The following is a 144,179-nucleotide window of genomic DNA, read 5'->3' as shown; positions in this document are numbered from 1 at the left end:
GCATTTGGGGTTTTTTGTACATATGCATGCTTGTACATATGCGTGAATGAGTCCAGCAGAAGACGTTAGATAAAAGGCGAAAAATGATGTTTTTTGTGGCAGCGTAGAGTGAAGTAGTGTGAGACGCGGTCGCGCGCCTCTTCTGTCGCGGTCACGCGCCTCGCATTGAGCGCTCAAATTCCTGCCACAAATAAAGCGTAATCTTTAACGTAATTATAAGACGTTTTGGGCTACGAAGAAATTGCATAACATGACGGGGATATATGTATATGTTATTGATGTCATTGATAAACTGTATTGAGAAAAAGTGACTGCGGAATTCCCGTATTAAGAGCATCGAGTCTTCGGACATTAACTCGTGAGTAGCGATCCAGTGAAAAATAATGTTACTCTGCTTAGAGTTTCCTCGACGGAGTTTCTGGACGAGAGCACAGAAGTTGATTATATCGGTGTGTTGTTAATGACGGACGAGATTAATGAAAATGGCCAGAACGTGTACAGGTCCAGAGATGACCTAGGATAAAAAGCAGTTAAATTGTATTGTAGACGTGCTACCCTGATGGAGTAGTGGTTAAAATAACGGTCTTCGACGCGGTAGGCCCGGGATCGGATCCCGGCTGTAACATTGTTTTTGACAATAAGCAGCGGCCGTGTGATGTATTAAAGAGCAGCGCTCTTTGATATGTGTGTAGGATAGGGACAGAATTGATTATAATTTGACTGATTGTTTGCTGAAAAAGCATTTGTTTTTCATTTGTATCGTGGTCGAGAGGTCAGCGGTACACAGTCTGTTTGATGAGGTTGAGAAAAAGAAATTGCTGTTGGAATATAAAATAGTGTGTCTAAAAGAAAAAGAGCTGTTTTCTGCGCTTCTGACTGATTTATATTTAAAGAGACAGCCGTGTATGTTCTGTGTGTTCATTGTTTCACTGCATTTGTAAAGATATTAATTTCCTTCTAGACCGTACTGTGTTTGTTTGCTGAGAAGCAGTTTGTCATTTGTGCGGGCCAAGAGGTGTCTGTTTGTTTAGTTTGAGAAAAAAGAAACTTGCTGATGGAATGTGATGAGTGTGTAAAAAAGAGCTTGTGACTGATTTATGCTTAAAGAGACGGCAGCGTGTGACTTTGATTATTTAGTATGAATGCGTGTGACTATTTGCTGAGCTGTACGTTTTCACTTTTGTTCATCATTTAACAGCGTTTGTAAAACTCTTCACTTCATTCTGAGACCGTGTTGTGACGGATTGATTCACGTTTGTTTGAATGAGTGGAACTATTTGGCATACATGAGCGAGCTGACAGCTGAGCCGCTGAGCTGTACGTTTTAATTTTTGTTTATTTGTTTGACTGTATTTCTAAAGATATTCCTTTACCGTATTTGTGATCTGTGCGCATTTAAAAATGGCAGTGTGTTGCAATTTTGTTTGAATGAAAGTGAATGTTTGAAGCGTACATATGAGAGAGAGAGAGCTGAAAGCTACAGTCAAGTTGTTTCAGATGTCCGTGTGCTTATCACATCATATGCTGAGGTTTTGAGATGTGTGGCAACATGTTCGTGCGTTGTTTCAAAGTTTGGTGTCTAGAGCAGGAAAAACACACATTATACACAACTGTTACATTCACACACACACATAAATCACTAGAATATGCTGAGAGACAGCTGAGGGTTAATATAAGTGTCAGTTTTACTGGCGTAGTTAAATTTATTGGAAAATTGGGTTCCCCAGGGACTGTTAGCAAAGTCTAATGCGGAAACACAGCAGTCACTCATGCAACCAGAAAAAATAGTTTTAAAGCCGATACACAGCTTCTATTCTTCCAGCCAGACAGTCGCTAAAAATTAGGAATGTACAAGGTTAAAAGCTGCTACAAAACTTCTATTCATTTAGTCAGACAAACGCTGGTGGGAAAATAAGGGAGGAAAGAGCATTCCTGATAAGAAAAACACAGATGCGGCCTTGCTTTGTGTCCACTTACAAAGACAGTTAGCGGAAGATATTTAAAAAGGTGGGGGCAAGGTTGTCTCTCTCTGCCTTATAAACTATTTAGTTACAAGCCATTGCTTGAGTAATCAAAACATAGCATTTCACACCTAGCAGGGATATATAGGCAGATTTGTAAATAATATATATTCATACACTGTTAAATAATATGCGTTATACTTGTAATGCTTATATTGCGGAGTTGTGAGGTCACTGTATGAAGGTTTAAAACGCCGAGAGGAGCACTCCGTCATCCTTTCGTACGACAGGAACAGATAACAGTAACCCTGAAAGTCACGCTTGCTAAACCCATCAGATTAGGGCAGAAAACTGCCATCTTAACGCAGGAACAGAGTGTTCTGCTTATCTATCCACACAGAGACTTCGAAATATGTTTAGAACATTACTGTTTTCGTCTTCTTCACCCTAAGTGTTAATAATAAAATAGATCATCATTTCACACACACACATTCCAGAGAAAGCAAGGTTGTGAACGTGGGCCAGTGTGAATTCAGAGAGCAAACATGTCAATTGAAGGCATAAGAGGAGGTTTGGCTCCCTCTGCTGGCACTTCACAACCTGGGAAGAAAAAACTGTGGCCACTCCAAGAACTGCAACAGGAACAGTGGATAGGAGCTTTGGCTCCATCGTGTGGACATTTGGGAATACTGATTTCAGACTTTCTATTGATTGTTGCAGAGAGAGACGTCATGGCTGCGAAATACACCTCTTGTCTGTGCAACTTGGAGAATGATGTCCAGGATCAGAGCAGGATGAATGGAAGAATCAAACATTGGCCGGTGGAACAACAAGCGTACAAAAGAATGATAAAGAGATGGAAAGATAAAGACATTTGGGATGGAGAACTGCTGAACTGTCCTCTCACTGAAGAGAAGCTGCAACAAATAAGCGAAGAACACACTTATGATGAATACAGAGCTGCTGTGGAAAGAACAGATATGGAGCTCGAAGCACTAAAAGTGTCACTAATGAGACAGCTGGCTCAAATGCCTGCTAAAGACAAAAAGAAGCAGCACGGACGAACTTTCTACTGCTACAACTGTGGAAAACCTGGTCACTATTCACGAGACTGCCGCACGCGTGGTCAACAACAACAAGGCTCACCACATGGAAGAAGAGGAAACTATCAGAGAGAGACAGGCAATCAGCATCCAAGAAGCCAGAATCACGCTGAACAGCAATATCTTTCACATACCTGGCAACAACAGAGACACTGCTGCAACTATTAGCCACAATACCTGCGTCATATCCAGTTACAACCCACAGCCCACAGCCCACAGACAAAGCATCCTCCATCATGAAACACCTCAGCCCCTTTAGTTTGAACACAAGAAACAGAAGATGTGTTCACCATTCTCACGTAGACTCTGTCACATGCATCGGCACTTCAAGAATTGACTATTAACTCCCTTTGCACCTAGAGGTTTCTGAACAAAAAGAGGGATGTTAATGCAGTTTTGTATCAGAAAAAAGGGGCTGCATCAAAGAATCCTCCTAAGCAAAGAAATTCACATTCGGAGCTGCAAGAAAATCGAAAATTCAAAAAGAATGCACAAGAGCACATATTGTCTATGAAACAGGAGGAATCAATATGGCGTCATCACTACAACAAGGACCAGAATAGCTGCAGGAAACGACATGGCAGATGAAGCTGCTAAAGAAGAAGAGGATACAGACCAAAACAGATGGTTCTGAAAACAGCCATACAAGAACCAGAAATCACTGAAGAAACACTGATTGAGATACAGAAGAAGGCTGGACCATACGAATGGTCCGAATGGTAAAGAAGAGGAGCAACAACAGGAGAAAGTGGACTTTGTAGATCCCATGATGGCAAAGTGGTAGCACCAGCAGAATTGTGTGTCTCACTGATATCAGAGGCACGCACGAAGGAAAGAAAGGAACATTGCAAAGAATGCAAGCACTGTGCCTCTTCTGCGACGAATGCACCACCTGTGGAGATCATAATGTGAAGAAACCGTACAAAACACCTATGGGCTCTTATCCTGTACCATCAGCCTGCTTCCAAGACATCAGCATGGACTTTACTCATCTTGGTAATGGTGGACAGATTCTCAAAGTGGGTGGAGGCAATCCCAACTAAAAGAGAAGACGCACAGACAGTAGTGAAGTGGCTGCAGACAGAGCTGATACTCCGATAATGGTTCACATTTCAGTAATAAGCATTTGCAGGAAGTAGATCTGGATCAGTGTATCATCCACAGTCACAAGGACTGGTAGAGAGGGCAAATCAGACGCTAAAATCGAAAATAGCGAAAACATGTGTAGCATCAAAGCTGACATGGGTTGAAATTTTACCATTAGCTCTAATGGCAGTGAGGAGCGCAAAAGGAAATAAGACGCATCTTTCACCACATGAGTTAATGACAGGGAGGCAAATGCCTGGTCCTCCAAGAGACGGTAGTCATATACATAGATATACATAGATACATAGATGTACATATACTTAGATGTGCAGCAAGTTGAAATGAAGGCATATGTGACTGCATTAATCATTCTCACGGAGGCTCTCTCCAAACAGGTCCAGCGAACCAGTGCAGCTGACCAGGAAAAGGTAAAAATCTCATCCGAGAGGGTGACTGGGTCAGGGTCAAAGTTCATAAGAGAAAGTGGACTGACCCCAGGTGGACAGGGCCGTACGAAGTGAAGGAGGTTACTTCACACTCGGTCCAAGTCATAGGTAAAGCAGGAGCACCTTGGCACCACCTGTCACACTGTGCCCCAGCATCTGAGTCGTCCAGACCTCTAGCAGAGGTCCGAGGTAATCTGACGCAAAATGCATAATTTGTTTTGTAATTTGTAATTTGACTTTTCAGCAACCACCAACAGGTGATCCAATTAGCTACAGGACATGGAAACGACAATGTTTGGTTAAATTGAATTGTTGATAATGCTATAAAAACAAAATGGGTGGCTGTATAGCTTGTGCTGCAGCTAGACCAGCTAGGTTCACCGAACCAGCACCACTATATCCTGAATCTGACCCAACAGGATACGCATGCATGACAAATATGACTAAAATGGCTACTCCACCAAATTGCACTACTCTGGCATCCATATTTAAAGTACAAAACCTGACCCAACGCAGACGCAGACATATCTTAGCTAAAAGAGCAGCTGGAGCTGAGTTCAGCCTGGACAGAGGTCCAACCTACATAGATGCTATCGGAGTGAACCAGAGGAGTGCCTAATCAATACAAATTGGTATATTAAATTGCAGTAGGTTTTGAGAGTATCGCAAGTATTATTCCATGGATAACTGTGAATAAAAATGTTGATCGTATCAATTATGTGCATTACAATGTTCTTCGTTTGGCTAATCATACTAGGGATGCAATAGAGGGTCTGGCTGAGCAGCTGGCCCCACTTCTTTGATTTCTATGCAAAACAAAATGGCTTTGGAGCTTTTGCTCAATGTTTGGAGATCTGTGTTGCACTAACATCCCCAACAATACTGCGCCGGACGGTTCAGTCACAAAAGCACTGAATAGTCTGAGGGCACTGTCAAAAGAAATGCAGGAAGCATCGGGTGTGAACAATCCATTTGGAAATTGGATGGAAAACATGTTTGGAAAATGGAAGCACCTGATCTTGTCAATAGCAGTGTCAGCGGGAGTGTTCATTGCAATACTGGTCTCATGTGGATGTTGTATAATACCCTGTATTCGTTCTTTGGTTGGCCGTCCTATCACCACTGCCCTCTCCAAGGAACCATTACCACCCCCTCCTTATGGAGCTTACCCAGTATGGGAAGAGCAGAACAGCCTGGTAGGGTCAGGAGAGGCAGAGGCAGACACCAGCGTGTGAACAGGGCAGAAAGGTAAAGAAAGTGACGTCCTTCAGACGTCAAGAGAGGGATTTGTTGAGAAAATTAGCTTATATTAGCTTATATACAGTTTAATTAACAGCTAGCTTATATGCAGCTTTAAGTAGCAATTGACTTATATACAGTTTAATTAATCACTAGCATATTTGTAGTTTTAAATAACCATTAGCTTATGCAGCTCTATTAACCACTTATACAGTGCTCACAGCACACACTAAGGCCAGAGAGAAGCAGGAGAAAGGTCACTGATTTAACTGCGACACAAGGAACAGGACGCCATCCTTAGAGAAGATAAGAAAGAGACAATGAGACAGTGAGACAACACCGCCCAAGCTGAGCCCGGCTCTTCATACACACTCTTTCTTAGGACCTCTCGCCTCAAAATCTCACTCACACTGATGGAAACCAACGCCTACTGGGAGGGGCCAAGGTGGATGGACATCCACGGCCTCCATCCAGGCGCCATAACGTACAAACGTGCCACGCCTGCATCTTTGACTTTGGCCAATGTGTATCAAGGGGTGGAACCCCTATATTAAGTTTCACGCTGATGTGTTTAAGCGTGTCTCATGGTGAATCTCTGCGAAGTTCATCCATTAGCACCCAAGCTTGTTTGATGGCTGGGCTGAATAACTCATAACTCTGTTGATAAATAAATCTATTGCTTTGATTTAACTATACGCCTCTGAGAGCTTCTGTTTCATTCTTAAACCTGCTCTAAGTGTGAAAGACAACTACATCACATTTTTTCACAACAATAACAGAGGTTAAGTGATGTTGTGTGCCTGTTGTGCGTGTGCTCTCTTCATGCAGCCCTTACTCCTCTAGCATCACCAGCAAGTTGACATTTGTGGTTTTAGTGAATTTTTATCTGGCCTTTGAGCGAATGTTATTCACACATGACTGTAGAATATATTGGCGGAGATGGATGACCTCTCTAAGAACAAAGGAAATGAGAATGAGGGTTCAGATTTAATGGATTTGTTTTCCTCTCACCCGGTTTGCCGTCACAGCAAAGTACTGCAGGTTCTGGAGGAAGCCCACGTCGGCGTGGATGCTGGTCAGGTTGTTGTGACTCAGGTCCAAGAAGCGCAGCTTGCGGCAGAAGAACAGCTGACTGGGCATTCTCTCTATCTTGTTGCAGTTCAGATACAGCCTCTCCATGTTGGTGAGCATTCCGATCTGCATGGGGATGTAGGCGATCTGGTTGTACCACAGCTTCAGGCACACGAGCCGGTGCAGGTGATGGAAGCTGATGATCTCCTTGATCGTCTTCAGGTTGTTGTCCTTCAGGTCGATCTCCTCCAGGTTGTACAAACTGTAGATGGAGTGCGGAATGCGTTCGAGGTCGCAGCGAACGAGCTCGAGCTCCGTCAGGTTGACCATCTTCTTCAGGCTGTTGAGCACCATCAGCTTGGTGCCCTCGTTGTTGATGGAGAGCTTCTGGAGGTGCACACCCACATCCGTCACCACCTGTGGCAACTTGGTCAGGTTGCTTTTCAGACGGAGCACCTTGAGCCTCTTGAGCTCCCGGAGCCCGTCGATGACGATGTAGCGGTTATTCTCGGCGCTCAGGTTCCCGGTCAGGTGCAGCTCGCTGAGGTTCTTCAGGCTGTAGATCCACAGCGGGATCTTCTTGATGTCCGTGAACTTGACGTGGAGAGACTTCAGGTTCTCTCTCAGGAAAGCGAGAGCTGGCGCCTCAATTTTAGCCGGCGTGTGGTAGAGCCACATCTCCCTCAGGATGGTCACGTCGGGGATGAGCTCCAGCTTGAGCACTTCCAGCTCGACCAGGTCAAACACCGTGTCCGGGATCCCGCTGAGCAAGAACAGATGCAGCTCCAGCTTTTCCTGCGAGTTCTTGGTGATGCGCTGCCTCAGCTTCCCCAGCGTCCACTCGTTGTTCAGGTTCAGCTGCCGCAGCTTGTTCTCGCTCACCTCGGACAGGAACACAGCGAAGCGCTTGGAGTACAGAGGGTCGTACTGATCGATCATGTGGAGCATGAAGGCAAAGTCGTTCTTCAGGTCGGGGATGTCGCTGTAGCTGCTTTCCTCATGGATCGATTCGAAGGAGTATCGTTTGAGGGAATGGCTGACCATCCAACAAAGAGTGTACATGCAGATGAGACCGTAAACCACCACCAGGCTGATGTAGAAACACGCCAAAATCTTGAAAAGAGTTGCTAACGGGTGAGCACAATAGAACGTGCTGTACCCTGTAAGTTTCTGAATGTTCACCGTGCACACCACACTGAACCTGATGTAGCGTACATAGTAGGCTGTGTAGCTGATTATCAGTATGAAATTGATTACTTTGATGATGGTCTGACATATGTAAAGACGGTACACGATGTCACCCTCCTCTACGTGGATCCTGAACTTCTTCACCTTCTCAAAAAGAGCCTTGGCCTGCTCCCCTTCCTTTTTATCCAAAACCCCAGTTTCTGAGCGATCGATTATTCCTTGTTCAATCCTGGACTTTGTTCGCTGGAGCATGGGCACGCTAGCCTCAACGTCCTCGCTCACACACGAGGCCTTCTTGTCTGTCGAGCCGTTCATCTTCCCCAAAGGCTTGGGGTCGCTCTCCTCCACCACCGTCTCAGACAAAGCCCTGGTTGTCCACGGGGAGTCAAAGCACTTGAGGAGGATGGAGACAAAGTGCTCCAGTTTAGAGCTTGTGCGGGGGAACTTGAACCAGAAGTTACTGCAGGCCAAGAAGATAAGGGTGTGGAGTAGCACCAGATAGGGGAAATATTTGGCAAACCAGTGCAGTTTGTTCTCGTAGCAGACGGCGTCGACATAGTTGTACCGGTGATGGTCGAGGTCGTACTGAATCCCCTTGGGTTCCGGCGCGTCGGCGCCGCTCACATTCGGGACCGGCATGGTCTCGCAGGACCTGTTGACCACCCACTTGCAAGGCAGGCAGATCATCTTGTCCTGCGTGACCTGCAGCGTGCCGCCGAACACCGCGATCATCAGCCTGACGATGGAGATGTAGTCGGTGAAAACGTCCCACCATGGCTTCAGGATGCGGTACGCTGGCTGCTTGTCAGCAAAGTACCGGAGCTCTGTGATGGGAATCATGATGGTTTATCTGACAAGACAGAAAACAGGGAATTAGTGGGGGACATATCAAGTTTAAATCATAATACAATGTTTCGGAAACCTGAATGTATTGGGGGGGGGGGGGGGGGTAAATGTTAGCATATCAAAATGTCACTCAACAATGATACAACCTGCTATGTGGCTCTACAAATGTGAATATTTTATTTGCTAATAAACTGAATATCTTTAGGTTTTTCGACTGTTGGTCACATGAAACCAGCAATTTAAAGATGTACGTTTAGTCCCGCAACTTGAGATGCTACTAATGATTATTTATACGAAATGAGATAAACAGCAAATCGTCACATTTGAGAAGCTGAAACTGGCAAAAGATTGAAGTTTTTGCTTGAAAAATGATGATGCTGAAACTATTAATGGATTATCAAAATAGTAGCGGATTACTTTTGTGATGTTGGACTTATTGAAAGCAAACACCCTTGTGTATCCCCAAGCTTCTTTATGTATAAAGCAACGGACTACATTTCCTAAAAGATCTAAACAAATTAAAGTGTGTAGTACAGCGTAGCTACCGCTAAACAAATGAACAACATGTTAAGAAGAGGAAAGACATCCCCCTTCTGCTCGCTGCAGTGAAATAAAGAATCAGGCAAATTAATAAATCCGACACACAAGTAGGGACTCAACTCCAAAACAGTTATCATCATCACACATGGAGTCCATTCAGCGAGTTTAAGGCCAAGTGTGGAGGACACCAGACATGTAGCACACAAAGAGCGGCAGTCATCGTATCTGCTGAGGAGTCTAATGTGCACCGGGGTTATCCTGGGTGGGCGCGCTGCATGTAGCGAGATCACACTGCGGTTCACAGACTGCAGAGCCAGCTGGATGTAAAAAGCACTGCAGAGCCTGAGACAGCATGCATGTTCACACATATTTCATAATATACATCTCCTGATGTGCAGCAATGTGTCTGCACAAACATGTTCACGGCACGATGGATATGGAGCAGTGTCTTCTTTAAAGGACGACGGTTTGGAATTTAATCTTTAAGAAGTCGGCATGAAATCACACTTAAACATCTGGTCGGGATACTGAACAACAACTCTCTCAGCAAATAGGAAGTAAAACCAAGCGGGCTGTTGACCACGTAGCAAAGAAACCCCAAAACCAGAAGACTCTCCCGGGCGTCCATTTACACTTAAGCACTGTCAAACCACAGCTACTTACATTACTCACATTAACTCACAGATTAGACAAAGTCACTCCATCCATAATTCATCCAGATCAAACCAGCTTTATCAAAGGTAGACATTCATCCACTAACACACGCAGACTGTTTAATTTAATCAATTACTCATCATTACAATAAACTGGTACCATCATAGCCTCCTTGGATGCAGAAAAAGCCTTCGACAGAGTAAACTGGACATTTCTCACAAGCACATTACAAAGATTTGGCTTTGGGGAATCATTGATTAACTGGGTTAAATTCTATGTACTTCACCGTCAGCCACTGTCATCACTAATGGACAAACCTCACAAAGCTTCACACTGCACAGGGGGACTAGGCAAGGATGCCCACTCTCTCCCTCACTTTTCAACATTTTCATTGAACCGTTAGCTGCAGCTATTCGTCAGAACATCTACATAAAAAGGAATTCAAACACTCAACACCCATCACAAGATCAGTCTCTATGCAGATGATATATTGCTCTTCCTACAAAACCCCTACTCATCACTACAGGAAACTATTAAAGTCATGGAAGCATTCTCTAATATCTCAGACTACTCCATTAACTGGAGTAAATCATCCATCCTTCCATTAGATAGTAACAGTTGGGATGGGGCAGCCCATACACCACCTATCCCTTTCTGCACAGGTGCCATCACGTATTTGGGAATACGCAGAACAGCTACAGTTAAAATGACAATACTTCCTAAAATAAATTACCTATTCACAATACCATCTCAACCCACCCACTCCTGGTTCAAGTCGCTTGACTCAATCATTACTCAATTCTACTGGAAAAATAAAAACACCAAGAATTAAACTGGCCACTCTACAAAAACTCTCACTCTGGTTTGGTTTTTTTAATTACTATTATTATATATATATATATATATATATATATATATATATATTTTTTTTTCCTCCATCTCAAAAGGCTCAAGGACATTCTCTCACACACACACACACACACACACACACGCACACATACACACATACACACACACTGACTATATGATATTTGCTGGCTTTTATCCCACTGTTCTTGTCATCCTCTTGTTGTTATGTCTATGTATTGTCTTAATATTGTCTCGTGTCTTTCAATAAAAAAGATTTTAAAAAACCCAAAAAAAAAACCAATAGTCTCATCACTTCTGTGTCCTATTGTATCTCCCTGTCCGCTCAACTCAGCCCTTACTTTAAATTACACAAATATAACATGTAAATACATGATGTATACAACTAATGCAAATTAACCATGAACATCAAATATCAGATGAAATAATCAGCATTAAATACATCTGTATCAATAACCTAGAGGCACCGGTAAATATGACTAAATCTATGGTTTAAATACACTTATACTGTCATCTACTGGTAAAACTGGTAAACACTTTGACTTTGCATCTACTTCACGTTCACTAAATCAACAGCAAAATACGGTGGAAAAATAAATATCAGTGCCTACAACTCTGAACACGAAAATTACTTTGATTAAACTATATCACGAACTGTATTGCATCAAATGCACCGATTAATCGAAAACTTAATTATTGCTGTGTACATAGATAAATGAATATTAAACAGCATATAGTCAACTACTGATGCTAACGCACTCCCATCGGCCCAGATTAATTAATTAATGTATAAAGTTCTTGAAATATTCTTCTTTCCCGGTTACCTGCTGTGCTCTGTGTCTCGTTTTAAATGAAAAAACAAAAAAGGGATTTGCAAAAATGAAAAACGAGAATACCATGGCATTTCCGTATTTCCGTATTTTTTGACTGAACGGTAAAACAGATGACTAAAACGTACACGGACCTTATTTGACTTTGGTTCTTGGTTTTTCCATTTTTGAATTCAGAACGAAAAACGGAAATACGACCGCCCATTTCCGTTTTCCCGTTCTTGGTTTGAAACGAAAAACCAGAATACCATGGTATTTCCGTATTTTGGTTTTTCCGAATTAACGGTAAAACAGATCAGAGTGTACATGCAGATGAGACCATAAACCACCACCAGGCTGATGTAGAAACACGCCAAAATCTTGAAAAGAGTTGCTAACGGGTGAGCACAATAGAACGTGCTGTACCCTGTAAGTTTCTGAATGTTCACCGTGCACACCACACTGAACCTGATGTAGCGTACATAGTAGGCTGTGTAGCTGATTATCAGTATGAAATTGATTACTTTGATGATGGTCTGACATATGTAAAGACGGTACACGATGTCACCCTCCTCTACGTGGATCCTGAACTTCTTCACCTTCTCAAAAAGAGCCTTGGCCTGCTCCCCTTCCTTTTTATCCAAAACCCCAGTTTCTGAGCGATCGATTATTCCTTGTTCAATCCTGGACTTTGTTCGCTGGAGCATGGGCACGCTAGCCTCAACGTCCTCGCTCACACACGAGGCCTTCTTGTCTGTCGAGCCGTTCATCTTCCCCAAAGGCTTGGGGTCGCTCTCCTCCACCACCGTCTCAGACAAAGCCCTGGTTGTCCACGGGGAGTCAAAGCACTTGAGGAGGATGGAGACAAAGTGCTCCAGTTTAGAGCTTGTGCGGGGGAACTTGAACCAGAAGTTACTGCAGGCCAAGAAGATAAGGGTGTGGAGTAGCACCAGATAGGGGAAATATTTGGCAAACCAGTGCAGTTTGTTCTCGTAGCAGACGGCGTCGACATAGTTGTACCGGTGATGGTCGAGGTCGTACTGAATCCCCTTGGGTTCCGGCGCGTCGGCTGAAAAATAAATATCAGTGCCTACAACTCTGAACACGAAAATTACTTTGATTAAACTATATCACAAACTGTATTGCATCAAATGCACCGATTAATCGAAAACTTAATTATTGCTGTGTACATAGATAAATGAATATTAAACAGCATATAGTCAACTACTGATGCTAAGGCACTCCCATCGGCCCAGATTAATTAATTAATGTATAAAGTTCTTGAAATATTCTTCTTTCCCGGTTACCTGCTGTGCTCTGTCTCGTTTTAAATGAAAAAACAAAAAAGGGATTTGCAAAAACGAAAAACGAGAATACCATGGCATTTCCGTATTTCCGTATTTTTTGACTGAACGGTAAAACAGATGACTAAAACGTACACGGACCTTATTTGACTTTGGTTCTTGGTTTTTCCATTTTTGAATTCAGAACGAAAAACGGAAATACGACCGCCCATTTCCGTTTTCCCGTTCTTGGTTTGAAACGAAAAACCAGAATACCATGGTATTTCCGTATTTTGGTTTTTCCGAATTAACGGTAAAACAGATCACTAAAACGTACACGGTCCGGTCTAATCTATATCATGAATTAGGTTAACGTGACTTCAGACGGGGCCGCTCTGTAGGTCTGCCAACGCCGCTGGACATGCTGCTCGCTAATCTGTGGGTTCTGGGACCCATATTTGAGAGATTATGGCAATTCTTGCATATGTCAAAAAATCCACTCATATAAGGGACTAAGGCATCAATTAAGCCCTTTGGGGCTGTTTTTGGGGACCTTAACTTGCAGCTACGAAGTCCAGATTATAGGTAGGTAATGGTGATGAGGGTTTCCCAAGGAGAAAATGAGTCAAATCTCTACCCTGATTTAAAGTATAAAAAGTTAGAGAAAAGACTGGTGAAAACTGGCTTTCGGCCATTTGGGAAAATAAGTGCCATCTGGTTCGAATCATCTCTGTTGGGTGCATTTGAAAAAACTTGGAAATGGCTTGTTGTCCTAATATTCACATATGATGGACAAAAGAGGACCCTCTTTAAGGCTCAATTGGATTCAAGTCATTAGCATGCTGCTAACAGAAGTTAGCTTTCCCAAGGGTCTGCAGAGATCTTGCTTTAGATCCTGCATCATGTTATCACAGGGGAATGATTTATGCAAAATTCAGGCAGTTTCAACCTTTCTCTCAGATTTAATGGGCCGTTTCTCACTTTCCAAAAACAGGCCGAAAGATAAGGCAATATGCCTCAATTTTGACCTTTGGGGCTGTGTTTGGGGACCTTAGTGTCAGGATCCAGGATCCCTGTCTGACCTGACGCCTCCCATGGCCACACCCTTGAGTGTGCACAGCTGAGGACACTCCAGCTGATCACCTCCTGCTGCCTGACACACCAGACTCAGGGCCCACTAATGAGGCTGCTGGCACTACATAAGCTCTGGCCCTGCAGTCTGGGGTTGTCAGGTCGTACCGTCTTTCACCCGCGTCAACCCCGTGGCGTCCTCTGCCCGCCTTGTGTGTACGGATTACACTCCGCCGCGCTGCCCTCCTTGTGTGACACGGACTACTCTCGCCGTCAAGCTGCCAGCCCTCCGGTGTCGAGCCACGGGCCTCACACCGTCGCTCTGCCACTCTGGTGTCGGACCACGGGCTCCTGTTGATAAAATTAGCATATATACAGTTTTAATCAGCAATTAGCTCATATACAGCTTAATCAGCAGCTAGTTTATATGCAGCTTTAAGTAGCAACTAGCTTATATACAGTTTATTCAACAGCTAGCTTATATACAGCTTAATCAGCAACTAGCTTATATATACAGTTTAATTAATCACTAGTATATTTGTAGTTTTAATAACCATTATCTTATGCAGCACTATTAACCACTTATACAGTGCTCACAACACAGCAAGGCCAGAGAGAAGCAGGTGAGAGGTTACTTATTTAACTGCGTCACAAAAGAACAGGCAGCCATCTTTAGAGAAGATAAGGAAGACACAATAGACAGTGAGATTCAAGCGAGGGCCAACGCCCAGCTGAGCCCGGCTTTCTCCACACACTCTTTCCCAGGTCCTCTCGCCTCAAACTCTCACTCACACTGACGGAAACCAACGCCTATTGGGAGGGGCCAAAGGTGAATGGACATTCACGGCCTCCACCCAGGTGTCATAACGTACAAACGTGCCACGCCTGCATCTTTGACTTTGGCCAATGTGTAGCAAGGGGCGGACCCCATATATTAAGGATGATGCTGATGTGTTTAAGCGTGTCTTATGGTGGACCTCTGAGAGGGAAATCATTAGAGCCCATGCATGTTTAATTGTGTTGGCTGAATAACTTTGTTCGATAAATAAACCTATTGCTTTTGATTTAAACTATACGCCTCTGAGAGCTTCTGTTTCATTCTTAAACCTGCTCTAAGTGTGAAAAAACAGCTACAGCACATTTTTTCACAACAAAGTGGTGACCCCGACGTGATCTGATACGATACAGAGCTTCAGGTTAGAATGTTAACAGGCCTCTCCTTTTGATTCCAGATAACGGCGCATCACTCCCTTCGAGGCTGGGAACCCGATAATTGCCATCGGAGCGAAATTGCAGTCGGGGAGTCTGAGACAGCACCGGTGCACATCTCAAGGTGAGGCAGAGACCTATTTAACTGAATTCTGCAACATTGTATTCATAGAAATATTCTAAATTGTGCTCAGACTGTCCGAACTGTAAGTATTTGCTTAGAAATAGAGTAATTGTAAAGATTAAACACACAGCAACAGAGTTGTTATACAGCCATTTGGGGGGTTCTGTGAATATGTATGAATGAGCCCATCAGAAAACGTCAAATAAAGGCGAGAAATTACGCACTTGTGATAGCGTCGATGTGAGGTGTTGTGAGCCGTGTAACGCATTTGCTCGCAGACACGCGCTCCACGCTGAACACTCAAATTCATGTTGCAAAAGGCGTGATTTCTAACGTACTTATGGGATGTTTTGGGCTACGAAGAAATTGCATAACATGACGGGGATATATGTATATGTCATTGATGTCATTGATAAACTGTATTGAGAAAACTGACTGCGGGATTCCCGTATTAAGAGCATCGAGTCTTCGGACATCAACTCGTGTGTAGCGATTCAGTGAAAAATAGTGTTACTCTGATTAGAGTTTCCTCGACGGAGTTTCTGGACGAGAGCACAGAAGTTGATTATATCGGTGTGTTGTTAATAACGGACGAGATTAATGAAAATGGCCAGAACGTGTACAGGTCCAGAGATGACCTAGGATAAAAAGCAGTTAAATTGTATTATTTACGTTCTACCCTGATGGAGTAGTGGTTAAAATAACAGTCTTTGACGCGGTAGGTCCGGGATCGGCTCCCGGCTGTAACATTGTTTTTGACAAAAAGCAGCGGCCGTTGTGATGTATTAAAGAAGCAGAGCTCTTTGATATGTGTGTAAGATAGGGACAGAAATTATTATAATCTGACTGATTGTTTGCTGAAAAAGCATTTGTTTTTCATTTGTATCGTGGTCGAGAGATCAGCGGTACACAGTCTGTTTGATGAGATCGAGATAAAAGACAAATTGCTGTTACAATGCGTTCCTGATAAATGTGTGTCTAAAAAAAAAGAAAAAAAAAGAGTCAGCTCATCCGAGTGCCGTGCTTCTGACTGATTTACATTTAAAGAGACAGCCGTGTATGTTCTAATGTGTGTTCATTGTTTCACTGCATTTGTAAAGGTATTAATTACATACTAGACCGTATTTGTGAATTGTGCGCATTTCAAATTTGGTTTTAATTGGTGTTTACTGTGTTTGTTTGCTGAGAAGCAGTTGTCATTTGCGCAGGCGTCCAAGAGGTGTCTGTTTGTTTAGTTTGATAAAGTGGATTAGCTGTCCAGGAATAGGGAAAGAATCCTTTATAATCTGACTGTTTTTTGGTTGCTAAAAAGCTGTTTGTCATTTGCGTTGTGATCGAACGGTCAGTAGCGCTCCAGTCTGTTTGATGAGGTTGAGAGAAAAAGAAGCTTGCTGATGGAATGTGATGAGTGTGTAAAAAAGAGCTGTACATCTCCGTGTTCGTGACTGATTTATGCTTAAAGAGACGGCAGCGTGTGTTTTGATTATCTAGTAGGAATGCGGGTGACTCCGTGCTTGTGACTGATTTATGCTTAAAGACACGGCAGCGTGTGTTTTGATTATCTAGTAGGAATGCGGGTGACTCCGTGCTTGTGACTGATTTATGCTTAAAGACACGGCAGCGTGTGTTTTGATTATCTAGTATGAATGCGGGTGACTATTTGCTGAGCTGTACGTTTTAACTTTTGTTTATTTGTTTGACTGTGTTTCTAAAGATTCCTTTACCGCATTGGTGATCTCTGCGCATTTAAAAATGGCAGTGTGTTGCAATTTTGTTTGAATGAAAGTGCATGTTTGAAGCGTACATAACCACGGCTGTGTATGGATTCGATTTCGTTTAAATGAATGCGATTATTTGGAGCATATATGTAAGCGCTGAGACCTGGTTCAGAGTTTATGCTGTTTCTGAGTTTCTTTGTGTGTTAGAGACAGCCAGCTGAGGCCGTGCTTGGTGTTTGAAAATGTTGGTGTGTTGTTTCAAAGGTTGGTGTCCAGAGTAGGAAAAACACACATTATACACGACTGTTACATTCACACACACACATAAATCACTAGAATATGCTGAGAGACAGCTGAGGGTTAATATAAGTGTCAGTTTTACTGGCGTAGTTAAATTTATTGGAAAAATTGTGTTCCTTAGGGATCGTTAGCAAAGTGTAATGCGGAAACACAGCAGTCACTCATGCAGCCAGAGAGAGAGAAAAAAAAAAAAAAAAAAAAAAAGTTTTAAAGCCGATACACAGCTTCTATTGTTCCAGCCAGACAGTCGCTAAAATTATGAATATACAAGGTTAACAGCTGCTACAAATCTTCTATTCATTTAGTCAAGACTGGCGGTGGGAATATTAGGGAGGATTTGACTACTCCTGATAAAAAACACAGATGCGGCCTTGCTTTGTGTCCACTTACAAAGACAGTTAGCGGAAGATATTTAAAAAGGTGGGGGCAAGGTTGTCTCTCTCTGCCTTATAAACTATTTAGTTACAAGCCATTGCTTGAGTAATCAAAACATAGCATTTCACACCTAGCAGGGATATATAGGCAGATTTGTAAATAACATATATTCATACACTGTTAAATAATATGCGTTATACTTGTAATGCTTATATGCGGAGTTGTGAGGTCACTGTATGAAGGTTTAAAACGCCGAGAGAAGCACTCCGTCATTCTCTCGTACAACAGAATAAAGATCAGTGACCTCTGCACGGTAATGCTTGCTAAAACCATAAGATTATGGCTGAAAATTGCCACATTAGTATAATGGACGAGCTTTTGTGTCCGTTCACACAGAGACTTCGAAATAACTCTATAACTGTACTGTTTTCGTCCTCTTCACCATAAAGTGTTAATAATAAAATAGATCATCATTTCACACACACACATATTACAGAGAAAAGCAGGTTTTAAGACATGCAGCAGTGTGAATGACATTGATTTGAGTTCAACCAGACACCAGGAAACTTGGGAGGAGCGTTGGCTCCCTCTGCTGGTGCTTTTGAAAAAAAAAAAAAAAAAACATTTGTCCTGCATGTTGGCTTTTCTGTGGCCTATTCAAGAACTGCAACAGGAACAATGGACAGGAGTTTTGGCTCCATCGTGTGGACATTTGGGAATACTGATTTCAGACTCTCATTGCATGTTACAGAAACACCCATCATGGCGGAGAAATTCTCCTCTTATCTGAGCATCTTGGAGAATGCTGTCCAGGAACAGAGCAGGATTAATGGACGAAGCAAACTTTGGCCAGTGGAACAACACGCCTACCAACGATTGATAAAAAGATGGAAAGATAAAGCCATTTGGGATGGAGAACGGCTGAATTGTTCCCCTTCAGAAGAGATGGTACAACAGATGAACAGGGAAGTGATGAGACACTGTGAAGAGAAGAAGAACGAATGGCAGGACAGAAATCCAAGATATCTAAACATGGGAAAAAGAACAGCAAGAAACAACGCAGCTGCAGAAAAAGGCGTCTGGCCTTATCTTAAAAGGTGCTTCGATTTTGATAACAACAGGATGGGCAGCAAGCTGATTCTCACTGGAATCGAGAAGAGATGGATGGAGCGGGCTGGCAAAGAGCCATGGAACGCAATGGAGCTGGATGCTGAAGCAGCACGTTCACCACTAGAGGCCGCCAAACACAGCGGAGGCATGTTCCCGGCCCTAACACCCTCATCCACTGCCCCTCCCTCATATGCCGACAACCCATTCACCCCTATCGACAATGACAAGCCCAAGCATGAACACAGCAACCTGTATCCTGACCTGCCACCGCAACACAAAGACATGCATGAACATGAACAAAGCCAACTGCACCCGGATCTCCCACCTCCCCCTCCTGATTATGTGCCCACAAATAACCCTTTCATTCAGGCTCCAGTAAGACCAGTATCAAAGGGGTTCCTGAAAGGCATCTTCGCAGTAGATGAAGGAGAGCTGCAGATACCTGTCTCAGTAGAGGAAAAGGAGAGAAGAAAAAGAGCGAAGCAAGTTGAGAAGACTGTGGGATACCTGATGACTCAACTGAGCGCCCTAGGGCTGCGAAACACACCCGGACCTGAAACTACACCTACACTAATTGTCGACGCACACAATGAGCCACGCTTCGATGCTTTCGCATTGACAGCCCCACTCGAAACTCGGCACAGAGTGAGCAACTCAATCAGAGACCGTTACCAACACAGACAAAAAGACGACACACAAGAGGATATTCAAACCCTGGAACAACAACTGGAGGAGCTCGAACAGCTGGAAAAAGAACATGCAGCAGCAACAAGCTATACGCCTTACATGGAGGCTAGTGGATATGCTATACCACAAGCGGACCTGTGGGTTCCTGGTACAGAGGAAGAGAAGGAGCTGATCGAGCTAGCTGCACAGCCAGCCAACGAACACAAATGGCCACAAACACATGAAGTACAGAGGCTAACGCTAAATGGAAATTTCACCGGATATGCCACAGCCCCATCAACAACGCGCAGTGGACAACAATATGGGCCTAACTCATGTCAGATGCCACTCAGACCAGCTCCAACAGCTGCAGCCCCTCACCAGATGGCATTTATTCCCTTCTCCTTCATGGACATGTCAACACTGCTGACTGCCCTTCCTTCACTGTCTTCAGGAGCAGAGCCATGGCTAGAAGAGCTAGATAAATATACAAAGTCCCACAAACTGGCACTTGGTGACTACAGAGGCCTGCTGGCCAGAGCATCTGACCCACACACACTGAAAAAGCTTGAAGCCGTAGCAGGAACCACAAACGCGCCTGACCCCACGCCCATAGGCGGTGTCAGGCTGTTACTACATCAGGCCTTAAGAAGAGAGTACCCCACCCCAACAGACCACAGCCAAATGTCAACCTTCATGGCCAAGCCTGGGGAGCCTGCTGCAGATCTCTTAGCTCGCGCTGAGCAAGTATGGAGAACAACATTTAGAGAATCCCCAGATGCATCTCAGACATCAATGGCACTCTGGAGAAGCATGGTGACCAAAGGATTGCCTGCAAAGGTAAGAGAGGCGATTGAAAACACTGTGGCCATCGCCTCCTTCACTCAATCTGCATGGAGAGAACATGTACTGCATCACTATGATAAACACAGAACAGCTGCAGAAGCATCAGATGTGGAGCTCAAGGCACTGCAAGTGGCACTGATGAAGAGACAGCTGTCTGACCTGGACACGGCCCAAAAGATTGCAAAGGACAAAAAGAAGCAGATGGCTCAACTGGAACCACTAGCAGCACAAGTGGTCCCTGTAATGGTGCAGCAGCCATGGCAACAAAACCAAAGAGGAGGACAAAGAGGAGGTGATCAAGGGGGTGGCCAAGGAGGCACTTTCTACTGCTACACCTGTGGAAAACCAGGCCACTACTCACGTAACTGTCACACACGTGACCTGTCACATCAACAAGGCCCAACACGTGGAAGAGGAAGAGGACCCAGAGGAAGAGGAAATTATCAGAGAGGAAGAGGAGGCTTTCAGGATCCACGAAACCAGAATCAAGCTGGACAGCCATACCAGGCGCCACTAGGAGGCACTGAGCAATGGACGCAAAATGATCCTAGCTCCGGAGAAAATGTCAACCAGGCACTACAAGCTCAGTGGGCGAATAACTATTATCCCTACTAGGACACCCCACAACCACCTGGCACCGGCATCATGAAATTTGGACTAGCAAGTGAGCCAACTCTCACTTGCACAATAAACGGACAGGCACACACATTTTTGGTGGACACAGGGGCAACATATTCCAGCCTCACGTCTCCACAGGTCCTGTCATCTAAATATGTGTCAGTGGTTGGGGTCTCAGGCGCGCCAGAACGCCAGTGGTGCACTAAACCTTTAAATGTCCAAATTGGAAGTCAACAATGGTCACACAGCTTCCTATCAGCGCCAAACTGCCCAGTAAACCTACTGGGCCGCGATCTGATGACTAAATTCGGTCTAACAATATGGCTAAACAACGAAGGGGTCCAGGTCTCACTGGACCCTCCCCCTGCAAGCACACTATCAATGCCTGTGCGAATACTATCTATGCCACAAACATCCATTAATGTGGAATCATTGGATGAAGAAGTGTACTGGCTGAGATGTCTAGCCACAGGACCAAGCACACCAACAATTCAATTCTGGTTCAACATACACAGAGAACAGATCCAAAGACTGCATCCATATAAAACTCCTCTACCATATGTGCACTGCACTATGAATGTCACGGACGATCCGGACTGCCCATATGCTGAAGATTGGGACATCAATATGGCACACCTAACTCCACAAATAATATGTCATGATGTGTATTGTGGAAAAGAAGGCGTGGCAGCAGCAGTGATATTGGATGATTATCAGACCAAGTGGTATGGTCTCAGCAAAGAATCTGCTCCACACGTCACCCTAGCGGTTGGATTTGGACAAGAGGCCAGAGGACTCGGCCCCATGATTAAAAGAGCACATACTCTGTCATGGACACACACAGATACAGCAGGACTGCTGAAGGCAACAGAAGAAGATATGTGGCGATGGATCATCTCTACCAAAGAACACACACTACCTGAACATTTACCACTGCCACGCCATCATGGTAAACCATGCACTGACCATCCTGCAACTCAAGCTCTATTGGACGGCGTGCCTGCGACACTATGGACGACTGGCCCTTATGATGTGGGAAAATTGGCAACGGTCAAACCTGTGAAGGTGACGCTGTTGGATCCATTTGCACCTCCTATCTGGCATCCACAGTACAAACTAAAGCCAGAACAAATCGCAGGCATCGCTCCGACCATTGCAGGTCTGTTACAAGCTGGAGTGTTGGTGAAAACTCGATCACCATACAATACAGCGATATTGCCAGTGCAGAAGGCCGGAAACAACACAGGCTGGCGGATGGTACAAGATTTTCGACCAATCAATGATGCCACACAGCCGGCGTCATATCCAGTTCCAGATCCACATATTGCCTTAACAAATCTCAGCCCACAACACTCATATTTCACAGTAATTGACCTCGCTAACGCCTTCTTCAGCATCCCTCTGGACAAAGACTCACAGACACTGTTTGCTTTCACATTCAACGACCAGCAATACACCTACTCTCGCCTGCCACAAGGCTTTCGTTGTTCTCCAGGTTTGTTCAACCATCATCTCAGACTACACTTGTCTGATATAGAGGTGCCGGATGGTGTCGTCCTCATACAATATGTGGATGACCTCCTGATTGCTGCCCCATCTTCTGCCACCTGCCTGGAGGCCACTGAGACTCTGCTGCTGCTGTTAGCCTCAAAAGGCTACAAAGTTAAGAAGACCAAGGTCCAAACATGTAGGAGACAAGTCACATTCCTGGGTCGCACTCTCTCATCTAGCGGCCTGGCTGTAAGCACAGCCCACAGAGACAGCATTCTCCATCATGACAGACCTATCACCGTGGGACATATGCTGTCATTCCTGGGTCTAACAGGCTACTCTCGTAGTCACATTCCAGACTACACTGACCTCACCACCTGTCTCAGAAGCCTGCTCAAGGAACCAGGAACTAGAAACACCTCTGCCCCACTGGTGTGGACACAAGACGCTGAAGACGCGTTCACCAAACTCAAACAGACTTTGTCACATGCCTCGGCTCTTCAAGCTCCAGACTATTTACTCCCTTTTCACCTAGATGTTTCTGAACAAAAAGGAGGGATGGTAAATGCAGTTTTGTATCAGAAAAAAGGGGGAGAAAGAGTGGTACTCATGTATCACTCATCAAAACTGGACCCAGTTGAAGTTGGCCAATCCACCTGTACAAGACACATGGCGGCAATTGCAAAGGCGATCGAGAAAACATCCCACATTGTCATGTGCCACCCTCTGAAAATCCACACACATCATGGTGTGGCTGCATTCCTCCTCAGCAAAGAATTCACATTCGGAGCTGCAAGAAAATCGAAAATTCAAAGAGAATGCACAAGACCACATATTGTCTATGAAACAGGAGGAATCAATATGGCGTCATCACTACAACAAGGACAAGAAGATCAACCACACAGCTGTGAAGCAAGAGCAATCATTGAAAACAAACTAAGGCCAGACCTGGGAAATACACCAATCCCAGGAGCAGAAATGTGGTTATACACGGATGGATGTTGCTACAAAGGAGAGGACGGAAACACAGCATCCTATGCTGTGGTGAGACAATTCGAAGACATGGAACACACAATAGTAGCATCAGGTATCCTACCTCAACCAGCATCAGCACAACTGGCAGAAGTCGAAGCGCTCATACAAGCCTTGAAAATAGCAGAAGGAAAATCTGTAAACATCTTCACAGATTCTGCTTACGCACATGGAGCAGCTCACGTTGATGGGCCCATGTGGCGAAGAAGAGGATACACAACATCAATGGACGCACCCATCAAACACAAGAAGGAAATCATGGCACTGGTGGAAGCTATGAAGCTACCAAAAAGAGTGGCAATCATGAAATGCAAAGGACATGATGGCAAGGCAAAGACCAGAATAAGTGTGGGAAACGACAAGGCAGATGAAGCTGCTAAAGAAGTAGGAGGATACAGACCAAAACAGATGGTTCTGAAAATAGCCATACAAGAACCCGAAATCACTGAAGAAACACTGATTGAGATACAGAAGAAGGCTGGACCATACGAATGGTCTGAATGGCAAAGGAAAGGAGCAACAAAAGGAGAAAGTGGACTTTGGAGATCCCATGATGGCAGAGTGGTATCACCAGCAGAATTATGTGTCTCACTGATACCAGAGGCACATGGACCGACGCACGAAGGAAAGAAAGGAACATTACAAAGGGTGGAAGCACTGTGGTGGCACCCACGCATGGAAAGCATGGTGTCCCTCTTCTGCGACGAATGCACCACCTGTGGGGATCACAATGTGAAGAAACCGTACAAGACACCTATGGGCTCTTATCCTGTACCATCAGCCTGCTTCCAAGACATCAGCATAGACTTTACTGACATGGGACATGATAACAGAGTACAAGGAAAAAGATACATTTTGGTAATGGTTGACAGATTCTCAAAGTGGGTAGAGGCAATCCCAACTAAAAAAGAAGACGCACAGACAGTAATAAAGTGGCTGCAAACAGAACTAATACCTCGCTATGGTGTTCCTAGATGCATAAGGTCCGATAATGGTTCACATTTCAGTAATAAGCATTTGCAGGAAGTGGAAGCCAGACTAGGAATCAGACATAGATATGGATCAGTGTATCATCCACAGTCACAAGGACTGGTAGAGAGGGCAAATCAGACGCTAAAATCAAAAATAGCAAAGACATGTGCGGCATCAAAGCTGACATGGGTTGAAGCCTTACCATTAGCTCTAATGGCAATGAGGAGCGCACAAGGAAATGAGACGCATCTTTCACCACATGAGTTAATGACAGGGAGGCAAATGCCTGGTCCTCCAAGAGACAGTAGTCATATTCCTGCTTTAGATGTGCAGCAAGTTGAAATGAAGGCATATATGACTGCGTTAATCACTCTCACGGAGGCTCTCTCCAAACAGGTCCTGCGGACCAGTGCAGCTGACCAGGAGGAAGTAAAAAATCTCATCCGAGTGGGTGACTGGGTCAGGGTCAAAGTTCACAAGAGAAAGTGGACTGACCCCAGGTGGACAGGGCCGTACGAAGTGAAGGAGGTTACTTCACACTCGGTCCAGGTCATAGGTAAATCAGGAGCACCTTGGCACCACCTGTCACATTGTGCCCCAGCATCTGAGCGTTCCAGACCCTTAGCAGAGGTCCGAGGTGATCTGGCGCAAAATGGAGTGTGAGTGTAATCTGTTGGGGGAAACAGACATCCAGCCACAGGGGATTCATCCCACTCCAGGTACCTGGAAAGACATGGGGATAGGTAAAAGAACTGGGTGGGTCCTATTGGGTTTGGGTGTGGCATTTGTGATATTCTTGACTTTGGGATTGAAAATGGGGGACAAAACAGTGAACAAACCAACTAGCGGAAACTATGACTGTCTGCCAGAGGCAATGCCAAATCTGACAGGGTTTGAGAGTCATCCAAGCTGCAATCTGACAACAAGTGGCAAGGATGTGAAAATGCCAAATCTGACAAGGTTTGAGAGTCATCCAAGCTTCAATCTGACAACAAGCGGCGAGGATGTGAACAAAACTCAAAACGACCTCGAGAGAGGGAAGGTTAGGCAAAAAAGAGATGCCTCAGAACCGGCATACAAGCCACCACCAAAAGCGTGTCGTGCATATCTGACCTTAAACTACACCCAGGGGAGCAAAACCGTTTTTACTTTTGATTTGTGTGATGTGATTAACTGTGGAAGAAGACCAAGAGCATGGAGAGGTCGTGCTGTGTATTTGTGTGCTGACAATGCCATAGTCAACAGATGTGAGAATTACGTGAACGTCCCGTCCATAGCGTTTTGTCATTCCTGGGGGGCGGTAACTAAGTACACAGGGCGGTGGAAGCCAACAATGCGAGGGGAAAGTCCGAGAAGGACCTTATGGGACAAAATAGACTTCCAACGAGACTTTTCAGCAACAGCCAATCCCTTATCTCTGTCCCTAAACAACGTCACCAAAAGCAGCACAGGAAAAAACATAATATGGTTCGCCCTATTAGTGGACGTCCCAGGCAAAGACCCGAGAGTAGGAATTCAAATAAACATAATTCCGCACAGACAACCGCTACCACCAGACCCACCTACTGTCTTATCAGAAGACTTTTCTAAATGGACTCCCCAACAGGTGATTCAATTAGCTACAGGACAAGGAAGCGACAATGTATGGTTAAATTGGATTGTTGATAATGCTATAAAAAACAAAATGAGTGGCTGTGTAGCTTGTGCTGCAGCTAGACCAGCTATGTTCACCGAACCAGCACCACTATATCCTGAATCTGACCCAACAGGATACGCGTGCATGACAAAAATGACTAAAATGGCTACTCCACCACATTGCACTACTCTGGCATCCATATTCCCACCGATTGACAACCAAACTGCAGTAGGTTATTTCAAAGCTTACAAAGGACTAGGATCCAGATATGTCTGTTACCATTTCACCAACGATAGAGCTCAAATCCACCTAGGTAGTGTGCCAGAAGACTGGTGCAACATGACACGACCAGGCTCAGAGATAGGTTCTTGGGCTAGGGGAGGGCTATTCTACTACTGTGGGGGTCTGCGCTTATTCACTAACATACCACCATCTACAATAGGAGTCTGTGCTATGGTGAGGCTGGCAATGCCACTTACCTTAGTGGGAGACAAAATAGTACAGGACCAAAACAAAGTACAAAGCCTGACCCAACGCAGACGCAGACATATCTTAGCTAAAAGAGCAGCTGAAGCTGAGTTCAGCCTGGACAGAGGTCCAACTTACATAGATGCTATCGGAGTGCCCAGAGGAGTGCCTAATGAATACAAATTGGTAGACCAAATTGCAGCAGGTTTTGAGAGTGTCGCAAGTATTATTCCATGGATAACTGTGAATAAAAATGTTGATCGTATCAATTATGTGCATTACAATGTTCTTCGTTTGGCTAATCATACTAGGGATGCAATAGAGGGTCTGGCTGAGCAGCTGGCCCCTACTTCTTTGATTACTGTACAAAACAGAATGGCTTTGGACATGTTGCTTGCTGAAAAAGGAGGTGTTTGCTCAATGTTTGGAGACCTGTGTTGCACTGTCATCCCCAACAATACTGCGCCGGACGGTTCAGTCACAAAAGCACTGAATAGTCTGAGGGCACTGTCAAACGAAATGCAGGAAGCATCAGGTGTGAACAATCCATTTGGAGATTGGATGGAAAACATGTTTGGAAAATGGAAGCACCTGATCTTGTCAATAGCAGTGTCAGTGGGTGTGTTCATTGCAATATTGGTCTCATGTGGATGTTGTATAATACCCTGTATTCGTTCTTTGGTTGGCCGTCTCATCACCACTGCCCTCTCCAAGGAACCATTACCACCCCCTCCTTATGGAGCTTACCCAGTATGGGAAGAGCAGAACAGCCTGGTAGGGTCAGGAGAGGCAGAGGAAGACACCAGCGTGTGAACAGGGTAGGAAAGTAAAGAAAGTGACGTCCTTCAGACGTCAAGAGAGGGATTTGTTGATAAAATTAGCATATATACAGTTTTAATCAGCAATTAGCTCATATACAGCTTAATCAGCAGCTAGTTTATATGCAGCTTTAAGTAGCAACTAGCTTATATACAGTTTATTCAACAGCTAGCTTATATACAGCTTAATCAGCAACTAGCTTATATATACAGTTTAATTAATCACTAGTATATTTGTAGTTTTAATAACCATTATCTTATGCAGCACTATTAACCACTTATACAGTGCTCACAACACAGCAAGGCCAGAGAGAAGCAGGTGAGAGGTTACTTATTTAACTGCGTCACAAAAGAACAGGCAGCCATCTTTAGAGAAGATAAGGAAGACACAATAGACAGTGAGATTCAAGCGAGGGCCAACGCCCAGCTGAGCCCGGCTTTCTCCACACACTCTTTCCCAGGTCCTCTCGCCTCAAACTCTCACTCACACTGACGGAAACCAACGCCTATTGGGAGGGGCCAAAGGTGAATGGACATTCACGGCCTCCACCCAGGTGTCATAACGTACAAACGTGCCACGCCTGCATCTTTGACTTTGGCCAATGTGTAGCAAGGGGCGGACCCCATATATTAAGGATGATGCTGATGTGTTTAAGCGTGTCTTATGGTGGACCTCTGAGAGGGAAATCATTAGAGCCCATGCATGTTTAATTGTGTTGGCTGAATAACTTTGTTCGATAAATAAACCTATTGCTTTTGATTTAAACTATACGCCTCTGAGAGCTTCTGTTTCATTCTTAAACCTGCTCTAAGTGTGAAAAAACAGCTACAGCACATTTTTTCACAACACTCCACACCTTCACCCAATCGAAATAAAACCTGTTCATAGTAAACTTCTGTCTCCTGTGGTCTTGCGTTTGGGTCCTACCTGCGAACTCCCACATAACACTTAGCTTGCATCTACGGCCGCAGAATTTGGGGGAATTTATATTCACTAGCCCCTCTTTAAGGAGGAAAAGGATTCAAATCTCTACTTTGATTTAAAGAGTAAAAATTGAGAGAAAAGGCCATTTCGGATCATAAGTACCATTGGGTTAGAATCCTTGATGTTAGGTGAAATAAACAATCAATTTCCAACTGATATTCGCATCATTTAATCTGTGGGCAAAGGTGGAATGACTGTGAAAATGTCAGGGTCCTAGCCATTGTTTTCTATGGGTATTTAGGCTGAATTGGGTCAAATATCCTTAGTTCACTATGGGAAAAGTGTTTGGAATTTCCCATTGATTTTCATACCACTTGATCTTTGGCCAAAGGTCGATTGACTGTAAAAATTCCAGGGTCCTAGCCCATTGTTTTCTATGGGTATTTAGGCTGAATTAGGTAAAAAATCCATAGTTCACTATGGGAAAAGTGTTTGGAATTTCCCATTCAAATGCAAGAATCACGGTATGGATTTTTGTTCATATTACAGTGTATTTCTGTTACCAGTACAATGTTTAGTACATTTAACAAACTGAATATTTTACGAACAATAAATGAAAAAAATACGGGGCTGGCTGTATTTCTTAAAAGTAATGAATGCAAAAATCACGGTATGGATTTGTGTTCATATTACAGTGTAATTCCGTTACAAGTACAATGTTTAGTACATTTAACTGTGACAAACTGCATATTTTACGAATGATAGATGGAAAAACTACGGGGCTGGCAGTTGAATGTATTGTGAATTTTACCTCAATTGGCAGTGCAATGGTCCGTACATTTAACAGTAACACAATGTATTCTTTAAAAGTAATGAATGCAAAAATCACGGTCAGGATTTTTGTTCATATTACGGTGTATTTCCGTTACCAGTACAATGTTTAGTACATTTAACAATGACAAACTGCATATTCTACGAATAATAGATGCAAAAACTACGGGGCTGGCAGTTGAATGTATGATGCATTTTACCTCCATTATCAGGGCAATGGTCCGTACATTTAACAGTAACCAAATGTATTTTTTAAAAGTAATGAATGCAAAAATCACGGTATGGATTTGTGTTCATATTACAGTGTAATTCCGTTACAAGTACAATGCTTAGTACATTTAACTGTGACAAACTGCATATATTACGAACGATAAATGCAAAAACTACGGGGCTGGCAGTTGAATGTATTGTGAATTTTACCTCCATTGGCAGTGCAATGGTCCGTACATTTAACAGTAACACAATGTAATATTTAAAAGTAATGAATGCAAAAATCACGGTATGGATTTTTGTTCATATTACGGTGTATTTCCGTTACAGTACAATGTTTAGTACATTTAACAGTGAGATACCGACTATTTTACGAATAATAAATGCAAAAAATACGGGGCCGGCTGTTTAATGTATGATGCGTTTTACCTCCATTGGCAGTGCAATGGTCCGTACATTTAACAGTAACACAGTGTATTTCTTAAAAGTAATGAATGCAAAAATCACGGTATGGATCTTTTTTCATATTACGGTGCATTTTCGTTATCAGTACAATGTTTAGTACATTTAACAGTGACAAAATGTATTTTATACGAATAATAAATGCAAAACATACGAGGCTGCCTGTTAAATGTATAATGTGTTATTTCTCCGTTGGCAGCACAGTGGTCCGTACATTTAACAGTAACCAAATGTATGTTTTAAAAGAAATGAGTGCAAAATGTACGGTATGGATTATTTTTCATATTACGGTGTATTTCCGTTATCAGTACAATGCGTAGTACATTTAACAGTGACAAAATGTATTCTATACAAGAAATACATGCACAAATTATTGTTTTAGCTGATATTTGTATTTACGGTGTTTCACTGTCCGATAAACTGAATATAACCGATTTACAATTTACGGTCTCTTACTGTTGTGATTTAACAGTTTATCACCGTAAAATTCACTGACTTTTCTTACAGTGTAACAGCCATCCGCCGAGTAGGTGAGAGGCTCGCTCACGCCTCCCTCTAATTGGAGTCTACTGAGCTGTTAGCCTTGTCTGCATCACTCTCAGGAGAGGAGAGAGAGCTCACATTTTGCTTCAAATTCTATAAGAAATCCTTTCTCAATAATATCAGCTTGACGGTCACAACCTCAGTAAACCCAAAAGGTCAGCATATCAGAGGTTCACATTTCACCACATTTGACAGTATTACCTGTGTGATGAACTGGTATTTCAGCAGCTTGAAAGGTGCATGGATAACAGAGGTTAAGTGATGTTGTGTGCCTGTTGTGCGTGTGCTCTCTTCATGCAGCCCTTACTCCTCTAGCATCACCAGCAAGTTGACATTTGTGGTTTTAGTGAATTTTTATCTGGCCTTTGAGCGAATGTTATTCACACATGACTGTAGAATATATTGGCGGAGATGGATGACCTCTCTAAGAACAAAGGAAATGAGAATGAGGGTTCAGATTTAATGGATTTGTTTTCCTCTCACCCGGTTTGCCGTCACAGCAAAGTACTGCAGGTTCTGGAGGAAGCCCACGTCGGCGTGGATGCTGGTCAGGTTGTTGTGACTCAGGTCCAAGAAGCGCAGCTTGCGGCAGAAGAACAGCTGACTGGGCATTCTCTCTATCTTGTTGCAGTTCAGATACAGCCTCTCCATGTTGGTGAGCATTCCGATCTGCATGGGGATGTAGGCGATCTGGTTGTACCACAGCTTCAGGCACACGAGCCGGTGCAGGTGATGGAAGCTGATGATCTCCTTGATCGTCTTCAGGTTGTTGTCCTTCAGGTCGATCTCCTCCAGGTTGTACAAACTGTAGATGGAGTGCGGAATGCGTTCGAGGTCGCAGCGAACGAGCTCGAGCTCCGTCAGGTTGACCATCTTCTTCAGGCTGTTGAGCACCATCAGCTTGGTGCCCTCGTTGTTGATGGAGAGCTTCTGGAGGTGCACACCCACATCCGTCACCACCTGTGGCAACTTGGTCAGGTTGCTTTTCAGACGGAGCACCTTGAGCCTCTTGAGCTCCCGGAGCCCGTCGATGACGATGTAGCGGTTATTCTCGGCGCTCAGGTTCCCGGTCAGGTGCAGCTCGCTGAGGTTCTTCAGGCTGTAGATCCACAGCGGGATCTTCTTGATGTCCGTGAACTTGACGTGGAGAGACTTCAGGTTCTCTCTCAGGAAAGCGAGAGCTGGCGCCTCAATTTTAGCCGGCGTGTGGTAGAGCCACATCTCCCTCAGGATGGTCACGTCGGGGATGAGCTCCAGCTTGAGCACTTCCAGCTCGACCAGGTCAAACACCGTGTCCGGGATCCCGCTGAGCAAGAACAGATGCAGCTCCAGCTTTTCCTGCGAGTTCTTGGTGATGCGCTGCCTCAGCTTCCCCAGCGTCCACTCGTTGTTCAGGTTCAGCTGCCGCAGCTTGTTCTCGCTCACCTCGGACAGGAACACAGCGAAGCGCTTGGAGTACAGAGGGTCGTACTGATCGATCATGTGGAGCATGAAGGCAAAGTCGTTCTTCAGGTCGGGGATGTCGCTGTAGCTGCTTTCCTCATGGATCGATTCGAAGGAGTATCGTTTGAGGGAATGGCTGACCATCCAACAAAGAGTGTACATGCAGATGAGACCGTAAACCACCACCAGGCTGATGTAGAAACACGCCAAAATCTTGAAAATAGTTGCTAACGGGTGAGCACAATAGAACGTGCTGTACCCTGTAAGTTTCTGAATGTTCACCGTGCACACCACACTGAACCTGATGTAGCGTACATAGTAGGCTGTGTAGCTGATTATCAGTATGAAATTGATTACTTTGATGATGGTCTGACATATGTAAAGACGGTACACGATGTCACCCTCCTCTACGTGGATCCTGAACTTCTTCACCTTCTCAAAAAGAGCCTTGGCCTGCTCCCCTTCCTTTTTATCCAAAACCCCAGTTTCTGAGCGATCGATTATTCCTTGTTCAATCCTGGACTTTGTTCGCTGGAGCATGGGCACGCTAGCCTCAACGTCCTCGCTCACACACGAGGCCTTCTTGTCTGTCGAGCCGTTCATCTTCCCCAAAGGCTTGGGGTCGCTCTCCTCCACCACCGTCTCAGACAAAGCCCTGGTTGTCCACGGGGAGTCAAAGCACTTGAGGAGGATGGAGACAAAGTGCTCCAGTTTAGAGCTTGTGCGGGGGAACTTGAACCAGAAGTTACTGCAGGCCAAGAAGATAAGGGTGTGGAGTAGCACCAGATAGGGGAAATATTTGGCAAACCAGTGCAGTTTGTTCTCGTAGCAGACGGCGTCGACATAGTTGTACCGGTGATGGTCGAGGTCGTACTGAATCCCCTTGGGTTCCGGCGCGTCGGCTGAAAAATAAATATCAGTGCCTACAACTCTGAACACGAAAATTACTTTGATTAAACTATATCACAAACTGTATTGCATCAAATGCACCGATTAATCGAAAACTTAATTATTGCTGTGTACATAGATAAATGAATATTAAACAGCATATAGTCAACTACTGATGCTAAGGCACTCCCATCGGCCCAGATTAATTAATTAATGTATAAAGTTCTTGAAATATTCTTCTTTCCCGGTTACCTGCTGTGCTCTGTCTCGTTTTAAATGAAAAAACAAAAAAGGGATTTGCAAAAACGAAAAACGAGAATACCATGGCATTTCCGTATTTCCGTATTTTTTGACTGAACGGTAAAACAGATGACTAAAACGTACACGGACCTTATTTGACTTTGGTTCTTGGTTTTTCCATTTTTGAATTCAGAACGAAAAACGGAAATACGACCGCCCATTTCCGTTTTCCCGTTCTTGGTTTGAAACGAAAAACCAGAATACCATGGTATTTCCGTATTTTGGTTTTTCCGAATTAACGGTAAAACAGATCACTAAAACGTACACGGTCCGGTCTAATCTATATCATGAATTAGGTTAACGTGACTTCAGACGGGGCCGCTCTGTAGGTCTGCCAACGCCGCTGGACATGCTGCTCGCTAATCTGTGGGTTCTGGGACCCATATTTGAGAGATTATGGCAATTCTTGCATATGTCAAAAAATCCACTCATATAAGGGACTAAGGCATCAATTAAGCCCTTTGGGGCTGTTTTTGGGGACCTTAACTTGCAGCTACGAAGTCCAGATTATAGGTAGGTAATGGTGATGAGGGTTTCCCAAGGAGAAAATGAGTCAAATCTCTACCCTGATTTAAAGTATAAAAAGTTAGAGAAAAGACTGGTGAAAACTGGCTTTCGGCCATTTGGGAAAATAAGTGCCATCTGGTTCGAATCATCTCTGTTGGGTGCATTTGAAAAAACTTGGAAATGGCTTGTTGTCCTAATATTCACATATGATGGACAAAAGAGGACCCTCTTTAAGGCTCAATTGGATTCAAGTCATTAGCATGCTGCTAACAGAAGTTAGCTTTCCCAAGGGTCTGCAGAGATCTTGCTTTAGATCCTGCATCATGTTATCACAGGGGAATGATTTATGCAAAATTCAGGCAGTTTCAACCTTTCTCTCAGATTTAATGGGCCGTTTCTCACTTTCCAAAAACAGGCCGAAAGATAAGGCAATATGCCTCAATTTTGACCTTTGGGGCTGTGTTTGGGGACCTTAGTGTCAGGATCCAGGATCCCTGTCTGACCTGACGCCTCCCATGGCCACACCCTTGAGTGTGCACAGCTGAGGACACTCCAGCTGATCACCTCCTGCTGCCTGACACACCAGACTCAGGGCCCACTAATGAGGCTGCTGGCACTACATAAGCTCTGGCCCTGCAGTCTGGGGTTGTCAGGTCGTACCGTCTTTCACCCGCGTCAACCCCGTGGCGTCCTCTGCCCGCCTTGTGTGTACGGATTACACTCCGCCGCGCTGCCCTCCTTGTGTGACACGGACTACTCTCGCCGTCAAGCTGCCAGCCCTCCGGTGTCGAGCCACGGGCCTCACACCGTCGCTCTGCCACTCTGGTGTCGGACCACGGGCTCCACACCTTCACCCAATCGAAATAAAACCTGTTCATAGTAAACTTCTGTCTCCTGTGGTCTTGCGTTTGGGTCCTACCTGCGAACTCCCACATAACACTTAGCTTGCATCTACGGCCGCAGAATTTGGGGGAATTTATATTCACTAGCCCCTCTTTAAGGAGGAAAAGGATTCAAATCTTTACTTTGATTTAAAGAGTAAAAATTGAGAGAAAAGGCCATTTCGGATCATAAGTACCATTGGGTTAGAATCCTTGATGTTAGGTGAAATAAACAATCAATTTCCAACTGATATTCGCATCATTTAATCTGTGGGCAAAGGTGGAATGACTGTGAAAATGTCAGGGTCCTAGCCATTGTTTTCTATGGGTATTTAGGCTGAATTGGGTCAAATATCCTTAGTTCACTATGGGAAAAGTGTTTGGAATTTCCCATTGATTTTCATACCACTTGATCTTTGGCCAAAGGTCGATTGACTGTAAAAATTCCAGGGTCCTAGCCCATTGTTTTCTATGGGTATTTAGGCTGAATTAGGTAAAAAATCCATAGTTCACTATGGGAAAAGTGTTTGGAATTTCCCATTCAAATGCAAGAATCACGGTATGGATTTTTGTTCATATTACAGTGTATTTCTGTTACCAGTACAATGTTTAGTACATTTAACAAACTGAATATTTTACGAACAATAAATGAAAAAAATACGGGGCTGGCTGTATTTCTTAAAAGTAATGAATGCAAAAATCACGGTATGGATTTGTGTTCATATTACAGTGTAATTCCGTTACAAGTACAATGTTTAGTACATTTAACTGTGACAAACTGCATATTTTACGAATGATAGATGGAAAAACTACGGGGCTGGCAGTTGAATGTATTGTGAATTTTACCTCAATTGGCAGTGCAATGGTCCGTACATTTAACAGTAACACAATGTATTCTTTAAAAGTAATGAATGCAAAAATCACGGTCAGGATTTTTGTTCATATTACGGTGTATTTCCGTTACCAGTACAATGTTTAGTACATTTAACAATGACAAACTGCATATTCTACGAATAATAGATGCAAAAACTACGGGGCTGGCAGTTGAATGTATGATGCATTTTACCTCCATTATCAGGGCAATGGTCCGTACATTTAACAGTAACCAAATGTATTTTTTAAAAGTAATGAATGCAAAAATCACGGTATGGATTTGTGTTCATATTACAGTGTAATTCCGTTACAAGTACAATGCTTAGTACATTTAACTGTGACAAACTGCATATATTACGAACGATAAATGCAAAAACTACGGGGCTGGCAGTTGAATGTATTGTGAATTTTACCTCCATTGGCAGTGCAATGGTCCGTACATTTAACAGTAACACAATGTAATATTTAAAAGTAATGAATGCAAAAATCACGGTATGGATTTTTGTTCATATTACGGTGTATTTCCGTTACAGTACAATGTTTAGTACATTTAACAGTGAGATACCGACTATTTTACGAATAATAAATGCAAAAAATACGGGGCCGGCTGTTTAATGTATGATGCGTTTTACCTCCATTGGCAGTGCAATGGTCCGTACATTTAACAGTAACACAGTGTATTTCTTAAAAGTAATGAATGCAAAAATCACGGTATGGATCTTTTTTCATATTACGGTGCATTTTCGTTATCAGTACAATGTTTAGTACATTTAACAGTGACAAAATGTATTTTATACGAATAATAAATGCAAAACATACGAGGCTGCCTGTTAAATGTATAATGTGTTATTTCTCCGTTGGCAGCACAGTGGTCCGTACATTTAACAGTAACCAAATGTATGTTTTAAAAGAAATGAGTGCAAAATGTACGGTATGGATTATTTTTCATATTACGGTGTATTTCCGTTATCAGTACAATGCGTAGTACATTTAACAGTGACAAAATGTATTCTATACAAGAAATACATGCACAAATTATTGTTTTAGCTGATATTTGTATTTACGGTGTTTCACTGTCCGATAAACTGAATATAACCGATTTACAATTTACGGTCTCTTACTGTTGTGATTTAACAGTTTATCACCGTAAAATTCACTGACTTTTCTTACAGTGTAACAGCCATCCGCCGAGTAGGTGAGAGGCTCGCTCACGCCTCCCTCTAATTGGAGTCTACTGAGCTGTTAGCCTTGTCTGCATCACTCTCACTCTCAGGAGAGGAGAGAGAGCTCACATTTTGCTTCAAATTCTATAAGAAATCCTTTCTCAATAATATCAGCTTGACGGTCACAACCTCAGTAAACCCAAAAGGTCAGCATATCAGAGGTTCACATTTCACCACATTTGACAGTATTACCTGTGTGATGAACTGGTATTTCAGCAGCTTGAAAGGTGCATGGATAACAGAGGTTAAGTGATGTTGTGTGCCTGTTGTGCGTGTGCTCTCTTCATGCAGCCCTTACTCCTCTAGCATCACCAGCAAGTTGACATTTGTGGTTTTAGTGAATTTTTTAGATTAACATGAAACACAGCTCTTTTTTCAAAGATCTAAAAAAAGAAAACAATCACTAAAGTAATTCCCATAAAACCTCTTTAAATTATAACAAAACCCAACCCATATTTATCTCATGTCTTTGTCTTTCATTCAAAACATAATTACCACAATACAATTTAAATCCGGAGGGCCTTCATTAGAATGAACAACAGTGTATTACTGATGCATAATAAATGAATAGTGAAAGGTCTGTGGCGATTGGACTCCTTTGTGAAGTAAAACAACAGAGGGGTAATGATGCTGAAGTCAGGCTTAATCCCCCTGGTGTCCAGACACCAACACGGTGGGGATGAAGGGTCTTGCTGCAATACGATGATGAATGAGGAGCGTGACTGTGAGGCTGAATGGAGCTGACTGGATTGTGCTAAAATGACAACTGACAGCAACAGAGAGGAGAACATTTTTAAAGTTTGACAGCAACGATGTGATTGGTTTAAGGAAGCCGTGGAGAATCTGGTTGGTTAGCTTAAGGTGAACACCCACAATCAGCTGATAAAGTATAGACAGGGAGAGAGAGACTGAGAGATTATGAGTGTAAAGAGAGCCTTCCTGACTGAACTTCACTGAGCTTCATATTCCACAAGTTTATCGCGTCGTTTATCAGATCAAAGCACCATGAACACCAAATAATATGCACAATCCAATGCACCACTACCACAAACTATATACTTTTTCAAAAATTACCATTGAAAAGATGGCACTGCTGATACACTGCCAACAAAGAATGGAACCTAATAAGCTCCATGGTGTTTTTTTTTTTTGAAAAAGTAACTTTTTAAAATTCACAACACAACATATTGCTTCAACAAATCTCATCAGATTTTACAAAGCACATTTGGCATCATCAGCAGCGTTGGGAGAACTATTCTCCACCAGAACAGTGCTGGAGAAGATGAGCAACAAGAATTTGGCAAAGGTGCCAAACTGCCCTCCTTTCTCTGCCAGCAAGGAGATACACGGGGGCTACACACATGCACAGACACAAACACACACATTAGTTGCTAACTGTGTGGAAATATAAATGTATATTCCGAACACACGCTTACACAGAGAGACTCAAAGGAGTGATGAAATAGATGAGAAGAGGATCCACAGGGAGCCTGGAGGACTGGATAAATATTGACCTTAATGAATGAGGTCTGTCACAGTACATGGAAAGGGATATACGCTCGGCCTGTAGACTATACCTGCACATCTTCGCTGTTCAACCGCATATTTTGACAAAACCTGGAATCAATATTAATATTTATGGAGAAACAGAGATTGCTTCACTGGAAGTACTGTGAATAATGAAAGTGGTGAGTGAGCGATATGTGTCCTCGCCCATGTGCCAACCTCAATCCATCTTTTTTTTTGTGCAAAGAAATTTTATTTTTTAAAATAAAGCTGTAATACTGAATTATTTATTTTTTTGCTTGGCTGAAGGGGAATAGCTTGTGTATCAATAAAACAATGCGATAAAGGCAAATGGAATTCCATTTCTTCAAATAAACAATAATATTGGCAGAACTGCCTCCTACAGTAAGTCTGTAATCCACTGGAAAGCCAAGTAGTGAAAGGACGGCTGACAAAAACACATGGTGTGTCTCGTGAAAATAATTGACATTTAAAAATAAAGATGGTAATGGTGCTCTTGTCATTATGTAATTATGTTATACCCTTTTCAGAATATTTGAGTAAGAGTAGATGTCCAAACTACGTAACATTTGCTCACATTTGATTGACGGCAATAAATACGAATGTAATTACTGGCAAATATAGCACGCAGGCTACAACTGTGAATCAAAGTTTGCGTTAGGTCAAGCACTGCACTCAAAATGTTTAGTCCTATGTGTTTGTTGGATGGGGGCCTTCAACGAGGATTTAAAGTCAGCCGACAAGTCAGACCTGACCTTTATTAAATATGTGCTGACTAATGATGTAGTTACTCTAAATGGCATTGCATTGGCATCCAGCACCAGCCTAATGAATCTCGGAGTTATCAGGATATGTCCTTTAACTCCCACATAAAACAAGCTTGCAGAAATCAGGCACATCCTGTCTGAAAACGATGCAGAAAAATGTGTTCATGCATTTGTTACTTCCAGACTAGATTACTGCAATTCCTGATTTTTCAGGCTACTCTAATACGTCTCCAAAGACTCTCCAGTTGATCCAGAATGCTGCAGCACATGTACAGACAAAAACTAAGTTAAAAAATGACATTACTCCCATATTAGCTTCTCTGCACTGGCTCCCTGTAAAATCCTCACCTACAAAACCCTAATTAGCCAGGTACCATCATATCTTAAGGAGCTTAGAGTACCCTATAACCCTGCTAGAGAGTTGTGCTCCCAGAATGCACAGCTCTCTAGTTACAGGATTACTTGTGGTTTCTAGAGTCTCAAAAATCCGAATGGAAGCCAGAGCCTTCAGCAATCAAGCTCTTCTCCTGCGGAACCTGCAGCTTCCAGTTTCCACACACACTCGCCACATTTAAGAGTAGGCTTGAGACTTTCCTTTTTGATAACGCTTATAGTTAGGGCTGACTCGGGTTTGCCGCAGTCCAGCCCCTAGATATGCTGCTATAGGCCTAGACTGCCGGGGGACTTCCTCGGATACAATGAGTTCCTCTCTCTCCGTCTGTATTAATGTCCCATTAATGCACATTACAAACTTAGCTTCTGTCCCGGAGTCTTTGTGCTTTCTCGCCTCGCAGGTTTCTATGGATGGGGGTTATACCTGGACCGTGGTCGTGCCTCCTGCCGTAGCCCTGCCTGACAACCACTGCTACTAATATGCTACCCATGTGCCTGGAAAAAAAGTTAAATATATACAATATTATTATTATTTGTCACATTTTTATTACTATTACTGCTACCAATAATGCTTTAATTATCACCATTATTATATTATATTATATATTATTATAGTAGTCGTAATTTTTCCATCATTATTCTGCTTACTGCTCAATATGAACCATTTATAGCATATGCATTGATGTGTTTTAAATCTATTATGTTGTTCATTCTGTACATGTGATATATATTGCCCTTCTGTGCATCCTGGGAGAGGGAGTCTTCCTCGGTTTCTTCCTTTTTTCTTCCCTGTTAAAGTTTTTTGGGGGGAGTTTTTCTTCTACAAACCATACATTTAATTGAAATGGAGGCAGGGAGGGCAGGATAGGGCTGCCATAGTCTTTTTTGCTTAGGATGGATTTTAACTGATGACCCAGAAGTATCTTAATGGTCGCCATGAAAAAATCTTAAAAATGCTAAGGAAAGGTGATTCCTTTCTCATCTCCTTTACACTAGACCAGGGATTCCCAAAGTGGGGTGCGCGCACCCCTGGGGGTGCGCGAGCTGCCTCTAGGGGGTGCGCGAGAGGAAAACTGTAATGGCGGTGCAGTCCTGTCTCCTAAAAATTACGTTCCCCCAAAACTAAAATGCATTCTCAATTACGTTTTACCACGAACGTATTTTCTCCCTGATTACGTTTGTGTTTGACGTACAAATACGCTTCTCATCAACATATCTTTGCCATACTCTAGTCTTTATTATTTTTCTGTGATCTGCCTCGCCTCTACCCCACCACCCACAAGTTATTGACCCGCGGCCTGTTCCGAGGGCTGAAGACCTGACGATCGGGTGCCTCACGGCGGGGGCGGCTGGAGACCTCGCGTCCCGGTGCCAACGAGTGAGCGCCCGCCACTCGGAACCATGAAACCAAGTCCCGGATTTCACCCGGGGGACATTCTGGAGGTATTGTGACCGGGTGATGTGCCTCGTTGCTGGGAGGTATGAGCCGAGAGTGGCGGGGTGTTATGGAGGTATATATTACAACTCGGTGTTGTTCCCGTGCGTGGATGCGCGCATTTCTGCCGAAGACAGGCGGCGTGTTGTGGTAGTATTCTGACTGCGTAATAGGGAGGAGAGGCGGTGGTGGAGAGGGAAAAATGTTAAAGAGATGGTGGAATGTATGATTGGAGAGAGAGAAGCGAAAAAGTTGGACGTGATCCCGGTGTCCAACAACACTGTCGCGCGCATCGATGCTTTGTCCGAAGACATCCTGGCTACATTAGTCGGTCGCGTGAAGAAGAGTGAGTTTTACTCTCTGCAAGTAGACGAGCCTACAGATGTGGCCAATCTGGCCAATCGTCCGTTACCTTCGTAACGTTACGTCCGTTACCTTTTCGAAGGCACGGTGCAGGAAGAGTTTTTGTGTTTTTTATCTTGTAAACAAACGCCACGCGCGAGCAAACTGTTCTCTCATTAGTCCGATTTTTATGCGGCTCTGTTGCTTTTTTTTAAGGTGCGTGTGGGGGGGTTGGGGGTGCGTGAACCCGGTCGGGATGTAGAAGGGGGTGCGTGGCCTAAAAAGTTTGGGAACCGCTGCACTAGACCATCCTTTATACCTGGAAATTAGATATTGCCGTGACGTTCCACAATTCATGCGGCAGCAACATTTAAAGAGATGCACCTTTCAACCATAAATATCATGAACAACATGATGTTTTCTAGCGAGGTCAGGGACAAGTGGTGATAAAAAGACTAACTCACTCTAATTGGTTCCCGTACGCTGGTGGAAGCAAGGCAAGGCAAGTTTATTTGTATAGCACATTTCAACAACAAGGTAATTCAAAGTGTCACGGGAGTTCACGGGTAGGACCCAAATGCAGACCACAGGAGACAAAGTCCAATGAAACAGGTTTATTTGGTAGACAAGTGGGTGGCTGGTGTGAGTCCCGTGGCTCGACACCGGGGGCTGGTAGCTCGACGGTGTGATGTCCCGTGGCTCGACACTGAAGAGTTGACAGATCGACGGTGTGATGTCCCGTGGCTCGACACCGGAGAGTTGACAGATCGACGGTGTGATGTCCCGTGGCTCGACACCGGAGAGTTCGTAGATCGCCCAGTACTTTCCACCCGTAGCAGAGAGGAGAGAGATTAGCACAGGAAGATACCATGGGGTTTACTCACGACACGGCGGACGCTACCGAGGCAGAAGACAATACAGACTGACGCCCCAAGCCTGCAGGCCCAGGGCTTATATGCTGCCGGGTAACGAGCCAGATTGTCCGCAGCTGGCATCCATCAGAGCGGTAGCAGTGGGAGGAGTCTGGAGGCAGGTCCGAGAAAACACCAAGCACATGGCATAACAAAACACACACAGGGGAATGACAGACACATGAGGAGAGGAGATTGGAGGGGAAACAGAGGTAACCACACAGTGGGTCAGACAGGGATCCTGACACAAAGTGCTTCACATAAAACCATTAAAAGCATCAAAACATGAGGCAAAAGAAAAGGAGATTTAAAAACAATTAAGAACATTCATTAAAACATTAAAAAACAGTGCAAGAAATAAAATGCAGTAGTAAAATGCAGAAATGCAGGAAATTGATTAATATATTAATTGAATGTGGTTCAATTAAAGGCAGCAGCAAACAGAAAAGTCTTCAATCTTGATTTAAAGGAGCTGAGGGTCTCAGCAGACCTGCAGCTTTCTGGGACTTTGTTCCAGATATGTGGAGCAGAAAAACTGAACGCTGCTTCTCCATGTTTAGTTCTGACTCTGGGAACAGAAAGTAGACCGGTCCCAGACGACCTAAGGGGTCGGGATGGTTCATAAGGTAGCAGCAGATCGGAGATGTATTTTGGCCCTAAACCATTCAGTGCTTTGTAAACCAACAGCAGGATTTTAAAGTAAATTCTTTGTTGGACAGGAAGCCAGTGCAAAGACCTCAGAACTGGAGTGATGTGGTCCACCCTCCTGGTCTTAGTGAGGACTCGAGCTGCAGCGTTCTGACTTTTTACAGAGACCTGTAAACACACCGTTACAGTAGTCCAGTCTGCTGAAGATCAATGCGTGGACAAGTTTTTCCAAATCCTGTTGAGACATAAGTCCTCTAATCCTTGATATATTCTTCAGGTGATAGTAGGCTGATTTTGTAATTGTCTTGATATGGCTGTTCAGGTTGAGATCTGAATCCATAACTACACCTAGATTTCTGGCTTGGTTTGTGGGTTTTAACATCAGTGACTGAAGCTGAGCGGTGATTTTCAATTGTTCGTCATTGGTACCAAAAACAATTACTTCTGTTTTATCTTTGTTTAATTGAAGAAAATTCTGGCACATCCAGTTGTTGATTTGTTCAATGCAGTTACCCAGCCCTTGTATGGGATTATAGTCCCCTGGTGACATAGTTATGTAGATTTGTGTGTCGTCTGCATAATTATGATAACACACTTTGTTGTTTTCCATAATCTGAGCTAGTGGAAGCATGTAGAAGTGGACGTAGTCATCCTGACGTCACCCATTGGTTTTTGGACTGCGGTTTTGAAACCTCGAGTTCCATATTTTGGCCATTGCCTTCTTGGATATCGGCTTTCCCTATCTCGGTTTTTTGGAACCAGTAAATGTAAGTGACCAAATTTGGATTGCAGAGGAGTGACGCCGTGGTAGAGAAGCCAAATACAGCTCTGGTAAATCACAAGGTAGTCACAATCACACCCAAAAGCATCCTGTTTTTTGGTCTATACTACTCTATGTGAACATCATTTACTGAATGAACATCATGCTGTTTTGAAGAAGACTTGAAACTAGCGATTGAGACCATAAACTTGTGTTTACAATGTTTACTGAGATAACAAATCAAGTGAGAAGAAGGGCCTTTCTCTCATATACATCCACACAATCAGGCTTCTTTTTGCAACCAGAGGAGTTGCCCCTTGCTGCACAGTAGAGAGATTTCAAGTTTAGGATACTTAAGCACTAATAATAATCATAAAGAATACTTAAATTCTCAGAACTAGAGGTTGCCGCCTGGTTGCATCTCGTATTTAAAGTGGCAAATATGAATATGTATAAGTGAGCACTACATTACAGCCAGATCAGGCTCATAGACGTCAGCATTTAGGTAACATGAAACATGTATTGCTAGAAATGCATTATTTTATAAAACAAAGTTAATTTGTAGGTCTTTATTGCCTTAAACATGATTACTTGTCAGAGCAGCCACAAAACGGCAACCCCTAGTCTTAAAGGTGCAGGTCTCTTTTTCTCTTAATTTGCTGTTTTCGGGACGTTTCTGGGTGTCAGCAAATAGCATTTGGCCCCCCCACACATTAACACCGTGCTAGGTGTGCAGGCTGTCCAATGTGTCTTTCTGTGCTCCAGTGTTTCCACTGCTCCTCTCTCTCTCCTGCCATCGGTGTGTCTGTACGACCAAGCGCAGCGCTGAGCTGCGCACAGAGCCGACATCGCTGCTCTCTCTCGTTGAGCCGAGGAGAGGCCAATTTTGAATGCCGAAACGGCAACAGGCAAATATAACATATTACATATTTAACCTCTACAAGGGAAAGGAAGAACTTCCTAAAAGCTAAAAACTAGGGAGAAAGTGGTAGAAATCTTAGAAAAGCCTCCACAAAATAGAGGATCCAGCCTTCGTGTATGGGTGGTGAGCAATAGGCGCTGAGTGGGCACTAGCAATAACTTCAGCACACAGAGATGGAGGTAGCAGCTATAGGGGTGGAGAGCTTCATGTATATACACCCTTACCATCCTCCTCCTCCTCTGTTGTCAGAAAGCTTCAGATTCTGTTACAGTGTGCATGCTGGACAATGGAAGTCTTGCTCCAACGGGGGTCTCCCAAATCCAAATCCAGTGGAACCATAGACTGCATGTTGTATACCTGATCTAATAGAACCATGGCAGTAGATTAGTAATACATTACATGTGTACGCGTATAACTGTCGGTTTATTCTCACCCATTCATTATGACAGTATCTATTTCTTCCTGGTTTTCTAATTTCTCAATGACGCCTTAATGCATATGATGCTACATCGACAGGGAGAAAGCTGAATCAGTTACCAGTGTGAAAGCGATTTCCCGCCGCAACCGACCAGTCAGGAGAAGCTCAATAGCTGTACTCGACAAAGGGGCAGATTCACTGATACCTTGCAGAAAAATGTCCAACTGGACATTGAGTCTTGCTGACACACACGTCAGCTTGTTGTAAGTCCACTGTCAGATGTGGATGTTTTTGTGTCTCATGAAAGCTCTGTGTAATAGCCAAATATTGTTTCTAGTTGTAACCAAGAACATTTATGATTGATGTATTGCATTGTCATGTCCTTACATTTGTATATTTGGTCAGAGGTTTCATCCAAGGGGTCAATGGAAAGCACCTGCTTCTGCATTGGATGAAGGACCTACACAATACAATTTATAGAGGATAAATTATGACATTAAATCATAATTTGAAAGGAATCAATAAGCTAAAACATCTCAGTATCTTCTGGTGACTTCACAATGATCGCATGAATGAATACATTCAAAACCTTAAGTGACAGTTTCAGCTTTAAGTCAAAAGTTTACGTGACTTTCCGAGGGTCCATCGCTGCTTCCTTTACTATTTAATTGACTATTTGATTGTTTGCTACTTAGTATTTGCTGCTGAGCAAAAGTCCCATCACCTGCCACATTCGCCTTTAATACTCAATGTCCTGCGACAGATGTTGGTGATTACTCAATTGCTTGATGTTGAATATTGTCAATATAGCAAACTGTCAATGAACAAATTATCGTTCTCAATAACAAGCATACATAAAAAAACAAGCTTCTTTCTATGATAGATTACTAAACTGTTGAAAAGCAAAATATAACCAAACTGCTGAATCCACATTATCGCACAAAGGAAATATTGATGTTGAACGAGTGAATTGTTTCTACCGAAGCATTATTGACTGTTGTAGCAGGAAGGAAGGAGCTCCGGTTCCTCTCCTTTCCACCACGAGTGAAGCAGCCTCTCACAGAAGAAGCTCTTTATAAAGCCTGCATGCATTCAGCAATAGACTACATGGGGTCATTTCTCAGTTGCGCTTCTTGTTGTCCTCCTTCGTAGTAGTTTCTCTATGGCAGACCTGCGTCAGTGACATCTGCCTTCGCATCATAATTACGTAGTTAGTGAAATATAATCACATTCTGTAAACTCCACTTTTGTCTTTTCCTAACTCCTCATGAATTATCCTAAACATCTTTCCTTGACCCCATGACGTTTTACATAGAGGTGAAGGAAAAGTGGTTAGGAATAGACGTTAGGTCATTTTTTGACTTTTCGACCGCAGCCCGGCTCATCGGCCTCACTTTTTAAGCGCCACCGCCATCTGCTGTTTTCATGGAGATAGCACCCCTCGTTTAACACGTCAAGAATTAACATTTTTATTTGCATGGTTTACAAGTACCTGCCAGACACAAGTCAACTTGTTTTTACCCATCTACTTTTAGAGCTTAATGCAAAATGATGCAAGTATCTTAATCCACACGAATCCGGTAGTTCACTGGGTCTTTGTCTGCTCTCCCTCTCCAGGGCTTTCAGTAATCCATTTTAGGTCTGTTATTCGTTAAGGAGTATTTGATTTCCCTGCATACATCTTTCTAGAAAGAGCTGATATTCAGAATCTAATTTTAGAAAGAGTTAATTATAATAAAGTAATTAGAATGAACAGTCCATGTACGACATGTGAAGTCTCTTTTGCTTTTGTTTTATGCTCCACAGCATGGTCTTCTGTGTCACACTGAAGTAATTGACGGGGTGTTAGACAGATCCATTCTGAGACAGTATGTCTAGACCAGATTCTCTCATTACTCTTGCAGCTGCTTTACAACCTTGTGCTGTTGCCTATCCACACTTTCTTTTGTTTGAACAATACTCGTCGCTAGTGTGATATGCAGTCGTCAAACTTGAAGGATAAGCTCACATTTTTTTAAAGGCCGTCTTTAAACAAGATTACACACATTTTTTTTAACCCTGACGCTTGAAATAAATGTGAAGTGATCCTTTGTCAAAGTCTCCATACAGTCACCGTCTCTGTCCATGGTTCTGAAACACAGTAACAAAGGCAGCGTCTCTCCATGGTGCTGAAATAAAACTCATAATCTGCCTCAAATCACTCCCTACTTAATTAGCTATGTCTTACCAGTCTGTTGCCCCCCTTATCTGGAATAGTTATGATTCAGGGTTGTTTTGTGTCACCCATTGGCAGGTGTAGTGTCAAATAAGTGTATTCATCACATTTGTCATAGTAGTATAGGGTGCATACCAACAAAGTATACCGTACATTATGCATTTAATTCTACATATGTTCCATCTGTAACATCAATATGTTTTAAGAATTTCAAACTCTAATTATGGTGTTTTCATATTCAATACCACGGTTGGAGCTGTTTAATAACAATCAAGTCAGGATAATTCTGTTACCGCAAACAAAAGACATTGTATCAGTTAAATCATTTTTCTATATAAAATAAAGCATTCCACTGTCAAACCTTTGAGGCTGAAAGCTGTCAACAGTTAACTACTTTCAGAATTATTTATTTTCCATGTGAAAATAAATAATTTTTTCCAATATTTTCTCATTGTGTCGTTGGAAAGGACAAGCTGTGTGGTTTGAAAGGCTTCGATTGTAATACAACAACAAGCAGAGTTTGTTTAATTTCGACAGAAGGGACAGCAGGGGGGAAAATAATGTTCTCCCATTATCTCCCTAAAACATGGATAAGGAGTTCGATACCTAATGTTGTTGGAGGTCCATTTCATAACTATAGTAAGGAGCCCAGAACCAGCTTTGAGTACACATACATGTAATATAAATATATACATTCCCCCATCTTATTTCTCTTCTCCTCCTTTTTCCAGGTTCTCTCTGGTTTTGTGATGTTCTTCTGGAAGGTTCCTTAGCTTCTCAGCAGCCTACAGATACAAGAACACAGCAGTGCCACGTTTTTATTCAGTTTTAAAGATAAATATCGGGACAGAGAGCGAATCTAGTGCAATCCTGGTTTTGCAATATAATTGGTATGCTGTGAGGGGTCAGCCTTTGATGGCCTGGGGTGAAAACAAAGCCCCTAGCATCACATCTCAAATCATACTACTTTAATCTTTACTACTTTTAAATCAGTAGAATCAATGAGTAACTCTGTGCCGCACAAAGCTGGGTTTGCACATTGCACATTGAATAATATTCACCTGTTCAGGCGTGAGGTCCCTTTGCTCCTGGGCGAGCATCTCATACCCCACCATGAACTTCTTAACTGTAGCTGAACGCAGCAGAGGCGGGTAGTAGTGAGCATGAAGCTGCCAATGAGAGTTGTCTTCCGTTAAATGGGGGCCAGTCGGGGCTCCTGAATGAAGAGAGGGAGACATTAGACTTGAGACACAGAGACTGCTTTACTCACTCAATCAGAGGCTGTTTCTAGTTTAGTGTCTTAAGACAAAGTCCAGGACTTATTTCCATCGTGGACTGCGTTCTATCGGTTTATCCAAGATGGAGACACACAACCACATCCCTTTGGTTTCAATTCATAAACATGCCCGTGTACTTATTTGGAGATGTTATCTAGCAGCCTTCGAATTTACCTTTTTCTTAAAAGGGGTGTGGGTTCTGCACCTCCTTAATTGTAAGAGGCAGTTTCCACTCCACAGCACGAGCAGAGATAAAAGAAGTGTTTCCCAGCATGATTTAAACTCTATAATGATTCAGGTTTAGCTTTCCTAGCTCTTGTATCGTGTGTACACACTGAGGGCTGGTCTGCAAACATTATCCAGCAGATGGGTTGAGGGTTTAACGGTCTTAAATATTCCATATTTGTGATTGTCTCGTGAAATTGGGGAGACAGGAAAGGACACCGTGCATATTTCCCCGTCAACTGTTGAAACTTTTCGTTAAAGTGTGGGGTAACCATAACGACTAAGTATTCAAATGTTCTCAATGTTTCTGCAAAAAACTGGAGGACAGGTAAACACACAGACACAAACAGAATGACGGCACAATTAAACACTAAAGGCTAATTAAGGATATCCATAGCCAGGACACGACAAGCTCATTTATCTCGCTCACACACACACACACACCACATGAACAAGCCCCTCTGCTCATTAACACCTTTAAGCTGCAGACCAGACAGCCCCCCCCCCCCCTATCAGGTAGCCAACAGGATAAATGAAAGAAGCAGCCAGTGTTGACTCTGTGGGCAATAGAGCAATAATCTTACAAGTGCAATAAAAAAAAAAAAATTAAGATTTTAAAGTACTTTCTGTGAGAAGGAACCGGTGATCCATTCTATCAGAGATTGTTTTATATAACGACCGCTGAGAATTATCCGCTCTGATTAGCTGGCATGGGTCTACTCAATTCTGGTAATTTGACAGTATTACCAGGCACCACTGACACAGGTGTTTGTATTCTAAATCAATGCAGCCGTATTAAACTGTAGATAATGGCAGCAACAGTTTAGGCTTCATTGGTTTGGCTAAAGGGCTTTGAGTTCGTGGTGTTCAGTTTGTGTGACCAAAACGAAATTAGATAAATAGCCAAGTGAGAAATGTTCCCTCTTTTTCCCACGTAAAAGGCCTTTTAAGAGTTTTTATTTGTCTAAATCAAGGAGTCTTAGAATAGAGCACCAGCATTTTGAAATGTGAGGTGTTAAAACTGGGTTGAGATCTGATGAAGGCCATCGCATATGTTCACATCATTTTCATACTCGACATCCAGAAATCGTTTCCGCTGTGGAAGCATTTTTCCTCGAATTTTGTCACCGTTTCTCTGTCCAACTTGACAAAACTTGCAGATTAGTGGACGACAAATTGCAATAATCACACAACTCGATAAACACTCTTTAAGAGGGGCATTACCAAAGACACATTTACAGCGATTTGCGACTGAATTTAACATTTAAATACCTTCTTTGTTCCCTGTGATGCTTTCTGATCTTAGTGGGAGGGGATTAGAAGTGGAAGTAGAATTATCTCTCTTTTAAAAAAAACACAAAAGCCATTCAAAAATAGAATCACAGAGGCATTGTATTCCCAAAAAGAGAGACCGTTTCCTTACAATGGGGGCTAATCAGACACTGATAGAGACGAGGCGAGATAAGGAATGAAGAGAGACAGATGCTTCTGTTACTAGACAATTACCCACTTTTAAATATTGTTGGGTGTGTTTGTTCTGCACATAAGAGAGTGCTTATTTTAGAATGAATTCAAACAATCAAATATTGCTGGATAAAGAACCACAACCTTTAACAGTTGCTAGTGTCACAATGAGCGACAAATCACAACACTGTACATTTTCTTCTACTTATATCCAGATTGTTGCAATGTATGCACATCTGTGTCCCTATATGTCTGTCTCTGTGTCCCAGTCCTTTCATCTAGCCAGTACTGCGGTGTGGTTTTCCTCCTGATGGAGTATGCAGGTAGCTTTGTCGAATCCATGATTTCCCAGGTGACTCAAACGCCATCCAACCACTTCTATCCCCAACCTGCCGCACAATAAACCCAGCCCAAAATAAAAGCTGGCTGCTCCGAAATGAGCTCGAATAAAGCACACACACAGATGGGGAGATCAGGCAACTCATTATGTAAGCCAGGTATGCGTTTCCAAATTAGATGGTCAGTGTTTGCGGCATTTCTATGTGTGCATGTGTGACAGACTCAGAGAGTGTAAGTGCGCCAAAGCACATCAATTATCATCCCAGCAGTCTCTTTTCCCTTAATAAGGTAAAATTACACTATTGTCTGGGGAGTTTAAGGTTCTTTTGCCAATTAAAAAAAAAAAAAAACTGACCATATTCCATCAACTGCAAGAATGTAATAGAATAGAAAACACCAGGAAGTAGTAGCAGTTCATTAGGAAAGATAATATGTTACATTTTACACTGTCAGAGGATTATGAAACTGCTTTCGGCAGTGAATATTTAGGGATATTTATTGCAATAGTTGTAGGTAATAAATAAATGAACTACATTTTTACATTACAGTTGGCATATTAAACTAAAAGTTCCATACACAACAGGATACTATATGTGAAATGTGTGCAACTAGAGTTAACGTGCCTCTACATGCCGCTGATGAGAGAGATTTTGGACGGACGGATTAGTAGCTGTGGGTATTTGAAATTGTTTAAAATAGGCCAGACAGAGCTAAATGTATCTTCTGACAAGGTAACGCTATTGGAGCTAAGTTAAACTCATATGTGTTGAAGTGATGCGATATCAACAATGTTCCTGGCTTTGCCCCCAGGCTGCTGGGTGCCATCCTAAATTTCAGCAAAGACACATCTGCAGTATGTTAGTTCGTTAACTTTTTTGGCCGCGCTGTGGGAAGCTGTCTTTGGCTACAGCACAGACAGGATAACAATGAGGACAAACAGCAGGGACACGGCATCAACAAGCAACACAATTTACATTTTACCAAGGACTGTGGAACATCTTTGCCACACTCTGCTTTAATAATAATTGTATGCATTTACATTTTACCACTTGTAAGTACCTCTTTGGCAGATGTTTTCCCCCATTTCTCCCACAGCCTTGTAAAAATAAAAAAAAATAAAAAAATCTTTGCCACAGAAGATAAGGTGAACCTACCGACTACCTGCGTGTATAACCTTCAACACATTGCTGTAACACGGCCTTTTGACTTTGTATCTATGAAATAAAGCACACACGAGATTAAAGCCAAAACTTAAGACAAGATCCGTAGGAGCCTTCACCACAGGCAACTTCAGACCGAGGTTTTACTTCAGAGATTTGATGTCTGATAAAATGAAAAGAAGAAAGTCAGTGACAGACTGTGTCCTCTCATGCCCTCTGTATTTTCTCCACACTACACTTTGAGTGTATCATCTTTCTTTTTCAAATCTTTAATGTGGGCTGCCTGGTCAGTGACCCAGGTGATCAGAAGTGTTCACAAAGCTACAGCGCTTCATTCTGGATCTGAGACAAGACAATCAATACAAATTGTCACTCTTGAACCAACTTAACTTTGGATTAGTCTCTCACCGACTACGGAGCTGTAGTCTAAATTAAACAAGATTCATTTCAACATTGTTGTTCGTCCTAATTAGTCATTATGTGCACACCTCACTGGCTTGAGGCTGTTCATTAAAGATGAAAAGCCCATCATTTGGGATTGGAACAGTACAATGGAGACGAAACAACAGAAGAAAAGAAAACATTTTCACCCCAAAGATCTTAAATTGATCAGCGCTAGGTGAGAAACATGGACACACCCTCCCTCTACAGCAGGGGTGTGAAACTCATTTCCACTCTGGGCCACATCAGCATCACGGTCGCCCTCAAAGGGCCGGTTGTAACTGTAAGACTGTATAACTTCTCCCTAACATATTGTCAAATAACTCTCTCTGCATTTGATGATTGTTTATTCAAGTGTAAACATATTGTACATGCAGTTATATAAATGAAAAACTATATTTAAACACATTTCTGTTATTATAACATAAATCATTTTAATTGAGGGTTAAGAAACCCACATTACTCTATCAAAGATCAAACTATTAAAGAAAATAACAAAGACAAATATCAAACACAAGTTATTACAATAACTTTGTTCAAAGCTGTTTGTGTCACCTCTCTGCATCACTAATGTTCCTCCCTGTCGTCGTCCTGTGCATGGCAGCTACATCCAAGAGCTGCTCACTGAGAGTCAGGTCTGATGAACACGGATAGATGATGTATCCGTGTTGTCTGTGCTTTCATCAGCAGTTAATGAAGAAGACGAGTACCTGCTCGTCTCTTAGCGAGCTGTGCTGTTAGATTGCTGCTAGTTCATGAACTCGGTCTGCGATGGTGTTTCTTCACAAACTGACATTTGTAAAAGTCTGTATCTGGTCGGAGCTCTGCTCACATACCTTCAGCATGTACTGGGCTGTAGCTGTGTAAATATATTCTGCTGTGATTGCAGTCTGCCTTTTAATTCTTGGACAATTTGATGTTTTTCTTGGAGGCTAAATTTAGCTCCGTGTTTGGTGTCAAAATGCCGACGTGAATTGTATCCTTCATCACCGACACGCCTCATAACACAGAAGACAGACCCGTTTTTCTCCTTCAAGCACAAACATGTATTCACTTTCCCATCTTTCATTACATTTTCTTGCCTCTGCATCAATTTTTCTCTTCGTGGACATTTTGGGATTATTTGTCGATCTTTTTCAATCGTTGGAAAACCGCTTTTCGGGCTGTTGCCTTTCAGGTCCACCTGTTGTGATAGTTTTAATGTCGGTACACAGATACATGCTATCTCATAATTTCAACTTTCTATCTCATAATTTCGACCATGGGGATACTTTTATTTTCAAGTCTAACTTTTAATTATTGTTGCAAAAAAAAAATATATATATATATATATATATCTTTTTTGACAAGTAACATTAATATCTCTTGCTGGATTCCTGCAAGTCCGAGTTGTTTAGATTAATTCACCTGTGTTTACCAGAACACAAGTGCCAACAACATCTGTTTCCTATTGGTTTCTGATGTGAATTCATTTCACTACCAATGCACCAATTTATATACATCATGTATGTTCTCGGGAAACGCCAGTTAATACCACAATATGTTCCAATTTATATATGATTCTTTTGTTAACCGTTTTTTTGTGGCCTATAGTCTGGCCAATGTCATGACAAACAGCAATATAAAACATCTTGCAACAAGGTGCTTAAGAAAAGTAGAAGTAAGGCAAGGCAAGGCAAGTTTATTTGTATAGCACATTTCAACAACACGGTAATTCAAAGTGCTTCACATGAAACCATTAAAAGCATAACGGCAAAAGTAAAGGAGATTTAAAACATACATTGAAACAATAATCGATGTCTCCCTAAGACATTACGCTGCACGCAATCAACCATACACTGCCGCAATTCTGCAATTACTCACACACAAACCACGTCTGGAAAAGATCTCTGCCGATCTGCGTTTTATAGTGTACGCCTTGCGCGAACTCGGCCCCGGAGGAAATGGCGATATTTTGTGCACTTTCTAAATTTTAATCGATGTCGCCCTGAGACATTACGCTGCACGCAATCAACCATACACTGGCTATATGCCTGGCTACACCTGGCTATGATGGCTACATCTGACATGGAAGTGGTTTCTGACACATATACACATCATTCCTCTGCTGGCAACAGTCCATAAAAAAGCAAATAACAACCACTAAGATTTGACTCCTATGAGCATGGAACTTTCTTGTAATTTACACAACACATTCCTGTGAAGTATGGAAGACTTAAAATATCTAACTTAAAACAAATCAAACAAAGAAATAAAGCACAACAAATACACATTGTTGTATGCATTTCCATTTAACCAAGAAATGTTTAAATGTTGAAAACTGAAATAATAAATTGATAATGTGAAATTGCAATTTGAGAATGAAAAGTGACATTTTAAATCCTGGAATGGAACATAGAAAAGCTTAATAAAAGTAACTAATTTAATTGAAAATGTAGCTACATGCTCAAACTAAAATGTCTTCTTGAAACTGAATCCAATCTATGAGAAAATCTGGAAAAAAATTCAATATTTACATATTCTTGGCATGTATCCTTTTGTATAGAGCCATTTAACATTTTCCATTTTCAAGCTGTATGTAGAGGGCGGGGCCAGCAGTGTGGAGGGCAGTCGGACTGCTAAACAACACCGCGTAATGTGCATTAAGGGAGCTACAGGTTAGCCAGAAAGGTTCAGACCCGGTGGTTTAATCTTTAGCAATGCATTGTTTTATAAGCTTTTCATATGTTGTAAAATCTTAATCTGTAGAGTAATGAGTAACTAAAGATATATCAAATAAATTAAGTGGAGTAGAAGTACAAAGTTGCATACAATGATATATGTGTGTGTGTGTGTGTGTGTGTGTGTGTGTATATGTATGTATGTATGTATGTATGTATGTATATATATAGCGACCTCCAGTCCCGGCCGCCGCCATCTCCGCGCTGCAACGACCTCCAGCCCCTTACCCCGCTGGGTCTTCAGTCTATCCCCCTGAGCCCCAGTCTATGGACTCCGGTTGCCCGGAGCCCCATCTCCGAGAGTCGGAGCCCTGTTCCCCGTCTGATCTCCAGCCCCTGGAGCCCTGTTCCCCGTCTGATCTCCAGCCCCTGGAGCCCTGTTCCCCGTCTGATCTCCAGGCTCTCGGGTGCAGTTCCCCTCCTGGTCTCCAGGCTCTCGGGTGCAGTTCCCCTCCTGGTCTCCAGTGTGTGTGCTTTTCTATAGCTCTTCACTCTTCAACTCAGTCACTCCCTCAGCACCAGTCCAACTCCCTTCACCTGCCCCTTATCTGTCATCAAGCACTCCGTCGTCAGCAGAACTCTCCACCCCTGTCTCTCACTCACTCACTGCCAGGTCATTGTTTTTTCCCTACCTGTGAGATAAAGTGACGGATCGCACTGTGATGAAAAGAATCTCCAAATGAATCTCTGCTGAGGTAAGACACACGAAGCGCTTAAACAAAGTATATATGAAGTTTAATTTATCATGAATCAGTATCAGCAACCATTCTAATATACTGTACATGTGTGACATTTAATTTACTTTTGCTTCTGATTTATGCTACTTAATACTTCTGCTCCACTACATTTCAGAGGGAAATTTGTACTTTGTACATTACATTTATTCGACTGTAGTTATTGGATACTTTGTTGATTTAAGATTTACGTAAAGTTAAAGACATATCACCAGTTTATAGAATCATGCATTCAAAACTTTAAAAAATGCAAAAGTATTATCAACAAAATATACCTAAGCAAAGAATACTCATGCAGAAGGCCCATTTTAGAATAATAAATTGTTATATTATATCTTCCCCAAAATCCAAGATCACATCAAATAGCATGAAATAATTGCACAATAGAGCGACAACAGTTTAGGATAATATCTTCTAATACTGTGCATATATCACCAAGTTTGCAAGATCCTTATCGGGAACATATACAACAAATACCGCAGTCATTAGTCATAGTAAAAATTTAAAAAAATAACTGAAAATAAAACGTGTCCACATTTAACCCTTTGGACCAGAGAGGGGCTCGGGCCCTAGAGGTTAAAACTCTACTCTGGCGGTGTCACAATATTTGTATTGAGATGACTTCACAATGGAGTTCAAGTTTTAACAAATCAGTTGATCTAGTTATCTATGTAGACACACAGATACGGTACATATCTTGTATCCTTGGAGCATAGAACATGTGACTTTATACTTGTTATCCAACACAGAGAAGAAGAGGATATGTGTGCAGGCAGTCAGCTGCTGCATGGATCACAAGTTACATGATGCAAGCTTATGATAGCTTCCTGGAAAACGAGTTATAAAACAGTTTACTTATAAAAATATAAAATACTTATAAGAATATTTCCATTACCCAACAGCAAGATACATTTGAGCATGTATGTTAACACAAAGGGTGAAGGTGGACTGAGTTCAGAGCAAAAGTACAAGTGCTTATAGGCATTTACACAAGTAGAAATATATACTCAGTAGAAATTTACCATTACAGTACCAGAGAAAGTGATCGGCCCACAGATGTGGACTGATCACCAATCATGAAGGCCACAGCTTGTTTAAGAAGGGAGTACGGCGCCCTCCTCTGTCTGACTGCCTTTGTCGTCATCTTTGTGCTACGATACATGGACAATCTGGAGGTGAGAACTTTTAAGTTGTAGGGATCTGATTGAAGGGTGGACCCTGTTTGAAATGTTTGATATTCGGCTGTTTCTGGATATTTTCAAATCCAATGGAGCAAGTTAATGCAGTTAAATGGTGTTGTCACTCTCAATCCTGCATCTCTTCCAGTTAAAGGATAAAGCTGGCAGTATTCTATACTTTACACAACCTGCTTCCCATTCGTTCTTACTGAAGACCTAAAGACCTTAAGAAATGGGTCGCAAATATATAGTTTATAAAAAGCCATGAGATGCCCCAAAACAGCTGCCCACTCAAGGGAGGAATTTGAGGTTTAATGGCTTGAATTCTCTCATCAGTGGTGTTTGTGAAACGACTAATTGTCTCTTTTGTACCGTTAGTGGTTCAATCCATTTTATATGCATTAATAATTCAATACATCTTTCAGCTATGAAAGTATTCCACTGTATTGTTAAACCATTGGGCATGAAACATCCTCTAGTGCTTCTTGGCCAAAGACGCAACATATCCCAAAATATGAATTTCATTTAAAAAGACCTTTAAAACCTTGAAGATTTGAATTCCATGGGTCACTGTTTACAACAGAGTAAGGGCCATGGCGGGAGAAGGGTGAAAAACATAAATCTGAATCATTCTTACCAACTCTCCAAAGTCATTTTGAGTTTTGGGGAGGGATAAATCTTCCATCTTTGCACTTTTGCTGCATTTAGTTAATTATTTGTTGCATCTTTGACACCATCTGTCGCTCTCAATCCCCTGCCAGTTTCAGCCTAAATCCACCATCATCATGGTGGATCATCAGTCAGTCTCCACTCATCCTCACATGAATCGCAGCTTCTGCGCCTTCCAGCCACTGTCCCCTGAGGACGCTGCTTGGCCTGAAACTCCACTTTTGCCAGCTCCTATTTCCCTGGAGCAGACCAGTGATCCAGCTCACAGCAACTTCACCATTCTACCAGGGAGGAAAGGGGGACAGTGGCATGTAGGGGATCAGCTGCAGGTCATGATACAAACCTCTGACTTCCAGGGTCGTCCCAAGAAGTCTGGGGGGGACTTCCTACTCGCCAGTCTGCACAACCGGAAGCTTGAAGCAGGTGTGGCTGGGCAAGTGGTGGATCATCTGAATGGGAGCTACTCTGCTGTATTCTCTTTACTCTGGGAAGGAGACGCACAGGTTGAGGTGATGCTAAAAACTCCCATCACAATCACATTAAAGGTTCTGTGTGTAGGATTTAGTGGCATCTAGTGGTGAGGTTGCGCATTGCAACCAGCTGAATATCCAATCATAGCGTAGCGTCTGCCAGCACCGATCACGGTCTGACAACTATTTGGCTGTCGTGCAATATTTTCTCCATTTCAGGCTGGTTTCGTGGATTTGGAGCTAGTCATGATTAAACATTTTGTAGTAGTGATACTGGTAAGCCAAATATATACATTTCTAAAATGTTAAGTTTCTTCATAAAAACCTGTGGAGCCTTTACAGGAGTGTTCTTGCTTAATTTGTCTTTCCCAAGGCCAGGTGATCTGGTGGTCATATTTTACACTGTGATCTGTGGGCTTTAGCCTATCTCCTTTTCTGTTTAACTTGTAATTGCTTTCAAAAAAAATTGTATTTCGATAATAATTCTTCAGGGACAGTGTGGACTCTGGTTGATTTTAGCAATGGGTCAATTGTACACAAAAGGCACCAACAAAAAATAATAATTCAACAGCCTTCTAAAGTGCAGTTTTCTGCTGATACTCAGTCAATATCGCATTATTTTGTGATGTGATTATCACTAAATCCTACACACTACAATTTATCTTTTAAATGATTGACCACTAAGCCAGCCCTCCCTTGGTTACTGTTATGCCGGTTAACGTTCACTTTTCGTACGGCACATATGCAGCTTGTAATGGTAACAGTGGCAGATTTAATACTCAAATGTAAGTCTATTTATAGACAACGGGACTTTTTCATTTCTGACAAAAGCAATGTGTCATTTTTAGGCATGCGTTGTAGCTTTCTATTGAAAACTCTGGTTCTCTTTCCAATCAGGTGATGCTGGTTCACCCTAGTGAGGGCATCTCAGTGCTGAACAGGCTGACCAGAGAACAGCCTGACAGGATTTACTTCAAAAGCCTCTTCCGCTCAGGCTCACTCTCTGAATCTACCATCTGTAACGTCTGCTTACGGCCAACAAAGCAGCCACTGTGTAACTATACTGACCTCCGTACAGGTGAGCCTTGGTTCTGCTACAAGCCAAAGAACATGAGCTGTGATGCCAGGATCAGCCACCATATGGGAGGATACAGAAACAATCTCAAGGCCAAGGAGAAGGACCTCTTTAAAAGGTGAAGGCGCAGAGAGACAGACAAGCATAGAAGTTTGTTACCACAGGCAGTATGATTGACCCTAAATATCTTGAGATGTAAAGAAAATACAAATACTACTTGACTTTCATTTTCAACATTGGGTAGTATTTTCTGTTATTAATTTACTTTTCATCGCCTCCGCCAGAATAATCATGTGATTGGTCTTGTTTGTGCATGCGTCCGTTTGTCCTTGAGTGAGTGTGCACCTCTGCATCTGTACATGGCTAATCTCGCATTCTGATGCAGCGAACTGCATAAACTCCTGTGTGCCCAGTTATGACTGCATGCTCCTGGACCTCTCATGGTTGCATTGACTCATGCTTTCTCAAAGCACTTTTTACAGCCCGTTTAATACTGCCAGTGACTTACTGGTCAGTAGGGACCGCTTGTAATAAGAGTGCCTATCTGGTCCCTTGTATCTGCTACTCTGCACCCACAGTGTTGGGATTTGAGTTGTGTTTGGCTTACAGCTAACATTACTACCAGTACACAAACTGCTGCGTACCTCTTGGTCACTGCTTTGCAGCTCACTTTCATTGTTTTGGATGGTGTGCTTCGCTAACGGCTAGTGGAACTACCAGTACACAAGCTAAACAGGCAACTGATGATGTGCGGTTAGCCAATTGTGGGTTGTATTCCTTCAATGACACAATCCAACACTGGTCATTCCAGACACACCTGGCGGAGAACTTCCCTCTGAGTGCACCTTTCTAGTTGTAAATGTATACATTTTATTTTGGATGTGCTCTTTTGAGAAACGCACATTATTATTTTCTGCCAATTGGGGGCAGCAAAACAAGCTATTGACATATGAACGCCTTATAAAGTTGATATGACTAAAGTGTGAGCAAACACTGGACTATTTAAATATCTAGAAGACATGGAGAAACATTAACATTTATTTGGAGTTGTGTTAATTGATACCTCCAAGACCGTCAAACCAAAACAATGAGCTGAAAGGTGCTACAATGTTCCGTAGAGCTGAGGGAACTGCAAAGTCAGGGAAGAATTATCTGTCTTAATCAGTGTGAGCGACATACAGTGCAGCAGATTGCTCGTAGTCTTTGACCCATTTGCGTGTATGAAAAAATGTATAAGTGCAGATTTAACTCACAAAATAGATTTTTAGGGATTGAGTTTTGTGGGATGTTGAATGAACTTTCAAGCCGTTTCCCATTTTACTACTGGATCTTTCTAGTTTTAATTTATCTGTGCTTTTTTTCTTCAGTGGTGTTAACATGAAAGTCTCCATTCAGGCTTCAGGACCTTCCAATGTCACTGTGTTGCCAAAACAGGAAGGTACAACAAGATTTTACTGCTGACGATGACAATAATTCAAAACTGAATGTCCTACTACAGACAATAAAAGAATGCTGGGAGCATGGAGCACTAGGCTAAAAGTTTATGAATGTTGCTCTTCCTGTTAGCAGTGTATGTAGTCTCTCAGGAGTAAGGATAGTCCATCAAAGCTTCATACAATCACTCTATACCTTGGTTTTGTTTTTTTTATGGGATAAATCCACCGTATTATTTGACTTCCTCAGGTCAGCTAAAGAAAAAGAGCAGCACTGTGACATCTGGACCCTCTGGTTACTACTACCAGGGTGTGTGGCGAGCACTAGATGGCACCACAGTCCCCGAATTCAGCGCGTCTGCCATCAGTCAGTGTCTGAAAGGCAAGGTGGTCCACATGTATGGTGACTCCACCATCAGGCAGTGGTTTGAATTCTTCGACGCAGCTCTACCAGGTAACTGATCCACAGGGATTTCTGGCAACAAATGATTTTGTTCCCACTGCAGCTTAATGTTCCCCCTGTCATACTTGGGGGCGACTGTGGCTTACTGGGTAGAGAGGGTTGTCCGCCAACCGAAAGGTCACCGGGTTCGATCCTCGGCTGCACCGTGTCCCTGAGCAAGACACTGTACCCCCAACTGCTCCCCGGGCGCCTGTAATTGGCAGCTCACTGCTCCCTATATACACAGGGATGGGTCAAATGCAGAGAATAATTTCCCCACTGTGGGACTAATAAAGGAATGTTTCTTTCTTTCAGGTCTTAAGAAGTTTGACCTGCACAACCCGAGGCAATTTGGACCTCACATGTCCTTGGACTATGAAAACAACATCTTGGTGACGTACCGCTGCCACGGTCCTCCTATCCGTTTTGCCGTCCCAACTAGAGAACTCCGTTACGTTGCCAATGAACTAGATGACTTAGCAGGAGACAACAACATTGTTGTAGTCCTTGGCATCTGGTCTCACCTCGGCTCTTTCCCCATGGAGATCTACATCAGGAGGCTACAGAGCATCCGCAGGGCGGTGGTGCGGCTGCTGGACAGGGCTCCAGGCACGCTGGTCGTCATCCGGACCGCAAACTCCAAAGCCTTGACGTTATATGAGACGATTACCAACAGCGACTGGTACTCGCTGCAGCGTGATAAGGTGCTCAGAGCCATATTCAAAGGACTGAATGTCCAACTGATTGATGCCTGGGAAATGAACCTGGCCCACCACCTGCCGCATAACCTCCACCCACCACCTCCCATTATTAGGAATATGATAAACTATCTATTGTCCTACATATGTCCTAAAAATGGTAGCTAGATGTTTGTGTCTTGGGGGAGAGGAATATGGATTTTAGCACACTGAGTTTACATGTTCTCTCTGTGTTGCCACCAAGTTCTGCATTTTTCCAATTCTCGTGTGATCTCGTGACATCACAATAATCCAGCTGCTGTGCAAGGTAACAGCTAGCCTAGCTACATTGAAAGGTAACGAAATCCAGCTTCCAGCACTTCTTAAGCCCACTAATTAACACTGTATATCTCTTTTTGCTTTGCTCTCAGAGTACAAGCCAGAAATCTAGGTGTAGTTATGGATTCAGACCTCAACCTGAACAGCCATATCAAGACAATTACAAAATCAGCCTACTATCACCTGAAGAATATATCAAGGATTAGAGGACTTATGTCTCAACAGGATTTGGAAAAACTTGTCCACGCATTTATCTTCAGCAGACTGGACTACTGTAACGGTGTGTTTACAGGTCTCTGTAAAAAATCCGTCAGAACGCTGCAGCTCGAGTCCTCACTAAGACCAGGAGGGTGGACCACATCACTCCAGTTCTGATGTCTTTGCACTGGCTTCCTGTCCAACAAAGAATTGACTTTAAAATCCTGCTGTTGGTTTACAAAGCACTGAATGGTTTAGGGCCAAAATACATCTCTGATCTGCTGCTACCTTATGAACCATCCCGACCCCTCAGGTCGTCTGGGACCGGTCTACTTTCTGTTCCCAGAGTCAGAACTAAACATGGAGAAGCAGCGTTCAGTTTTTCTGCTCCACATAGAGATCTTTTCCAGACGTGGTTTGTGTGCGAGTAATTGCAGAATTGCGGCAGTGTATGGTTGATTGCGTGCAGCGTAATGTCTCAGGGAGACATCAATTATTGTTTCAATGTATGTTTTAAATCTCCTTTACTTTTTACGACTGAATTTTATTTCTTACACTGTTTCTTTAATTGTTTTTAAATCTCCTTTTCTTTTGCCTTATGTTTTGATGTTTTTAATGGTTTTATGTGAAGCACTTTGAATTACCTTGTTGTTGAAATGTGCTGTACAAATAAACTTGCCTTGCCTTGCCTTACAGCCAACTTTAAATTCTTTCTGACCGTGACTTTAACAAATCAGAAAAGTCTTCATGTAGTAATCAAGTGTACTCATTGTTCATCAATTGGTGTAGTTTTCTATCAGGATTTTTTTTTTAAATAGACAAATCAAGGGTTCTGCAAACAAATATCTTGAATGAATATGCATGTGTTCATGAATGTGTTTCATAATGGAATAAATGCACGTAGCCTTTGCAAACTGTGCTCTGTATGTGGACTTTCATAAATAGTCAAGCATTTCAAAGTTATGATTTAGCTCTTGCATCCAGTATTAAAAGGTATGTGAAGGATGTCAGTATTATTAGTAGGATTAATAGCAACCCTAGTGGTGAATAAGTGTCACAATAATAAAATGTCCAAATATGTAAAAAATCACTGTTTACTTATGGAATGTATTACATCTTTACAATATGCTTAATTATAGAGGATATTATGTTACAGTAAATTAACTCATTGAATGTATTAAACCATAAAAGCATTAGGAGTGGATTAGAGACTCAGGCGCAGACTAAAACACAGGACACAAGGTGAGATATAAAACAAGGCTCTTTACTGGGCACTTAGACAAAAACAGAAACCAAAATCTACTCCAACCGGGAGCGAGGAAAATCCAGACTGAAAATTAAAAGCAAAGTCACAAAAATGCAGTCACAAACCGTGGAACGCAGAGGGTCAACACGAGAGACGACCACAGGAGAGCAAAGAGTCCACGGAGAGGAAAAAGTCGAATGATAATCCGACAACTGGAACAGGGCAAGCAGGGGAGTATAAGTATGTGAGGGGTGATGAGTGGATTGCCGGCAGGTGAGTGGAAATGAGTGGACTGTCCCAAATCGTTGGAAACGAATGTCCTTGTCAATCAGTGATTGGCTGTATGTCACGGTTGGGTTTAGCTGTGTGTGTGTGTGTGTGTGTGTGTGTGTGTCTCTCTCCTGATCATGCTCATTCTCTTCACCTGTGCCAAATCACGTGCCCCTGGTTTTTTCCTCTGCAAACCCCAGTTTCGGACACTTTCCGACTTTCAGGGGATATAAAGGGCAATGTTTGAGAGAGTACAGCTCAGATGTGTACAAGTCGTCTTGGTAGTGCACCGTGCTGCAGTGTTTGTCTTCCCAGATTGGACATCATTCTGAATAAGAATGCCTTCGTCAGGGAGCAGTGAGGTTTCCTGCTGCGGAGGTTGAACCTGCAACCTTTTGCTTCTACGAGGATCGCTCTGACCGCTCGGCCGTGATGACACGGCTCTCCTTTCTGTCACACATCACTCATGGCATCGCTGCACTCCGCTAACCTTTGTTCCAGTTTGAACCCGCTGCAAGGAGTTTGTCTCGACAATGCTCACAATGGGTCTCTCTCATTTCCCTCACTGTCTCAGTCCGGGTAGATATCAGCCGATGCCTACGCTGAGCTTGAGATTCACGAGAGGAACAGCTGTGTCGATGGCAAACACCTTTCTTCGGTATAAAGCGTACAGACTTTGTGTGTTTGTGCAAGCTGCTCCTTCACAGCAGGCCAATTAAACACTTGCCCGGCCATAGTTAAACGAAGATTAATACTCTCATCTTTACTGTTGTGGTGTGAGGTATTTACAAATAGATTTATTTTGGATTTCATCATCCGAGATCTTTGCAAATGTGTTGTTGCCACTCTGCATGCTCTGTCAAAATGAAAAGGTAATTTGCTTGCTTATTCACTTGCTCTCTCTTGTTACTGGTTCTTTCATTTCCTCTGACTGTGTGCACTATAAACTAAAGTTGTTAAAAATAAACATTGTAAGGAATCCCAATTGAAATTTGAGATTAATACAAAGCCAGAGATATAGAAAATGCACATATCTGACGCATCAGTTATTACGTTATTATTAGTTATAACAGGGTAACAACTACTTTCTGCACCACAGGCTGAGCAAAGTTCAGCAGACAAAAGCAAAACATTCTCGCATTTGGTTTAAAATTATTATTCAATTTTCCTCTTGGGAAAAAATGATGATATCTCCTGAAGGGAAAATACAAACATCCCCTGGAAGGCCAGCAGGGAACAACAAATGAATCTAACTCACATTACCTCACATACAAGTGGGAAACTTTTCCTTTGAGTCTAAAATATCCAGCAAATATAGAGATTAAAGAACACTGGCTTGGGTAATAAACATTAGCGATGCTCTAATCAATATCTGTATATCATCAACGGAACAAATGACTGTCAAATGTGAAGGGTGTCACTCATGGTGATGAATTATCCCCATATTCTGTCGTTCATCTAAGCCCAATGTAGCGTTTTTAGCCTCTTTCAGCTCATGGTTTTTGGTTTTATGGCCCAGCACTTCACTTTTTGGGATCTCAACACTCTCCGCATGTATTCCAGCAGCAACCGGGAGCAAAAAGGCAAAGCTCTAAACACCCAGTGTACAATTCTTTCCCAGCATCAGATGGTACATCGAAAAAAAGTTAGCAACTAGCTATCGAACAGCATTCAGCTGCTAGAGAGCCCGATATTTCCCTCATGAGGAGACCAAAAAAGGAGCTAAAAGGAGTGACTGATTTAATATTCATCAGCTGGAAAGACACACAACTCCAAATGAATGCTAATGTTAAATAAGGTGATGTGTCTGAGTGTGCATTGAAGCGTTAAAGACATCAAAGCTGAGGATTTCTCCTTTGTCAGCAGAGAAGATTGACGAGCTAATCAATATTCATGTGATATTAATGCCACGTTGGTGCATGATGTGAACTAATGTAAAGTTGTATACGTGAGAGGAAAAAAAAAACTGACTGTGACTCTACCTCACATATTTCAGGACTTGTGCAGATAATGTGAATGGAGCTCGTTCATTTATCAAACTGACGAAGTGAACTTGTTAACGGCTGGCCTGATATGTGAACAGCCTCCAGTTTGTAGCAGTATTTGTGCGCCAATCCATCCAGATTTTCATGTATTTAAATTTAAATTCTCTTTAATCTTCCCCCGCCATCTGTCCCTCTCTCCTTCTGTCACTCTACAAAAGAAACTTTAAAAAATGATTCTTGTTATTGAAACTTTCTCTTTTTAAACTCTGTCGTCTTACCGTGCCAGCCCATGGAGTAGGGGAACGAGATTTCAAACAGATTGTCATACTTTGTCAGCAGTCGCTTCATAATGTCAGCCAGACCTGATAGACAGACAGAAAACAGGAGGACAGTGGGAAGGGAAAGAGGATATGTGTTAGTGAGTAAGGGAGTGATCAAATTAGGGATTCAAATTTGAAGGAAGTTCCTCAATTGATCACCTGCATCAACTCATAATTGATTAATTGATTAATCTAAGTTTATATGTCTTAATAACCAATTTTGACTCCAGGAAATCTTCATTTACAACGGACACGTGCCGTTTACGGCTCAACCCAAATCAATTTGGTATTTCTGAATCAGGCACATTCACAATACCGAATACATTGAGTATTTGAATTATCAGTTAAATAAACACACTGTTCAAAACAATCTATCAACATTCTCATTTTTCAACAAATGGCCAAACTACATTCTGAATACACCAGATTAAACATAATGATTCTGCACAATTTCCAGGGTTTATTGCAGCACTTAACAAGCAGAACACTTGTACTTATACATACTTATACATAGACTATATTTAAGACAATAAGAACATTTATGGACAAATTGTCGAAAGCAGTAATGGGGTTTGATGTAAAGCTGTATTTAAATGTCCAACAAGACACCTTGCACAGTGCTATACAGTGTCACATAAAAAACAGCTGAAAATACTCTGCTAACTTATGTCCCACACTGTTCAGACCACTTTGAACATACACTCTTCATTGAATTGTTGTTGGTGATTGATTGATTCAATAATCATTAACATCCCTGCATCAGTCGCTCGTCTCAACAAATCCACCTGTTGTTTAAAATGGCTGCAGGCACTACTGACGGTTAGTCTGTGCTGATTCCTCCCCGTGTTCAGTGTGAACCATTGGTAAGACACCTATCCCACCGATCCATCTCATCTAGCTTCGGCTTCACACCTCCACTACATAGAAGCTCAATCAGCTAAACAGACCCTCAGCTGTCACCAGAAGTCTTCCAAGTGAGCCAGCTGCTGATTCACAGATGCAGTGGTGTTTGTCCTTGAGAGGGACCGGTACATAATCTCACAAGATCTCAACAACCTTAAGAGAATTAGTTATCATGCAACAACAACAACAGCATCTGCTTGAGTCATCTAAATACCATCAAGACAGGGAGAGAGGGAAGTGAACCACGATAAACAACAAATTTACTTGATGATTAGCAAAGCATTGCTATAAACTATATAGAGGGAGGGTTGACAGGCAACAAATACATGCAACCACCGTAATCTACTACTATAGTGTTAGCTATGGAGGCATGCTTGAAATTGAGACATCATCCATTCATAACTAGCATCCAATAATTCAAACATTGGCCCATACTGTAAGAAGGTTTGGGTGTAGTTGATTTTAAGTTTCATATTTTATTGAGTTGATTTGAACTCCATGATCTGAAAATTGTTTGAATGTGCTGTGAATGCACATGGAAGATCATGACACACACACACACACACACACACACACATATAGGAGGCCCTTTGGTCAGGAACCAAACCTGCAGGTTCCCCGTTGAACTAATCTTGATTACCTCAGCGCTCCCTCAGTCACTCACTGTCGGCGTCCTCACACTCACCCTCCCTCTCCTCTGCGGTGAGATCGTTGATCCTGAGGACATGCCGTCGTGGTAACAACAGCGTTTGGTAGGGCCACGTTGCCCAATATGGAACCACCGCCAGCCAATCAGAAGTCTCCACCACCACACGCTCCTGAGAGACACAATCAAAAGTGCTTTTGAGTATATTTCAAACAGTAAGTAAGTATTGTTGAGTTAAATGCTGTTTCTAAACTTATTCGGAATTTTGAAAACCTACTGGAGCCGGCGATGAACCTGACCTGGAAGATCAGTGTGTACAATCTGAGCATCTTTAATGAACATCATTGAACCCTCCTCTTCAGTGAATCAAAGTTCTTAAGAAACAGTTAGAGCCATCTTAGCAGTCAATTTATCAAACCTAGTACTCCACATTAGAGAGGACTGCCGGTCTCAGAACCATCTGCTACTACTTGACTTGCTGTCTCAGCTTTTCTCCTTTCATGATGTTGCTTAAATTTTCTTGAATCCCTCTCTCGTCTGCTCTTTTTCTGACAGTCTTTCAGGTAATTACTGTAAACGATTTCAAAGCTGAATATTGATGAAACCAACATTTACTCCCATTAGCTATAATGAACACACACATACATGTACAGAGGCAGTAAACACACAAACTTGTTCAGACCGCTTTGGCTTATTAAGTCCCCTCACAACATGTATTCAGACCAGAAGTACTAAAAACAACTGTGTAAAGGTTGACTGAGCACGCTCTTACTTTACGACAAACTGAGTTCAAAATGGTTATAAAACAGGTCAGTGGCTGTTCGCAGCATGACGCCTTATTACCATAAACTGTTTAAATGCAGAATGTGTCAGAAGCTGAGATTTAACAAGCTGATGAGTGGGCACAGACACGACCCGGCCTTGGTCTTACAATTCATCAGAAATAGATTAGCTCAGAGTCTGTGTGTGTGTGTGTGTGTGTGTGTGTGTGTGTGTGTGTGTGTGTGTGTGTGTGAGGGCTAAACAGCAGCAGTAAGAATCTTGTGAAAGTCAGCTTCATACTAATCCCAAAATCACCATGCAAATCTTTCTCTCTCTCTCTTTCTGTTGCTTTTCTTTGCATTGGATTTCCCAACACAACTCCCTGTATGCCTCAGTCTGAGTACGAACTGAGATGGAAAGGCTGCTGTGTAAAGCTCTGCTGTGTAGAGGCCTCGGAGCATAACAATCTGCAGCAGGGTGGATCGACTGTCGAGAGTTCCTCAAGCTGTATTGATTTGAGTTACTTTTTGGCCACTTGGGGGCAGAAGAACCCCGCAACAAACTGAAAAACACACGTCAGTCTGTCAGGAATCACCGTATACAATTGTTTATGCAAACAACAGCCTGTCTACACAGACAGCAGACGGAAAGCCAACTCCTGAGAGAATAAAGTGGTTCTTTAGCTGCTACATGCTCACACCGGCTAGTTGGCAACTTTGTGTGTTTGCTTTATTCATTTGCTGAAAAGAGCTGCCTGCTGCTACTGATAGCAGAGTGGTGAGACTGACCTGTACAGTAAATGTGCCATGAACCCAAAGCAACGAGCTCAATGAGTCTTATTAATTGCCATGGTGTACCATTGCCAATTCATAAGAGACAAGCCCGAGATAGGATGTTTAGCTTATCACTTCACATTAATGTAGCGAATTCATTTCAATATGTTCCGTAACACGTAGAGGAGTAGAGTACTCATCAATCAATCAAGTTAGCTAGCTAGCTAGCTAGCTAGCCGTAGTGCTAAATAGCTGGTGGGTCTTTTGTAGTGTGCTGGGTCTGAGCAAACTGTATGACCGACATGTCCATAGATTTAAAAATGTTCCACACTCTCACAGTAGTTGAGTCCTGGGATCACAACTCAACCTTGTGGCACACAGAGGGCTCTGTGTGAATGTTGCATGTGTACTTTGGGTTTCCTCTCGGGCATTCCAGTCTTCCAGGAATAAGGTTAAGGTAAAAAAAAAAAAAGCATCAGCACCCTCAACTCTGTGCAAAAATAATAAAAGTATCTATTAGGACTCCTGCCATCGCCCTTCACCATGTCTCTAGTCTCAGAAATGGAGTTGTTCTAAAAATCCACATATTTCCACATGCTTTGTGTTGTAGTTTTGATGTCAAGTGACCAATACAACATTCGATGTTATTTGGGTTCACGTACCATGTCTACCATGTGTTTTAGAATATTGTGTACTTTCTCAATACGTCACGATAACAAAAGACTCCTTTTTTCTGGCTTCACTGCAGCTAAGAAGAGGGTATCGTTAGATGGAAACCTGCACAGAGTTTATATGTATATTATTATATTAAATAGTTTGTGTTCTCTTTTCACAATCTCATTATTTCAGAAATATTTTATATTTACTTTTGTTGATTTTCTCACTTTCTCACAGCGTTTCCTCACACTGCCTTTCTACAGTATTTCAGTCAAAACTATTTATGCTGTTCTGTGTGAATAGTATGAAAACTAATTACAATGCAAAAAAAATATTGTTATCAGGAACCAGACACCAAAGCAAAGAGAGAGTGTTTGGGCATCCTAGGCCATAAATCTCCCGGAGGTTTGAACAAACTTGTCCAGGTATTAGTGCATAATTAAGGCATCTACTGGGAACGCTGTGGTGTTTAAGACTAAGAGTAATCTAACTGAATCCTAATGAACTTTACTTGCCGTATAGGATGCTACTTAGTGCCTGCTGCAATAACACTTTGACTGTAGCTTCCTTTTCAACAAATATTTTGAAAGTAAGAAAATGAGGAGGGGATAAAAATCGGGAAATTGTATTAGCGGTGTGTGTATCTCTAAAGTGCTTAGCGACACCATTATGAACATCATTTTATGTTGTTATTCAACATATTGACTTTACATATACTTCCATCGAACAATTGTATACAGTTTTCTCCACTTCAATCTCAAACATGTCCGTCCTCTGCTGCCTTTGACAGGATTATAAAGGAGCAGAGTGGAGACAGAAAAATAAGAGAGAACCAGGATGGAGAGGGAAGATTAAGGAGTAGGAGGAGGGGTGGAATGAAGAGAGAGAGAGAGAGAGGGAGGGAGTGGAGGATGTCCTAAAACAGGCACCTCACAGACCGCAAATCCCAAAGAGTTTCATTCAATTAGTTTACAAAGTTTTGGTTTCAAAGTCAAGAGTGTCACCAGGGAGCCGAACCCCAATTCAAACTCCTCCAAACACTGCAGTGTGCCAATTTATGGTCCTAACCTCGGGTCAGAGAGACAGGAGCTAAAGGAGAGAGGGAGAGAGACACACACCCACCCACCCACCCACACACACACACACACACACACACACACACACACACACACACACACACACACACACACACACACACACACACACACACACACACACACACACACACACACGCACACACACACGCTTCCACTCTGATTTTATAAAGGTCAATCCCCTAGGAGATTCAAGTGTCTACTCTGCTCTTCTCGAAACCTTAATGCTATCCCCTCTCTCTTTCTCTCACACACACACACACACACACACACACACACACACACACACACACACACACACACACACACACACACACACACACACACACACACACACACACACACACACACACACACACACACACACACACACACACACACGATCCCAGTAGAACATGCAGGTATCAGCTCATTCCCTGAATGAATCAGTGGCTGTCTGATTTCTCTTCTACTTCTTCCCGCCACATCTCTCTGTGCGACTTTGTGTCTCGGTTTCTGTCCTCACTCGTCTCCTTCCACTCTCTTGTCTCCTCATCATCAAGCCCATTCTCCCTCTCCAGCTATACTCTTGAAGAGGAATGTAACACTTTTTAGTCACTCAAAGGACACAGCTTTAATTTCCAGTGAAGGACGGGAACAGAAAGATCCTCCTCTTGAGATAGACAGTGGCTAATCAGTAAAAAATGGCTTTGTTACAGTAAAGTGAACAATTCAGGAAAAGAAAAACAGGAAAGAAGTTGCAGATTTTACTTTGTCCAAGCTTTTCTTTGGCGTCAAGATAATCATTCTGTCTTGGTTGTATTGCCGAGCATGAACACTAAACTCCATCGTTGCATGTGCAGTGTGAAGCCAAGTTGAAATGATGTTTCATATATTGATTAGCTTAGCCAATATCTGACCAGTAACTGCCTGGAGTCTGGCCAATAAATAGTCCAGCACACAAGCCAAGTTGCAGTAGCGGCTGCTGGCTCCAGGTATTCATGGTACAGACACGAGAGTGGTATTGATTCTCTCGCCTAACTCTCAGTAAGAAGGCTAATAACCACATTTCCCCCAAAACATCGAACTATTCCTCTAACTGTCGTCCTACCAATTGTTTTTATATTCTGTTTGCATCGAATAGGTGCTTTATTCTATCGTTCCAATTTTTCATGACTTTGTTAATCAATGTGTTCCTAATGACTTCATATCATCGTTTTTCGGTTCAAAAGCACCCGATTGCAGCCTCTGCAGTTTTAAAGCCACAGTGTGAAGGATTTAGGGGAATTTATCTGCAGAAATTGAATATCATATTAATAACTATGTTTTCATTAGTATATACTGTAATCACCTGAAACTATTGTGTTTTCGTGAGCTTCGAATGAGCCGTTTGTATCTGAAAAGGGAGCGGGTCCTCTTCACGGAGTCCGCCATGTTTCTACAGTAGCCCAGAACAGACAAACTAAACACCGGCTCGAGCGTTTTATGTTACCAGACGGGCATCGTAGTTCTCCAACAGGCTTGGAGAGGAAAGGGTATTAAGGCTTCCCATTCAGTCTGAAAACAGATATACGACACACACACACACACACACACACACACACACACACACACACACACACACACCCTTGGATTACACACTGAACACAGCACAATCACCATGGGAAGAGAGGGGACACATTTACATCAAATAATCCTCCTAAACCTAAATAACAAATGTGCAATCTGTTCATTACTACTTAAAATAAAAGGGTAAAGTGATAAAGTGTTGCAGGTTAATTGCATTAGGACAAAATAAACCCACAGCACATTTGATTGGCTTATCACTGGATAAACAGTTTTAAGAAGGCTTTTAGCTTTGAATATAACCTGAGATTTAGTAGTAAATAACAAAGTAGCATCAGCGAGATATCTCTTTCTACAGCTCCAGGGAGCGAAGAGAAGAAGTCCCGGCTCTGTCAAGTTTAGTTCAACTGGAGAGAGTTCCTTCACGGATTCCACCAAATCTCTGCTTACTAATCAGACATTTTCCAACACGCTCAATGAGCTCAGGGCTGCATTAGACCGTTTCATCGACGGTTACTGCTGCTGATGCTCAAAACACATGACTGGAAAATACACAACCAGTCGTTTTTTTAGTCGTTTTTTTCCCCTTAATCTTCGCACAGGTTAAAGATGGATGACGCTGCATTATGCTAATGAGCATCTCTGCTGTCCAATGACACGCTTCACTGACTGAAAGACAGGGTATGCCGAATGGGGGAACGAGAGAGAAGCATGACAGGAAAAGGTGGAAGTAGATGGATTAAGGGAGAGGCAGTGAGGGTAGTCATGGTGAGCAAATGATGATGTCACCTATTTGCATAAATCTGGTATTTAGAGACTTTTTCTTTTTTTTAAGCATTGCTCTGATGTTTATTATTTACCATCATCACACAGTCAGCTAAAATGACTTCCCCATCACCATTCACGATATTTTAGTGAGGTAATCATTTGGGCTATTCAACATAAGCACTTAATTTAATCAAACATGCCTTTTAAGGCATTATTGTTTGATTCAATGTGACTGACCTCTATAGGCTGGAACGCCAGATTTGATGCACGTCTTCCCATTATACAGATGTTAGAATTCATATTGAATAGTCCAGGAAAGACTAAATGTTTAACGCTGCTTTTGTATACATTTTTATAATGTAAGCAACACAACCATGTAGCCACACTCAACAAAGTTTCATTTAATTCACCTAAAATCCCTGAAACTGAAAATAAACTGCAGACCTCACGCCTCTCATTGTGTGTTTTCTAAAAACGACCTTCTCTGTATGGCTGTTGAAAGGCATTCTGGAAAATGTACAATAACCCAAATTAAAGTAAAACTAGGTGAAACCAAGAGACAGTACATTACAAGCCTCTGAGGGCAAAATGCAGCTTTCAATGCTCTTTTTTTAGACATTATTTGCATTTGTGTTCATACAGTACGTGTATGGGTGTACCTTTTTCTCAGCCTCTTGCTTGGCGTATTGCAGCAGCAGCGGTTCTCCATGTTTCTGGTGGTAGGCTCTCTGACAGCGGTCTGACAGAGCCGGCTCATTAGGAAGGAAGTTGCTGGCCCACACCTGTGATACAACAGGAGTCAGAAAGAAGATGGCGGAAGATAATGATGAGACATAACAGAAATCAAGAGTTTTCTATGCATGTGCATCTCTGATGAGAAAATAAAAGGGGTAATAAACAATCTGCCCACTCCCCCCCACCCCTGCTCCAATTCCAAATGACCTCATTCATTTCAAATAGGGTAATTCATCAATACTATTCAACAAATTATTGTTTCACAGGTGCAGAGATTTCAAAAAATGACTTTCATTTTGTCCATTCAGGCTTTTTAGATTGATAAATCTCTTCTACCCTGCAGTCACTGGCTTTGATTTATTTCAATACAGTGTGAAAATCAACTTGCAGACACTAAAACGTAATTGAGATAGGTCCTTCATCAGTGAGCAGCGAGGTTCCACGCACAGGCTCTGAAAACATATTTTCCCAATCAGCTTCTTACCGAGTGCGTTAGGGTCGTAAAGCGCACAAACACACAATCACACAATGTTCTGACAAAAATTGGAGCAGCTGTGGTTATTTTAGGACACATTATCTGTATCTTATTGTTTGGGCCGTGTTTGTGTCACTGGTCTGAGGGCTCGGTTGGAAAAAGGTGATGTCGGGCATTTCTTTGCGTTAATCATGTAATGGCAAAATTTGAATCAAAATGTGTCACAATTTCAAGAATACGTCATTTTTTGTGAATGGGCTAAAATATGCAAAAACTCTGGCATGATCTTTTATTGCCCTAGATACATGTATAGGTAGATTATGGGGGATTTACTGTGCATTGAAAGTATTTTCTTTACTTACAATAGAAAAACAAATACATTACACTACAAATATACAGTAAATACAATGTTACGGTCACACTAAATTGCAGCTGTGTCAAACATTATAGCTAACCACAACTAAACATGTTGGAGCCCTCTTCCCTGTGCCCATAGAGACAGAAACACACGCACTGATGAAATCAGCCTCCTGATTTTGATAAAAAGGGTTACAAGTCCAAAGCAGCGGTTTTAACGTTGAGACTTCCCTCTCATCAGCCACCAACTGGCATTCTGTGTCAGACGGTATCCACTCTCAATGAGATGCTGGTATCCACTGTGATTGAAGCAGTAAACATCCCTGGAGGAAACAGACAGTTTGACGCTGTAAAACAGATGAGATGCTGCAGCTCGTCTCATTCGAGGACAACATTCATTTGCGTTACAGCACTGTGGTTCCCTTTTCAATCACGCTTCGGAGAAAACGCTTCTAGGCTGCGGAAATTAGCTCCATAATGTACTTCAACTGCATTTCAGAAAGCTCTTCATGGATAACCGTGAATATCACGTCAGACATTCGGATTATGTTTGCACTTGATGTTATTTTAATGGCTGTAAAAGCAGGTAAGGAGTGCCAAACGACTCTTAACGTGTAACTAACTGACTCACTGCTGTATGATGAATCAGCACCTGAGATGGGGTTTTAAAAAGGAGGCATCTTACGTATGGGTTTGTTGTAATTAGCATCCAAACTAACGGACACAAGTATATGCAGAAATGCAAATCTAAATATACATATTCCTGCTCTGATGAGTGAGACCTTCACCAGAATATTGATTCGTTATTGCTGTACTGCAAAGCAGTTTGTGTGTGTTTCTAAAGGGACAGTGGTGTTTCTTTTGGCTGTATTGTCCTGGGTTTAGATTCATGACTAATACCTGGCAAAGCAAATGCAATACAAAATAATCTGCAAAAAAAACCCTGAGAATTCTTCATGTTCGTTGGCATTTCTTACCCTTGGTAAGACCACAATTACTGCAATGGGAGGAAAACCAGCCTAGCATGATGTTTATATGAATGACTTTTGAATATTGGCTCAAAGCTGCTCATGGTCCTAGAATGCCAGAGAGAGACGACACGGTCAGTGTGTGAACTATACGTGTAAATACTGTACATCGGCATGCCTTGAGGCAGGTGTAATAGTGTGTGTGGGGATATATTTGCATGCCTGCCAACATCTGTGCACATGTGGCTCTGTTGGTACAAACAAATCTCTCATATATCCAGCAGCAGACTGTTGATTCTCAGAGAAAAGCTAGAAAAAAAGTAAAGATAACAACACAAGAGAAAAGCAAAGCATATACTCTATTCCCACAGGAAGGAACTGATGATACCTCGGGAGTAAATACTTACTCAATAACTGTCTGCTTCTGAGAGGCGATCGTTTTCAATCACACTGTGATCACCTGACAGAATGAACACAGTTTGGATTGCTCACGTGAAAAAGACAATTAATATTCCAGGGGCAGCTCTGTGTCTCTGAGACCAAAGTTATCAGAAGCAACGACGCCTGCGGAGCATGATTAACATTTTCTGTTCGTTACTCTTCAAAGTTTTAGATCTAGTCTATGCGTTGTGGCCTGGAGGGGTTGCCTGGCTGTACACGCACACATTTACTCTCTTTTCCGAGACGTTGATGTCTTCGGAAAGGGGGATCTGGACTGCAGGGAAAAAAGTAACAAAACTGATAAAACTTTTAAAAAGCTTCATCAAAAAACAGGATCCAGGTTTGACTTTGTCTCTGAAACTATTTCCCAGTGGACCACAATAAAATCTGATTGGAATAAAAGTACAAACAAGACTTTGACGCCACCTGAATACATATATTCTAAGGCTTTCAAAACCATCTTAATCACAAACGTTCTCCCTTTGGTACGGTATCGTCCTCTACTTTTTTTAACAGCAACTTTCTGAAGTACCGAAAGATACAGTGTGTTACAACCATGTTATTCTGAGGTCCCATACTGCCCTCTGCTGTTAACTTGTATATCACAGCACAGATTCAAGTACAGCAGGCCTATGTTTCTGTATGGAGTCAAACATTCAGTTTACTCCAAAAGCCTGATGATTTGAAATGTCATTGATCAACCACAACATCTGCAGGACTGTTAAGTTACAATGACGCTTTTAAGAGCTCCTCACCTCAGAGAACTGTTTTTTTTCCCGTTTTGTGTCTTAAAATAGCTCAGTCTCTTTTACGCAACAGCTTTTTGTTTTGTTTTCCTTTTCCAACTTGCTTGATCTGTTGTGTTTTATCTACATTTAAATGTGTTTTCTGATTGCTTGACATAGTGGTTCACTCAGACAGCAGCTTCCCTGACCGAATGAGAAGGCAATCTCATATATATACATATATATATATATGTATATGTATATATATGTATATATATATATATATATATATATATATATATATATATATATATATATATATATGGGGAAGGGCATGGTGAAGACAAAGTTCCTCACTGGGAGTGAATGAAGCAGACTTTCTCAGTGTTATAGCAAAATACATGGACATCCAGCAACTTGTGTATTATTCTCAGGCTGATAACCGGGATTTCTGTCTCTGACGGGCCCATCGTACCGTTTGGAAAGCTGACAGATTATATTGATCATTTTGACAAAAGCGCTGCTGTTTAGAATTCAACATATCACTCTGTCTACAACAACCATTGTTCTGTTATTGTCTTTCTCCCTCCCGATTGTGCTCGTTCTCAACATCTGACTGTGAAGTGCAGTTTGACAGGCAACGCCACCGTCTCTCTGAATTGTTGGTTTTGTCTGAATCACCTTAATGAAAAGGCAAACATGAAAAGACAAGAAAACACCCAAACGGTAATAAAGATGTGATTGTGCATTTATAAAAAAAAAGACAAAAGACATAAATAACAAACACAAAATGATAGCGGCACACATTCATTGGTGAAGAGTGAATTAGCAGCTTCTATGTTGAGACTTGTCTGGCTCAACACCAGTGAGTCCCTTTTAGCACATGCAAACTTCATTTGTCCTCGTGAATCTGATACGACGGCATCATCGATGTGCAAATTGGACCGGTGACACACTCGTATTGTGATCATGTGATAAAAGTGTTTTATTTCATGTTAACGCTGCACGTTGAAAGTACTTGAAAGAAGAGTCTGGTGTATGTGTGAATGCATGCATGTATTCCTCAACTTTGTATTCTCACAAGTAAGTAATTCATGTAGTTGAAATCGCTCATGTGCGCATACAATGATTACCTTGTGTGTTTTTGCATCTGTGCATTTCCTACCTGACAGTGAGGATGTGGATTTGAACAGCCCATCATAGCGCCTTTGTTCTCAAAGATCTAAAAACAGAAAATAAGAGGAAAACATAATCCAGAGTTTAGTTTACCGTTCTTCCCTGAGTCAAAAGTCAGACTGTACAAGTCTCTCGGGGACTCTTGATCAGAGCAAATCCTTGCTGATGAAGATGAATTAAAACTGGAGGGATTGGGGAAAAGGTGCTGTCCTTGGTGCTGATATTTGGTAGTTAATACTGTTTCAAATCACCTGCGGCTATGTATGCATTTGTCTGTTTAGTGAGAATATTTAGGGATCTCAAAATCCGGTGCCTTGCTCTTGGATACTTCAAAAGATGTCTGCACTCACATGTATTTTTCGATATCCGGAAGGAATTTTGACGATTTGACGATATCATAAGCTACCAACATCTACAATATCGCCATCCAAGTAAACAGAATGGGACTGGTTCAGAAACGCAGAATATGAGCTATATTCTGGGTGTTATTGGTAATATTGGGTCTGTCAATGTGGATGTAAATATCTATATATAAGAATGGTAACACTTTAAAATGCCCACACGAGTCATATCTCTGTGCAGACTAGACAGATGGAATAGATTGGGAGGTCAGTGTTCCTCAGGAAGCTAATGATACATGACTGGCCCTTTGAGCGTGTTGAAATAATAGCTATGTCACAAAAAATGTACATTTAATCAAAAATGAAGACTTTGGAAAAAAGAAGTCCAAAAGAGGTTGGGAATCACCAATCTCTTTCTGCGCTACAGACGTTAAAAGCTGACCTATGGAGCTTAACCTGAAGTATTTGTGGCCATTTAACACAATGAACACTCAAACCCTAAAAAAGCTGTGATATTTCCGAATTCATTTCCTGAATATCAATCTTTATATAATGTGTCATAACCAGTAAAGTTGTGCATCAGCTTCTGACCTCCACAGCATCTTTATTCGCTGTAAAAATGTTCAGCATTTTATATCGGCAAAAAATGAATTGCTAGTTGTATAAACTTTGTCATTTTCCGTTATCGACATCCTTCTCTCTCTGTTGCTGCTGTTTGAATTTGCAAGTTGCCCGGAGGCATCATTAAAGTTTTATCCAATGATCCAGAAGGATCAGTGACGAAAGGTTTACCTGCTTTTACATTTTAAAGGTGTCCAGCCCTGGGAGAAACTACATCAATAATTTGTGAATGTTAATAGGGGTGTGTGTGTGTGTGTGTGTGTGTGTGCGCCCATCTCATACCTGAACCCAGGGGTACGTGTTTCCTAGTTCTTCAACAAGCTCCGCCCACTTGTCAATCACTTTGACAACCTCTTGTTTCTTCATGAGAGGGAGGGTGACGTCTGACCAGGGATGGAAACACATGACCTTACTGAAAGAACAGACAGAGAGGATGGCGAGAGAGATGTTAGAGAGTGGGAAGGTGATAACCCCCCACTTTAAAAAAAAAGGAAGTTGGGGGTTCAGCGCTTTGCTGATGGGCACCTTGACAGTAGCATCTTAATTACCTCTTACTGCACCGATCTCATGTGTTTAAACCTGTCTGGCTCTCTATTTATTCTGTGTGTTTATGATCTAGCATGATGTTCTTGTTCTGGTTGTTGTTCATAAGTGATACATGTGCTGCTGCTGTCTTGCCTGGATTTTCATTGAAATATATATTTTTCTTAAAGAGTCTTGATCTACTGTGTTTAAGACTGGCCTTGTTAACAGTACAAGTCATTGTTTCTGGTGTCCAGTGCTAAGTACTGTGAAATTACTGCTCTGTACTTCCCAGAGACCACTTGTCAAAAACAGCTTCAAATCTTCTTTGACATTTTTTACTTTGGATATTTATTTGAAGCTCTTGTTGATGGTGCTCTTCGGCCCAAATGACACATGGCTGCACTTGGAAAATGGCAAGTCTGACCGATTTAATTTCTTTTGCACTCTGAAATATAATCACAGCCAATAATGACCAAACTTCAGTGTCAACAGAGTTTTTGAGATAGATTGTAAATATGATAAGAGACAGGCATGCTCAGAGCTTCACTCACAATATCCACTGTGATCTATGAACAGCGCTGAATTCTGTAAAAAACTAAAAGTGAGCGTGACTAACTGAACAAAAAAACACAACTTCAGAGTGTGATTCTATGTTTTAACCAGTTTATAAGTGTGTGCATTTTAATCCACATATTCATATTTGCTTTCAGCCTTAACTATGTTGCCCAGTGGAAACCAGCTCCACTGTCAGAGTCAGAAAAATGTAATTTCTATCAACAGACAGGCTCCTCTAAGGGCCCGAGCAGCTAGAACATGATCAATAATTGAACATGACTTTGGTGTTTATGCTCTGAGCAAAACTGAATGATCGTATTTATGAATTGTATCACAGAAACTGAAGGCACTCCATATACTGCACTTCTGTGTGTATATATATATATATATATATTAATATATATATATATTGTTTCATGGTTACCACTGAAGTTAGAATGCCCTTTTTCTTTGTGAGCCGTTGTTTTATCAGTGTGGGTTGAATAATGTCTCAAAGGCTAATACAATTATATGCTATAAACAATTGTAATTAAAGGGAACTTCCGAAGAAATTAAGTTACATTACAGTTCCTTACTAGGAAATGAAAAGGACACTATTAGGCCTGTCAAATTAAATATCAATGAAGTAGTATTACCAAATCATTTGCCACAGGATTTAGGATCACTCTGCTGAGAGAGAATGTACGGCTGAGAAGGGGTGATGCAGCAAGTCATTAGAAGGTTCTCTTCCCTCGCCCCATCTCGCTTTTGTCTCCCATGACCCAAATCCCATTTCCCATTTTGTTTTCCCTCTAATTGGCTCAAATGTTGCTGCAGGGCAGAACGCACTCGTCCAGCTTCCAAGCTCCCTCTTACTTTGACATCGTCACAAGTCTGTGTGGACTGAGCGTGCCACAAACAAGAAAAACTGTACCAAACAAACACGTATACAACCCCCGCATCAGGAACAGACAAAAAAATAAAAACACACACACAAACCCACACAGACTGAATCTGCGAGGTTGAAAAAATCCCCTGAAATGTAACAATCAATCAATAACAAGACAAGAGCAACACGACAACCAGTGCTGTTTCTCTGCTTGTTACTCTGTGAGTGCATGTGGCAAGAAATAACAGACAGCCTCTACACCTGCCAACACATGGGAAGTTTGGTTTTCAACCAGCCCAGGCAGTACGGTGTTTTGATTGAATCCATTATTCAGCTGTTGTCTAACTCTGCCGTCAGGCAGAATCAACAAAAGTATTCCCGAAATGCGAATTAAAGATACGATAACTACAGTCTACAGACTGACGACCACATGTCTTTGCTATGATATCAAAATGTGAAAGGGTTGTGTTTGAAGCTTCACTTTCTGATCTATGGCACAGTACGAGCTATGTGAGGTTAAGTTTCAAGAGATAAATCTATATTAGCAAAGGTTTTGTGTCATTTATCTGTCGGTGGATCTATTTATACACTACTGTGTGTATTGTGTATGCAAGGGATCACTAACAAAGCCCCCTGTTAGGGTTCCCAGACCACAAATCAACTTTGACAGGGAATAAATCCAACAGTCGATTATCAGCTGATAGATCAGAAAGCTGGTTCAAACTATTTCATGAAGGAATACAACATATTCCCAGGAACAAGATGGTTTCAGACTCCAATACGACTTATTTTTTCCCTGCGTTCCAAAAGGGTCTGAGGTAAATATCACTGGACGGAAATCCATGTCATCAGAACATTCAAGCATCCAGGTCGTCAAAAATGGAGTGAGAAAACATCCCCATCAGGTGGTGCCACAGAGGACTGCACACATCTTAATGAATGTGTTGAGAGTGAGGATTTGTAATTTATTTTGCATAGTTCAAGATGTCCCGAAAACAAGTGACATGCCGTGCGTTGATGAACAAAATTGCCTTCTGCTAATAGCGTTATTATGCTGATGATAATCACAACAACGTATGAACGTTGCCTCAGCATGACTGCTCTGATTGCACTCATCAGTTCAGATTTAAGTGGTCATAAATTTGAATGCATCACGATTATTTACAAAAGGAACATTGATTAAGATGCATCCTTGACTAAATTCGAAATCGCACGCTAATTTAGATTATGTATGCGTTTGATATTCCTCTCATGGTAATACTGTAGTTTATTGGTGAAAGACCAGGCACGACGTGAAACATAAATATTGCCGTTTTCAGAAACAGTTTTAGTTTAACATTACATTGCATAATCTACACGTCCTTTGCACACAAAAACCTTCACATGGTAAGACAGCATTGACACGGTGATTATTCCTGCAACGTGCGACAGGACGCTTTGTTCTTACCAGACGCCCCTGGCAGCTTTAGACTGGAACAATGGATGTTGATCTGAACCTGAAGAACACAGCAAATGTAACTTGTTTCAACATGTAATGTTGTATTAACATTTTAACAATTCATTTGCCTTACAATTTGAAGTACATTGATTCACATGCACCCGTTAGGCCTGATTGACTGGTTTATTGGGCCATGAAATCATCTCGAAAATCAATTGTTTTGTGCCTAAGATGTAGATAAAATAACAGCAGTCTATTTGAGTGTACTTTCAATTAAAAGCAAAATAACTATATGAACCACTGATATTTTAACCAGTGGTTTAAATAGTTTATATTATGTAATGCAATTACTTGTAGTGTTTTTACAGCATCAGAAATACTCCTCACCAGGATCTGGTGCGTCAGGCTGAAGAGCGGGGAAGTCATTTTCAAAAAGAAAAGTGCTGTCATAGTCTGGATTTACCTGTAGAGAAATAGACAGGAAAAAACCACCTATGTTGTTGTCCAAAGCAAATGCCATTTATACTTGGTAGCTGAAGGAGTCCAGATATGTCTCAATAATTTAATATTATTGATAATGACGCCTTTCGTGAAACGTATTAACCTGTTCTTACCTCTCCATTTGCACGTGTGTTCCCGGGACAGAGTGGGTTGCGGGGGTCATGTCTGGGTATGTGTTCCTCGGGAGGTTTCTCTACCTGACCTGCCCAGGGTCTCTTCATGCGGTGGGCCGACACAAGGACCCAGGTGTCACGCAGAGGGTTGTAACGCAGGTGTTGGTGCTCTGAGGGAGACATGAGACGAGGAAAGGCAAATAAATAACACAGAGAGCAGGTTCTTTTGAGAGCTGAAACAATGACCAACAGTGGAATATAATCATGTGCATGTGAAATCAACCTGATCAATTAGTCACTCCAAGCTCATTACATCCTCTTTAACCTGTGTGCAGTAAAGGGAATTGTTTATGCTGAAAAGAATATTTATTTTCATTATCAATGAATTGCTCGTTCATTGAAATGATAAATGATGTATTCTGTCGAAAAAAAGTGTGTTCCTATAGCTGTGCGGATTATATGGATGACTGTTTGCTGTTTGCAGCAGTAAAAGCAGCAGGAACTCAAGTCACGAGACTACACAGCTGGCTATCGTACTGTGAAGCAATAAGCAAGACAGGACTAACTAATTGGGTGGTTTTGCATCAACATATTGATTTCTGAGAACCTATATATTATATTTCACACGGAAATTCAATATGATCGAACAACAATGAAAAGTGTGTGTTATTGTGATGCTTCCTTTAGTATCGGAAAAAACAGCTTCCTGGTAGAATATAGACATTTTTAGTGTATTAAATCCATGCAAAGTTCGACAGTATATCCTACATATTTGTAAAGCGTCTGTTTGAGTGGATTTGACGTCTAGTAAGGAAAAGTAACGTGAAACAACCGTTTTTTTAATAGAGCTTTAAATAAATTCTCTGCACATACGTAAACAATCTGCAGGTACCGAGGTCCTGAATGAATTGAATCATTTTTACTCTCCTAATTTAACAAAGCTCCGTACCTTTTGGATCAAAACTGACTTCTGTTGTGCCGCTCATGTTGGTCGGTGCTGTTTGATAAACTGTCACCTCTCCGGCGTTAAATCACTGAACTTTAATTAGCAGTCAGGTTATAGCCACCAAACTGTCTCCTGTCCACGAAACTCCTCTGCCTACTTCCTGTTTTTTGACAGGCGAAACAAACATGCTGTTTGGGACAAATCAATATGATAAGAAAAATCTCTAAAAGTCCAAAAATGAAAGGCGAAAATCATCAACCAATAACAAAATGGCAATTAAACGTTTGCATTCAATACAAATTCATCAAATATACATTTGTTGATGCCTTTTTTGTTACTAAGAATGCAAAATAAATAAAAATTTCCATAAGAGGGTTTTACAACAATGCTGGCAACCCAGAATCTGCCGTCGCCCATACGACTAACTCGTCCTCTGATTGGCCGAGCAGCACCTCCCGCTCCCACATGACCAGGAAGAAGGAGTTTGGACTTCACTTCGCTCCTTTCCCCACCTCCCCCGATGGCGTGTCTGGAGCAACCTGTCCGTCTCTGTGTACACGTGTAGGCAAACCTGCTGCTGTCTCTCTGTCCGGTCCGTTTCAACCATGTCTGTAGTCAGAACGCTTTTAAAACTGTTCCTGTTCACCGCAGTCACCGTCCCGGCCGTGCTGCTGCTGCGACACTGGATGGCCACCAAGCAGTACGTTTTCAATAAAGAAGACGTCGCCAAATTGGCCAAACAGTACGCAGGTGAGCCATTTAAGTAATGAGGAGCTGTATACCTAAATCAAATCAATACCGACCTTCACTTCACTGAAATGCAGTTTAAAGTACAACTACAGGACTGTAAGTACCCTAAGTAGTCCTCACTGCCTTCCATACTGTACATGTCGTTATGCAGGACAGGACCATGAACAGGCCTTCTCCAAAGTGGTGGTGGAGCTCAGGAAGAGGTAAACTTTCTGGCATGTAAGCACTAATAGCTGCTGTCTAATGCAAATTTCAAGTGTTGAAGCAGTTGTCAAAACCGCGATTGACCCATATTCAGTCAATGAATACTATACTGTGTTACATGATGTGTTGCAGAGCTGAGTCTGCCCTCCATGGAGGACTGCATCTAATGAATATTAGAATGATGTGTTTAATAATCAGCCGTCACTCTTCCTTAGGCTGTTTTTCCAGTAACCTTCCTGGTGTGCATACATGTTATTGAATTCACTAGATGAAAAAACAAACCGATTATAATAAAGTCTAATCAAACTAGGTATCCTGGCCACATCCTTCCAGATGAGGACCTGCAGTGGGTGTTTGTGAACGCCGGTGGTTGGATGGGCTCGATGTGTCTAGTCCACGCCTCGCTCACAGAGTACCTGCTGCTGTTTGGCACTGCAGTGGACACAGGAGGACACTCAGGTGAGGAAGGAAGGGGACTGAAAGTCTGTCTGTTTGCCATGCCATGGGGAAACATCTGTTTCAACAGGGATACTAATAGAGTTGTTGAACTTTGTCACGGTCGTACTGAATTAAAGGGTTTCAGAAATACAAAACAAAATGATTTTAGAAGTTTGACTCTGTCTGCTCTCATCGGTCAGGTCGTTACTGGGCCGAGATTTCTGACACCATCATATCCGGCACCTTCAGACAGTGGAAGGAGGGGACAACAAAGAGTGAAATATACTACCCTGGTAATACCAGAATACATTCTAATCTACAACTTCATGTTTTTGTAGGCTTGATTTTCTGTCTATCCTAATGGTGTAAACATACTGTGTCTGAATGGCAAATAGTGTTGTTTTCTTTGTTTGTTTCTCTTCCCATACCTCCAAATCTCTTTCTCCACAGGTGACACCATCGTACAAGGTGTCGGCGAGGCCACGTCGGTCCAGTGGAGCACCGGGACGTGGATGGTGGAGTACGGCAGAGGTTTCATCCCCTCCACGCTGGGATTTGCTCTGGCTGACACCTTGTTCAGCACCCAGGACTTCCTCACAATGTTCTACACCGTGCGCGTCTATGTCAAGTGTCTGCTGCTCGAGGCTGGTACACTACTTACAGAGGCCGGAGTTTTCTGAGGCACGATCGAGGCTCGGACGCCTGCACAAGGACAATTGCATCAAAGGTTCGCCTTGTCGTCACACAGCTTTACCCCTGAACACTTAACATCTAGCATGGGGGGGGGGGGGAATCTGGGCTGGATCATTCAAGATCAAATATTGTTACCTGGAATTGTAGACGATCCAAATTAGCATCAGTAAAGTAATACATTTATGTTTTTGCCCCTCGTTAAGGCTGTCCAAAATAAAGTGCTTGAGTACCTTTCCCTTCACCCAATGACATCAAACTGCATCAACAGTGCAATATTTACCACTGACGTCCATAAAGGCTGGACCGCTCAACGAGTCCCTCAGTGATACTCAGCATCTTAGTCTACACAGAAAGAGCTTAAGCTGCCTACGTAGTCTGTAATGTCTTAAATAGTTTTTTAAACATCTGGTTTAAAGAATGGAGCCCCAAAAACCTTTTTCACCAAATCTGAGATTCTTATTTTGGGAATAATAAGACAATATTTGTACCCAACCAATCACTTTTTAAAATAATTATGAATCATACAATTATGAGAGGAAAAAAAGAACAATTTTGAGGACCACGGAATCACTTTTAAAGCATATGCAATCGTCAATTTAGCTGTAATAAGTAATGCAAAGCCAAAGCACACTATTTTCTTAGTAAATACCCATTTCACATATATATGCATTGGATTCTTAGTAAATCATGCCAATAAAACCAAGAGGCTTGTTTGCTCCCAAGTCCAGACCGCTCTTGAACTTTGTCTCCCATTTCCTCATTCAATAGATCTTTGGAAAATGTTGAAATCCAGATGGAATATGGTGGAGAAAACTGCCCGAATAATGTGTGTGTGTGTGTGTGCAATGTCCCATTTTATGGCTCAATCAGTATGAGTCATAGCCAGCTTCATGCAAGCTCGGAGTGTTTTAATGATTATAGACACTCTGGCATTGTGTGCTTGGCTACATCAGAGCTACTGTGCACTAACAGATTGCTATTAAACAACAGCAGATACTTCTTTGGCGAAATTTGGGAGTCCTTTGTGCAATTCCTATTTGGCTTCGAAAATGGGAAAAAAGAAACACTGCTGCTGTGTACTTAAGACCTCTCCTGTGTTATGCTGCAGCTATCCACATTTCATTCATTCACATGACACAATCCTTTTAAAAATCTAACTGTAGAGATAAACTTGAATGCTATTGTGCTCTGACCAAGTAAGGCTACTTGGCTGTAGTGCCCTCAGCCTCCGTTCAGTGTCTGAACCTTTGCACCAATCCAATAGGGGGGAAAAAACGGTATCCACAGTCCTCTACAATGCGACATTGTTATATAATGCTGAGGGAAAAAATGTCAGCAAATCAAAATCTTTTGTAAATAATATTTATTTACTTTACTTGGAAATTTTACTGTTCGAGCAAACCGCTGCTGCTTAGTCCACCATGTCCCCGTTCACGTCCTTTTCAGATGAAACAGTCTTAATTTCAGACTGATGCCTGAAGCCATCAAGGGCCATATCGGGTTTCTAGTCTAACTACCCAAACTAGTTATTTGATTTATATACAGCAGCATCAGTAGCAGTGTAGTCTCATGGATGGATAGCGAAATAAAGAAACATTATCGCTGTACCTTAAATGTTGATGAGCGGATGTGCAATTTACTCCAAGGTAATGATAAAAACTGACCGTGCCAGAAGAAATAAATGTTTTTGAAGGAAAATTATACAAGCCTGGTTTATTGCTTTTTAAAATACTTACACTTCCAATCAATTTTAAGAACTCAGCTCTCCTGACTTATCCATCACAGGTGCCTTTGTCCTTCAACACAAACACACATCGGGGGTAATTCTGGGTGGTAAACACAAGCTGAGTGAAACCACAAAACTGACCTTGTATACTCCAGAGAGTTGATAAGAAATGGAGATGAGGTTGGGGAGTGTGGGTAGCTGGAGTTATGCTGCCTGAATAGACGGTGTTATTCAATAAAGCAGGCCAGCAGAATAAAGGACAGACACATCAGTCCTCATCTCCGTCGGTAAATGTCAAGAGGATGCAGACAACCTGATTTGTTGTCGTCATATCCATGAGCGAGGTCTAGGTGATGATGATAGAAGCGTGTGCATTTCATGTGGGTGTATGTTTGCCCGTGTGTGAGAGTATGAATGTGCATGCTCGTGTACATGTTCCACATGTCATAGCACACATTCTTATTGCTTGTAGCCTTTGAGTTTATGCTATATGTCCACCCTTCCTCTGCCTATCTATCCATCTGTGTATGCGTGTGTTACCATATCAGCCCAGATATAGATTTAATGTCGGCCTAACAGACTGGCCTGACCCCGCCGCCCTCCTTCTCTTAAAGCCCTTTAAAGGAGATGTATTCAGAATCGAAGCTGGGCGACCGGTGCTGAAATACCAGCATGCCCGGCCAGCGGCTGCACCTTAACGGGATGGATGACGGCCTCTTTGACGAATCGCTTGGCGTCTTCCAGGCCGATGATGTCCTCCCACCGCACATTCGGACTGTGCAAATAGATGTCCTATAGGGGTGAACAGACACACACACACACAAAGAGTGAGTGATGCAAGTAGAAAATATTACAAAGAATGGATAGAAATAATACAAGATTCAGTCACGAGCAGAAAGCCGGTCTGTGCTTGTACATAAACCAGCACACATTCTCGTGCAATTAGGCTTTCATAAATACAGTAAGTGTCCTTTAGAATTAAATATCAGATGAAGGAAATGTATTGAACCACTGAGCCTTCATTAATATGTAGCTTCAATTTACTCACAGCAAAGGTCTTCCCTGCTCTCTAGTGGACATATTCAGGATCAAATCACTTGATATTTTTGGATAGAAATCTTCCACCATCTCAGAGGGAACAACATTTCACCCTTTAATGAGGCTGAAATGTAATTTCTCAACTGATATTTGTGAGTAAAATTATTCAAAATTTAATTGTTTATCCATTCATTTTAGAGTTCTGTATGTAATATATTGCATGGAAAAGATATGTGATTTGCTGGAAAAGTACAATACATTTAGCTAAGTTATTGTAATACACTTGGTTTATGAAGTTATAATAGTCCGTGTTGATCACTGGTTGCATAAGTTCCTCATCTTGATAGTTCTAGGCATTGTCATTGTTTCTGCAGTACTTTGTTCTCCATTGTTTGTATTTATTTACCGACTTACAGGAGAAAGGAACACGTTACACTTCTCTACGGTAGCCCCGAGGGACAAAACATACGACTCCACACAAACACGTTGACACAGACTTCCAAAACTACTGAGGGACATCAGGAAACTGGAGCATAGAGCCACCCTCTCACTAAGCTTTCAGAGGCATGATGGAGCTTTCCTATCAATCAATAAAAGTCGCCCACCAAGCCCGGGAAGCGGTGAGAGAATACGGGTTTTGTTTTTGTGTTTTCTAGCAGGTTTTACGGACAACTGTTGGTAAGCTATTAACCTTTTAGCTTCTGGTCAAATCAACTGGCCTAAGTTAGATAACAAGCAAAGTTAGCATATATCCAGGTCGATGTGTTTTACACGCGTTATGCAGCAAACAACAGCTAAACTGTCACAATTAACGTTAGCTAACCTTAACCGAACGTTACACAACAAGCAGCTAAGCTAGCTCGTTAGCTAATTAGGTCGGCGTCTACAGGTTGCCAAGATACTGAGTCAGGTGGGTGTCATTTTTGGCAATTTGTCGCCCTCTACTGATATTTACGTTAGTTTTCTCTGACTTGTCCTGGGTGGTGTTGGTATCGTGCAGCAGTCGTGTGTGTGTGTGTGTGTACAGTTTGAAGTGCTGAGTGTGTTCTGTGTCGCTGTCCAACAGGATGAGCTGAGGACTGAGATGAGGAGGAAGAGTCTCCTCATCCTCATTTACCAACACCTGCTGGGGCAAGGGTCAGTATGCAGTTGTGTGCTGGAACCTCCAGATGTGCAGTGGCATGTCAAAACACACATGTTTTTACATTTTTAGTATTTAGGTGGGGATCTTGCACGCAGATTGGATTTGATTTCTGCATTGATTGTTTGATTGATTTATTGGTTGAGTAGGACAGGACGGCTGTTGATGACACGTGAGATGTCTCAGATTTCAAAGCCTGGACTTGGTATAAAGACTGTGCCAGTTTATACTTGGTCCATTGTAAAAAGCAGAAAGGACATGCTGTGTGTGTCTATATAGAAAGTGTCTGACTTTATTGGCCACATCGTATGCAATTCGTCAACAAAACACATTCAAGCTAAATCATATTGGAATCCTCAGGCTCACAGTACAAGACAGCAGACATAGCTGACCTTGTGTCTTGTTACTTTTCTATCTGTCCAAGGTCCATGCGTGCATGTGTGTGATATCTTGTGCGTCCATTCGCCAGCTACGTGTCTGCAGCCGTGGCCTTGGACCAGGAGACTAATGGAGGTGTGAGGAGGTTCGAGGTCTGTGATAACATCGATCTGGAGATGGTGCTGATGGACTACGAGAGTTATCACTACGTCAAGTTCCAGAAATATCCCAAACTTATCAGAAGAACAGCAGAACCAAGTATGTGACCTCCACTAAAACACTGAGCCGCACAGAGCTCATACCTCATGCTCCATGTGCTAAATGTGCGGCTAAATTCTGAATAATTTGGATTTATTCATTACATCTCAATTATAGTCAATGAATATTTTGTCTTTACGTCAAGGTGAAAACAGAAACGCAAGAAGTGGTGGAGTAAAAAAGTGAGTCTCTCCATCTCTGACTTACTAGTCATTCACTGTCCATACATGCTGATGATATAAACTAAACGAGTAAAATACACTACAGAAACATCATTGTAAGTATTGATTTGAAGAAGCCTTGGACTGATTTTTCAGTCGTCTTAAATAAGGTGTGGTGTGCTTGGTAGAGCCATGATGGTCGATTCCATCTTCTTCCATGGATAGATGTCTTCTGTGTGTCTCTTTGTCCCGCAGGAGTCCCTGTTCAGCTGTCAAGCCTCTTCCCAAAATCAACAAGTGTCCGAGCCCACAGTCTGGAATTGGAGCCAAGAGGACAGCTGCCTGTTCACATACAAATGTACATTTTACACAGGACAACCAAAATCAGAATATTGAAATAACACGGTGGTTATTCTGACATCCTGATGACTGGGTTTCCAGGAGAACGTCTCTTCTGCTCATCCAGAGTCGTCCGACTTTGGTCTCAACGTTTCCTCCATCAGAAATGGACCAGCTGGTGAGGCAGCCGTGAACAGAAAGGTACCGGGGAGTGTTTGTTGTTATTTACAGATGAAGGCGATCATTATCTTTTACAAAGATGTATTTTATTTGTAATTTTACAGAAATGAGCTCCCAGATTTTCTAATAGGTTTTAATTGTTTGTTTTATATTAAAATGTGCCATTGTGTATTTATATTGGAAATTCTGACAGAATCAGTGTTTGTGTGCAGTATGTTGTTATTTTTTTATTTGAGTTCAGTCTTTGATAAAAACATTACTAACTAAACCAACTTAGAGTAAAAGACAACAGCAGATGATGCCGAACCCCTAATGAATACAGCCATTTAACACAATTTAGTTGCATTTTTTTTCTCTTTATACAAAGTAGAAACATAAACTGATAAATACAAACTCATGCTTTCATAAAGAAATGAAAACTGAACCCCCACTTTCAGTTTGTTTTTATTACACCGTAGTTCGCCTCAGTGAGTACACATCTTGTGTTGCCTGTGTTAGGGCCAAATGATTGACGGCAAAGGTTCCATCCATGACGCAGTCAAGGGAGCTGGCAGTGACTCCGACCACATGGTAATTATAGTCTGTTAAACATGCAAAAATATCATCTTTTTCTTGCCATTTTAAATACATTTACACTACCTTAATTACATTACAAAAAATCCACGATAACAATCAAATCAAACAATAGCAAAGCTACTAATAGAACTACACTATAACCAATAACAATGATTTTATGATTTGTTGCAGGAACGGCTGCTAAAGCCTCTCAGTGGCTTTCCTGGAATGAGCGGTGAGATGAGAGAACTTGCTGCAATCATCAGCAGGGTACTACTACACACACACTATATTGCAAACACTGACAAACCAGAAACATATATGTGGAGAGGCTGATTTGATCTCAACCTTGTGGCGCAAACTTGTAAAGATATGCTTTAAGTGATACCAAATATGCCCACTGGAGGGCACTGGAGAGCTTTGTTGTGAATGGATAGATGTGCTGTATTAATGAAGGTTCTATCTAGTTCCCTTACCGGCCGTTTCACTCTAAAGGATACCCATTTATACAAGCCTAATCTCGTGTGTGTGTGTGTGTGTGTGTGTGTGTGTGTGTGTGTGTGTGTGTGTGTGTGTGTGTGTGTGTGTGTGTGTGTGTGTGTGTGTGTGTGTGTGTGTGTGTGTGTGTGTGTGTGTGTGTGTGTGTGTGTGTGTGTGTGTGTGTGTGTGTGTGTGAGAGAGTGTGTGTGTGTGGTTCAAGCTGATATCTTCCACATGCATCCCCCACCCTGTGTGTTTGTGTGTGTATTCACCCCTATAGGACATCTATTTGCACAGCCCCAACGTGTGGTGGGAGGACATCATCGGCCTGGAAGACGCCAAGCGATTCGTCAAAGAGGCCGTCATCTATCCCATTAAGGTGCAGCCGCTGGCCGGGCATGCTGGTATTTCAGCTGCGGTCGCCCAGCTTCGATTCTGAATACATCTCCTTTAAAGGGCTTTAAGAGAAGGAGGGCGGCGGGGTCAGGCCAGTCTGTTAGGCCGACATTAAATCTATATCTGGGCTGATATGGTAACACACACATACACAGATGGATAGATAGGCAGGGAAATCAGGAACGCACACACACGCATATAATGGCATGTAGAATGTATAGACACAAACACTTTCATACAATTGTGCCGCTTCATATAGATATCGCAAATACAAATAAAACATATCTCACACACACACACACAGAACATACACGCTTCTATCATCATCACCTGGACCTCTCTCATGGATATGATGACAACAAATCAGGTTGTCTGCATCCTCTTGACATTTACAGACGGAGATGAGGACTGATGTGTCTGTCCTCTGTTCTGCCGGACTGTTTTATTGAGTAACACCGCACCTGCACCTTCCCACAATCCCCAACTTCCATCTCTATTATTATTCATTCCCGAGAGTATAAAGGTCAGTTTGGTAATTTGACTCGGACTCTGTTTGCCACCTAGAATTCAGACTCATTTGTAGTATGTGGTATTTGCAGCACTGACTCAGCCATACATCAAGATAATCTGTTTTCTTTGCACACAGCTCAGCGTCTTATTGGCCGGCAGAAAATGGAAATTTATGTTTTCTTGCTGGAAGATTATGTTTGCAGCTGTAACATATTTTTATATAGAGTTATGTGATTTTTTTTTTGATATTTTTTAAAGGTTTATCTGTGCTGTAGTTTTCATATTAGACTCCTCTCTCATTTCAGTACCCCCAGCTGTTTACAGGCATCCTGTCTCCGTGGAAAGGCTTGCTGCTTTATGGCCCCCCAGGTAAGACCTCCAGTGCCGTAAAACCTTCATCAGGTTTGTTGATGGAAAGACAAAACTGTTTGTTTGCTGTTAATCAGTGGGCCACATTAAATCATTTCCGGTCCCAAAAGTCCAGCAATTTGGAATTCTTCCGCACATTCTTGTGACCGTCTGACGCGCATACACACAGGTACGGGTAAGACGCTGTTGGCCAAGGCCGTGGCTACAGAGTGTAAGACGACCTTCTTCAACATCTCCGCCTCCAGCATCGTCAGCAAGTGGAGAGGAGATTCTGAGAAACTGGTCCGGGTAGGTTCTTCCTTCTTCAACACACACAATAGGTCAAATGCAACAAATAAGAAAATACAAGTTTTCAGGTTACATTCATTTTCTCCTGTACTATGCTTGGATTTGGGTTATTGTGTGTATCCATATGTCTGCAGGTTCTGTTTGAGCTGGCCAGGTACCACGCCCCATCCACAATCTTCCTGGATGAGCTGGAGTCAGTGATGAGCCAGAGAGGAACCAACATGGGGTGAGCTAAACCACGAAGTGCGGTAAATGTTTTTTCTCCCGTCCTGAATGTTAGGACTTAGGAGTTCACTTTTTGCGAAACACAATCATGTATGTCCGTTCAGCTGAAGCCATGTCTCCTGTCACATTGTCCATGAGTAAGACATTTAACTTACTGTGAGACGTCTGTCATTTCTGAACCCAGAAATGCTTTTTTTTATTTTTTACGAAGATTTTACATCAGGCATTTGCTTTAAATTTTAATTAAATTATTATAGTTTTTAGCCATAATAGAGGTCTGAATGCAGATCAGTATTTTTAGTCAAAACTACACGAAAATAGTTCAAAATCATCATGTATAATAAACAGAATTTATCATTATTATCCAAGCAAAAACAATTGAAATGATCACTTTTGCCATAATTATGAAGCCCTTTAATAATTTAAGGATTACAATGGGCAGAACACTGTGCAAAGACTGACATGGTTGGTTCTGTAATTACAATTCACTCCTGTCACAATAAAGAGCCTTTAAAGACGTTGATGTGGTGGTGAATATGAACCTGATATGACAGCAGACTGATGTGGTGGTGAATATGAACCTGATATGACAGCAGACTGATGTGGTGGTGAATATGAACCTGATATAACAGCACACTGATGTGTGTTTTCAGAGGAGAGCATGAGGGAAGTCGCAGGATGAAGACTGAGCTGCTGGTTCAGATGGACGGACTGGCGAAATCCGAGGACCTTGTGTTTGTACTGGCTGCCTCCAACATGCCTTGGTAATACTCCAACATAAACACACACATGTACAAACCTCAATGGCTATCAGTATTGTATCTCTCACAATGATACCGATAACAAATCAGTGTGTTTGTGAAGAACGGCGGACGGTGTACAATCATTATTTTGCGTTATCACTCTATTTCTCTTGCTCAACTCAGTTCTCGTTGGGTTAAGATTATTTCCTAAAATAATATCATATTTCGCCGTCTTTGTTAACTTAATTTAAAAAAAGAATACATAAGGAAACAAGTTGAACAAAAAGGATATTTGGACTAAAAGTAAACGAGAAATAAACTGCCGTCTACAGTTCTCTAACTGTTCCTGCTCTTCTCTCAGGGAACTGGACCATGCCATGCTGAGGAGGTTAGAGAAGAGGATTTTAGTAAATCTTCCCTCCCTGCCAGCTCGCCAAGCCATGATCTCTCATTGGCTGCCTCCTCTCAGCTCCACAGGAGGGGTGGAGCTACAGACTGAGCTGGACTATGAAACTCTGGCGAAGGTGTGTTACAGGAAAACTCGTTAAGACAATTTAAAGTGTTGAAATCATTTATTCGTCTGTTTTGTTGCCTGGAAAAAATGATTTATTGTGTTGTTACTGTGTTGCGTGTCATTAATGTCTGCTGCCACTGAGAGGAGAGAATACAGAACACAATCACAACACAGCGCTTATCAGCTAGGCCTCATCTGCCTGTGTGTGTTGCAGGAGATGGAGGGTTACTCTGGTTCTGATCTCAGACTGGTGTGCAAGGAGGCCGCCATGAGACCAGTACGCAAGATCTTTGATGCTCTGGAGTCGCATAAGGACGGTAGGACAACACACACACACACTGTGTGACACTATGAGGTGTCAAATGATGCAGCCAACTAACTCACAGGTCCAGAATTCTGAGATACTTAAACACAGTCACAGAAGCAGCTCTTTGGCTGGTTACTGTACATTTGAAATGGAAATGTATTGTGAGTACATTGAAGACTACTTTAAACGTGGCTTTAAAACACATGAAATACTTCATGTGGGATTGTGCAAACGCAGCCTTGAAAGGATTTTCAGCTTTGAACAAAGTTATTGTAATAACTTGTCTTTGATATTTTCTTTAACAGTTTGATCTTTGATAGAGTAATGTGGGTTTCTTAACCCTAAATTAAAAGGATTTAAGTTATAATAACAGAAATGTGCTTAAATATATTTTTGTACAATGTACAATATTTTTATACTTGAATAAACAATAATCAAATGCAGAGACAGTTATTTACCAATATGTTAGGAGAAGTTACATTTACAACCGGCCCTTTGAGGGCGACCGTGATGCTGATGTGGCCCAGAGTGAAGATGAGTTTGAGACCCCTGCTCTACAGCAAACACCAATAGTGGGGCGGCATAGCATCCTATTCATTTAGTCATAAAAGCGCCAAATTTTGTACTTTTATGGCTTAATATGCTTATAATAAATCTGGGTATTGGGCCACTACCGACTGGCATACTGATAACCACGGCAGCATTTTCCAAAATGTCTGACAGCAGTTACTTGCATAGAACTGTTTTTATCTCAAAATGAGCAAATGTTATATGTTGAGCGACTCACCAACAGGCATAACCTAGAACTTAAGTCAAGAAAGCTCATTTTGTTTTCACCCCCATTCCACCAGGAGGCATTTTACTTTATTGTGAACTTTATTTTAGCTGCCATGCTTTCAGGTATTTTTGGTTGCTTGAGATGAAATTGACTGGAAAGTCTTTCTTTGTCTGAGAAAAATGAGGTAACGCCCTCCATGGTTTTATTGAAATGTGATTGGGTAAACGCCATGAGTTTTCTTACTATAAGTTCTAGGTTAGGTGTCTTGGTGTGTAGGCGTGAAGGCATTTGCTGCAGCACACCAAAAGTAAAGTAGTCATGGCTCTACGACGCAATATGGACCCCTACAACAGCCATGATCTCTGTCAAGTGTCCCTGATATACATTATCCTTCACAGGAGACAGTGACATGCCCGCCATTCAGCTGGAAACTGTGACAACAGCTGACTTCCTAGACGTCATCACACACACCAAACCCTCGGCTAGGAACCTGATGGACAGATACACGGCCTGGGAGAGAGAGTACGAGTCTGTCTGACACACCGGCCATTTTTGGAAAAAAGACTTTATACCAACACTACAACATATCTGTAAGAGCACCAACTGTTGTTCGTGAGAGTCGGGGTAAGAGTGTGCTCTTCATTAGGGCTTTTCTAAAGAACTTATTTTAAGCTCACACACATTACATAAAACAAACATAATTTAATGAACTCAGTATGTCCCCATGATATAACTTCTGGTGGAATCAGTCAATTAAGAATCTTCCCACCCCTTAAATTGTGTAGACAATGTTTTTTCTTCTTGAATTAAGAGAATTTATTGCATTTTTGTCCGTCTTTTGACATGAGTAAAAGTAAAGTACCCAAAAAAAACAAGAAACGTTTATTCTGAGCCAGTGAGTGTATTTTTTATGCAGTCTTATGTACAATGATCATATATGTAATAAACAGTAACAGCTGAATATCTTTTTATTCAAACACATTTATAATGATGATATGACTGTGTGTTATTGTGGCAACAGATGGTGGGTACTTCTAAAATGCATGCTTTACATTTACTTTCTAGCATTCTGGACGATTTATTGTCTTTAAGTTTCTGTACAAAAATCATAAACATGGTGCTGGATATCTTTCTATTCAAACTTGTATTCATACATTATGACATGACAAAACATTTATTGTTGCAATTGATGGTTGGTAAATCTTAAATGCATGCTTTACTTTAACACTCTGGACTTGAAAAAGTAGTTCTCCAACCTGAAAGACATTTTTGTGTAAATGTTTATTTTTGATCTGGAAGAAGAAACTGGAGAGCTCCGTTACATCTAGCTTATAGAAGGTTCTTCAGGATGTGTTCAACAGCTTCTGGGAAACTGTCACATGTCAGGTGGGGAGAAGGGTTGATTTTTTTCTCATCTCCTTCTCTGTATTTACCTGACAGGGGAAGCGGTGAAATTCCATCAATAAAACTAACCAACAGCATGCACAATACAGGTTTTTTTTAAAAAGTGTAACAGGATGCAGGATGCCGGTGGGACAAGAGGAGGCAGACTCTGTTCACAGCAATGATGCTTGGTGCTCAAAGTTGATGGATAATGTTTCCCTGATGTATAATTTTTGATGTTAAGATATCAGCCATATTGGCCGGAAAATTGTTTTGCTCCTGCTGTTCGCATTCCTTGTGATGCCAATTCAATGAATGAACAGGAATGTACAACAGTTTGTCTCGTAGCGAATGGACTAGAACTGCATTTTGTTGTAAAGACAATAAATATCCTTGCCTCGTTGAATGTTTAAAAAAGGTATAGCATGTCGAAGAAAAGTCATAAAAAAGTCACAGTATAGCATGTCGGGAAAAAAGTCATAGTATAGCATGTCGGGAAAAAAGTCATAGTATAGCATGTCGGGAAAAAAGTCATAGTATAGCATGTCGAAGAAAAGTCATAGTATAGCATGTCGAAGAAAAGTCATAGTATAGCATGTCGAAGAAAAGTCATAGTATAGCATGTCGAAGAAAAGTCATAAAAAAGTCATAGTATAGCATGTCGGGGAAAAAGTCAGTAGCATTTCGGAAAAAAGTCATAGTATAGCATGTCGAAGAAAAGTCATAGTATAGCATGTCGGAAAAAAAGTCATAGTATAGCATTTCGGAAAAAAGTCATAGTATAGCATGTCGGAAAAGAAGTCATAGCATGTCGAAGAAAAGTCATAAAAAAGTCACAGTATAGCATGTCGGGAAAAAAGTCATAGTATAGCATTTCGGAAAAAAGTCATAGTATAGCATGTCGAAGAAAAGTCATAGTATAGCATGTCGAAGAAAAAGTCATAGCATAGCATGTCGAAGAAAAGTCATAGTATAGCATGTCGAAGAAAAAGTCATAAGAAAGTCATAGTATAGCATGTCGAAGAAAAGTCATAGTATAGCATGTCGAAGAAAAGTCATAGTATAGCATGTCGGAAAAGAAGTCATAGCATGTCGAAGAAAAGTCATAAAAAAGTCACAGTATAGCATGTCGGGAAAAAAGTCATAGTATAGCATGTCGAAGAAAAGTCATAGTATAGCATGTCGGGAAAAAAGTCATAGTATAGCATGTCGGGAAAAAAGTCATAGTATAGCATGTCGAAGAAAAGTCACAGTATAGCATGTCGGGAAAAAAGTCATAGTATAGCATGTCGAAGAAAAGTCATAGTATAGCATGTCGGGAAAAAAGTCATAGTATAGCATGTCGGGAAAAAAGTCATAGTATAGCATGTCGAAGAAAAGTCATAGTATAGCATGTCGGGAAAAAAGTCATAGTATAGCATGTCGAAGAAAAGTCATAGCATAGCATGTCGAAGAAAAGTCATAGTATAGCATGTCGAAGAAAAGTCATAAAAAAGTCATAGTATAGCATGTCGGGGAAAAAGTCAGTAGCATTTCGGAAAAAAGTCATAGTATAGCATGTCGAAGAAAAGTCATAGTATAGCATGTCGGAAAAAAAGTCATAGTATAGCATTTCGGAAAAAAGTCATAGTATAGCATGTCGAAGAAAAAGTCATAGTATAGCATGTCGAAGAAAAGTCATAGTATAGCATGTCGAAGAAAAGTCATAGTATAGCATGTCGGAAAAAAGTCATAGTATAGCATGTCGGAAAAAAGTCATAGTATAGCATGTCGGAAAAAGTCATAGTATAGCATTTCGGAAAAAAGTCATAGTATAGCATGTCGAAGAAAACTCATAAAAATTCATATTATAGCATGTCGAAGAAAAGTCATAAAAAAGTCATAGTATAGCATGTCGAAGAAAAGTCATAGTATAGCATGTCGAAGAAAAGTCATAGTATAGCATGTCGGAAAAAAGTCATAGTATAGCATGTCGAAGAAAAGTCATAAAAAAGTCATAGTATAGCATGTCGAAGAAAAGTCATAGTATAGCATGTCGGAAAAAAGTCTGAGTATAGCATGTCGGAAAAAAGTCATAGTATAGCATGTCGAAGAAAAGTCATAGTATAGCATTTCGGAAAAAAGTCATCGTATAGCATGTCGAAGAAAAGTCAGCATAGCATGTCGAAGAAAAGTCATAGTATAGCATGTCGAAGAAAAAGTCATAGCATAGCATGTCGAAGAAAAGTCATAGTATAGCATGTCGAAGAAAAGTCATAGTATAGCATGTCGAAGAAAAGTCATAGTATAGCATGTCGGAAAAAAGTCATAGTATAGCATGTCGAAGAAAAATCATAAAAAAGTCATAGTATAGCATGTCGGAAAAAAGTCAGAGTATAGCATGTCGGAAAAAAGTCATAGTATAGCATGTCGAAGAAAAGTCATAAAAAAGTCATAGTATAGCATGTCGGAAAAAAGTCAGAGTATAGCATGTCGGAAAAAAGTCATAGTATAGCATGTCGAAGAAAAGTCATAGTATAGCATGTCAGAAAAAAGTCATAGTATAGCATGTCGTAAAAAGTCATAGCATAGCACGTCGAAGAAAAGTCATAGTATAGCATGTCGAAGAAAAAGTCATAGTGTAGCATTTCGGAAAAAAGTCATAGTATAGCATGTCGAAAAAAGTCATCGTATAGCATGTCGAAAAAAGTCATCGTATAGCATGTCGAAGAAAAGTCATAAAAAAGTCATAGTATAACATGTCGAAGAAAAGTCATAGTATAGCATGTCGAAGAAAAGTCATAAAAAAGTCATAGTATAACATGTCGAAGAAAAGTCATAGTATAGCATGTCGAAGAAAAGTCATAAAAAAGTCATAGTATAGCATGTCGGAAAAAAAGTCATAGCATAGCATGTCGAAGAAAAGTCATAGTATAGCATGTCGGGGAAAAAGTCAGTAGCATTTCGGAAAAAAGTCATAGTATAGCATGTCGAAGAAAAGTCATAGTATAGCATGTCGAAGAAAAGTCATAGTATAGCATGTCGGAAAAAAAGTCAAAGTATAGCATTTCGGAAAAAAGTCATAGTATAGCATGTCGAAGAAAAAGTCATAGTATAGCATGTCGAAGAAAAGTCATAGTATAGCATGTCGGAAAAAAAGTCAAAGTATAGCATTTCGGAAAAAAGTCATAGTATAGCATGTCGAAGAAAAAGTCATAGTATAGCATGTCGAAGAAAAGTCATAAAAAATTCATAGTATAGCATGTCGAAGAAAAGTCATAAAAAAGTCATAGTATAGCATGTCGAAGAAAAGTCATAGTATAGCATGTCGGGGAAAAAGTCATAGTAAAGCATGTCGGGGAAAAAGTCAGTAGCATTTCGGAAAAAAGTCATAGTATAGCATGTCGAAGAAAAGTCATAGTATAGCATGTCGGAAAAAAGTCATAGTATAGCATTTCGGAAAAAAGTCATAGTATAGCATGTCGAAGAAAAGTCATAAAAAATTCATATTATAGCATGTCGAAGAAAAGTCATAAAAAAGTCATAGTATAGCATGTCGAAGAAAAGTCATAGTATAGCATGTCGAAGAAAAGTCATAGTATAGCATGTCGGAAAAAAGTCATAGTATAGCATGTCGAAGAAAAGTCATAAAAAAGTCATAGTATAGCATGTCGAAGAAAAGTCATAGTATAGCATGTCGGAAAAAAGTCAGAGTATAGCATGTCGGAAAAAAGTCATAGTATAGCATGTCGAAGAAAAGTCATAGTATAGCATGTCGGAAAAAAGTCAGAGTATAGCATGTCGGAAAAAAGTCATAGTATAGCATGTCGTAAAAAGTCATAGTATAGCACGTCGAAGAAAAGTCATAGTATAGCATGTCGGAAAAAAGTCATAGTATAGCATTTCGGAAAAAAGTCATCGTATAGCATGTCGAAGAAAAGTCAGCATAGCATGTCGAAGAAAAGTCATAGCATAGCATGTCGAAGAAAAGTCATAAAAAAGTCATAGTATAGCATGTCGGGGAAAAAGTCAGTAGCATTTCGGAAAAAAGTCATAGTATAGCATGTCGAAGAAAAGTCATAGTATAGCATGTCGGAAAAAAAGTCATAGTATAGCATTTCGGAAAAAAGTCATAGTATAGCATGTCGAAGAAAAAGTCATAGTATAGCATGTCGAAGAAAAGTCATAGTATAGCATGTCGGAAAAAAGTCATAGTATAGCATGTCGGAAAAAGTCATAGTATAGCATGTCGAAGAAAACTCATAAAAAATTCATATTATAGCATGTCGAAGAAAAGTCATAAAAAAGTCATAGTATAGCATGTCGAAGAAAAAGTCATAGTATAGCATGTCGAAGAAAAGTCATAGTATAGCATGTCGGAAAAAAGTCATAGTATAGCATGTCGAAGAAAAGTCATAAAAAAGTCATAGTATAGCATGTCGAAGAAAAGTCATAGTATAGCATGTCGGAAAAAAGTCTGAGTATAGCATGTCGGAAAAAAGTCATAGTATAGCATGTCGAAGAAAAGTCATAGTATATCATTTCGAAGAAAAGTCATAGTATAGCATGTCGAAGAAAAGTCAGCATAGCATGTCGAAGAAAAGTCATAGTATAGCATGTCGAAGAAAAAGTCATAGCATAGCATGTCGAAGAAAAGTCATAGTATAGCATGTCGAAGAAAAGTCATAGTATAGCATGTCGAAGAAAAGTCATAGTATAGCATGTCGAAGAAAAGTCATAGTATAGCATGTCGAAGAAAAGTCATAAAAAAGTCATAGTATAGCATGTCGGGGAAAAGTCAGTAGCATTTCGGAAAAAAGTCATAGTATAGCATGTCGAAGAAAAGTCATAGTATAGCATGTCGGAAAAAAAGTCATAGTATAGCATTTCGGAAAAAAGTCATAGTATAGCATGTCGAAGAAAAAGTCATAGTATAGCATGTCGAAGAAAAGTCATAGTATAGCATGTCGGAAAAAAGTCATAGTATAGCATGTCGGAAAAAAGTCATAGTATAGCATGTCGGAAAAAGTCATAGTATAGCATTTCGGAAAAAAGTCATAGTATAGCATGTCGAAGAAAACTCATAAAAAATTCATATTATAGCATGTCGAAGGAAAGTCATAAAAAAGTCATAGTATAGCATGTCGAAGAAAAGTCATAGTATAGCATGTCGAAGAAAAGTCATAGTATAGCATGTCGGAAAAAAGTCATAGTATAGCATGTCGAAGAAAAGTCATAAAAAAGTCATAGTATAGCATGTCGAAGAAAAGTCATAGTATAGCATGTCGGAAAAAAGTCTGAGTATAGCATGTCGGAAAAAAGTCATAGTATAGCATGTCGAAGAAAAGTCATAGTATAGCATTTCGGAAAAAAGTCATCGTATAGCATGTCGAAGAAAAGTCAGCATAGCATGTCGAAGAAAAGTCATAGTATAGCATGTCGAAGAAAAAGTCATAGCATAGCATGTCGAAGAAAAGTCATAGTATAGCATGTCGAAGAAAAGTCATAGTATAGCATGTCGAAGAAAAGTCATAGTATAGCATGTCGGAAAAAAGTCATAGTATAGCATGTCGAAGAAAAATCATAAAAAAGTCATAGTATAGCATGTCGAAAAAAGTCATCGTATAGCATGTCGAAAAAAGTCATGGTATAGCATGTCGAAGAAAAGTCATAAAAAAGTCATAGTATAACATGTCGAAGAAAAGTCATAGTATAGCATGTCGAAGAAAAGTCATAAAAAAGTCATAGTATAGCATGTCGGAAAAAAGTCATAGTATAGCATGTCGAAGAAAAGTCATAAAAAAGTCATAGTATAGCATGTCGGAAAAAAAGTCATAGCATAGCATGTCGAAGAAAAGTCATAGTATAGCATGTCGGGGAAAAAGTCAGTAGCATTTCGGAAAAAAGTCATAGTATAGCATGTCGAAGAAAAGTCATAGTATAGCATGTCGAAGAAAAGTCATAGTATAGCATGTCGGAAAAAAAGTCAAAGTATAGCATTTCGGAAAAAAGTTATAGTATAGCATGTCGAAGAAAAAGTCATAGTATAGCATGTCGAAGAAAAGTCACAAAAAATTCATAGTATAGCATGTCGAAGAAAAGTCATAAAAAAGTCATAGTATAGCATGTCGAAGAAAAAGTCATAGTATAGCATGTCGAAGAAAAGTCATAGTATAGCATGTCGGAAAAAAGTCATAGTATAGCATGTCGGAAAAAAGTCATAGTATAGCATGTCGGAAAAAGTCATAGTATAGCATTTCGGAAAAAAGTCATAGTATAGCATGTCGAAGAAAACTCATAAAAAATTCATATTATAGCATGTCGAAGAAAAGTCATAAAAAAGTCATAGTATAGCATGTCGAAGAAAAGTCATAGTATAGCATGTCGAAGAAAAGTCATAGTATAGCATGTCGGAAAAAAGTCATAGTATAGCATGTCGAAGAAAAGTCATAAAAAAGTCATAGTATAGCATGTCGAAGAAAAGTCATAGTATAGCATGTCGGAAAAAAGTCTGAGTATAGCATGTCGGAAAAAAGTCATAGTATAGCATGTCGAAGAAAAGTCATAGTATAGCATTTCGGAAAAAAGTCATCGTATAGCATGTCGAAGAAAAGTCAGCATAGCATGTCGAAGAAAAGTCATAGTATAGCATGTCGAAGAAAAAGTCATAGCATAGCATGTCGAAGAAAAGTCATAGTATAGCATGTCGAAGAAAAGTCATAGTATAGCATGTCGAAGAAAAGTCATGGTATAGCATGTCGGAAAAAAGTCATAGTATAGCATGTCGAAGAAAAATCATAAAAAAGTCATAGTATAGCATGTCGGAAAAAAGTCAGAGTATAGCATGTCGGAAAAAAGTCATAGTATAGCATGTCGAAGAAAAGTCATAAAAAAGTCATAGTATAGCATGTCGGAAAAAAGTCAGAGTATAGCATGTCGGAAAAAAGTCATAGTATAGCATGTCGAAGAAAAGTCATAGTATAGCATGTCAGAAAAAAGTCATAGTATAGCATGTCGTAAAAAGTCATAGCATAGCACGTCGAAGAAAAGTCATAGTATAGCATGTCGAAGAAAAAGTCATAGTGTAGCATTTCGGAAAAAAGTCATAGTATAGCATGTCGAAAAAAGTCATCGTATAGCATGTCGGAAAAAGTCATCGTATAGCATGTCGAAGAAAAGTCATAAAAAAGTCATAGTATAACATGTCGAAGAAAAGTCATAGTATAGCATGTCGAAGAAAAGTCATAAAAAAGTCATAGTATAGCATGTCGGAAAAAAAGTCATAGCATAGCATGTCGAAGAAAAGTCATAGTATAGCATGTCGGGGAAAAAGTCAGTAGCATTTCGGAAAAAAGTCATAGTATAGCATGTCGAAGAAAAGTCATAGTATAGCATGTCGAAGAAAAGTCATAGTATAGCATGTCGGAAAAAAAGTCAAAGTATAGCATTTCGGAAAAAAGTCATAGTATAGCATGTCGAAGAAAAAGTCATAGTATAGCATGTCGAAGAAAAGTCATAAAAAATTCATAGTATAGCATGTCGAAGAAAAGTCATAAAAAAGTCATAGTATAGCATGTCGAAGAAAAGTCATAGTATAGCATGTCGGGGAAAAAGTCATAGTAAAGCATGTCGGGGAAAAAGTCAGTAGCATTTCGGAAAAAAGTCATAGTATAGCATGTCGAAGAAAAGTCATAGTATAGCATGTCGGAAAAAAGTCATAGTATAGCATTTCGGAAAAAAGTCATAGTATAGCATGTCGAAGAAAAGTCATAAAAAATTCATATTATAGCATGTCGAAGAAAAGTCATAAAAAAGTCATAGTATAGCATGTCGAAGAAAAGTCATAGTATAGCATGTCGAAGAAAAGTCATAGTATAGCATGTCGGAAAAAAGTCATAGTATAGCATGTCGAAGAAAAGTCATAAAAAAGTCATAGTATAGCATGTCGAAGAAAAGTCATAGTATAGCATGTCGGAAAAAAGTCAGAGTATAGCATGTCGGAAAAAAGTCATAGTATAGCATGTCGAAGAAAAGTCATAGTATAGCATGTCGGAAAAAAGTCAGAGTATAGCATGTCGGAAAAAAGTCATAGTATAGCATGTCGTAAAAAGTCATAGTATAGCACGTCGAAGAAAAGTCATAGTATAGCATTTCGGAAAAAAGTCATAGTATAGCATTTCGGAAAAAAGTCATCGTATAGCATGTCGAAGAAAAGTCAGCATAGCATGTCGAAGAAAAGTCATAGTATAGCATGTCGAAGAAAAAGTCATAGCATAGCATGTCGAAGAAAAGTCATAGTATAGCATGTCGGAAAAAAGTCATAGTATAGCATGTCGGAAAAAAGTCATAGTATAGCATGTCGTAAAAAGTCATAGTATAGCATTTCGGAAAAAAGTCATCGTATAGCATGTCGAAGAAAAGTCAGCATAGCATGTCGAAGAAAAGTCATAGTATAGCATGTCGAAGAAAAAGTCATAGCATAGCATGTCGAAGAAAAGTCATAGTATAGCATGTCGAAGAAAAGTCATAGTATAGCATGTCGAAGAAAAGTCATAGTATAGCATGTCGAAGAAAAGTCATAGTATAGCATGTCGGAAAAAAAGTCATAGTATAGCATGTCGAAGAAAAGTCATAAAAAAGTCAGAGTATAGCATGTCGGAAAAAAGTCATAGTATAGCATGTCGGAAAAAAGTCATAGTATAGCATGTCGAAGAAAAGTCATAGTATAGCATGTCGGAAAAAAGTCAGAGTATAGCATGTCGGAAAAAAGTCATAGTATAGCATGTCGTAAAAAGTCATAGTATAGCACGTCGAAGAAAAGTCATAGTATAGCATTTCGGAAAAAAGTCATAGTATAGCATTTCGGAAAAAAGTCATCGTATAGCATGTCGAAGAAAAGTCAGCATAGCATGTCGAAGAAAAGTCATAGTATAGCATGTCGAAGAAAAAGTCATAGCATAGCATGTCGAAGAAAAGTCATAGTATAGCATGTCGGAAAAAAGTCATAGTATAGCATGTCGGAAAAAAGTCATAGTATAGCATGTCGTAAAAAGTCATAAAAAAGTCATAGTATAGCACGTCGAAGAAAAGTCATAGTATAGCATTTCGGAAAAAAGTCATAGTATAGCATTTCGGAAAAAAGTCATCGTATAGCATGTCGAAGAAAAGTCATAGCATAGCATGTCGAAGAAAAGTCATAGTATAGCATGTCGAAGAAAAAGTCATAGCATAGCATGTCGAAGAAAAGTCATAGTATAGCATGTCGAAGAAAAGGTCATAGTATAGCATGTCGAAGAAAAAGTCATAGTGTAGCATTTCGGAAAAAAGTCATAGTATAGCATGTCGAAGAAAAGTCATAGCATAGCATGTCGAAGAAAAGTCATAGCATAGCATGTCGAAGAAAAGTCATAGTATAGCATGTCGAAGAAAAAGTCATAGCATAGCATGTCGAAGAAAAGTCATAGTATAGCATGTCGAAGAAAAGTCATAGTATAGCATGTCGAAGAAAAAGTCATAGTGTAGCATTTCGGAAAAAAGTCATAGTATAGCATGTCGGAAAAAGTCATCGTATAGCATGTCGAAGAAAAAGTCATAGTATAGCATTTCGGAAAAAAGTCATAGTATAGCATGTCGAAGAAAAAGTTATAGTATAGCATGTCGAAGAAAAGTCATAAAAAAGTCATAGTATAGCATGTCGAAGAAAAAGTCAAGATATCTTTTCAGAAACCTACTGTGGCATCGTGGATTAATGAGCACTTTACAGGCAGACCGCAGGAGGATGCAGGACGCCGGTGGGACAAGAGGAGGCAGACTGTTCACAGCAATGATGCTTGGTGCTCAAAGTTGATGGATAATGTTTCCCTGGTATATAATTTTTGATGTTAAGATATCAGTCATATTGGCCGGAAAATTGTTATGTTTCTGTTGTTCGCATTCCTTGTGAAAAGTCATAGCATAGTATGTCCGAAAAAAAGTCATAGTATAGCATGTTGTAAAAAAGTCAGAAAAGTCATAGTATATTATTTTGAAAAAAATATATAATGTAGCATGTCAAAAAAGGTCAGGAAAAAGTCATAGTATAGCATGTCGAAAACAAAGTCATAGATTTTTCACACATTTTCGGGTCACAAAAAGATTCACAAAATATTCATAGTATATAATGTCCAAAAAAAGTTATAAAATAATCATAATACAGTCTGTTGAAAAACGTATTACTATAGTATGTAAAAAAAAGAAGTCATATAACAGTCACAAAAAAGTCATAGCTTAGTATGTTGAAATAAATTCACAAAATATTCATGGTAGTCGATAAAGTCGTCAAAGTATAGTAAGTCCAACTGAGTCATAAAAAGTCTGCATCGTATGGCAGAATAAGTGAAACTGATGGAGGGAGGAGAATAAACTATAAGGACGTTTTTTCTTACCGGTTCTGACCAGAATTCCCAACATTCCTGCATTCTGAGCCCCGCCCACATCATCTCTGGCATCCTATGATAAAAACAGCAAAAGGACACCAACCACCGTGAACCCACTTTTATTAAAGTATGCATGTTACTTCACTCATGTTCCCAGGCTGCTGTGGAAATAGTTATATGTTGTTTATAACAGAAATATCTAATGAAGTTTTATTATATTTGGGGTGGAAGTTACAAAAGCAAGATGTTTTCTAAAGGCCAATTCATATTTCTATAATATGGTAAAAAATTGAGGTATGTTTGAAAAATCATATGATATTACAAAAATACATTTACATTTTAAGTGACAGGTCGCCCATACTCGCCGCGCCCTTGTGTATAGAAATGAGCCACTCCAGTCTATACAAGTCTCTCCACTAAATGTTGAACATTCAAATTAAACTGAATTAATTTGCTGTTAATGAATCACAGTTGACAATATACTTACATCGCCTATCATGACAGCCTCATTGGGGCTACAACCCAAATCAGACAGAGCCTGTTTAAAGGCAAGGACCAAAAGAAGATTAGAAGAGAGGTCTCATTTAGAGTTTAATCATGTTTTCATAACCATGACATCAATTCAGACAATACCAGAAAAAACTATTTGTGATAAATGCAAAAGCTTTTTAAATTTTTTTTTTTAACTCGAGTAAAAATATTAATTTCTAACCTGAGTGAAAAAAGCCTTTTCTGGCTTTCCCACCACAGTAGCTTTACAGTCCGCCGCGTACTCAAGTCCCGTCACAAAGGGCCCCGGGCCGAGGGCCAAACCATCCTTACGTTTGTAGTACCGAGCTTTATGGATGGCAATGAGAGGAGCCCCATCCAGAATCATTCTGGGGAGAAATATACACGGTTAACATAATTCAATGCACTGATAAAAATAATAACCGGGAAAAAGACGGGAAAGTAGCACAAAGTTTAGATGGCATTATCAGTGACTAACTTTGGTACTATCGCAGGAGGTAAGTTCTATGGTCAAAAAGGAAGGTCAGTTAAACTTCATAGCTGATTTAGATCCACTTTTCTGAGGAAACAAAGCACAGTAAGAAAATACTAAAATGGCAAAAAAAAAAAAAAAAAAGTGATTTTGTTTTTTCATACCAGCGAGGAAAACTATTACAAAATCTGACCTTAAGTAACCTGCCAGTAAACTTCTCAATAAAGTGAAGCTTGTGTTTAATGAACAAGTTGACCACCTGAAAGCCTCGTTGAGTGTTTGGTAGTTGAAGTGATCTGGAGCGAGCCCGATGACGACAGCGTTTGGCTCTGAGGTTTCAATGCCTGGAGATGGAAAGACATACATACAGCAGGATTAGTCAATCAGTATTCATATTGATGTGATCATTTCATTTACCAATTTCCAATTTCCAATTTATTTTTGTATAGCCCAAGTGATTAGCAAGTGATTTACTAAGTTTGTGTTTTTCTGGTGTTCGACACAATATGAGCTGTCGTAATTTTTGATAACTAAACTTTTTTGTCAGTTAAATCTAATGAAATTACATATAGATTGTTCAGTGATGCAAATAAAAATAATAACTTCAGAGGTCAAGATCAGCTACAGCAGCAGGTTTGTGACTCTTAAAACAATCTGATGGGTTTAGGTAACATTAACAAACCCTCTTAAAGAAAGGTGGTCAAGATAAAAAACAAGGTGGGTTTTGTAGTTGCAAAAAAAAAAAAAAAAAAGACAGATTGGAATGGAAATACATGTTTTTTTGATTAACAGCAGCAATATGCAGAGTGCCAATAATGATGAACAATAAGAATAATTGTAGGAGCCAAATGCAGAATATGAGGAATTGTATCTTTGTTGCCCCGTTAGATATTGAGTGTATTCACTTATTTGTGCTTTGGGTTTAATAAATGGGTTTTACAATTATATTTCATTATCTTTTAAACCTGTCGGATCTCTGTCTACTTTCTTTGAACCGCAACCCTGAGCGTGTATAACTGCATACGTCATACCTGAAGTCTCGAGGCAAGTTCGGTTCATAGAATATCCTCCACAAGAACTAAAGAGGGATTTTTCATTCTGGTTGTTGAAACAAAGTTTCTAAATAAATAAAAATGGAGAATAAACATCGAAAGAAAAAGCTCCAACTGAAACACGTTTTCTCCTTCACACACACACACACACACATGCAAACTAACAGCTTCGTACCAGCGAAGTCTTCCAGTGCACTGTCCTCCACCAGCAGCAGCGGCCTGTGTTGTTCCTGCTCTAACAAACTCCTCGCAGCACTCAGTGAAGTGAAGATCTCCTTCTCCTGGAGTCAGGAACCAAAGCGTCACTCCAGAGGTCATCAACAGCAAAGGAATCACTTCACAAGTGCTGATCCTTTATGAATCAAACTTTAACATCACAGTAAACGCATCTGCACTAAATCAAATACACGGCTTTGGATGTTTCACCTGGAGGTCGAAGTTGAGACGATGTAGTCGTTCCAGTAAGTGCCTCTTACTTTCCTTTGTTGTGTTGGTCACAAACTTCACAGCTACGGACGCCTGCCGTAACCTGACAGCACCGAAAACACAAAAGCAAACATCTTACAACATCAAATTGAATGATGCAACCATCCTAGAATAGTGGTTTCCTTCAAAAGACTGGCAGCAACATTGTTCATTTCTATTTCATTGGTTCAGACTGTAGATCCGCCACTTCCCTGGTGTGGGAGCGCTTTCCTACCGTTTCAGGGCGTCCTGCGCTCCAGGCACTGCTGCGTCTTCTACATGTAGAGTTCCACTCAGGTCGATGAGCACCGCCTTCAGAGCACGTCTGCCCGCCATGTTGGAGACCTGCACAGGAGGACATGGTGAACTTCTGACACTCTTGAAAACAAATGTGCACAGGCAACCCATAACATTTCCAGATTGCGCTACACTCTTTATAGAAATCCACTCATATGACAATATTTATTTGGTTGGTGTAGTTTTACTTTCACTGACTTTGAATGAACATAAAACGGAAAAAGAACCTGCAGCCACCGATACACTGTTAGATAAGAGCTGCTGGGAGTGCAGCCTCCGATCAGGATTTTCTAAACTGCTAAATATGACCACGGTCCACTGTAAATGGAGCCTGACTCAGTTTAAAAAAAGCTTATTCTTTCATAATAATGTATTATTTTAGAGCTTATACATTAATCATAATTCACATAGGTAGAGGCAGACTTAGTCAGATTACTGCGTTGTTCAAACACAATATTGGCCAAAATGAGAGGATTATTGACCAGTTTGTCCCCAGAATTGATGGCTTCCTGCCTCGACTACAGATTTCGGGATTGTGTTTTTACCGCTATTTTACTGTGTGATCCCCTATTATTTAGACATGCTTGGATTTCTGTCATGTAGTTATCAATGTGAGGGTACAATTAATGCTCTTATTACCCAACCAGAACAGCTTACACACACACACAGATCTATTATTTAGCTCTCCTAAAAACAGGAAACCGTGCTGTGAGAATGTGCCAGGCTGAGAATAAGTTTATTTTTCTGTGTGTGTGTGTGTGTGTGGCAGGAACGTAAAGGGAAATTGGGGCTGTAATTTAACAAGCTTCACAATTCTCAACCTCTGGTGTGTCTGTATATGTTTTTATATGACTTTGGCCTGAATGAACACCGAAGTGTGAATAAAAGTTGTTCAAATACACATAACCTCATTTTTAATTGGAGATCACAAAGTTCCTGAATATATCAGGTGTATTAATGACCATGTGCTTTTTTCCCTACTACCACAAGTCAATGTCTGCTGTGAAAAAGACACGCAGAACTTAACCCAGTGTGAGCGCTGTGTAGCTCCCACAGCTTCAGGGAAGGGTTGGAATAAGCAGATGCAGAACGTGATGTATGTTGTAAAGATAAAGGGTTGTTGGTTTTTTAAGGAGTTACAACACAGCATCATAATCATCCCATTATTACTATATAGCTTATTCATCGTCTAAATTTGTCTAAAAATGTTACAGATAAAACAGCTGCAGAACAAACAGTCTTCATCGTCAACATCACTGTTAAACCTGCATTTATGGTAAATAAAAAGCTAAAGTTGCATTCATTTAGCCGGTAACGTTCACTTGTTTCAGTTCCGCACACTGAGCAACTTCGTTGCTCATGCAAAATGTTGCAGTTTTGGTTGCACAAAAGGCACAATAACTGAATACAGTTCACGATGTTTAGAAATTCGGCAAACTACACAGCTAACCTTTAGCAACTGCGGCTCCTACTTCCTGTTCACGATTTCTTCTTCGCTGGTGTGAAAGTGTGTTGCCGTCACTATGAGCTCAGTGCTCCTCTGCAGCTCAAACACCACGACGGCTTCTTCTCTCTTTCGATTCCTGTATCTTTTCAGTTTTTAATGTTTTGTTTTTCCTTTTATTGATTTATTTTTCAATAACACTGTCTCTTTTTTACATCACTTTCTATTATTGTTATTTTTTTCCAATTTCTATGTTATAATCAGATAAGAGGGTAATCCTTAACCACTTAATCACTCATTATAATAATAAAAAAACATATGTGCCCCATCCCGCTAACAACCAACATATGTATCGTATTAGTGGGCCTTTTAGGGCATTCAGAGAGATTTAACATGGGGGGAGGTATTATCAAAACGATAAAAAAAAAAAAACTCTCTCTGCACGATGCCAGACAGCACTGATCAAATCCTCTTTACATACCTCCAGTGAATAACAGTTTCCCAATGTTGTTTTTTAGTTTTGGTTTCCACAAAAATATTGTGCAGCTCCTCAACTGTGTAAACATAGCACTGGAAAACTAATCTCACACTATGAATGTCTTTGGTCAGACTAAATATCTAAATAAGCACAGTCTTTTTAATCCCTCATCAAAATATTTGCTTTTATGGAATGTTTTGTTCCTGATTTTATATCAGATTTTTTTTTCTTTTACTAACCTCTTTTGCTGCTCAGTTTCTCTCTTCTGGTGCTTTTATCGGTCCTTGGTAGTTTTGGGAACAAACCTGTGACTTTGTTGGTTACAAACAGCTTACGGGAACAATACGTTTTCAACATGCCTCCAGCTTTGTCTCCCTTTCACAATAGTGTGTTAGTATATAACATTAAAATTCATGAAACAATTTGATTTATCTTTTATTTCAATACTTATTCTAAATTTGAATCAAAATATATATTGTTCTGATGGACAGAAATCATGGTGGAAAGTCTCAAAACATTCGGCTTGTTTTTATTTTTTCATTTTAATTATATAGATTATTAAATTATTAGAAAATTGAATATAATAATGTATCGCTTTCAAATGTTGAGCTTGTCTTATTAGACTTAAACTCATTGAACTTAAAAAATTACAAAAAAGGAAAATGTGTGCATCTTTAAGTCCATTAAAAACAGCACATCCAGCCACAAAACACATTCTAATGAGTTATCATTGCGTAGCCAGACACCCAAACACCACATCCTGACCTGTGATGTGCAGATACATATTCATGTATGATCGCTTACAGATTTTACTGTGAACCCACAGCTAAACTCGGACTAATCACAGATCAAAGTGGCTTTACAGTGCAAATCCCCCTGACAAACATATGCTTCTAATTCCAGCAGATCCCCTTTCACTCCCTCTCCCATGTATTTAGATTCAAAACTGCAGTATTGTTTGTGAAAATGTTTGTGGGGCTTACTTGGGGGTGGAAACTGTGATAATTCACAACATATATTAGTTAGGCAGTGGAGCAGGGATAGATGGACAAACATCGAGTCGAGAGAAATACGTCAATATTTACTCAGAGTAGAAGTTGAGACGTAAAACAGCATCACACAAAATTACAAGTTATCAGGCCCAGTTTAGCTCAAGTGGAACTGAAAGTACTGCTATAAGATAAATTACCATATCAGCAAGAACGGGGGCATTTGTAAAGTACTTTGGCTTTAGCCACTCTTTTTTACATTAAAAGACAACATCAAATAATTACAATAAATTTACTATTTATTTCAACACAAGCAGTTTGTGCACAAGGTGCATAGTTTAGAGCTGCTTTTGGTTGTGTCTTAAAATCGAGATGAAGCACATCTAAACTAATTCTGACAGATAAATCCCAGAACATTTTTACACATCAATAGGAAGCGATAACTGAGAATGACAATGGGGATTGTGGATTTTCTTCATTGCAACTGATCAGATAACAGTCCAACCAATGCCTCTTCTCAAGCTAAATGTCCTCCATATTGGCCATCATATAATACTGCATTGTTGTGAGAAGTCAAACTGGAACATTAAAAAAAAAAAAAGAGATAATATTTCATTAATTTAACAGTTTGACAATAGTCTTTAAACATGCATGTTCCCTACCCAGCGGCCACAATGTTATTTCTGAATAAATACTTTGACATCTCAGGACACATAATAACTTCACACAATACTGAAGTCTAAAATACAAACTTATTTTATTGGTTTATTTGGCAGGGACAGTGCACATTAATAAAACATTCCTGTAAATGCCCCAGAGTTAGCCAAAAGGCTATTTTTCATCTGTAGTCCCTGACTGAAACAGGAGCCAGTCTTAAAAAAAACTGTTTGTGTAACCCCCCCAAAAATGTCTAAATGAGAAAATTTCAAAAAGATAGCTAAAGCCCAAGATAGCAATACAATAGCACATAATAAATATTGACCTGCTATCCAGCCCTACTGCTGACAACACTCCTTAAATGTTTCTCATCTAACACAAATCATTGCATCTCAATGTGTGAAAACAAGGACCATCCACTCCGTACAGCACAAAAAAAGGTTTTGGATGACGAGAGAATCATCATCAAGTGTGGTGGTACGATGAATAATCACTTCCATTTTCTCCTTTTGTGTCACACTGACAAGCAGGTGAAGTTAGGTTGAGTCATCGTGTTCAGTCCACACCAGTAATAATGTAAACCGGCTGACGGGCCGGTTCTTCTCTTTGGATGAAAACACCTGCAGGCTGACTGAAGTTTTCTATTTCCATGATCTTCTCCATCCTGCTGATGACTGGAAAAGGGCTCTGAATGACGGATATTGCTCAGTGTGTGTGTGTGTGTGTGTGTCTGTGTGAGATTGTTCCTTGGCACATTTCTGGTCCTCTGGCTTCATTTTTGCCGTTTGGTGTAACGCCGTCAACCAAACAGTAATAAGAGGACGATGCTGGCCGAATTCACTATTATCAATGGCACTGTGAGAAAAGGAAGAAAAAGAGTGAGCACATTGTAAAATCATAGACCTCTAAATACTAGTGCTCCTGGCTATTATACTTCCAAAATAATTGAAAACTGTGACATTCCTACCCACTGTGAGGAATCGTAAAAAGTACGGTTATGGTGTATCAGGAAGTCAGACATTCATGGAATCAGTGCCTGATTCATAAGATAGCCAGCCCTACTAAATATGACATTCACACAGCATGTCCTGTAATCTTAGAAGATCCTAAGGGACATAAAGGAAACTAACCTCTCATGACAGTCCGGACCGAGCGGATGAGGGTGAGGACCTGGGCTTTGACTCCTGGATCATCCCCAAAACCTCCAACTCCCTGTTCAACACCAAAGCCGACTGGAGACAGAGAGTAACGAGATCAGAAGGGAGGAGAGAGGTGGGAGGAGGAAAAAAAGGGGGAGGACACACATATAGAAAGAAGAAAGGAAACGGGGGGCAGCAACAACATTAAAAATCAACTTATTCCACACTAATTATAACTCATGAACCTCAATTTCCTCCCTAAAAATGTCAACATGAGTCCATTAAATGCAGTACAGAGGCAGCTAATAGTTGAGCTGAGTGTTATACACCTTAGCTAGCTGCTGTTAGCGTGCTATGCATCGTTATTTTAATAAAACATGATGGAGATTGTCGACAAGAGGGCAGACTACTTACACTTGCTGAGAAACCTCTCCTCGTGCAACACAGCGATTGCATTAATGCAGAGAATAGCGGTCTGGATGAGAGAGTAGAGAGTAAACGCCATGCTGGCAACTTCTTCGTTCACCACTCCCACAGCTGCCGTAAACAGGCAGCGGCGGTCGTGCAACAGAAGTAAAGGACGTCCCGACGTTTACTGTACGCGTTAACTTCAGAAAGTCTGGTGCACGCGCTCTGTTTCTCACGGACTAAAACTATTTAAAAAACATGATATAGAAAAATGAGACCATAAGATCCCGTTTTTTTTTCTTCTTGTCAACATTGACTATTAAATCCATAATATTAAAAACGAAATAACCAAAGGGATTATGTTGTGGTCATGTCTACTCCAAACATGTAATGTTTTCATAATAATTTAATATTTATATTATCTTAACATTGTCATCTGTCTGTTTTACCAATCCATGTGTTTTATAGCTGTTAGCATCAGCGTGACTGTTTATTTCTACTCTTAATTTGAATGAAATATTTGTATGAAGCTAAAAGGATTTAATTCCCATAAACAGCAAAAAGGCCTAATCATGAAAACCACATGCTGGTTATTGTATAGACTTTTAATTTACACATAAATAGTAGAGAAACTACAAGAACATATTTAAATACATCTGCATTAACAGTTTATAATGATACCATTTCTCTCAGTAAATGACAACTTTATCCATTCATTCATTGCATTCTATAAACAAGGTGGGTGAGTTCTCATTTCAATTCTCTCTGACATACACTTGACTGCACCATCATCATCATCATATCGTCGTCGTCAACAACATGTTGCTTTCTATTTCTTTTAACATTATAATAAATAATATTTTCACAATCAGGGTCTTAGGCCCTGGTACTCAAATAAATAAACAAACAAACACATATAGATAGACTGCCTGTGAGGTTCAGTATTCTCACTACGACATTTTATACAGTCAGGTGAAATCATTTACAAGTAGATATACAACACTGACACACTTGCGGAACCAGAGACTCATTTGGAGAGCAAACAAGTACACAGAATTGGCCTTTACGAGTCGATTCACCATCTGGAGACATCCCACATATCTAGCTGATGGTGGCAATATTACCTTCACCTCTGGGTGGAGGTGAAGCATGTGCGATGACGGATAGAAAATATGGGTGGAGGCTAAAAGTATCTTAAGGGTGGCTTTGAGCAAAGGATTCTCCTCCTGTATCAATAAAAAGGTGAAAAATAATCAGAGCAGCAACATTGAACACAATACCACGTAGTCTTTTTTTTTGGTCACTCCCAAATACTGAAACTATTGAGCTGTTCTGCCACTGTAAAATTAGTTATGCCATTTTTGCGATGCCACCCTGTATTAATACTTTAAAACCTAAAACACCAATACTTCACCAATTAATTTTTCCCTATTATTTTGTTCTTCATGGCATATTCAAGTTGGGTCATCTAACAGACTAAACATGGGCGCATCAAGTCCCAACATCTATCCTCAGCACTCACACCCTCCACACTATAAACGGTGGTAATGCTGATTCGTGTTCACATGGGAGTGTGTTTTGGTCAATAAACACGACTGGACATGATGAGGGGAATCCCTGTTGCCAGTCTATAAAGGTTGGTGTGTTTGTTTCTCTTCAGGGACCCCATTTGGTGAAACAAAGGCAACAACAACAACAACACACGACAATCTCAGTGTGAAGTCTGTCCTCATCCACAGTGTGGTGTATGTACAGCAGTCAGAGTCATAGACGATAACGCCCAGTCTCACTCTCTCTATGACTCTCCTCTTGCTCTTCATCTGTTGAGAGCTCGGAAAAGAAGAGTTTTCTGACAAAGTCTACAGCTGCCTTCCTGGTGCTCTTCAACAGCCCTAACATTCACAAAAGACCAGAAAGGTTGCGGTCGCTTTGGTCCGGGTTGGGTAAAGCTTTGAGTCTGACTGCCAGTGCAGCAATGAGAAAAGAGGAGGAGTCATTCCGTTTCCCCATTAGTCAACAGTTTTGGCCCATTTCAGTTCGGGGAATAAACTGGACGCAGGGGAGAGGAAAGCAGTGTGCTACGGCACGGCAGTAGAAACTGGTCAAAATGCTGTTCGTACCGGACAGAGTTTAAGTGCAGGGCTATTAACAGAGGTTGTACTGCAGAGGCAGAAAAAACACTGTTGAAGGAAAACTTAAAAAAGTACTTATATTTCATATAACGTAATTTTCCTTTCTGTTTGAGTCTCTCTATATATTTCTCTGTCGGTTTTCATGTGAGGGTTTTTGTTTTCTTCTTCTTGGGGTATTCACAGAAATCCAGACAGCTGCTTCCTCTCACATGGGAGTTTGTGGGTTCAGGCTGTGAAGACAATAAATGAATGCAAACACAACATTAGTGTCATGTCCTGGTTTAGTGTTTTTAAAAAGACTGAACACATGTTACAATGGGTCCAGAGGACGGTGTTAAGCTGTAGCTATCAGATGGCTGGAGTTTGCTGGACCAGGAAAACTAATTGTCCCGCAAGTGAAACAAAATATAATTTAATTTGACCATTTGCCATTAAATTATCCCCTTACGGCAAAGAAAACTAGTTTAATTTGCAGATAGTCTATGTTTATCCCCGGTACGGCTACAAACCAAATTCAGGCTAAATATGGAGTCAGCTTCCAAAAAACTATTTCAAAGGCAATTAAACTTTGCTGAACTTACTCGCAGCTGCTTTGTGTTATAAATAATGAAATATTCATATCCTCACCTGATATCTACCGTGTTGATATTTCTCCATTAATAAGCTGCATTGTCAAATTAATTAAAAAACACTCACCATTTAGCTATTTGTTGAGATGGGAGCTGATCTTTTCTTTTCTGATGATGTTTGCGTAGGGAATCTGAAAGAAAGAAAAAGCCAGAGACAAATGTCAGATTATATTTTTTCCTTTATACATATTATACAATACAGTATATGGTCTGCATATAGCCTCGTAAACCTTGATATTAAACATCCCCAAATAACTGGTCACCTACGTAAAAGCCAGAACAGAATGCTATAAGCATTTGACCTTTGTGACTTGTCATCTGAAATTCCTTGCAAAATGGCTTTTTAGTTTTAAAATAATATTATTTGAGGGTTAATAACATTATTTTATCTCAGAGACTGTTTGTCGAAAGAAGCAAGTTACTGTATATAATATGAAGTTTCCATTACACTGATGATTTAAAATAGAAAAATAAAATGTTCTTGTTGAGATGTTTGGGTGCGACATTCAATCAAAATTCTAAAACCTGCTGCAGCAACATAAATCAAAAATGTTGCTGGAGTTCATTTGAATGTCTGTGTGAAATGAATGTATCATTACTCTCAGACGGATCCATCTGCTGGTTCTAGACACATTAGTCAACTTTTGAATATCTGTGCATGTGCACTAGTGTGCACGTGCGTTTCCTTATAAATGAGCTTGAACGCCTGTTCGGTCGTCTGCCTTTGCGGGTACACCAATGCAGCGTGCTCTCGTGTGTGTATACGTGCTGTGTGTTTGACATCATGTGCACGCGAGCGCGTGTCGCTGCATGTGTCAGAACGCAAAGACAAACACTGTCTGTCAGCCTGTCTGCCAGCTGCTCCGCTTGATTGATGTGGACGGAAACACTCAGACGACTGCGGAGGAACTTCTCACCCGTGAAAGACAAACTAGATGATTGGCTCCGTCTTTTGATGGACAAATAAGCAACGGGAGAGCCGTCCGGTTCAGTCCTGTATCGATGGCTTTATTAGGATTTCATATTTATGTCTACGGGCCACCGTAGTTGTGGTGTTAATTGGTTTGTTCTTGCCACATTTCCTCATGTGTTTTTGAGTTCTTCTTTCCCTGTTCAAATAGTGTAACTATATTTTACTGGAAAGCGCTTCATAATTATGCTTTATTATATTCCTTCTGAAAATCATCACCATGATTGTTTTTCAAAGCGAGCAGCGAGGCTTTTTTATATTCATGTGTCTATAAAAGGGTTTTTCATTTGTCGTTTGAAGGCGTAACAATGATATTTATTTTCCATCAGTGTTCAGCACTGATTGTGTCATTAGTAATCTTACCATCTGTAACTGTTGAACCATCTCCTCTCTGTAGGCGAGCTCTCGTTTCATCTGGTCTTGGAAATTATCTGAAATTAGCGTAAGTAGTTGAGTAACTGATAAAGCACAGTTATTATAATACAGCCGGTGAAGGATGAAGGAGACGCCAGGAAAGGAGGGGGAAAGAGAGGAGAAAATGGAGTTCTTCAGAAAGACAGCGAAGGAGAAGTTGCCCTTCAGAGAATGAAAAAGGAGTCAGGTGAGTAAAAAATAAATAAAAAAAGTGACTTACGGAAGACAGGAAATGGTGAGGTGCCCTTCAGAGCGTGAAACTCTTGCTCCAGTCTCCTCCGGAAGTCGATCTGCTCCAGCAGAACCTTCTGGAGCTCCTCTGAAGGAGCAGGGAGGAGGAGAAAAGAAAATACGAGGGAGAGAAAGAGAAAAGGGGGCTGTTTGTTATAAATGCAGTGTGCATGTATCGGTGTGGTCAATCCATCTGAGAGGAGTGGGCATATTTTATCTACAAGCTGAAAATATTTACCTTTCTCCATGTTCTCGACATCCTTCTTTAGCGGCACAGGAGAGGTAGCACCTTGGCTTCGATCACCTGAAAACACGGAGAGACTTCATTTCAGATTGTTGTGCCACACATTCCTCATGTCAGACATACAGTTACAGTACATCAGCTCCACTGTGGCACCTTTAGCTGCTGTTGTTCCATCCTATTCTTACACAACATCAGACAGTGTATTGAATATGCAACACGTGTGAGTCACAGAATCATAATCCGGTCATGGACTGAATTCCCATCGGTCCTGAGGGATCGTTTCTTTATTTCTGCATCGCCTCGTCCTCTCCCTCACTGGCCCCGTCAGCGTGCGAGCGCTGCAATTCGCTCTTTGGCCTCTAGATGTCGGTGCAAGTCTGCGGTAACAATTTGACGGCACTGTAAGCTGGAGACCTTCACTGCACTCGCTCCTCGAGAGGTTCAATCTCTTCATGCTGTCAGACCATATTGCTCTCTATTAAGGGAAACAAACGAACACGACTCGCGTTCAGAAACTGGAGTCAATCGATGTCGTAGCTTGTGGAGCTGAAGTGAAGGTCTGTGCCGAAAAGTGGAAGTTTAAAAGGCCACTCCACTAATTTGCTTAAAACAAATTGCAAGCTTGCAGGTTACCGCGCTCTCACACATTTACATTATAATGTCAGCAATGTTATTTGTTGGCTGGTGTATTGTTGTCAATGTAACAGGGTGTTATTATCGTCATGCAGACTTTCACATTGTGTATGTCTGTGTACTTTTTAAAGCTTTTTTTTTTTGCTGCTGTATGCAATCTACTTGTTGCTTTAAAACTTCACCATCCTCCATCCGCTTTTTCTTTGAACAAACATCTTCGTCACACGCTGTTTTCGAATTTAGCCTTTTAAAAGTTCCTATTTTGTTCTTGCATGTATGTATGTAATGTGTTTGCGCTAACGTCTGAATTGTGACAATGAGGCATTGTGCGCCTTAAATGAAGCGATCCAGCAAACTCGATGTGTATATTCTCCCCCAGTCATTTCATATCCCCGGCTCCTTAAGCCTCCCCATGCTTCTCTCTCTCATTTAGAGCAGAGAGAGCTCTCCTCTCCTCACTCCTCCTCTCCTTTCCTCTCCTCTCTCTGTCTCATTTGACAAGCAAATTTGCAGACAGTGCCCGAGGATAACAACCTCGTTTGACAGTCAATTAACCGTGAATAGTCAAAGCCAAGGCGGTTTGCATTACATAAATGGAAAATTAGATTATTTTTTCTCCCTAGAAACAGAGGGAGAGTTAAAGACAGTGGAGGGGGGGGGGGACTCAGAGGAATCAGGCCTTCTAATCACGTAGAGCTTCCCACCGCCCAGGGAGACGTTTGGCAATCAGGGGAAAGGTGGTCTCATTTAATTTGTTTCGTGTAATTTTTCGAAATACATTATACATTATGCGCAGGGATCATTACGGTGTGTGTGCGTGTGTGTGTGTAGGGGTTGAGGGAGTGAGGAGGGGGGGGTAGATATAAATGTTGGCACAGATGTCATAAAGCACTTTTAATGTCTTCCTGACAGATATAAAAAGGCAATAAGCTGTGATCTTTTTCAAACGGGAAAAGGGTTTTTGCGCTGAGGAGGGGAAAAAAAAGGCAATTATGTCGGCGGGGATATGGGTCTAGGATGGAGATTGCCAGCGTGGCATGCTTATCTCTGAGCTGATGTTTTCTTGTTGAACTATAACGGCCCCCCTAAGAGTAACAGCCCCGGCGACAACGCCGCTTAAGAGAGCAGCCGTGGCAGAGCGGCGGCAGAATCCGCTTCCCACTGCTGTTTCGTCTCTGTGTATTTATATGACTCCCTTAACTCACGTCTGAGAAGAGGAGGAGGAGAATGAGGAGGATGAAGCTGAAGACTGAGGAGCTTTCTCTCACTGCGAGTCTCACTTGTCTAATAAGAAGAAATGCCATTGACACTTATGTATATTAAGTGATACGTTTGTAATCAGCATTCTGTATTATACACAGTGCATCTTCAGCCATCCTGTGTGTGCTGAATGACAACAGGGACTGTTGCTTTTGATGCCACATGTTTTCTTATTTTGACTTACCTCTCAATATTGATACCTGTTTAATATCAGACTGCAAATATTCTCTTTTCCTGCTCTCTACATATGTTATTAAAAATTGTAGTTCTAATTTGCTAACTTCCATTTAGTCACAAGCTTGCTTGTGTTTTTCTTTCATTTCCCTGATGCAAATGTTTGATCATGATTCCATCTGAAGTCTTATAAAGAGAGCAGATTTGCTCTGCGATGTGAGATTCAGATTAGTTACGAGAGTAAAGCCAAACGCTGAAATTAAATGAATCCTGCTTTTCTAACAATCATACTTTTAAGAGTACTTAAAATGTCATTTACATTTTTTACAGTATTGTCTTCATTGTTATGCATTGGTGTTTTACCACCTGCAGCTGCTCTGCAACCACCAAAAAAAAAAAAAACACAAGCGAGTATTCGTACCTGAGCTTTCCCTCCAGTATTCGGGCGCCGGCGTTTCACTCTCCGGCACAAAGAAACTATTCTGCTCTTTGTTTTCATCTGAGAGAAAACGGAACAGAGACAGACAGTGAGACAGACAGGAAGAGAGTTCCAGTAAGGCCCATTGGTTGAGCTGGTTATCCGGACACATGGAGATAACTAAGTGTGCGCATGGTGTGTGTCCTTTGTGTGATTTGTGGTGGTGCGCTCACACGGCACCACATACACACAAAAGCATTTTCTTCAGCGAAAGGGTCAGAGTGGGAGATGAGAGGAGCAAATGGAACGTCACAGGAATATGAGCGTCGCAGGGACACGGAGGCACTATAAAACCACTCACTCAGACACTAAATGAAACAAAGACGCTATAATACAACTGACTCAGACGTCTGATGGAACAGGTAGTGTGTAACAGTTTGCTGGAATAGATTGGGTAATGCTATTTGATGAAACAGTGTAAAACCTGTTCAAACATTTGATGGAACCAAGACATTGTAAAACAACTGTTGGGTGAACGATGTCAGGCAACCCGCGCAAACCGCAGAGCGAGCAAAGTGTTTTCTTTTCACAGACTACATGTGAAAAAGAAACTGTATCTTGGTTTTGCAAATTATGAATAGTGCGTGATTCATTTTAGCTTTGATGAGAATACAATTTTAGAGTTTAAACATGGTGAATTGCACAAAACTGATTTGATATTTCATTGTCATTTTTTAACAGAAGATGAAAATGTCTCGTGCTCACCAGAGATGCTGGAGTTGTCTTTGGTTGCGTACGCTGGTAGTCCTTCGTCTCTATTTTTGTGAGCCTGAAAACAACATACAGTCAGTCAGAATTCCACATACATGTTATGCATATAGTTCAATTACAACAAAGCAGAACAACAAGTCCAAAACACATAGTAATGGCTTTGTAATGCATATTCTTTGATGTGGTTATTGTTTATATTAACATGGGTTTTCATTTGTTATTCTATAATTAATATATAACCTGCTTTATTTTATTATTAATCTGGAGTCTAAAGTGTAACTCATCACTTGGCAAATGTATTCTCCCCGTTTGGCGCGCTGCTTTTTTATCAGGCAATGGTAGCATTCATTTGTAATGATCCAATTAGGAATATATGGTTAAACCCTTTCTTCCACCTCCGTCTTTGAAATCAGTCAGCTGCGTTTGCGGCATGTTACTCAATGGATTATTTCGCTCTCTTCTGGTTTAAAATGCTCCTCATAATACCTCCCTCCTCCTTTCTCCCTCTCAGAGGCCTGGTTAATGTGGGAGTCGACAGGTTAAAGATTAGAGTTGCCCTAACAGGCTGGGGTGACAAAGGGAGAACAAACACGCCGTGGCCATTTAAACAACCCACACCTGGGCCTATTAGCCGGGATCAGAGTGGGGTGACTGTTTCAATTTCTACAGGGAGAAACCAGCCTATCAATCTGCTTATGCAGATCACATCACTGCCTGACTGCAGCACCATTTAAATAATAATTAGCTAAAGTGGCCTGGGGGGATATTTACGTTTTTGTAAGCCGGGTCCTGTCGGTGAGGCGGGGTGGAGCTGGAGAGAGGCAGGCTCGCAGTCGGAGAGGCAGGCAGGCTGGAGGACTCCTGCTGGGTGGGGTCCGAGGAGGAGGGAGGGGAGGTGCTGGTGTACACAGCGCCACTCCCTCTCTCCTTCCCCCTCTCCTCGCTCAATGCGGGGAGGTACAGGTTGGTCTGGGCCTGCGGCGGCCTGTTTGCGAAGGTCCCTTCCTCATCCTCGTCCTCTTGCTTCGACGACTCCACGTCCACCTCCCCCTCCTCCTCGCTTTCCATTCCCTCCGCCTCTCCATCTCCTCCACTGTCACTTCCGTAACTACAGCTGCTGCTGGGCGAGAGCCGCTGGTGGCGGTTTGACCTGGCGACCACGACAAAGTCCTCATCTGTTGTCCCAGCGGCTGCTCCGCCGTTGCTGTGGAGCTTGGCGATGCTCTCGGCATCCTTAACGACGGGTCGGAAGGCCGAGCCGTAGCTCGGCTTCCTGGTTTGGAGGGCGGGGGTGTCCAGGAGTTTGAGCCAGCCCTCTGACGTCACGGGGCGAAGGTCAGGGGCTACTGTTGTACACTCTGGGTCAAACAGCCCGGATCTGGTTGTTGTCGTCCCGCTGCCGGGGGCCATGGTTGCGCTGACACTGTTGCCGCTGCCAGCTACAGCTCCAGGCTCGCTGGGGTCTGAGAGATCCAAAAAGGCCTGTCTGAGAGACGGGTTGTCTGCCAGGGAGGAGAGGGCGTTTGGTTGAGGCTGGAGGTAGGTGGGGACAGGGATCCCTCCTGCTGCCCTTGGTGGCCAAAACATGCAGAAAGGAGGATAAAAGGTGTCTTTGCGGCCAGGCCATAAGAGACCTGACAACCCCGTTCCTTTCTGGCCACCTGAAACATCACCGTCATCTTTTTTCTGCTGGCAGAGGCCGAATGCCGGGAAGGGGTACGGCGACGGGAAGAGCGACGTGGGAGGGAACTTCTGCAGCATGCCGAAGCCTTTGCTTGGCACAGGGATGACAGGGTAGCTACGTGGTGCCTTACGGGGAGACAGACCTCCCCCATCCATGTCATCGTCGTCCTCGAAGCGGGCTCTTTTCTGAGCAACCAGATCAGGTCCCATCATGTGAGGCACTCCCGAACCATGGAGAGACTTCATAGAACCCATGGAGGAACAATGGGACGAAGAGGGCAGCGCTCTCTTCCGGCTTCCTCCGTTGAACATAGCCTTGACGTCTTCCCATGCGAAGGCTAACTGATCAGCCGGGATTTTGTCAGAGAGTTTGAGGTGTCGTCGCCAGGAGTTGAAGTTGGCAGCGTCGGGCTGGGTGTACTTGGCGTCTGGTGTGCGGTGGGAATGGAAAATGAACTTATTTGGGGAGAAGTACATGTTGCACAAAGAGCACTTGATGCACTTGGCCCTGGAGCTGTTGTAGCGTGCTGGGATGAAGTTACCGCGGGAGCCCCAGGCGCACTCGTGTGTCACGTCAAAGGCAAAGTTGTCGGGCAGTTTGGGCGGTGCGTTCTCTCCCAGGAAGGACTTGCAGAGGCGCTCGGCTTCACGCTTGGTGATCATGCCACAGCGGCGAGATGAGATGGGCATGGCACCGGCCCGACGGAGAATCTCCAACTGAACCGGAGTGCACTGGACACAGGTGATGCCCAGTGCCACGCGACGATTATGAATCTCATTATAACTGTAGTTCTTGAGGAGTGTGTTGGAAATCTGCGCCAGGCAAAGTCTCTCATTGTGATCAATGACTAGCGATACAATGGGAACGCCGTATAGGATGACCTGGCCGACCTGGTTTGGCTTGAGGGGTGAAGAGGACGGAGAGGGGGAGGATAAGGAAGAAGATGAGGAGTGGAGATGGGCAGGTCTGGGTGGTGTCCGGGCTTCCTGCTGGTAAGGGCCTGTTGAGCTCGTCATTATGATGTCATTAGTGCTCGAAAGATGGGTCTTGTCCATACTTGGAGGAAAACTGTTTGTAGAACGACCTGCATAAAAAGAAAGGAAGAAAGAAAGATCCACATCTGTTCATTTTTTTTTCACCTTCAAAAAATTGTCTTGTTTAAGTTTACACACACACACACTCTCTGTATTACAAATAATATGAAATAGGTAGATAATGCATTATAATATGCAATAGTTCTACCACGTAGGTGTGACCAGAAATTATATGATGATGTGTGGAATTTGTAAAAGAAAACTATTTTAAAATTACAATAAAAGTGCACATTGAAATACTGAAAAATAGTCTAAATTAAATTGTATTTCAATTAAATGTATCTGATAAACAATAGAGAAACATTCCTGGAACTTGCTAAATTTAGAAGTGCTTCAACATCACTACGAAATATTAGATAATATATTTGGCATCTAAACTCTTACAAAATAATTGTGGCCACAGAAAAACGATAAACTAAATTGAGGAACTGAATTAACATTTCTCGCTTATACTCAGTAAAGTGTTTGGTTTTACAACCGTTTTTTTCTGATCCTCTGCATTTAAAGAAAATCAAATAAGTAACATCAAAATAATTTATTTATTTTCCCATTAATATAGCCTTTGTATTATTTTACAGCTTTCAATTCACATCTCTGAAGTAATGAGTGTGTTTGTGTGTATGTTTTCAACAGTAGTTGGCCACTGAACAAACTGTGAAAGAGGATAACACACTCTTCTGACATAACCGTTACAATACAAGTACAATATTATTCACATTTCCACCCAAACATATTGGCAAAAATGAATGTTTAAATTTGACATATTTAAATATCATTGAGAAAACAGTGAAACCTAAATAGTTCATCCTTGACCCCCAGTGATATTTAAAGGCAAACAGGCACAGACTGAATTTTAAGGAAGTATACAACAATTATACTACAGTTTTGTTGAACAACTATATCAACCTTCATTTTCCCATAACAAAAATAGGTTATGGCACTTTAATGTGGTCGCACATTCAGGTGACACACTGGCTAAATACTGTATTCCAATGTTTTAAATCTTTCAATTTGTTAAGATGTATTTCAAAAAGCAATACCACAAAAATGGCAGGCAATGTAGCTCCTGTAAAGAGAAAGATTAAGTGGAACCATGTGCTGGGTTATATCAAAATGAATTGTGGTGTTATTTTAACACATTTTAATGTTTTGAATGTAGAATACAAAGCACAATTTTCATAGTAAAAAGTGGTGTAAAATAGGTATTACTTGACAATGGGTTTTAGTATTTCACAAAAATGATAACTTCTGAAATGCATATTTAAGAACTCTTGCCTGCAGCTGAATTAAACTAGTGCATCACAGCGCATTTGTGGTATGCTTTATGAATAAAAAACACTTCAGACAAATGGAGAGAAAACGTTTTCAGTTTTCTTCAATCATTTCACAAAATGTTGCTTGAACAAATAAATTGCTGATACGTTTACAACTACTTATTTGCACATTATATTCAAGAAAGCATTACTATAATAGCAAAACACAGAACGGAATCACAAGGTGTTTTTATTAAAACATAAGGTTCCCGATTGAACTGGACCAATTTATAGCAGCGCACTGTGGACTAACAGCTGGAATTGTGTGGGCCGAACAGCAAACTGTTTTGCCGGATAAGGAGCAGCACGCAGGAGGCAATAAACATATGAAGACATTTACATTCTAACTAATGAGTTCAGAGTTTGGCTTCAAATTACACAAAATATCAAATATATTGAAATGTTTACAATTTCAGTTCAGCCCGAGACAAGTTTAATTTCTACCAAAGTATAGGCCTTTATTAACGCGTCAGACAGGCATCGTGTTTATCGATGGAACAGTATTAAAGGAATGGGTTTGATCATCTATTAACATGCGATGGTCATAATAATAATGGTAATAATTAATGCAACGGAATGTGAAAAATCCACACACATCTTCTCAAGCATTTTCTTTAAAAAAAATCATTGTAAAGCCTGTGTTCTGTCCCTCGCAGTAGCCTATTCGTTAAGTCTAGCTTCCATCTTTACCAACATTTTAACCAACTTTACAGCCGAAATGATGGAGCAGTCCTCACCTCTGACTCCCGAGAATACTCCTTATAACGGCCACCGCGTCAAAAAATATCCCCGTCACGAGAGAAATCGATTTATCCTACACAGCTTTAAAAAACTCATTTTTATCTCACGAACGACCAGGTCTCACTGAGTTGTATCCGAAGAAACACGTGGGATCGGTACCGACTGTCGAGTGGGCTGCTCGTGAGATGTGAGTAAACTGCGACGCTCGCGCCGGTTTTATTCGCTTTTCAGAGACACCACGCGCCGTCCTAATCCGCCTCTCTCCCTCTCCCCCACCCACTCTCTCGCTCTCTCTCTCTGCCTCGTGTTTGATTGGCGTGTAGCGCGAGCTCAGCCCACCATACAGAACACACACGTAAACCCTCTCACACACACCCACACACACTTTTAGTTCCTCTCCTTCACGCGCTGTGCTGTCCCGTTCGGACCGAACAGACACGAATGACATCCGACTAACTGCCCCTCGAATGCTGGGGAATTCAAACTATCAGCACGAGCGGACGAAAGATGCACGAACCTGAATACGCACAGTCTTCACGTTCGCGCGTGCAGGAAATGACCCCCACCAACAACGATGAAACTCTTAATACGGTCTCCTCGACTACAATAACAGCACAGCAGACGAAAATTAGCTTAGTTTGCCCACAAAATTAGTGACTTAATGAGTATTTGAAGACAAGCTGCCATCAGATGGGTGTCTGCAGGTTTGACTGCACATGCTTTTAGTGGTGGTGTGTGGTGTGGGGGGGGGGGGGGGGATACCCTATAAACAACAAAGGAGTGTGACTTTTAATTCACAACCCCTGAGATGCAAATCAATTACTCGCTACACCCCTTCTCCTCTAAAACCAGGCATGTTGCTCCTGCTGCTCAATTACTTCTTCCACTAAAAATATGCAGGCAGATTACAGATATGAAGGTCAGTCATCAGCAGATGTATGCAGGATGCAAGACAGGATCTCATTTAACTCTGCAGGGTTGCAGGGAAGTGTCCCAAACACTGATTGTCAGTGTTAATAAAAACAACGTAATGAAGTTGTTTTCGGGACAATTGTTTTATGTGGCCCATGTTTCATGTCTGGGACATAGAACAAACGTTCTGCCATAGGCTGATCAAATAGGATGTTTATTCACAAATACATTAACATAACACATGTGTTGACCTATACAGTTTACCACTGAACTGGAGGGGTGGGGGGGGTTAAAGGTGAAATAGAGGGCCAAAACAAGCACGGATATAACGAAGCAGCTGGTAATGTAAGTTTATTTTAGTTGCACAAGATTCTGTGACCATGCCAACTGAAGGATTCCTTCACATCGATGCATTGTTAACTTGCAATGTTCCTTTTTTTTTAAACAAGTCTGAGTGATTGGCATAGACTTAAATTTAAGTGTGTCAAAACCTCTTTTTTTCGAAATGTTTTGCAATTTATTTTAAAAAAATGGAAAAGGAAAATCACCATACTGAAACTTCATTTCAAAATAGTTGTTTTTAAACTTGTTTTTAAATCGTTTAAAAAAATGTAAATGGATCTAAACAATTCTAAATCTGGTTAAAAGGCTGTTGGATATTGAGACTGGTTGTAATTTATTCTCGCCCATATTTTTTTTCCCTCAATACCATCTTGATAAACATGACATGCTCGCTCTTAGGCTCAGTGTTACATCTGGGTGCGTGTGGCTCATGTGTGGGTGCGTAAACGACACAGCATAGGGCATGAGACCCATCTGCTCCTTTTCAAACCAATTTAGGCTGTCACCGCGCGTGCTTTTGTCTCGCGGACGCCACGGGAACACTGGCTGCGATGGGACAAGGGGGGGGGGGGGATACCACGCACGGGCTGCAGCGATTGAAACGGATGACGTCACAATAGAGAGATGAGTGGAAATAATAGGGTGCACACACCAGGTGGAGTAGCTTTAAAAGCTAATAATTATCTGGATCGATAAGTGTTTGTATAATGTACTATGTTATGTTTATATGTGTTTTTATATGTGACTTTCATGGTATTTGTATGTCCAATGGTATCAGTGAAGGGTAGTAACTTGAAGGTTATGGGTTCAACTTTTGTGCATTTTCTGCAGAGTTGTGGTGGGCTATAAACCGTGTTTTATATATTGAAATATATTATCATTTATGTGCTGGAAAACGTTGACACCCTCTCACGGAGCAATGTTGACTTATAACAATAAAAACCTAATGCGCTACGTTTATGGCTACACTGACATATCTAATAAAATCACAGCGAATTCCCGGTGTTGTTAAACGACTTTCTTTTTTTGTAAAGAGCATAATGACGCACAACTTTCTCTGTCCCCCCGCGAGAAAGATGTCTGACATGTTATCAAAAGCGGAGCATGTCTAAACCATGTGAAGCAGGAACAGGGCTTATTGGAATACAATAGCGCGATTAGCCCCTTTGGAATACATTTCACGTTTTTTCATAATGCTGTAGCCCGTCGCCCTACTGAGAAATTAATCATGCGTTTAAAAAAAGAATTGCTTGTGTGACCTCGAAGGGTCAGAGCAGGGAGAAAGAGGGAGTGAGAGAGAGAGAGAGCTCAAAACATAATAAATTAAAACCTACAACACTAAGTGAGCTTGAGACATTTAACATCAAATCTGTCAATAAATGAAACATGCCCCGGGTGAGTGATTACCATATTGAAATGCATCGCCTTCTTTTCTCAAAACGCACTGGAGCCAGCCCGAATCACCACAAAGCACTGATTTCTTTATTTTTTTCATTCGATTATAAAAAAAAAATAAAATACTAATAATTGCATCTTACGTATTTAATCAAACGTTATTGGTCAAATGAAAGTCTTTTTTTTCTTTTTCCTAATGTATTTCCTCTTTCCTGCCCCAGATTAATTGTTCAGATTAATTCTTTATTTAAAAAGAGACAATAAAAAAAATAAATCACAAATCGGTATTTAACCATGTGCCAAACGACATATTCCAGCCAATCCTGTAACAACCCACCATTGCTTGTATTCATTTATTGTGGATTTAAAGGCAGATGTAGGCTACAATATGGTGCACAGTCGCCCTGCCTGCATGCCCCAGTTTTAATCCTTACTTAATGCCGCACGTCTTTTAATGAACGGCAGTCTTCTGTTTATCTGCAGCGAATATTTACTGTGCATTACAATTAACATCTTAAATAAAGAGGAGAAATTAATCATCACGATTATTGACGTTTATTTTTTTTTATTTTTAAGTCTGCCCATTCCCCTTGATGAGGAAAAAAGGATTGTGAATTTTTACAGATATGGGTCGTGCGCGAGTGCGTGTGCGCGTTCCACTGTGCCACCATGCATGCATCCATCTCTCATATCTGTGTTGTTGCAGTATCAATACGCTAATGATGTTTGTTGGCCTACAATGTACAGCCCCTTTAAAGCAATTGGCCGCTCTGTGAAATCAACACGTCTATTTCTGAATTATAACATTTTGGTCAATTTTCGTTTTATTTCTAAGATTATTTCAAATGTTACTAGGACACACGGCACACGTGCAATATCCATGTCACCAGTAAGGGTGGGCATGTACAGCCACCCGTTCTAATTAAGCTTTTATTTGTCATCTTTCTATTTTTACAGTGTTCCCATACCAAGAGAGACGCAGCCCGGTGAACGATGCTCAGTTTGTTAGATGTGAGCTCGCCTGAGGCGGTTGTACCAATTAGCAGGGCAGACCCACCACTAAATATTCCCATATTTCACAGAACATCTAGAACATTAGTCAGAGTGAATTATTGAAAAAAAAATATATATTAAAAAAACACACATGATGCAATGCTCAGAGAAGCTGAGTGTCTTTATCAACCATAACTCCTTTGTAATTGAATACATAAGCCCCATAGGATTTTGTTAATTCATTTTTTAAATCTTTTTTTTAAATTTTTCTTTATTATTCAAGAGAAAATAATCTTTTTTTCCCCCTCAAGTTTCTGATAATCAATCTGACCATTATGTAATTAAAGGGAGGCCAAAGATTAAAGCACCCTTTTGTCTTTTAATCCCTCTAATGATCCCATTTCTTGTTCGGTGTGGGTGTCGGTGTGGTTTGTGCAGGGGTGTGAGTGATTTTGAGTTTCAGCGTTGCTGTTTCCTTACCATAAAAACAGTGTAGGCGTTGTAGTTATATAAAACACAATCAATCACAATAATTTGGTGCCGTTCACCGTGGCTGCATTTCACGTGTGATTCTGCACAGGACTTAAGGATATACACCGTACATTCAGAGCTGCTGGGAGATGCAACTTTACTTACTGAACGATCCGCTTTCGTAATTAAAGGCTTGTTTGACTTTTAATGACCCCAGAACACAAGCAAACTTGTGGAAGTTATTCTAAGTGGAATGAGTAATGAGACGTTAACAGTGAACACTGAGCTGAAGCCAATTAGCTCCAGTAGCAGACAGACTGCTGGTCGCTACAGTGCGCTTTAAAGGCAAGGAGAGTGCCTACAAGGTCAGAGGGGTATGGGTAGTGTGTGTTTGTGTGTGTGTCTTTTTGAAATTTCACAATTTCCACCACAAAGATGAACAACTTAACTATAAAAGCATTACGGATAAGAGTGACTTGACATGGCAAACCCGTTCCAGTGAGTAATTGTTGGCTAGATTTCATGGTCAAAGTTTCATTACCATCTCTTCATAATGGACTTGAGAGCCAAGAGTGTTTTCATCCATGTTCAAGTGCTTGTTCGAAAGCTCGGATTTCAATCCATGCCGGGAAATCTGTTCAAAACCTCAAAAATGTCCACACTACAGATCGACTGCTGTATGAGTGCGTTTGTGACAAAAACTTGGAAAAAGTTACAACTTATACATACAATGGTGTTAAATTAGTCAACCCTAGTATGGCTAATAATGCCGAACAGCATTATACAGCACTAAACATACAACTTGTTTATTGGATCAGGCTTGGTAAAGTGAGGAAAAGGGACAGGGAGACAGACAAGCGACACACTGAATCACACTATTATCTCTCGTCCAAGAGAATCATTCAGTTCTCCGCGGGGTGTCAACGCGACACATCTCGGCGGGGAGAAGACTAACCGAGATGATCTCACAGTATCACGGCTTAATTTTCTTTACTGGGGAATATTCGGCGGTAATGTAACTTAAATAGGCCATTGTGGAGCAAACTGCATCGTTTTATATGGGACATAAAATCATGGAAACTCACCAAAAAGGAAGATTGGCACTTAGGCCTGCACAATGCGTTAAAATGGATTCTGAATGAATTACCACAAATGTCGTCCCATAAGAGCTGTACCCAGTATTCCCTCACTTTGTGTGTGTGTGTGCGCATGTGTTTGTGTGAAAGCTTGTTTTTCAACAAAAACTTCAGTTCCTCACCGTTATTAACCTTGTACACACATGAGGAGCTTATGTGCGAGCACATCTCAAAAGAAAAGGCAAGATTTATGGCACTAGAGGTGTCTTTTTCTTTATAGGAGCACATGTGCAACAACTGACATGTAAGGGTTGAGTGTGGTGCTCAATATACTGATCAACTTCAAATATATGTCCAAAAGCAAGATCCATAAAGCAGATGTTTTTCACAGTCTGGTGTGGAAGAATTTGACTGGCATGCGCAGAGCACTCACATATGGGTGTGACGTTCACGTGTCCGTAGTTTATTATGCAAGTTAGTTTACATGCATTATGCTACACGCAATGCAGTCATGTGTCTCGTGTTTCTGCTTTTCCACGTTTCTGACTTGTCAGTCCATCTACCCGAGTAAACAAGAGCTACGTTAATGTGAACGTTAAGGGCTCTATTAGTGCTGCAGACAGGAAGCGGAACAACCAGGGCTTTTTATATTCGTCTATTATTAATGTGGACTGGAGGTTAATCTACCGCTTAATCACCAGGAAACATAGAGAGTGATGCAGGGACGCACAAAAAAAAGAGGGGAGAGATTTGATTTTCCACAGAACTCAAACGGAGGAAGCGAAAGCGAGAGAAGAGTGGCATCGACCTCATCAACTAGGATATCAATCAGCATGTGTTTGTCTGCAAATGTGGACGTGTAAAAACCTCTGTAATTGTCCCTGTGGCGATTAGTTAAAACATGAGCTCATCCCATTAGTGCACTGTTGCTGTCCCGTCCTTTTTTTCCTCCGTCTTGCTCAGAGGAAAAGAAAGTCTTCACCCTACATCAACACGTCTAAAACAGCTTGTGGTAATTTACCCTGAATTATCGCATCATCGTCCCATTATGCTGGTTGTTCCTGTAGACGTTGGTCATCCTAAATGGCATAGTTTCCTGTGTCTTGATCTGATGGATCTGAGAGAAAATATGACCTCTCCGATAGGGAAGTGGAAGAGGAAGAGCTGCACAGATTTTGAGAGGTTGAGGCTGGAGGCCTGTGATTCAATGATGTGTCTGTCACATGTGTTCCTGCATCAGCATGTTTTGTTTTAGTTTGTCAGAGAATACATGCTTAAGTTACAGCATGCGTCTGGTTTGTGTGTGTGTGTGTATGTGTGTGTGCATACCTGGTGTTTGTGTCATCACAGTGTCACATCAGCGTAAACCTCCGCACAAGCTTTAATTGTGTAATCCTGTGATCCGGCTTGTAATCCCTTCAAACGTACAGTACAATGTCAGAGATCTCTGCCAGCTTATAGGGTTGATCTCTGTCTATTGTTTGTACGTCGTTAAAAAACATAACCGGAGAAAATTCAAATGCAATGGTGAACAACAGGGAACTGACACAACTTAACATCTACTGGATGTCATGCGTGCATTGGGAGTTTTGAAATTGGGTACATTTTAGTTTGGTCATCTGTTTTTGACAAAAAAATCATCAACGTTAATATGAAAAAAAAAACTGAAATATGTCATGATAAAACATCATTTAAAAAAGAAAAGGGCAAATATGAAATCTGACAACAAGCCTGTCCATGAGCAGTTTTGTGTGAAGAACCAGCTCACTTGTTTCACTGGCAATTAATGTTCAATCACAAAAAGGGTGCACTTTTATTTTCCAATTATTTGATTTTTAATTGTTTGATATTTGTGTTAAATGCAGTTCTGCTCAAGGGCTCGCCATTATAGATAGAGGCTGGCTTTTAAAGAGGGGCCACCGGGCAAAATGGTAAACAACAGAATTAAATGGTAATAATTATTGTTCCAGAAAATAATTATTGTTCAGCTGCCTATCAGCTCTGGTGTTTAAATAACAACACGTATTAGCTGTCTTTTGTTTCTGTGTGTGTGTGTGTGTGTGTGTGTGTGTGAGCATGAGATGGCTTAAGTTGAATCACATATGCAGGACACAAACAGGCGCACAAGAGGCAAACATAATGACACACACACACACACACACACACACACACAGCTGGAGATTAAACCACACAGCAGGTTTTGCAAATATGCAAATAACATAAAAAAACAGCATGCTTTTCTTTATCAAACATGTATTTTTTCCAACCAAAGGAATTACTAAAACTATTTTGGTGACTTTCAGTTATTTACTGATTTGTTTGCCATGTTTTATGGCATTGAAGTACTTATCCATTTTGGAACAACTTGACAAAGTTAAGGGAACTTTAAAGGTTTGATTATGGAAATAAGAATTTTACAATTGCCATTTAAAAAACATCTCTTTACATTACCCCCTTGCTGTCATGACTTTTCACAAACAAAACACACCATGTTTCTTTGACACAACAACCTTTGCTCTTCCAAACAGGATCCTTCGCAGCACATATGGGTAGATCTGTATTGTTTTTGCAGTGCTAATCCCCCACATTAAAACTCAGCGTCAAAACAGCTTTTATCACTATTATTGTTATTATTATTCTGCTTGATCTCTTGCTGAATTACTGCTGATCCACTGAAGTGAAACACCCCTCTACGTCAGTGTGTGAACTGACGGATTAACAACAGGGCTGGCAGAGACATGCGGGATATGTGACACGGATCCGACGGTGCTAATGAGTGAGTCTTTATTGTTTTTCGATGGGGATATCCAAACGAGCTCGGATCACATGTCAAAATGTATAAACACGTACAACGCATGCGCCCCGACATAAGTACGTACACAAACACACTGTGCCCTGTTAATACCAACACAAATATTAGACGCTACAAGATGTTTTTGGTGGATTAACATTTCCATCTCCATTAATGTAATCTGTTTTTCTTATCTATAACGACAGATGTTATGAATAAAGGAGAGAATAAAGATGTTTTAAACCAGCACTGGACACCTACTGAGATTCTTTCATACATAGTACATTATCCTTATATTATTACATCACTTATTTTGAGTTTGATTACACTGTAGAGTGATTATCTGGGCAGTTAACTGTCTTTTATTCAATACCTTCAGAATGGATTTAGTTGTAAACTTGTTGCACATTGGTATTGTTGTTCAACTAGTGACGACATGATTTCCAGTCTGAAAGGGTCTACAAGTCGACACACACGGTCACAATAATAGGGTCACGCTGAGGCCTAATGTCAAGTTAACTTAACTATCAGCCCACAGACTGAAATATATCCACAACTATTGGATGGTTTTATTTGAAACGTTATACAGACGTTCATCCCCAGAGGAGACATCCTTATGACTTCAGTGATCCTGGATGGCAAAGTTTCCACTCATTCAATGGCGTAGCTTGACATCTTCCAGCTCTATTGGCATGGAATTGGGCACAGACATTCATGGTTCCTTGGCAATGTTTCCTAATGACGTTGGTAATCCCTTGGCTTTTCTTCTTGCACGACCAGCAGCTCTGCACTTTTGGTTCAGGGGTTCTAATGTTTCAACAACTGTGGGATGGGATTGCTATGAAATTTAGGACAGATACTGAAGGTTCCTGGAGGCTACATTCGAATGACTTTAGCGATCTCCCTTGATCTAGCCCCATCATCTGGTCAGAACTTCAATCGTCCAATATTTTTGGTAGATTACGATACCTGCTCTACTTATGACATTCCCATCAGCGTCAGCCGTGCTTTGTGTAGAGAATGGGCTAAACTAAGGTGGTGAAACTGGTAAATATAATCAGCTAAACATCAGCATGTTAGCATTGTAGCATTTAGCTGAAAGCACAGTTGTGTCAAAGTCCAGCCTCAATGCTAGAAGTTCTACATAGCAGGGATGGGGACAGATCTATTAACAACTGTAATTCCATTCATTTGATTCTTCTCTTTTGAATTGAAACATCCTCACACTCTGATCTGGACAAACCACAGCCCACGTTTCTGATGTTCAAACCATTCTAACTTCCTCATAATCAAACCTGAGTGGATTGTTAGGAAGAGCTAGATATCAACTCCAACTCACAACACAGAGAGGAGTAAACAGCTTTAATAGCACGTTCATTTTTGTTTCAGTTGTCCTGAAACGGCCCTGCTGCCCTGCATTTCACTCTAAAGCATGGATTAAAAATCATAGCTGAGAGCATAAATATGTTTGTGTCGTTGGAGTGTGTATTTGGTTTTTATCAAATCCCCACAGCATATTTCACTTACAAGGGCTCTGTGCGCTAAGTAAGAATCACAGAGTGTAAAATTGACAGATGGGGCTATTTGGGTTTCCTTAAGTGCTCAGGGACATTGAACACTTTGGGTGGGTCTCTTGTCATCAGTCGTGATTTACTTATTTTAAAAGAGTGTTATCAACCCCCGGACCTTCCCCTCGCCACCCTCACTCACCCGCTTTTCCTCTCTGTGATGAAATTAAGAGCAACATGTTGACTTCTAAATCTAAACATTAAAAACATATGCTGCTCATTTGCATAGTCCCCAGATGTTGCAGTGGTAATCCCAGGGCTTCTGCAATTGTGATTGGCCCAGAAGTTTAACCACGAGAGCGTTAGAAACAATGAAAGTGCTCTGTTTTCTGGTAACAGGAGGTCACGCAAAAGGATTAACATAGAAAAGGGGTTACAGGTTGCAACAGGTTACTGTTGTATACACGATACGCCCAACAGTATGTGGACAGTGGTATACTTTTGGTCTGGGGCTGTTTCCCATTGGTCCACAATGTCCCTGCTCATTTCAAACAAACTATTGTTCAACCCACTTCCCCCGTCTCCTGCCTCCAACACTATAGATCTGTTTCCAAATTGTGTTTGACAGCAGAAATCCTAAAAGTTATGTCTTTCATTGGCTGCACTCCACTGAAACAGATCAGAGTCTCTAAAGCACATGTGTCAAACTCAAGGCCCGCGGGCCGAATGCGGCCCGCCACGTCATTTTGTGTGGCCCGCGAATCCGCCAGCAAAAAAAACAAAAAAAAACACTTCTTTTTTTTGAAAAATTATTAAAAGTTAGACTTGAAAATAAAAGTATCCCCATGGTCGAAATTATGAGATAAAAGTTGAAATTATGAGATAGCATGTATCTGTGTACTGACATTAAAACTATCACAACAGTTGGGCCTGAGAGGCAACAGCCCGAAAAGCGGTTTTCCAACGATTGAAAAAGATCGACAAATAATCCCAAAATGTCCACGAAGAGAAAAATTGATGCAGATGGAATAAAATGTAATGAAAGATGGGAAAGTGAATACATGTTTGTGCTTGAAGGAGAAAAACGGCTCTGTCTTCTGTGTTATGAGGCGTGTCGGTGATGAAGGATACAATTCACGTCGGCATTTTGACACCAAACACAGAGCTAAATTTAGCCTCCAAGAAAAACATCAAATTGTCCAAGAATTAAAAGGCAGACTGCAATCACAGCAGAATATATTTACAAAAGCTACAATATTTGTACACTTGAATAAACAACAATCAAATGCAGAGAGAGTTATTTAACAATATGTTAGGGAGAAGTTAGTTATACAGTCTTACATTTACAACCGGCCCTTTGAGGGCGACCGTGATGCTGATGTGGCCCAGAGTGAAAATGAGTTTGACACCCCTGCTCTAAAGACATCCTCATGTATGGTGAGTCAGGACAATTTGAGGGTGTTCCCCAAGGTTCTGTCCTGGGTCCTATATTCTGTTTGCCTTGCACATGTTTCCCCCTAGCGGATACTAAGTCCCTCTAAAGGTGCCTCATGATGGTGTTCAATTATACATCTTGTTTGTGCCAAAAAATGTAGCATAATTGTATATTATAACTGCATACTCTCTATGAGAAAAACTGGATGGAAAGTCCAAATCAAATTGAAATGTAGGAGTTACTATTGACCAGGCATTGACCGGCATGTGAAGTGTTGGTTCATTCATGTTTTGTCCTACTGCGTCTTAAACTGACATGGACATGACTATTCACAGTTTTATTTCATCCTATCTAGACTAATGTAACTCCCACTTACCATAGAATTACATCCCTGGAGTGGTGAGAAATGTACAGTCACATATGGGTGCAATGTTAATGTGTTCACTTGGTAGTATATGTTTGGTTCACACACTCAAACACGAGTACAGGAGAGAAATGCAAGGTCATGTGGTGCAAAATATCTTAAGGCGATTTAAAATGGTTATTTTTCAGACACAGTTTTAAGATGATCCCCTGAGTGTCTGATCTCTAAATGAACGCTAACGTTTAAATCCGCGCCCTCTCTCACTCTCTGATCCCGACCTGCTGTTAAACCTCTGAGATGTATTTGAAACCCAGAGGCCACAAATGTAGATCTTTAAATGGGCTGTCTGCTGGTCTTCTCAGCCATTTGGTTGACAGATTTGAAGCTGTGCATGGAAGTGGCAGATAATGAAAGAGAATTTTAATACCTGTCACCGGTATGTTCTTATATAAGAGAATTTTCTGAATAAGCACTCCAGTACTTTAATAGCACGCAGGTTGTTTAAAAAAAAATCTGGTCCATTGATTTAAGGAACCAATAAGGCTTTAACCTTGCATTTCTAAATATAAAAATATAATGTACAAAGAGTATGCTTGGTCTCATCCTTGCATTTAAGCCACAGGAAGCATAATAAACCTCTGAGTTTTATTTGAAACACAAAGGGCATACACTCAATGTAAGAGCCTTAACAAGGATGCTGATAGAGTATTTTATTGTAGGGATGTTCTGGGAAAGAACATGTACAAAAAGATGTGGTCTGGTCAAGCAGACGTCAGTCTAATAACAACTTACTGGAAATACAATGTTCCATACACCTGAAACAAACAGGCAGACACATCTGTTGGTAAGTTTCTGGCGTTATCACTGTGATTCAAAGATGAATCAGTCTAATTGGCACCTGTTTCTTCCAAACCGGACCTTTTGAGAAAGCAACATGGCTGAACAGCCCATTCACAGCACGACACACTTTAGCTCTAGATTGCGTTGTGTATATTGTAAAGGACTCATCCTATAGTGAAACATACCTAATGGACACACACTTGTAGGCTGTGAATCCTACATCACAGAGATGTGGGATGAGCTACATATGGCCATTGTCTCTTCGGCTGATGCAGATACAACTTTTATAAGCCTCTGAGATGTGTTTGAAACATAAAGTTTATCATCGGCCAAAGGCAACACATAATCCAGAAATGGCACAGCTTTAGTTGACATTTCCACACATGCTTGTGTACATACTGTACATCACGCACAGTGTGCCTTGGACATGTGACTTTTGAAACATCTTGAATCCAGTTAATGTGTTGTTCGCTGCATTTATCAAAACCGTATTAAATGACAGAGATTTCAATCCTGATTATTTCTTAGTTGATTAATATATCAATCTGAGAGTGAAATATTGCCTCATTAATAAGTATGGGTGTGTTTTCTTCAATGCTTTGCCCCCAATTACAAACCCCAGATCACAAACACACACACCCACACACTCATATATTCACATGGACACATACTGAGTAAAGATGTCATGACCTTATCAAATTATATTAAATAGCTATGCCATCATATTGGGTTATATAGACACAGTGTTGAGCAGAAACCCATTATTTAGTAATGCATTACAGTAATGTGATTACTTTTCTCAGTTACGAGTAGAGTTTCTTTATACTCCCAGAGTTGTCTGTTGTGTTTTCTTAGCTGGCTTGCTAATGTTAGCCACAGGTAAGCCTACATTCAGAAGTGACTATGTATTCTCCTTGAACTTCATTGAAAACATCATGAGGTCAAGTGAAGATGTGAAGAATAATTCATAAGGACCAACCCCAGAGATTTGAGAATCCGACCCCACTTACACTACGCAGTAATATATATGGATATTCTTTTATTATTATTAAATCACACCGCCATAGAAGGATGTTTTCAATTCATCCATAATGTACTATTAAACAGCAGCAGCACACCAACACACTCACACAGACAAGCGAACACACGTAACAGTTGGGTGACACATGGCCACAGACGTGTGGATGTTGTCGTCACTGAAGCTCGCAGTAACATGAGTGACACAGCTTATCAGTGACAAAGAAAAATGTGCTACAAGGGCCCTAAGTTCCTGCTCAACATTTAAAAGGTCATGTGTACTTCAAGTCTTTACACTTTAAGCGTTGGAGTTATGAGGTTTTCCACAAAAGAGAAGAGGTAGATGGAGACACATGGCGTTTTACAGTAATGCTGCTCATGTAGGTCAGAGGCATCGAGTCACTGAGCTGCTGTGCTGGGTGATCTGTGATCGCAGCGTATTTACAGCAGATATCGAATGACTTTCTTTCTGTCTCGGCACTAATCCATGCCACTCAATTATAAAAAAAACACTTAAAATCCCACTTATTTTACTGCAACCTTTAAAAAAACCTGCAAAACAATCCAGGAATGTGTTCGTCTCTGTCTCTCACTCCTTCCATCTGTGTCACTGGGCGTTCCTGCTGAACCCTTGGAGAGGACATGACTGATGTGTGACATCGCTTCTGTTCCTCCTCTTTCCCTCTTTCCCTCCCTCCCTCCCTCCCTCTTCCCCCCGCTCAATCCTTCCTTCGTCACGTCACACGCCGTGTCCTGCGGGATCCGGGAAATGATTAAGGAAGACAGTTTCAAATACCTTTCAAGTCTCTCCCTCATGGCACTGCAAAGTAGGTGGGCATGGAGAAGGTGGGAGTTGGCAAGAGGAGCATACCAATGCTGGCTAGTAGAGGCAGGAAAGAAGGTAAATATTTGAGTGTGTGTGTGTATTAGTGTGGCTGTGTGTAGGAGCCTGTCTATGAGTGGAATGGGTGAGTGTGTCATTTGAAGGAATGGCTGCTGGTATTTTCTGAGTGCATGTCAGTGTCTGTGGATAAAGTGTGTGTGGCTACATCAGTGTTCATTTACACCTGCATGCAAATGGCCGTGTATGTGTGCGTGTGTGTGAAGGTAAGGTTAAGAAAGCAGCACACTGTAAAAAGACAAGAGAAACAATGACAGAACAAGTGTGTCTGTTTGAGCTCCCGTAGCAAAAAAACATATCGTCTCCTTTAGAATCTGTAAAATACTTCACATGGGAGTGACTTGTTCACGGTGACATACATAAAGGGTCCCTGATTGTGACATGCTGCTCATTGTGGCATGACAGGTTGTGTGAATGTGGGAACACATGTGGGTGTGCGTATGTCTTTTGTACAGTGTGCGTGTACGTATGTGTGTGCGCATGAGTCTGTGTGAGAGAGAGATAATGAGATCTTGCTCAGCTGAGGCCTGGTCTTGATCCCCAGTAGCCCTGGACTCATTTCAGTGAGAAACCTCTGAACGGAGTGACTGAACACCTCTGGCATGAAACACAAACCTGGACTCACGAAGAGGGATCCAAGCGGACTATGAGCCTGTTATGCACTGTAAGCCTATATAAGTACGGGATAATATCCTTTGTTCTTCTCTTTTTTTTAGTTCTCAATTTCATTTTTTTTTTTCAAGACTAGAGTCTGCAGGGCTTTTCTTTGTGTCGGCAGAAAAACGGCCTTTCCTGAGTCTGCACGACAGAAAGAAGGGGAGCTGAAACTTTTTCAATGGCCCAAGTATTGGTCGCGAGCGGAGGTGTTACATTATTTGAGATGGCATCTAGTCGACCTTAACTCAACGAACAAACTGGCCATCATTTGAAAGATCAAAAGCCTCATTCTGTGTAAACCACGTTAAGATCTCAATGCCACTGCAACAATGTTTGGTTCATTTGTGACAGGAGTGCCTTTAAATACAGTAAGATAATTACAAAAAACATACATTGCTACCATGTTTGTAGCACTTTTTAAATGGCAAACTACAAAGACTGCAACGTTGCAGAAAGGTTTGGACTGTAATCAAACGGGTTCAAGAACAGTAATTACTTTGGGTATGAAAAAGTAGTTTACTCCGCCTCAAAGCCCTGAGAGAAAGAAGCATTCAATCACTGCAAACTCAGCACTGTGTTTAAACCCTCTTTGATCAAACTGTTGTTCAGTCTGGTGAACGCAATTCTTCGCCAACATAAGCCAAGAGGTCAATCTATTGACGTAAACATCATCAACACCAGCAGGCGTACATGCACACAAATAACTCAATATCCAGATTAAGGCACCAGTTCAGGTGTTCACGTAGTTTTCAGTGACTCAGTGATGTAACCATATTTAGATTATCCTTTTTGTTCCCAGACAACACTTCTTGCACGTCAAGGGTGACCGTGTTTAGAGCAGCATCAGCCCTGAAAAATCACAGCACAGGCCCCTCCTTCATTCCAATCAGACCACTGAGTTAGCACAGCAGGGGTGGTCGACGCGGAGGGCTAGGGCCATACAAACACAGGGTTATCTGACTCAAACACAATGCAACATTATCTGGCAACGCACTGCATTAACCAACCAACCAACCAATCAACTGTGAGATTAAAGCGAGAGGG

At 41.2% G+C, this 144,179-nt stretch overlaps 9 protein-coding genes across 10 annotated transcripts; 3 read left to right on the top strand and 6 right to left on the bottom strand.

The window, feature by feature from the left end:
• Window positions 1-6,822: 6,822 nt before the first annotated feature.
• LOC306792339 (volume-regulated anion channel subunit LRRC8A-like) lies at window positions 6,823-8,934 on the bottom strand (the record flags this gene model as incomplete). Its single annotated transcript, XM_079289411.1, has 1 exon — window positions 6,823-8,934. One exon carries the CDS (start codon window positions 8,932-8,934, stop codon window positions 6,823-6,825), a length of 2,112 nt encoding a protein of 703 aa, XP_079145537.1.
• Window positions 8,935-8,940: 6 nt separating this feature from the next.
• Window positions 8,941-38,237, bottom strand: LOC306792338 (volume-regulated anion channel subunit LRRC8A-like; the record flags this gene model as incomplete). The annotated part of the gene is made up of 6 exons (XM_079289410.1): window positions 8,941-8,944; window positions 12,138-12,879; window positions 30,939-30,942; window positions 31,002-32,892; window positions 37,850-37,986; window positions 38,211-38,237. The coding sequence occupies 6 exons, from the start codon at window positions 38,235-38,237 to the stop codon at window positions 8,941-8,943; spliced, it is 2,805 nt and encodes a 934-aa protein (XP_079145536.1).
• An 8,979-nt stretch (window positions 38,238-47,216) lies between these two features.
• galt (galactose-1-phosphate uridylyltransferase) lies at window positions 47,217-83,707 on the bottom strand. 2 transcript variants are annotated; one of them, XM_079290163.1, is made up of 11 exons: window positions 83,570-83,707; window positions 82,621-82,790; window positions 82,394-82,469; window positions 82,016-82,064; window positions 78,903-79,032; window positions 77,648-77,704; window positions 73,441-73,563; window positions 67,222-67,354; window positions 65,592-65,675; window positions 48,033-48,187; window positions 47,217-47,756 (listed from the first exon to the last, which is right to left on the bottom strand). In XM_079290163.1, the coding sequence occupies exons 1-11, from the start codon at window positions 83,604-83,606 to the stop codon at window positions 47,676-47,678; spliced, it is 1,095 nt and encodes a 364-aa protein (XP_079146289.1). In that variant the 5' UTR covers window positions 83,607-83,707; the 3' UTR covers window positions 47,217-47,675. The 2 variants fall into 2 exon arrangements, with proteins under 2 accessions (XP_079146289.1, XP_079146290.1); XM_079290164.1 differs by lacking the exon at window positions 73,441-73,563.
• On the top strand, window positions 56,408-61,464 carry LOC306792253 (NXPE family member 3-like; the record flags this gene model as incomplete). The annotated part of the gene is made up of 6 exons (XM_079289326.1): window positions 56,408-56,506; window positions 57,271-57,687; window positions 58,546-58,841; window positions 60,091-60,161; window positions 60,407-60,610; window positions 60,914-61,464. 6 exons carry the CDS (start codon window positions 56,408-56,410, stop codon window positions 61,462-61,464), a joined length of 1,638 nt encoding a protein of 545 aa, XP_079145452.1.
• A 337-nt stretch (window positions 83,708-84,044) lies between the features above and the next one.
• sigmar1 (sigma non-opioid intracellular receptor 1) lies at window positions 84,045-87,311 on the top strand. Its single transcript, XM_079288806.1, has 5 exons — window positions 84,045-84,316; window positions 84,468-84,519; window positions 84,831-84,979; window positions 85,159-85,251; window positions 85,409-87,311. Exons 1-5 carry the CDS (start codon window positions 84,172-84,174, stop codon window positions 85,636-85,638), a joined length of 669 nt encoding a protein of 222 aa, XP_079144932.1. The 5' UTR covers window positions 84,045-84,171; the 3' UTR covers window positions 85,639-87,311.
• A 1,616-nt stretch (window positions 87,312-88,927) lies between these two features.
• On the top strand, window positions 88,928-96,709 carry katnal2 (katanin p60 subunit A-like 2). Its single transcript, XM_079289533.1, has 16 exons — window positions 88,928-89,035; window positions 89,482-89,552; window positions 90,026-90,192; window positions 90,338-90,374; window positions 90,609-90,711; window positions 90,795-90,893; window positions 91,371-91,442; window positions 91,620-91,697; window positions 92,188-92,286; window positions 93,119-93,182; window positions 93,352-93,470; window positions 93,605-93,696; window positions 94,349-94,459; window positions 94,800-94,962; window positions 95,167-95,269; window positions 96,436-96,709. The coding sequence occupies exons 1-16, from the start codon at window positions 88,982-88,984 to the stop codon at window positions 96,573-96,575; spliced, it is 1,572 nt and encodes a 523-aa protein (XP_079145659.1). The 5' UTR covers window positions 88,928-88,981; the 3' UTR covers window positions 96,576-96,709.
• A 225-nt stretch (window positions 96,710-96,934) lies between these two features.
• Window positions 96,935-112,103, bottom strand: hdhd2 (haloacid dehalogenase-like hydrolase domain containing 2). Its single transcript, XM_079290036.1, has 9 exons — window positions 112,061-112,103; window positions 110,549-110,658; window positions 110,275-110,377; window positions 110,024-110,129; window positions 109,056-109,140; window positions 108,527-108,692; window positions 108,302-108,352; window positions 107,824-107,887; window positions 96,935-97,470 (listed from the first exon to the last, which is right to left on the bottom strand). Exons 2-9 carry the CDS (start codon window positions 110,647-110,649, stop codon window positions 97,367-97,369), a joined length of 780 nt encoding a protein of 259 aa, XP_079146162.1. The 5' UTR covers window positions 110,650-110,658; window positions 112,061-112,103; the 3' UTR covers window positions 96,935-97,366.
• A 2,168-nt stretch (window positions 112,104-114,271) lies between these two features.
• Window positions 114,272-115,853, bottom strand: ier3ip1 (immediate early response 3 interacting protein 1). Its single transcript, XM_079288870.1, has 3 exons — window positions 115,732-115,853; window positions 115,309-115,410; window positions 114,272-115,033 (listed from the first exon to the last, which is right to left on the bottom strand). The coding sequence occupies exons 1-3, from the start codon at window positions 115,820-115,822 to the stop codon at window positions 114,978-114,980; spliced, it is 249 nt and encodes an 82-aa protein (XP_079144996.1). The 5' UTR covers window positions 115,823-115,853; the 3' UTR covers window positions 114,272-114,977.
• A 2,095-nt stretch (window positions 115,854-117,948) lies between these two features.
• skor2 (SKI family transcriptional corepressor 2) lies at window positions 117,949-126,340 on the bottom strand (the record flags this gene model as incomplete). The annotated part of the gene is made up of 8 exons (XM_079289906.1): window positions 117,949-118,087; window positions 118,554-118,617; window positions 119,820-119,887; window positions 120,091-120,189; window positions 120,340-120,405; window positions 122,834-122,911; window positions 123,596-123,659; window positions 124,373-126,340. The coding sequence occupies 7 exons, from the start codon at window positions 126,338-126,340 to the stop codon at window positions 118,561-118,563; spliced, it is 2,400 nt and encodes a 799-aa protein (XP_079146032.1). The 3' UTR covers window positions 117,949-118,087; window positions 118,554-118,560.
• Window positions 126,341-144,179: the final 17,839 nt, after the last annotated feature.

Source organism: Melanostigma gelatinosum, assembly GCF_949748355.1.
Source record: "Melanostigma gelatinosum genome assembly, chromosome: 18".
In the NCBI taxonomy this organism is placed as follows: domain Eukaryota; kingdom Metazoa; phylum Chordata; class Actinopteri; order Perciformes; family Zoarcidae; genus Melanostigma; species Melanostigma gelatinosum.
This window is presented reverse-complemented; position numbering and strand designations above follow the sequence as displayed.

What these genes read in the sequence shown, in the direction of transcription:
- ier3ip1 (XM_079288870.1), bottom strand. Translation starts at nt 115,822, where the DNA reads ATGGCGTTTACTCTCTACTCTCTCATCCAGACCGCTATTCTCTGCATT. An exon ending in GGAGAGGTTTCTCAGCAAGT is followed by an intron (nt 115,411 to 115,731) that starts GTAAGTAGTCTG and finishes CTCTGTCTCCAG; the next exon opens with TCGGCTTTGGTGTTGAACAG. An exon ending in GGTCCGGACTGTCATGAGAG is followed by an intron (nt 115,034 to 115,308) that starts GTTAGTTTCCTT and finishes CTTTTCTCACAG; the next exon opens with TGCCATTGATAATAGTGAAT.
- katnal2 (XM_079289533.1), top strand. Translation starts at nt 88,982, where the DNA reads ATGATGGAGCTTTCCTATCAATCAATAAAAGTCGCCCACCAAGCCCGG. An exon ending in CAACACCTGCTGGGGCAAGG is followed by an intron (nt 89,553 to 90,025) that starts GTCAGTATGCAG and finishes TCCATTCGCCAG; the next exon opens with CTACGTGTCTGCAGCCGTGG. An exon ending in CAGAAGAACAGCAGAACCAA is followed by an intron (nt 90,193 to 90,337) that starts GTATGTGACCTC and finishes CTTTACGTCAAG; the next exon opens with GTGAAAACAGAAACGCAAGA.
- sigmar1 (XM_079288806.1), top strand. Translation starts at nt 84,172, where the DNA reads ATGTCTGTAGTCAGAACGCTTTTAAAACTGTTCCTGTTCACCGCAGTC. An exon ending in ATTGGCCAAACAGTACGCAG is followed by an intron (nt 84,317 to 84,467) that starts GTGAGCCATTTA and finishes GTCGTTATGCAG; the next exon opens with GACAGGACCATGAACAGGCC. An exon ending in GTGGTGGAGCTCAGGAAGAG is followed by an intron (nt 84,520 to 84,830) that starts GTAAACTTTCTG and finishes TAATCAAACTAG; the next exon opens with GTATCCTGGCCACATCCTTC.
- hdhd2 (XM_079290036.1), bottom strand. Translation starts at nt 110,649, where the DNA reads ATGGCGGGCAGACGTGCTCTGAAGGCGGTGCTCATCGACCTGAGTGGA. An exon ending in AAAAGGCTTTTTTCACTCAG is followed by an intron (nt 108,353 to 108,526) that starts GTTAGAAATTAA and finishes GCCTTTAAACAG; the next exon opens with GCTCTGTCTGATTTGGGTTG. An exon ending in AGGCTGTCATGATAGGCGAT is followed by an intron (nt 107,888 to 108,301) that starts GTAAGTATATTG and finishes TTTTTATCATAG; the next exon opens with GATGCCAGAGATGATGTGGG.
- galt (XM_079290163.1), bottom strand. Translation starts at nt 83,606, where the DNA reads ATGAGCGGCACAACAGAAGTCAGTTTTGATCCAAAAG. An exon ending in ACACACGTGCAAATGGAGAG is followed by an intron (nt 82,470 to 82,620) that starts GTAAGAACAGGT and finishes ATTTCTCTACAG; the next exon opens with GTAAATCCAGACTATGACAG. An exon ending in CACCGCAGAGGAGAGGGAGG is followed by an intron (nt 65,676 to 67,221) that starts GTGAGTGTGAGG and finishes TCTGTCTATCAG; the next exon opens with GTCTGGCTGACATTATGAAG.